This window comes from Candoia aspera, chromosome 14, assembly GCF_035149785.1.
Source record: "Candoia aspera isolate rCanAsp1 chromosome 14, rCanAsp1.hap2, whole genome shotgun sequence".
In the NCBI taxonomy this organism is placed as follows: Eukaryota; Metazoa; Chordata; class Lepidosauria; order Squamata; family Boidae; genus Candoia; species Candoia aspera.
In genome coordinates this window covers 5,432,800-5,576,978 of record NC_086166.1, presented here as the reverse complement: position 1 = coordinate 5,576,978, position 144,179 = coordinate 5,432,800, and the positions used below count along the sequence as shown (strand labels likewise).

Here is a 144,179-nt window from a genome sequence, read left to right as displayed (position 1 = left end):
CTCTGGTGTGGGCTGGTCCATGAAGTCACGATGAGTCGGAAGTGACTGGATGAATAAACAACAATCCTAAATCGGGGAAATCCAGGGTGTAGCTGGGACAGCTTAATCTGGAGAAAGCCGATGCCAATCAGACCATCAAGACAGAATTTAGGAAGAGTAGAAAAGTGGAGGATGGAGACTGTGTTGAGGAGATCTAATGAGGACATCTACCTCTTCTTTTGGAGAAAACAGGTTGATAATGGTGATGACCAACAGGAAGCTCTGGCGTGGGCTGGTCCATGAAGTCACAAAGAGTTGGAAGTGACTGAACGAATAAACAACAAATAGTTATTCACAATGAATGATACACTAAAAATTATAAACTCTCTATTTGTAAATCCCTTATTTATTCATTAGTATCCTACATTTTATCTCTTTTTGTTATTTTTCCTTCCTTGTTTATATTTCTCTAATAGGTTTAATAATGTAAAAAAAAACTTTAAATGCATCATATAGTATGTGTTCCTACAGCCCAGAAAGGTTACTAGATGAACATTCTCCAGGTCAGAGTGAGATGAAGAGACACTTAGAATCAGGTTGCAATGATGGCTGTCAGAAAAGGTGCTACTGTACTTGAGAAGCAAGGAGCAAAACACCCTGCCAAGGATGGTGGTAGGACATCTGATTCTGGACAAGGTGCAGAGACATGCAGATCAGCCAACATTCAATTCAGTTTTGTGATTTGATTTGATTTGAATATTGAGAGAGTCAAATCAATTTGATTCCCATCATCAAATCAAAGCAATCTGCTTTGAAGCACTGATTATGTGAGCATATCTGTGTGTGAATATATGTCCCCTGGATTTCCAGACTTATGCCAAGGCTCTCAATTCCATTGGAAACATTGAATCAAGGCTGTAATTCAGTTTGAAGGTGTGATTCAATCAAATCTGAAGATTTGACTGAATCCTCACTTCCAAGGCTTTGTATAGCTCTGTTGAATGTCCCTTGGTTTGGTAGTCCATAAGATTCTTTTTTAACTTCTTAATTGCAGAAGTTTTGTAAGAATTCTGATCCTCCATGCTGCACTTTTCCGGGTGAAAGGGATACATTAGAGGTGGGGATGGGTCTGATTCCACAGGGAGAACCCAAACCTAAATGCAATAAAGTTCAGAATGACAGAAGTGCTTGGAATAGAAACAACCAAACAGTCACATCTCCAGCCTCAATTTCCCTCTGATTAACCATTTGTCTGTATTTTTATTTTGAGGTTTGTGGGGTGGGGGGGAGATGTGCAGTCTCCAATCACCGAGTCTTGTTTTGCTTCATGGAACCCCCCTCCAGTTGGAATACATGTGAGGTTGAAAAGAAATTGGAAAATGAACTTGGCGACCTATCTGAGCTAAATGATTAATTGCTTTGAGTTTGCAGCCACAATTATACTGGAGTGTGCATCTTAGGTGATGCTAATTAGGGTTCTTATTCTTTGGGATGTCAACATCCTACTGGGCACAAGAGTCCCCCTGAAATGGTTTGGGAGTGGGGCTGCAGAGAACACCACCTTTGTTTATTATACACAGTGTCAAGTGGTCTGTAATTAGCCTTAAAGAAGCCGAGAAGGAAACGCCATTGCTAGTGAAGCAGGAATAGCTGTGGCTGAAATTCTGAGGAGGACCCAGAGTGGGTGGATTGGAGGAGATGTTTGTGTTGCTATGGAGATGGTTTTCTACCTCTAACCCAGCCATATCTAATTCCAAGCAGGGATTGTAGACTGTCAGGATTAATACAGAACAGGGACCCTGGCTCTTCTGCAGAGAAACCTCTGGCAGGTAGATATTTGCCCATCAGCATGATGAGCTTACAAGGTGAATTTGAAGGCGCTTGATGGTGTTTCATGATGAAAAGTTGGGAGAGGCCCATAGCTAGGAATAAACCACCCGTTTCAGTTTCTCTCTCATTTCTGATTGATTCAGTCTTCAGGCTGGTCCCTTTGCCACATCTGAGCTTTATTTTTTTTAAAAAATCACAAAAATCCCTCTGTTTTTGTGCACCTTCCCCTCAGGCACCCATTTTTTGTATTCAGTTTTGCCTAATAAAATGTACTGCAGGACTTTGCTCTTGTGAAGGTGTGGAATTTGATTTTGCAAAGTAAGAATTTGGGGTTGTACTGTATGTGCAAACTTGCATGAGCTTACATTAAGATGTGAACCCAATAAATTTCTCCTTACTGTCTACATAGCATCAAAATATGATGGGAATGTCAGAGGAAGGGGGTCTTTTTAATGTCTTTGTGTGTTTAAATTAACATTTATTCTCTGCTGTTGATTTTTTTCCCTCTCTTTTTCTATCTTTGGCATACAGTATGTCTCAGCTTGAACTCTTTGGTCTGATCTCCTGATTTTGATTTCCAACTCAACTCTGAATTCCTGAGAATTCACTCCTGACAGTAATGTCACTTTCCAGATGCTTGACATCTGGTTTTGCAGCCCTAGATTACACAAAGATTAGCCTAAATGAAAACAGCTGTAGGGTTTACTTGGCCCTTGATAATGGGCTGAAAAGTGTCTAAACTAGGCAGAAATGGGTCTCTTGATTTTTCTTGAGCTTACCAGCTAATTTGAAGATGGGTAGATTTTTCCTCAGTTGACCTGGAGGAGGAGGAGGAGGAGGTACTAGAAAGGAAGGGATGGGATTAAAAAGTTGACTTCTGTTGCCCATGAAGCTGAACATCAAATCACAATTGGGGACTCCAAGTTGTGTACTTTGGAAAGCTCTGGCTGGGCTGATGAAACTGAAAGGTTGAAGCAGTGCTGGGAAATGTCAACACAGAGGATCAACTCATATCAGGCCTGCCACCAAAGCAGTGTAGGAAACCACTTGAAATTCTCAAGCACCAGCTGTTGCAGGATCTGGTGAGTTCCAATGATGTAATGTAGAAAAACTGAATGCTGTTTGCTTTGGGGTGGGTAGGGGAAAGAGAAGAAAATTTAGTTTCCAAAAACAAGGCCAAGTTCAACCAGGGGGCAGAGAAAATAAAAAGTAATTGTCCAGGGGTAGAAATATGTAATATAATTGAAAATTTGAGGTATGCCTTTAATTCTGATTAAATAAAAATAAAAGTGCCATTTTAGACAAGCCTATGTACAGTAGAAATAAGTCATAATATCATGGCCAAAAGGCTTTTTCTGAGGATACCATGTTCCCTTTATAGCATATGAATGAATGAATGAATGAATGAATGAATGACATTTCTTTATATATAGCGTTTCTTACCATCAAAGATGCATAATAGGTGTCATTATCCAATGAACAATAAGGAGGCTGAGGAGGCGCTTTAATGCAATGAAGGAAGCAGCCCAATTTTGGCTTATTTTCTAAACATGGTTTAATGAGCTGGGTGAGCTAGAAGTGTGGAAAGATCTTATTTGGAGATACATTTCTAAGGTGAATTGATTGAAACTCCAAGCTGATTTGAATCAAATCAAGTTGGACACTTCCAAATAGATCTGGACCAATTTGGGATGACTGTTTCACATACATACCTCTCAAATTGTACCAAACTGAACTGGTCTGATTTGGATGAGTCAATCCGAATGAACAGCTCAGATTAAGCTGATGATCTGAACTGAATCAACAATTTCAGCTGGGAGGAGACCAATTTGCTCACTTGTCCTGTGAAATAGGTTAATGTCTACTTTGTCCTTTTGTTCCTTAATGTGGAATTAGTTTCCACTGTGGGCATTTGAAGGTGTAGGACCCTTGTTCATGGAATATGCTCAAGTTTTCACATATATCTCTCTCCTAATGCTCTTTATAAGTAGGAATGCAAATTTAGAAAGACAGTGACGTGACTGCCTAGCCAGTCTTCTATCCTGATATTGATCATAGATTATCATCTTCCAGCTCCCACCATTTCTCTCTCTGTAAAAGCAAACACATTCCTGAGTTGAGTTGACTCCTGGTGATTGGATCCATACAATTTTCTGAGCAGCAACACAAAATGGTTCTGCCTTCTCCCAGGATATTTTCAACTTCCCATTTGGCCAATGACCCTGGGTTTCTCAGGCAGTGACCCACACAAGTACTCACGAAGCCTGACTCTGCTTAGCTTTGAAGATCAATCAAGATACCATCACCTGGCTCCTGAAAAGAGAGCTGTATTTTAATTTTTAATTTTAATAATTTTTAATTTTAATAATTTTTAATTTTAATCATTTTAATCATTTTTAATTTATGTGATTTTTTGTCTTTCTGATATTTCTGACCAGGAGCTTCTCAATGTGGCTATTGTAAACTAGAGCAGGTGATATTTTTGCATGCTTACAAGCCCTTTTGAGGGAACCCTTCAGAAAATGACTCAATAAAATTCAATCCTCTGCTGCCTTTTTTTTTTTAAAGGTTGACTTTGGTTCCTGCTTTAAAAACAAAGAAAGCCTGCCCTGTGTATTCCTTAATAGCTAATTCTGATTTATTGTGCATTGGTGTTTTGGGTTACATTTATACCTGTCACTCCAAGGACCATCTGCTAAAAAGCATCAGTGCATTGCTGGGCTGTGCAATAAGAAAGCCGCAACCGAAAACATTTTCTCACAGCTGAACTGGGTACGGCGTGCATATTTCTCTGGCTACCTGATACCTTGATGTAACATATTTCTTCAACAGTGTGAAGTCTGCAGGCAGCTGTCTTGTTCTCCATAGCAACTATGCAAATTCAAGGATTTTTTCTTCTTCATTCATTCAGAAACCATCCAAAATCAATGCAGAAATTGGGAGCAGCTGACCCGACCAATTTCTCCTGCATGCTCTTCTGCAGCCCTATTTTCCTCTCTATGAGAAGTGGGCAAGGATGTATCCCCAGCAGATCATGCCTACAAATTCAGCTGGGTATTTGCAGTTTTCAGGGCAAAGCGTACATTAGCTTGATGTCACCCCAGAGGAAATTGGAAGAATCATCTATAACACACCAGCCCCACCTCTGTGCCTTTGGGAAAATATAAATAATGCATCTATCACCATCTCCCTCCCTCTTAGAAGGCCCTGCCAGCAGAATCCCAAATCTAAGCAGGTTGGTAGCACAAAGCTCTTTAGAAATTAAGTTTCACAATCATCTAATCTTATCTCCACAAGTCCCAAAGATAAACTAAACAGCAGACATTGTAGTAATTTAATCCTAACCAGTGTAACTGTGTTTCAAGGTCAGACTCACCTACAGCTACTCACTCACACAGGCCATTTCCTAGCATTAACAAGACAGAGCGGGCAAGCTTTGAAGAAATTATCTTTCCTTCTTCCATTAGAGTAGGAAATTTGAATGCTATTCGTTGCTTTTTTTAAAAAAAGAGTGCTTTGTTTTATGGGGTTTTGATATGATTCATAATAGGATAATCTTTCATAGGCAAGGAACAGCGGATGCACACCAATATTAGGTCTGCGTGAAATGGCTTGGATTCATCAACACGAGGTAGTCCACATGGTGGGATGAAGTTCTCCTTACAGAGGTGACACAGTTTGACTGTCCTTGTTGACTTGAAACCTTGGTTGATGGTTCCAATAGTGTAATGGTATGTGGGAAAGGAGGGACGTGGTGGCGCTGCGGGTTAAACCGCTGAGCTGCCGATCGGAAGGTCGGCGGATCGAAACCGCGCGGCGGGGTGAGCTCCTGTGGCTAGTCCCAGCTCCTGCTCACCTAGCAGTTCGAAAACATGCAAATGTGAGTAGATCAATAGGTACCGCTTCGGCGGGCAGGTAACGGCGTTCCGAGTCGTCATGCTGGCCACATGACCACGGAAGTGTCTTCGGACAAACGCCGGCTCTTCGGCTTTGAAACGGAGATGAGCACCGCCCCCTAGAGTCGGACACGACTGGACTTTACGTCAAGGGAAACCTTTACCTTTACCTATGTGGGAAAGACCTTGGGAGACTAGGCCCAGAGATGCTGCCTAGGGAACAGTCAGATAAGAGAGGGCTTAGCCCACAGCTGGAGAGTGGGTGGGGCAAGAGGCTCAGAAGGGACCCTCCCTAGTTTCTTGGGCTGTAAAGGAGATGGTGGGAGATCTCTACTTTCAGACTTGCGAGATTCTGTCAATGTAGCCTAAGAATAAAGTAGAAGTAGCTCATCTGGTCGTGTTTCCTGTCTGGTTTACCTGGGACAGCTGAAAAATAGCTGGAGGAAATACATCAAAAGGGCAGGCGACCTCTTCCAACATTTCCAGGAGCTCATGAAACTGGCTGAGTAGACATCAGATGTCAGGAAGGGGAGCAGCATTGGCCATTCTTTAGTTTTAGGCTAAGAACACTGTTAGTGCACCTAGACAGGCCTACCCATGAAACAAATCTAGCGATTTCATAACCTCTGGCCTCTCTTTGAGCCCGAATGGGCAGGGGTTCCCCAAGGCCTGGAAAATATTTCAAGGGCTCCTCCAGAGTCAAAAGGTTGAGAAAGGCTGACACAATGTTTATATCAATCCCCTTTCATAAACCTCTCAGAAAACTCCCCATATCCTACTTCGCAGGCAGAAACACAGGTGTCTACACTTTCATAGTCCGGTTTTGAAGAGATGCTTCACTCAAACCCTCCCTTCTACAAAACCCTTCTTTGAAGCTTTGCCTACCCCTCCTCAACCACCTTTTGTCTTCAAAAAAGGAAGCTGTAAGGGAAAATCCAAGAGGAAAGGCCACCAGGGACTATGGTGAAATCACTCAGCTAGCAGCTGGGGCAAATGCCTGATGAAGAAACAAAATCGATGTCTCCATTTCGATCGTCAGAGCAGGTCCCTTGAGCAAGCCCATATTGGTGGAATTGGAAAATAATGCCCTATAACGTCTTCTCAACCTTCCCCTTCTTTCCACTGCAACTGGGCATGTGATTTTTTTTTTCCCTTGCTTTTTTTTTAATGTTCCTGAAAACCTTGGTAAATATTTGACTTGAAGATCAACTACTATCAGCGAATGATATTATTCATCCAATTGCAAGGAAACAAGGCTGGCAACTTCCTGTGTTTCTAACCTCCCTGGGTCTTTTGTCCCCATAAAAATATACTGCCAACTATGGAATGAACTGGGGATATAAAAATATGGGTGGTAGGAAAATCCAAAACTGATGGAAGTTAAGCATTAGACTTAACCCCTCTTAGTGAATGGTGCAGTTTTCAATAGCTTTGAACGTGCTATTGTGATTTGCTGAGCATTACCATTTCATATATGCACACATGTTCAACGCACAGCTACAGGTGGTCCTCGATTTGTTAACGATTCATTTAATGACCGTTCGAAGTTACAATAGTTCTGGAAAAAGCGGCTGATGGCTGGTCCTCACACTTACGACAGTCAAGCGGCCCCACTGTCACATGATCAAAATTTGGGTGCTTGGCAATCGGCATGTATTTACGATGGTTGCAGCATCCTGGGGTCACATGATCACCATTGGTGACCTCCCCAGGGGGCTGCCGACAAGCAAAGTCAATGGGGGAAGCCACATTCTCTTAACAACCACGTGATTCTCTAAACGACCATGGTGATTCACTTAAAGATCACAGCAAAAAAGGTGGTAAAATCATGACTCACTTAACAACTGCATTGCTTAACAATGGAAATTCCGGTTCTAATTGTGGTTATAAGTCAAGGACTACCTGTATACACACATAAATATAATCAAGACAGCCTCTCTCTGGTTGTCCACAAGCTAATACTGACATCATTCCCAACGTCCTACAGCCTGCTGCCCGAAGTGGGGCAATTGACAAGACTGGGATTCTCATGGGAGCGAGAATCAAATGAAGCTAAATGCAGTTCATGTATTAAAAATAATTTTAAAGCCCTTAGCCGTCACTTTAAACTTACTCTTATTGTAGAACTCCTGAAATAAGAAACAAGACAGTGTGTGTGTGAGAGAGGGGGGGTGTCAATCAACTGCCCTTGGCTGGTGGACACTTCCTATGGCTACATCACGTCCTGGGGTGGGGAGTTCAGGGGCACTTTTGACTAGTCCACTTTAAATGTTTGAAATAACAGGGATTGCTTGAAAAAGCAAAGTAGGAAACAGTTTGGATTTCATTCATTTGATTTCTGAACCCAAATTCCTCCCTCTTCAACCGTTTACACATGTTGCATATATCTGTGGAATAAGGGGTAGGACTTCAATCGCACAGCCATGGCGACTGTCTTTATTATTTTGACACACACATGCACCCGGTGGATGTCTCTGTTTCATTATGATTGGATGAGAACTGAACAGAAACCAAGGCCCAGTTTGGCACAGGCTGGGTGGGTGGAATTAAAGCATTGTGACTGGGGACAGATGTCACCATTGTTGAGGGAGTTGGGCCAATATATCTAGCCAGAGTCTGCAGTTCAAAGATTTAATTAATTGTCTTTGCAGAAAGGCAGAGAATATGTCTTTGTACTTATTAACCACCAAACTAATACTTCAAGGAAAAAAAGCTTTTTTTTTTTGCACTGGATTTTTTCCCCCAAAAATATCAGCCTCGCGGTTTTAGCAGAAAACAACCTCCCTTCCCATTCTCTTACTTAGTTCCAAGTCTTTGCTCTCATTGACCCCGTAGCTGTGTCTGATTGGCTAGGACCTTACATGATCCCTGATAGGCTAGGATTGCCCAAAGAACAAGACTGGCAATTAATTCATAATAATTTGGCATGACATTGAGAAGAAAGCCGGTGGTGGTATGTGAATAGTTAATTTTTCCTCTTTTTGTTTTGTAAAGAATCAAAGACCAAAGCCTCTTCTACCATTATTAAGTCAATAATTAAGTACATTTGAAATGGGAGCCACAGTTCCCCTTTAAATGGGTTAATGATATAAGGACTTGATCAAAATTGCTATGTTGATTTTATGTTAATGGGTATTTGACAATGAGCTGAACTATTAGCCAAGGATAAGTGGAACTAATGCACAGGCATTAGGACAAAATATAATTGAAAGAAGCTCAGGATGAATGAAAGAGGTCTTTTTCACCCCTTGGCAAAGGTGAGTCAGTTCTGAAAGTGAGACAATATCCACTGTGCAAACAGGGGTTGGGTGAACGATAATTGGGCAGGTGGGAGAAGAGAGGAGTAGCTGAAGGCATGCTTGGAGGAGGAATCCAGCTGCATCCCAAAAGTGCTAGAGGGAAAGGGGGAAGGGATTCCATAAATTAGGTTTAAATTAGACTTTTTTTGAACAATCATTATTTATTTACTGTCTGTTTGAATTAGCTGCAGCCCCCCCCCCCACAACTCCAATGGACCATTTTTAACTTTTTTTTTATATATATATGTTTTTATTAAGAATTTTTACCTAAGTAAGAAGCCAATGTAAAGAAAAAAGATGAAAGAAGAGAAAGAAGAAAAGGAAGAAGAAAAGGAAGTGCAAAATGGAAAGCAGAATAAGAAAGAAAAGAAAAAAGAAAAGAAAAGAAAGAATACATGGCTCCTGGCCTTCTTTTCAAAAGTTATAAACAAACTCATTATCCCTCCTCCTTCTTAGTTATAAACAAACTCATCCCTCCTTACAAAAATATCTTCAGCCCCTTATTAAGTCCTTTTTCAATCATTGAAACCATAAATCATCACATCACTTTTGTCCCAGTTTCAGCAAGAAGTCCATAAAAGGTTTCCAGGCTTTTATAAAAGTACTTGTTATTTTATCCCTGACCAAACAGGTCAGTTTTTCCTTTTCTGCCACGTCTACCATCTTTACAATTCATTCCTCCATTGTGGGAATGTCAGTGTTCCTCCATCGTTGAGCCAATGGACTCCTTTAATTGATGCATCCTAGGTGTACCCAATTATTTTTGCTCTGGCTAGTGAGGATTGCAGTCCCACAAATAGATGAGGCATTATAAAAGCTAAAATTGATTGAAATGAATTTGATTGAAATTTGCTTTAATCACCAACAGTTAGTATGAGTATTCCACAGGTTTTTGATCTCTCTCTCTGGGTCCTTCTGTCACCTTAAAAACTGTAATGGTTGAGAGGAATGAGGTGGGAAGCAACAATGCCCAGGCCAGAGATGACACATAAATATCTAATAATTGCTTGGTTTCAAGCCCAAGTATCCACTAATTCAGAAGGGCAGGACAAGGAAGCCTCAAGCTTCCTCTTTTATATTCTTGAGGGTATAAAAAATCCTTGATAGTTTTTCACCTTTCATGGACAATCAGTGATTAATTGTGGCTTCATTCTTATCTGCAATAGATTCCATCTAGCTGAGCAGCTCATTTTGCTAGTCTTCGCCTTAGTCAAGCCAAGAGTTTGAGCCTAGCTTTGAAGTATTAAGACAGCAGAGATTAGTTCCCAAGTCCTGGTCAGGGCAGCCTGACAAAACTTACAATTTGGCACCATGTTCTGGAGGAATTCTGGAGGGCTACAAGTAACTTTGGAGCCTCAGTTAATCCACACCTAATGGCCAGGCTCAGCTAGTAGTCAGAAGATTCCAGCCTTGGTGGACTTCCCTGAACAGAAAAGCAGGAATGCAGAGAATGTAAACAAGCAGTCATCCAAAGGCCACTAAGAGGCTGAAGATAAGAAATCCAAATCTCTTTTGAGAGGGCAGTATTGTAAAAGAGTCAAGGAGTTGAGATTTGGCCAGGTACAAATTCTGAATTACCATTCTTTCCCACTCAAAAATGGTCAACTAACTATTATGGCTACTGTTTCCTGGAATCCAATGAAGATACGGTTTTATGGAAAAGGGAAAGGTGATTCTTCTCCGTTGGGATGGTGAATTAAATTATAGCTCCTCCCATTTAGCAATTCTCAATTCGGTGGAAGCATCTTCAAGCCAAGGATTTCATGTGGGCTTTAAGTGATATTATTGGGCCCCAGGAATCAGTGGAGAGCCCAGCTTGGTGGTGGTATCTCAGTTGTTCCAAGAACCCCATTGAAGTGCCAACCCAATGCCAATGTCGCCAAGGAAAAAGATCCATAGTATTAAAGGCCTCCAAGTCCTGCTTATGGCCTTCAGGAAGATGAGCCTTAGCAGATGGCCAACAATGCCATCTCATGGTGCCAATCATTTTGGAGCTGGTTCTGAAAGCTGGGTCTCAGTGGGATTTCTGTGAGTGCTGAAAATAGGACACCTCCCAGCTCTTTGTCATCCCCTCTCCATCCCTTTGCCAGCTTTGTTGTGGTTTTTTGTTTTGTTTTTTACTGAGAGCAGGAACTCATTTTCTCACAGTGGCTCATGGGATTTTCTTTTTTTGGCCTCTGTATGAAAAATGAAGTAAGGTTTCATTCTAGTTCTCTAAATTTGATTGGTTATTGTTCTTTGTCTAAACGAGTCTATTGTGGTTTAGGGTATCTTCTCTCTTCCTCTTTATTGGGTCTGCTGAGACAGCTTCTTAATTTGCATGGTGGCACAAGAATTCTAGCTTTTTTTTTTAGGCAATAAAAATGACAGAGAAGTAAATTATGAATGCCTCCTTGAAATTCCTAGAGCTATTTCATCAGCATTAGACAAAAGTACTTCTTTCCTGAATTTACCACAGATTTTCTGAGTTAGTAGAAGATGCAAACTCTGTCCAACATCAAGTGTTTTCATTAAAAGCCCATGACCTGATTTTGGCTCAGGATAGGAATTCAGGGAGAAATCCCAGCTGTCCTTCTCTCAGTTCCTGATTTCTCTAATAATACAGGATCCCTGTGTCCCAAGTCTGGAGCTTGAGGCTGCTCATTTAATAGTATGTTATACTTTGTATAACATATTAAACCAGTGTATTTGTTTTAACAATACTATACTGTCACCGGAAGGTGGGCGGACTCCGTTACAGTGGTGATGAGGCCATCATTAGAAGACCTGAAGGACCAAGTTAGGAACAGATCATCATGCAGCAAATCTATCTACGTGGTTGCTAGGAGCCAACACCAACTTGATGGCACATAATCAATCAATACTATCACCACACTATGCTAGATTTGTTTATTTACTTCGGTTTCTACATTGCTCAATTCTGAGGGGTCTCAGTGGCTCAACACCTGTAGGACTGAAGCCAGAACAAAAATAATAATTTCAGAGCCAGTTTGGTATAGGAGTTAAGGTGCTGGAGTAGAAACCAGAAGACTGGGAATTCTAGTCCTCCCTTGGGTATGAAAGCTGCTAGGTGACGTTGGGCTAGGCATTCTCTCTCAGTCTAACTCACCTCACAGGGTTACTGTTGTGGGGAAAATAGAAGGTGGAAGCATTATGGATGCCACCTTAATTGTATGAAATGAAGATGGGATACATGTGAAAAGTCTCATTTTCTTGAAGGGATAAACATATTGTGGGCCATCAATCTCTCCTTGTAGAGGACAGTATCCAGTCTTCTTATCCATCCCTGGTGGATAAGAAGAAAGCCATGATTTTTTACTATCATTGTCCAAAAAGAAAGGACACAAAATTAGTTACAGGGAAGCAGATCCCACCTGAAAGTTAGGAAGAACTTTTCAGTAGTCAAACCAGCTCAACAGTAGAACCAGTAGGAGGTGGAGTGGGAACTTTGACTGGATATATTCAAGTAGAGACTGGAGAGATGTTTTCTAGGGATGGTTTCATGTGGACTTCTGCACAGAACTGTCAGCCTACAAGACAGACTAGATCAGGAAACTAATTCCCTACAAGGATTGGAACTGTACTTTATTGAGATAGGCTATACTCACCGAATCTTGCAGGTCAGCCTCTGTTTTCCCTTCCCTCCCTCTTATAACCCAGGGAATCGTGTTGGCATTTCTTTGTTTTTGCTTGGACCAAGCCACTAGGTTACCATGGTAATTGAGTACTTCCTTAAGTATCGGCAGGGTGAAGAGGTCAAACTTAATTGTCCTCAATTTGGATGTTGAAAGCTACATTGCCTGGGGAATAAACCTTGCCTGGACTTGTTTTAGTTTCAGTTTCCTTCTTTCTACACAGCCTCTCTTCCCCGTGCTGAGCACATGTGTGAATGCACAGCTTGTAAAATATGTTTTTGTCATGAGCACTGATGGTGAGCAGGAGGGGGCCCCTATCCATGGGGGAAAACGCATGTGTAGTAGCGAGAATTTGAGCTGTCATTCAAAGAGACACAGAACAGACCCACCTTGACTTTTGGGGTTTATCTGTCTGGGTTTTCTCACGCTCCTTCAGTTTGATAGAATTTTCTGTCTAATGTAGCAGTAATAAAACACTAGAGACTTATTCATCATCTCGGCGTGGTTCTTGCTTGTTAGGACAGTTTTTGTGCTTTCTGTAAATACATTTATTTTTATAGAAATGCCTGGTGTGTGTGATTCTTCTGATCTCTCAGGCCAAATGCTTTCCAGCATTCTGCCACAAATCAGAGGCCAGTCTGAGTCTCTTTCTAGTACAATCCCACCCCCCCTGGGCTTCACACGTGCTTCAGCATCTGTTGTGGCCCTAACAGCTTCTGGGTGCCTTCTCTAAGGTCATCTTCATGGCTCCCTACAAGAACAGAGTTAGACCCAAGGGCCTCCGTGACCTCTTCCAACTCCCTATTTCCATGTCTCTGCCCCCAAGTCCTAAGCTGATGGTGTCCTTCATAGCTTCAGACCACAGGGAGGGCTGAGTCAGAAGCCCGTGGTCAGCTGAGTTAGAAGTTACAGAAGGCTTTTCTGTTTCTCAAAACACAAATTTTCAGTCCATACGGAGGCTGGCGACTTTACCCCCTTTGTTGGTTGCGCTGATCCCCTGCCACCCCTATCCCTTTTTCAGAAAGCAGAGAGCTGCCAGATGGAGAAGGCTTCCCTCTCTCCTAGGGAGGATTTAAATCCTGACAGCAGCATTGGCACCAATCACAAAACTGTCACTGGCTTCAAAGGAACCAGATTTCAGCATCTCATTTGCAGTCTGTTAGGCAGGGCAGTGGCACATCTCCAAACTCTGCAGCTGTATCTGTGGGAACAGATCTTGATCTTTAGGATTTATTCTTTAGCTGGAACCAGATTCATTCTGGAGCCATTTGCATATGGGCGACTACAGTGGTGGTTACTGTTGTTGTCTTAGTTGACGCAGTGGTGTGCATATTAACCTAAATGCATAAGGTATTGCTGTGCAAACAGGCACATCCATGGGGAGTGCAAACACAATGCAAAGCAATCTATTAAATACAGCTCATTTTGCCAGGCACACACTCACAGAGACATGTACTGCCTAAACAATGGTTTTTCTATTATAGTATTTATGAACAGTATAATCTTTGTATTATCTACCTTGAAAGAAAGTGCATTTGCTTTCGAAAAGAGAAAGAGAAGGAGGAGAAGGAGAGGGAGAAGGAGAGAGAGGAGGAGGAGGGGAGGGAGAGGAGGGGAAGGGGGAGGGGAGGGAGAGGAGGAGGAGGAGGAGGAGAAGGGTTGGAAAAGGGGGAGGAGAAAAGGAGGAGGAAGTTAATGAGCAAAATCTATGTATCAGGCCACATTATACACTGGTAGTGGATTCTGTTCCCCAAAGGGACATTAAGAATACCGCTTCATCTCTAGCACAGACGCAAGTTGCAGACATGCTAAATACACTGTATATTTCAGGAGGACAGCCAAAAGAAAACAGGACGAGCAGATCTTCGAAAGGGACTTCAGTGGGGCTGTGAGCAACTCACACCTTCAAAGCACTTTCACAAAACGAACAGGTGTCCCACTTCTGACCAGTGGAGCAGGGTGGACACTTCACTCTGCAACAAACGGCAGTTTCCGCAGACGCACTGAAGCTACCGTCCAGAAGGCCAGTCAGCTGATTGGGGCAGATTGGCTGATCGAAGCAATCAGCCTATCTTGAGAAAGAAACGAGGCAGCATGCTGCCCTTCCGCAGAGTGATTCATCTGGTCAGGATGCTGTCAGGTTGGACTTCATGTGAATTCAGTTGAAATGTCAACGATAGGAAGCCAAGTTCAGTTTTTGTCCTGGCCCTGCCCATTTCCTTTCCGAAGTGTGGCTCTGACAGACCACGGAAAGGTCAAATGCAGCTTTCAGGCTGGAAAAAATTGCACCACTCTGTCTTAAGATGACTGCCACCCACCACATTAATTTCACCATTTCAGTTCCTCAAAAGAGAAACAGAACTAGCATGAAATTGGCACAGGGACTCACTGTTTCAAATGTATTGCAGATAAGAAATGGGAAGTAAACCAAGATGCTGTAAAGCACAAAAGTCTGATGGATAATATAGGCCAGGGTTTCTCAACTACGGTTCCCTGGTGCCCTCGGGTCCCGCGAGAGGCCCCTAGGGGTTCCCTGGGAGATCAGGATTTATTTAAAAAATTATTTCAAATTCGGGCAACTTCACATTCAAGAGGTAAGTTTCATTCTTGATTTTCAGCTGAAGAACACTGTGAATGCATATCTACAGGCCTACCCATGAAAGGAATATAATCATTTTGTAACTTCTGGCCTATATTTGAGCTGAATGTGCAGGGGTTCCCCGAGGCCTGGAAAATATTTCCAAGGTTCCTCCAGGGTCAGAAGCTTGAGAAAGGCTGATATAGACACGTTTATATCAATCCCCTCTCATAAACTTCTCATAAAACTTTCCATATCCTTTCAGGGGATAATTTAAAAGGGGTTGTTGATCATCTTCTTTTCTTTTCAATAAAAAATTGGCTTTTGCACTTGGCAGCACCTAGCTGAGCTTGGCTCATGTTATAAGCTAAAGAGGATTGGCCCTGGTTAGTACTTGGATGAGAGACCTCCAGACACTTCTAGGCCTACAGGCTAGACTAGGAAGTCAAAACAAAGATCCCAGAAGACACCACAAACCACTGCTTTAATTCGATGGATACGTCACTGGGAGTCCAGCTCAACTTGAGTGTTTTGGCCTTTAATTAAGGGTTGAAAAAGTATCCCAAAAGGGAAGGATTGAATCACAAGCCTCTTTTCCTGAACTCAGACTGAAATTGGAAAGAAAGGGAAGTGGCATAGTAAGGTGAAGTTTGCACCTGCTGTGAAATGGTGGCATTTAGCTAACCCACTCAGCCTTGGATCAGAAAAATCCTTACAAAAGGAAGTTTTGCCTCGTCCCTTTGAGGGAAAGAAACACCAAATCTGCATCGCCTAGACCTGCTTCAGCTCTCTCATTTCATCAAGTACTAGCTGCTTCTTGTTTGCCCTGATTCATTCATCCTTCCCTTCCCTTCCCCTCCCTCCTTCCCTCCCCCATCATCCTCTTCCCCTTCTTCATTGGCCTGCAAACTTTCTCACTGCAGATGCTCAAATGGTGAGATGGGATGGAAAACGATCAAGGTGTCCACGTCCCCCAATCCGCCACAGTTCCTAGCAAAACAGCGAAGGGATCTTGAGGACGCTGAGCCAGGCTCAAAGTAAGAGCAGCATTTACAGAAGGAGGTGACTCACGGATAAACAGCTTGCAAAGCCGTCTGCTGGGGAAGGATCCCCAACTGCTCACAGGAAGACAGCTGCAGGTTGCTGAGAAGATGACCTCATCTGGGACTTTGCGAGCAGACGCTTTGCACCCACAGTGTCTTCCGCAGGTCTGCATTCTCATCCTTGCCCATTCCAAGTTTGCTAACCACCTCTCCTCAGACCTAGTGCAAGGTTTTGCAACTCACCTGTCTGTTTCATTTTTGGCCAGCCGGAGGGAAACAGGAACCATGTGGTTTGGTTGGTTTGTGGTGGGAGCTAAAGGACAGGACTTAGCAGCCTGGGAGTGAGGACAGTAAAAAAGAAGAGGGGGCAAAAAAAGGGGGAGATTTGCTTTGCTCTGGCCCATGTCTGATGATTACTTAGGACAAAAGTGTGTATTATAAGGCTGAGTCATGACTTCCCAGCTCTGTTTGTGTGGTGGGCTGGCTACTCCACCCATGGCTGGTCAGGTATGTCTCATCTCAAGCATTAACACAGAGAAGGAAGAAATGCCCACGATTTAAACCTTCCTTGTCTGAGTGAATGTTCTCTTTTGATCTTTTTCCTCCTCCCCTCCCTTCTCTTTCTCCTCCTCCTCTGGGAACCCTGAAGCAGCTGATCCTCCGGTCCTCCAAGCCTGGCCAGTGATACCATAAATATTTATCACCTTGTAGGAATAGCCTAGTCCATTACAAACAAAGCAGATTAAAAAAAAACAAAACAGAGCTAAGCCAGGAAATTAAGTCAAAGAGTTCCCCAATCTTAGACTGAAAAGACGAGGCATCCCTCAAAGAAATACTATAGGTCATAATAATTTCCAAAGGTTACCTTCAACAGAGCTAGCTCGGGTTTGGACAGTGGGGACTTATGCTCCAGTTAAGAAGAGGAGCTTGCTGTTGGAAAAGCCAACCACAAAATCCCATCAATTTTGGGGGGGAGGGGGGCTGTACTCCCAAAGGTTTGGCAGAGCTGGAACGAAGGCATCTGTATTTAATTCAGTTTAGATGAAATGTCAGTTACATCAAAATGGAATTACACCAACCGTTTCCATTTACCAGACCCTGCTCAGTGGACTTTGGCCATCCAGATGTCAGTTGCAGCCAAAGTAGGTGAGATACAGGAAGGCACCTGAACAGGTCTGATGTCGTGATTCATGGCACTAGGCTAGAAACAGGAGGCTCCAAATTCTCGACCTGCCTTAGCTGGTCCTAATCTCTCTGCCCTAGCAAGAAGATGGTAGCAAATCACTTCCCCCCTTCCTATTCTTCAACAGTGTGTGTGTGTGTGTGTGTGTGTAAAGTTCCTGTCTCTATTTCCCATCCTCCAACTGTGTGTGTGCATACCTGTATGTGTGTGTGTGTGTCTGGGAAGTTCCCACACCTTTTTCGCACCCTCCAACTGTGGGTGTGCATACCTGTGAGTGTGTTTGTGTGTATATGTGTAAGTATGCAGTGGAGAGCACAGGATGGTCTGGGTCACATGCCCAAGAGGAAGGCGGGCTTAGAATGGAGTGGTCTCCAACATTCTGAGCCCCTGGCCAATCGCCTCCCTTATAAGATTGGCCAGTTGGCGACCCTCCATTCCAAGCCCCTCTCCAGTCCCACTGAACTCCATTTTTGAATTCAATCTTCCTTTTGTTGGCTTCTTCCAAGGTGGTCCCGTTCTATTCTCTTCTTGGAGAGCTCCCCTGCTGACAGACAGTCCCGAGCCACCTCTCATGATTTCTTTCCAACATTCCGTTGAGTTGGAAAAAAGAAGGAATGCAATGTGTTCCCATTCAAGTCAGTGAGGACGGTTTTAAATGCCGAAGAGATATTTGGCACAGCAGTGGCATATAGCGTTGTCCTTTGGAATCTTTTGTCAATCCATAAGACAACTGCTTTAACTTTATTATTGGCTGTAGGCCTGCGAGCTGCTCAGAATCGGTCACGACTGGAGTGGTACGTAAGCCTAGTAAATCAAATAAACAAAAATAAATAAACCCTCCCTTCCTCTCTTCCTTTCTCAATGGCATTATTTATTTGCCATGGCGTGTTCAAAATGCCTGCCTTATTTCATGACATCTAGTTTGGATGGATAAACTGGGGTGACTCAGTACCATGAAATGGAATGCATTTTGGCTTCTCTGCTAGTTCTCAGCTGCAGTCTGAGATGTATAAAACGACATCAGATTTCTTGGGTTAAAGCTGACCTTCGTGGGATTAACTGCCTGGGCTGACTCGACTAAGTCCTCTCCGGTGGAAGAAAACCCTTGAGATTCCTCTTCAACACTCCCCAGTCCCTTTCCCAACTGATCCTGCAGCCCTGATGGATATTAAATATTTTCAGATCATGCTTGCCTCTAATAAATGATGCCACACTCTCTTTGCTAACTGAAACCATTTCAGCAGGAAATTGGCCTTGACTGAGGATGTCTTGCAAAAGGCCAGCTGTTTCCTCTGAGTAATAACTTCTGGGTACTTTCAGAGATCTCTAGCTTATGAATTGGAAACAACTGTTGTTTGTGGCTTCTGGGACACAGTCTCCCAATTGGCTCCATGTTGTTGCCAAAGATGGACCATTAATGACCATGGCGATTTGCTTAATGACCACCGCAAAAAGGTCATAAAATCGGGTTGGATTCACTTAATGACCACTTCACTTAGCAACCGAAATTCTGGTCTCAATTGTGGTCGTTAAGTGAGGACTACCTGTAAAGGGCAATGTTATTTGAGATACTTTAGAGTAGCTTTTTCTGCCCTTGTGTATCTACATAAACCAATTTTCCAGGCTTCTTGATTTGGAAGAAAACAGGAGTCTGGCATTTCTTGTCTCAGGCAGCAAATGTTTTAGCTTACCTTGTTCCCACCATATCAACATAGGGATTTAAGCGGATATTAGATCTGGAAATAAGAATGTTGTGTACAACTAACCCATATAGATATAGATGATATAGATATAAAAATAGAAAACAGGCAGAGCTTTGATCATACCATTGAGGCTGCCATATTGATTTTGGGGCTATATCCTACAAAGAGCCTTGATTTCTACCTCTTTGAGTGATGCTTTTGAATTTTCTGCAGTCGTCAGCTACTGGGTATGTTGGTGGGGGGAGAGAAAAAAATACTGTGTTTTGATTTTCAGCCACCAAAGGATTGTTCCTCCCTCCTGCTTGAAAAATACACAATCCAAAAAGGCCAGGCTATGAGAAAGCAACAATAATTGCTCCCTAATTCAATACAAAATTTCCAGTTGAAATGAGGGTTTTCTACGCACTTGTTGGCCTTTCCCCCCAGAGGATTAGCAACATTCCAGTTCCGCCCCAATATATCTCATGATAGCTTTTTTTTTTTTTCATTGTTGTGGCAGGCTTACTCCTCCAAAATCAACGCCTCCAGAACCAGAAATGAAAGGGTGAGGAACCCTTTCCAGAGCACTGTAGTTACTTCTGTACATGTCAACTCCAGAAAAAAAATCAGGAAGTTCATTGGCTGCAGAATCCACAACCTATTTGGATGGACACGTTTAGTGATTTTGATGATCCTTCTTTTCTCACTGTTCCAGGTTTAAGCTGCTTTTCCCATACCTGCTTAAACTTCAGGGTTTTTTTAAGTTCTCATTTTGGTGTTCATTTCTCCTAAGATACAGCTCTGCACTCAATTCTTCCTGATTGCCGGTAAGTTTCCCCAATATATGACTATCTGGTATATTATTTTCACTGTTGAATTGAACTTGCGGACTTGAGAGGCAGTTTGGTGGACGGGTTAAAGACACTAGATTAGACCAGCATTTCTCAACCTTAGCAACTTTAAGATGTGTGGACTTCAACTCCCAGAATTCCCCAGCCAGCATGGCTGGCTGGGGAATTCTGGGGGTTGAAGTTCACACATCTTAAAGTAGCCAAGGTTGAGGAACACTGGATTAGACAATAGGTAAAGGTAAAGGTTTCCCTTGAGTCCAGTCGTGTCCGACTCTAGGGGGTGGTGCTCATCTCCGTTTCTAAGCCTTAGAGCCAGCGTTGTCCGTAGACATTTTTCCGGGTCATGTGGCCAGCATGATGACACGGAACGCCGTTACCTTCCCGCCGAAGCGGTACCTATTGATCTACTCACATTTGCATGTTTTCGAACTGCTAGGTGAGCAGGAGCTGGGACGAGCAACGGGAGCTCACCCCGCTGCGCGGTTTCGAACCGCCGACCTTCCGATCGGCAGCTCAGCGGTTTAACCCGCAGCGCCACCGCATCCCTGGGATTAGACAATAGAAGGCTGTAAATTCTAGTCCTGCTTTAGGCCCAGAAACTAGCTGGGTGACTTTGGGCCAGTTCTTCTTTCTCAGCCCAGGAAGAAGGCAAGGACAAACCATTTCCAAAAATATTGCCATGGACTTTGCCTGGAGTCTTGACTCAAAGTCTTTAAAAAAAAAAAAGGCAGAATCATATTTGGCAAAGTACAACTTTCTAAAGTTTTAGTTCCTGGGTTGCAATCTTCTCAACCTGACATTCTTTGGTTGCATGGAGACTTTATTCCCTGAATTTCTAGCCAACATGGTCCATAGGGTTTAAACATTTACCCTGGTCTGCCATTCCTAAAGCCACCGCTGGACTATCATCTTCGCCTTGTGAGCTTGTGAGACCAGCTATCTCAATCCTGCTGCAGACTTGAGAAAAATGACTTGGGTTTGGCCCTGGTTTGTATCCTGGCCCAGCTCTTTGCTTGAGCCTCTGAGTGTTTGGAACTTGCCTTCTTGGCTTTGTGGACTCCTAGACTGTTGGTCAATCATATATCTTCTCCTTTGCTTGAAGAACAGACTTAAGCCCAGTGGATGTTGTCTGTGACTCTGCAGGATGGAACACCAAGCCATTTTTGGAACTCAAGTTGCTGCTGGAGGCTGATGCTTTGCTTTGCAACGTGCTGGCTTCCTGTTTAATTTTGTTTTAATTAAAAGAATCTAAAATACAATCAGTCAAGGCAGGAAGCCTGGCAGGCCTTAAGGGAAATATTGGAAGAAGGATGCCCAGGGGAATTTCATTGGGTTATTAGGGATATAGAAGGAGACTTTACTAAGGGAATCGATGTACAAGAAGGATGGCAATAAAAGCTGGAGGGGACCGATAAGAGGAGGGGTAGACGTTCTTCCCAACTCAAGCTGTAAAATCATCAAATCACAGAGCTTGAAGGGACCTTAGAGGTCACCAATCCAACCTGTATGAGGACCTCTAGGGAAGGAGGACTGACTACTTCAGGTGGCAGCCTATAGCCCTTCTCTTATCTGGGTGGTAGGATTTCATAGGTGGCTATTGGATTTAGGGACCCTCCGTACTTGGACTCTGGATTTGCCGACCAGAGGTGGTTCCAGATTTGACCTCTTGCAGATCTCTGGCCGTGCAAGTGGGTGCTTCCTGTAGGCTTTTCAAGTCACACCAGACTAGTTGTAATGACTTTTAATCTGCTGTCTTGTCTTCTGGGGCCTTGTGGGCAACTTAAAAGGGCAACTTAAAATTGTGGTTTAACGGGTTTACATGAGACTTTGATTAAGCAGTTCTCCTCGCCAGATATCTTCCTACACCATTGGACCACAATTCCTTCATTTCTAGCTAACAGGAGTACTGGATGGTGACGAGGATGATGATGATGATGGTAACTGTAGTCCAAAACTCCATGTTGAGGAGTGTCCAACTGAATGTATGGCTCCTACCCATTTTTTTGAAGTACTATAGGAAGTGGGCAACTTTAAAGTAAGAAATGGTAATAGTATTAGAAAGAAGATCCAGTGAAAAACAGCAAAGGTTTAAGAGAAGAGAGTTTTGCTTTTCTCAAGGGGAACGAAAATGTTAACTCATTGGTATGACTCTCCAAATTCCAAATTTTCTGAACTGTGCCCACACTGTAGTGCCACAGGAAACAGAGTGGATAAAGGAGAAGCAGTTATGAGTAGAAGCAAGGGGGACGGAGGTGTTAACAAGAATGTCTTCACCTCATTACACTCCAGAAGTCCCTCCCTCCCTCCCTCCCTCCCTCTTTCTTTCTTTCTTTCTTTCTTTCTTTCTTTCTTTCTTCCTTGTTTCTCCTCCTCTTCTGAACTGTGACTCAGATGTTTTGGGTTCCAACCAGTGAATCACTGGTTTAAAAAAACCACAAGACGGGAAGAACCACCACTATAAAATTGCAAAAACTTGTACAGACGCACGCACACTCAGTTGTTGCACAAAAGGCTTCCACTGTTCAATTAATCACCTTTAAAGCCCTACATGGCATGGGTCCAGGTTACCTACGGGACCATCTCACTCCCATCACATCAACCTGTCCCACCCGATCATGCAGAGAGGGCATGTTGCAGACCCCGTCTGTAAAAGAGTTCCATCTGGCGGGGTCTCGGAAGTGAGCCTTCTCTGCAACAGCTCCCGCCCTTTGGAACATCCTTCCCCCAGAAGTGAGGTTAGCCCCCTCCCTCCTGGACTTCAGAAAACAGCTGAAGACCTGGTTTTGTCGCTTTGCCTGGAATAGGGAGGGGAAGCGCCATTCTTGGGGCTGGTTGATTCCCTAGTTCTGCAGGGACCGGTTTTATTCCCTTAGGGTTTGAATTAGATCCGCCATGGCTTGGATTTTATTGCATTTTATGCTGACTGATTAATGGTTGTATTTATGATTTTATTGAAATTTTAATTGTTTTTCTTGTGAACCGCCCAGGGTCCCCTGGTGCTGTATAGGTGCTGTATCTTTATAGGTGCTGTATCTTTAATTTATATTTATTTATAAATAAATAAACTGTTCAATGAAAGATACAGCACCTATCTTCACACTAAGTTTAGTTATTTCACTTTGGTTTGGCTTTTCTATGGTTCACAAGGTGGTGGGAGCCCACTCCCTTTGGATAGCTGTTGGTTCAGTGAACCCAGAAAAGAGATAATCGAGCACCCAGCTTAAGGTACAGTGAAAACAGTCTTTGTGCCAAAAGTTATGGAATGACTCTGTTGGCACAAAAGATTACCTCATCTTTCATGGAGGGAGCCGGGCCAACGCACCAGCATGATTTCATATCGTGATTTCATTTTGCATCACTATTGCCATGGTAAATTTACCCAAATCAACCACGAGTTTAATTCAAAGAGGCTTCAGGTGAGGAAAATGGGGAGGGGGGTATGAGAGAAGAAAAACAGAATTGGAAGTATGTAGCAATCAGGCAAATAGTGAATAAAGTTTTATGCCAACCCAGGTTTGAACAAGTTTCTCCTTGCTCTTAAGAATGTTTTCTTGGCTTTATTCTTTACATTTTATTTTATTTGATTTTATGATTTGATTTATATTTGATTTGATTTGATTTATTTTTTATTATTTGATTTATTTTTATTTTTTTAAAGAAAACTGCCAGTGGGGGGGCCTTTTATAGCATGCTGAAAAGTGAGTTGTTTTTATAATGGGCCAAATAATGGATGGACAAAACCTAGCCTAGTTTCTTTCCTACATGTATTCTGGTTGCATTCGCTTTCTGACAGCTGGAAGCAAGACACACGGGGTCTCCCCAATTTTATCCCAAACAACAACCTTGTGAAGTCGGTTGCACTGAAAGGGAGGAACAAGCGAAGGTGGTAATCCTGTTTTGGTTGACCCAGATCGTCCATGGAGAATATATCAGAATAAACATCCAGAGCATTACATTTTCAGTTTCGTTGGGCTTCCCCCATGGCAGAGATTTTTTTTTTTTTGCTCACGCTTGTCAAGTTCCATACATCCAAGCGGATGGTGTAATATAAATAATATCTATTACACAGTAATTGCAAAGACGGCCCCCAGTAAAATTCTCTTCCGGATCCACTGTGTTTGTGCAGACATGCATACTGTCCAGATGCCAACGGAGAGCACACTTCAGCTGCCTAATATGTGCGCTCAGGAGAAAGCCTGACTTCAATAAATCACACAGATTTTAGCTGTTGCGTAAGTGATGGCAAGGTAATTAGGGAAGGGAAGGCCAACGGATGAAGTTCGTCTGCACTTTTGGGCAGCCATGCTAAGCATGAGGTCCGTGGGAAGCTTCAAGGACCCTTTGCTTCAACAATGCTTCAAAGAAAGCATCTCTTCGGAGCCAGATGTCTAAGTTGTTGGAGCTGTTCAGTGTATAACATAATTTTCCAGGGCTCTTCCCTCCTCCCCCTCTCCCTCCTCCTTGCCAGCTAAAGAAAGATCATGTTTGAAAAAACTGGATATAGGCTATGGAGCCATGGCAAAGCCACTCGGTGAGTTGGGGACTCCTCTGTTCAAAGCCCCCCTCTTTCCTGGCCATGTGACTCACAGCAGAGCATAGGCAGGCCCCCCAGTGCACACCTATATGCAAACACACACCAATGCAGTCTGCAGAGAGAGCAGAAACACACAGATGCAATGCCTTCCTTCATTACATAGAAGAAAATAGAGATACAACCTGTGGCCCCTGCTGGTAACGGGGGTGGAAAGAATTGCAGGAGACCCATGCTCTGCAAACTTTCCATAACTTGGTTTCTCTCTCTGACAATCATGTTCTCTATTGCTCAAGCGATAAGCTCTAGGGCAGTGCTTCTCAACCTTGGCCGCTGGAAGATGTGTGGACTTCATGATGGCTGGGGAATTCTGGGAGTTGAAGTCCACACATCTTCCAGTGGCCGAGGCTGAGAAGCACTGCTCTAGGGAATAGTCCACTAGCACTTATCAGGTGCCAGATCTGATCTTTTTTGGATTGGGGAGGTGGAATGAAATTAGGCAAGGGCAGCGTGCAGCCTTAGGGTTACCAGTTGCCCACCCTGCCAAATTAACAGTAGGCACATAGTAGAGCATGTGCTCTACTGGTTGAACAAAGAATCAACACACTCAAGGTGGGATCAACATGGTCTAGAGTAAGCTGTAATTTCTCTAATGGCTGAGAAGAGGGTTATTTTGAGAATCACGAGACAGAGGCAGGGGAATTGGAGATCAAGCTTGCAAAATCCAGGAGATCCTATTGGTCTACAGGCTCACAGGCCCCCTTCCTGTTCACTTTGAAGGAACAGTGTTTTTTCAGGTCCAAGCAGTAAATAAGATTGGATTTCAATCTCTGCACAACCACCCATTACGGATAGCTATCCACAGTTTAGTATATTTATTGTTCATTTGCAGTTGTGGGCACCAAACATGTAGATTACAGCTGCTCAGATCAATAATGTTGTAGGAAGAGGATGAAGGGCTTTCTGCGGGAAACACAGAAACAAATTAAATCACAAAATAGGCCACATTATAGGAAAGGGATCTTTTTTATCAAGGATTCCATCCATCCATCCTCCAGCATCTGCTATCTATAGCAACAGATTCAACTGAGAACTCATAATTTCCTGGTTATTATAATAGGGGAAACATTATCAGGGATAATACGCAGTGGAAACGGGAACTATAACATGTTTGTCAACATCTGGAGAAGATTTTGAGCTTAAACCCAAACAAGAATTATGACTCTCCTCCCCCTTTCCCGTTGGTTTGTTTTATTCCAATTACTAATATACTGTGCCTCTGCCGAAACCAGGGGTTCACAATATCACATAGATGAAAAGCCATAAAATCCAATAAAACTCAACAGAAAAACATCCACAAAACTAATTCCCCAATAAAACCCAACCCTAAAGGGAATCACAGCAAACCCAGAAATCAATGTTACAAATAAATTTAATAATTACAGGCTCATCTAAAGAAAAGCTGCTTCACTGCCTTACCGAAAGCTGTGATGGGAAAGGGGCCTGGTGGTGGAACCACCACGGTGAATGTCTGTCTTGAGTGTAAGCCCTCTGCATCTCAAGGGGGAAGGACCCTGAGTATCCCCTTCTTAGATGATTACTTGGGATGGGCAGAATTAAGTTGGAGGAGGTGGCCTCTAAGATAAGCCATGGATTTATAGGTTGAAACCACCACTTTGAGACAGGCTTGGAAACCTATTGGCAACCAGGTGTGATGGAATGTGATGGTGACCTTGGAAGACTGGGGAAAGAGATGCTACCTAGGGAGCGATCAGATAAAAGAGAAAGGAGCCCACAACAGAATAATGGCCAGAGGAAGAAACTTAGGAAGAACCCGCCCTGGCCACTCAGGCAGTAAATAGGGAGGGCAGGAGATCTGTACTTTCAGACTTGCAAGATTCTATTAATGTAGCCTTACAATAAAGTAGAATTAGCTCATCTGGTCGTGCTTCCTGTCTGGTTTACCTGGGAGGGCTGACACCAGGGTTGTGATCAGCATTATGCCACAATAGTAGGCTTTCCTACTATCAGCCTTGCATTCTGTGTCAACTGTAGCTTCCAAGTAACCTTCAAAGGCAGCTCTTGTAATGGTATGTGGGAATGACCTTGCGAGACAGGAGGAAGAGCCTCACACTAGGCAATGGACAGGTAAGAGGCAGCTGAGCCCACAAAAGGAATGGGGTGTGGCAAACATCTCACGAGGGACCAACCCTAGTTTCTTGGGCTGTAAAGCGGGGAAGAGATTTATTTTCAGACTTGCAACAGTCTGTTAGGTAACCTTACCATAAAGATAGAGCTAGTACTCCTGGGAGTGCTTCTTGTCCGGGCTACCTCACAAGGCTGACAGCTCCATGACCTTCTGTGCTCTGAATCCCTCAAACCATCCTCAAAATGGAGGAACACATCAACAGGACAAATAGCATATATATCAATAATCCAATAATCTCATGAAAGTAGGCTAGATTAACCCCCAACGATAGAGCCTTTGAACAAGACCAGAATTATCCCAGAATTTCACAGTTTCAACCACGTTGTGTTGGGGATTATGGTTTGGGCTCAGGATTCATCCCCTTAAGGGTTGCAGTTCCGTCCAGTTACCTCCTCGCTCCCATGTTTACGAGAAATCAGAATTGTTTTATCTCAACAGCTTTACATTTGGGAAATGGCAAAGGAAATGCACACCTAAATTCCATAAAAATAAGCAACACATTAAGCTCATTTTACAGCTGCTACTTGCACTGCCTATCGCTAATGTCTGGGCATCTGAATGTTTGAAAAGCTCTCTTCTTTATTTCCAAAATGGGTGGAACCCCTCCCACCCCAGGAAGGTAACATTCACAAGTGCAGTTCTCACCTCTTACCTACAGTATTTTTATGCCCCTGTGCAGAAAGACAACATGTCCTATCTAACTGCACATGCTTGCCATCTCTCCAGCCCCCGCCCCATTTATCTGGAAGATATCTTGTTGAGTCCACGTATCAGATCGGCGATTAAGGCTGCGTGAAGATAGCAAGCCATTTGGGAGAATTGATTTGTCGAAACAATTAGATCCAACTGCTGTCGCACATGAAGAAAAGCGCCTTTCCCAAATCAGAGACTCGGATCAACCCCGTTTAAGCCACTGTGCTGGATGGCGAGTGACCGGCCATTATTCTGAGCTAATGAGATGTTCCAGACTGACACTTTGAACCAGACTGGGGGGATCTGCCTATCCTTACTGTTAGCCTTTCTCTCTGCTGGATCGGAACAAGCTGGGAAACCTTGCTGGTTTTATGCATGTGTTGTTGTTTTTTTTGCACCATTTCTCTGCTGCCCCCAGCAAAAGAGCCTGCCAGGGAGAACTGTGTCAATTCCACCAAGATGGGTTTTCTTCTTCAGGCACGATTTAAACTCTGCATGTGAACACGAGTGATAAAAAGAGGAGACATCACATTGCCCACCCCGTCCAATTCTTTTTGTCCCCAGCAGATTGGCCAACTGAATGGGTCCGCATGGATATCGTGGACCTCCGTAACAATGAAACGTTGGGGTAGATTAACCGGTCCTGCTTTCACTTCCCCAAATCTGTTTACAACTTCCCCCCAGAGTGTCACAAGTTCATTTTTATACCCAAATTTTGATTATTTCAGGATCAAAATGATCTCGCACAAAGCACTGAGCTCTACAACAGTTGAAGTTTTTTTTATATCCAGCAGCCTGCTCTCCCACACAGAGAAACCATGAAACCAGAATTCCTGCTTGTGTGGAGGCCAATGAATGTACCACCAGATGTGCGGAAGCTACTCAGGATGCTGATGTGGGTGTGATGTTGGAAAGTGATTTATCTAGAACTTCCCCATTCCCACTCATGTGGCCTTGAAGAACACAATTGCTTTGGTCTTCCTCCTCTCTGGGAGGTCTAGTGAGATTGACAGGATGATCTAGTGAGAGAGCCAGTTTGGTCTAGTGGTTAAGGCAACAGGCTAGAAACCAGGAGACTGGGAGTTCTAGTCCCGCCTTAGGCCTGAAAGCCAGCTGGGTGACCCTGGGCTAGTCCCTCTCTCTCAGCCCAGCTCACTTCACAGGGATGTTGTTGTGGGGAAAAGAGGAGGAGGAAGGAGCATTAGGTATGTTCCCTGCCTTGGGTTATTTATAAAAATAATAAAGACAGGATAGTAAATAAATGAACGAATGATCCATTTCACCAGCAACTGGAGCCATAGCATGCAAAAGAGTTGGCCTGTCATCAAGCCAAGATGCCACCAAGGGTTGAGTCATCCTCTCCTGGGGGGCAAAATTCACCCCCAACCTCTTGCACCAGCCAGACCTGATGCAGATGATCCAGTCAATCTTGGAATGGCCAAAGTCTATGTCCTTCCAGTGGCAAAGGGTACTGACGTTGGCTGAGGGTTTTTAGGTGAGTGGGTGGGTGGGTGGGTGGGTGGTGCCAGCTCTTTGAGGTAGGCCAGGTCAGGAAACCAGCACCAACTTTGACTGAAACTCTGCTTTATTGAGATAGGCTATACCAGTGTTTCTCAATTTTGGGAATTTCAGATGTGTGGGCTTCAACTTATATAATAGAGCCAGCTCAGGGTAGTGGTTAAGGCACCAGGCTAGAAACTGGGAGATTGTGAGTTCTAGTCCTGCCTGAGGCACAAAGCCAGCTGGGTGACCCTGGGCCAGTTACTCTCTCTCAGCCCTGGGAAGCAGGCAATGCAAACCACTTCTGAAAAAAACTTGCCAAGAAAACTACAGGGACTTGTCCAGGCATCTGCCAGGAGTCAACACTAACTTGGAGAAACGTACAAAAAAGTTGGGTGCTATCAGCCTTCAAGGCAGATCAGACTATGAATCTAATGTCATGCACTTTTATTGTAAAGCTATCGCTGCGGGTTAAACCGCTGAGCCGCTGAGCTTGCCAATCGGAAGGTCGGCAGTTTGAATCCGCGTGACGGGGTGAGCTCCCGTTGCTAGTCCCAGCTCCTGCCAACCTAGCAGTTCGAAAACATGCAAATGTGAGTAAATTAATAGGTACCGCTTCGGCGGGCAGGTAACAGCATTCCATGTAATCATGCCAGCCACATGACCACAGAAGTGTCTTCGGACAAACGCCGGCTCTTTGACTTTGAAACGGAGATGAGCACCGCCCCCTGGAGTCAGGCACGACTGGACTTAATGTCAAGGGAAACCTTTATCTTTACTATAGTAACAGAATCTTGCAAGTCTGAACATGCTTCCCCCCCCTCCCACTCTTTGTGAGAACTGCGGAGGGTCTTGTCGGAGACATTTACTTAGGTTACATTTCTATCCCGGCCTCTGTCCCCTTTTATCTGACTGTTGTCTTGGCAGCAGATTTTCCTCCTGTCCCTCAAGGCCATTCCCTCTTCCCTCCCGCACAGTCTGTTTAACAGACTAGACAGGGTTTTGTGTGCCTCCACACAGTGCTGAAAAGGTAAGATTTTCCAAAAAATTGACAGTCATCTTATGGGTCTTCATCTTCAACTCAGCTTGGGATGGCCAGGAGTCAACAATGACTTGATGGCACCAAAAAATAAAAAAGCTATTTGTTACCTATGATGGCTCTAGTGTTTTATAATATTGTATGATATTTATGTATTGTACTGGTCAATGAGCAAAATCAATATGAAACTGAAACTGATAGGGGCATATTCCTTCAAACTGCACGAGAAAAAATGGGATTTCAGCATCATGAAATAACAACGGTCATTCCCGGATTTTCAAATTCTTAATTTCATTGTAATTTTTGTTTGCTTGGTTGCTGTGAGCCACCCAGAGTCACTGGGCATTGGGCAGCATACAAGTTTAAGAAATTATTATTACTGTTATTTAAAGGACTTCTGCAAATTTGGTATTGAGGCAGTTTGGTGTCATGGTGAAGGTGCTGGATTAGAATCCAGGAGACGGTGAGTTCCAGGCCTGCTTTTGGCAGTCCCTCTCTCTCAGCCCAACCCACCTCACAGGGTCGTTGTGGTGGGAAAAAGAGGAGGAGGAAGGAGTATTAGGTATGTTCCCTGTTTTGAGTTCATCAAGATAGATAGATAGAATAATAATAATAATAATAATAATAATAATACCTTGAAAACACACAGAAATTTGACATTAACTACGAATTGCCCAGCAGGTGGCAGCACGAGGCCAACCCTGGTTTATCTCAAGAAGCTAAACACAGGAGACCTGGATAATACTCAGATTGGGGACCACAAGGAAATCCCATGTTGGAGGGTGGACTAGGAAGCTGGAGAAAGATGCCAGCCAAAACAATGGCAGTTCAGAAGTTCACTTCCATATCGTCGCCAAGAAAACTGCGCGGACCTCGCCGAGCTCCCCTCTGAGAAGGGCGCCTTCGACGGCTCATTTTCCACCCACACCGAGAGCCAATGTGCATTTGGGGGGGGGGGGTCCCATGCCCACCGCCAACCTCCAGCTTAGTCTTTCAAAAGAAAGGAACGAGGGCGTTGCAAAAGGCACCCGCGGCCAGCACCCTCGGTTTTCCCGAACTTGCAACCAGCTCGCGACCCTTGGCCACCTCCGTTCCCAGCGCTGGGGGTCTTTTTCCCACCGGCCTCTCCAAACACACGCCCTCTTTTTGACCCACTTGGATCTGCAGCAGGCGAATTAAAAACGAGAGAGAGAAATGGAGGGGGGGAGAAAGGAGAAAGCGAAACGGGGAGGAGTGTGGGGGAGAGCTTTGGGCTGAGACTTTCCTGTTACTACCCCGGTAGCCTTCAGCCAATGTCTTTATCCGTGACGTCTGGGCGAACGGCTGGGCTCCTCTTATTTAACACCCACCGAAGGCAGGAGCTGCGCTCTCGCTCTTCCCGCCGCATTCACCGGGGCTGCGAAGGGGGGGAGCCCCGCTGCACCTGCCGGCGCCCCGCTCGCGCCCCTCCGCCCGCCCCGAGCCTTTCAGCTAAATCCGCCCCAGGGCCAGCTGAGACGCCGGCTGGCTTGCTCGCAAGGACTGCGCTTCCAAAGCTGGGCGGGGAGGGCTTTTTCCCTTTTTTCCCCCCTCCTCCCCTCTTCCTTCTGGTTTGGGGCGACCTCGGAGGCTCAGGGCCGCCCAAGGGAGGGGGAGCCCTTTTTTGCAGCTTTCTGGAGAGAAAAAAAGAAAAGGAGAGAGAGGGGAGGTAGCTCCGCGGGGAAGCGCAGCGCGCTGATTTTTTTTTTTCCCCCGGCGGGGGGAGCTGAAATTTCGGCTCCTCGCTTCCCCACCGCTCCTCCCCGCTTCCTAGCTGTCAAGCAGCGGCTTTTTCGCTCCGGCTTTCGCAGCAGCTGCAGCCTCCGGAAACGGGTTGAGCGGCAGACGGGCCGGTCCGCGTTTGGAGAGGAGGTGCGCCGGAGGTGAGAATCCCCAACCGTGCCGGAGACGATTCCCGGGAAGCTGGTCCGAGGGCAGAGGCGTCGCTCCTTCGGGCCGGGGGGGCGCCTCCGTCCTCTGGGGGGGGCCAGCCCCGGCGGATGGGCTTGCTGCACCCCTTGCTTCGGAAGGAGGGGTCCCGCCGGGTCCTCGGAAACCTGGCTGGCGAGCGCCGGGGGCGCCGAGCGTTGAATTGCAAAGCGCTTCGGGGGACGGAGGCCTGCGAGGAGCTCCGGGGGCGCTCCGGTCCAACGTCAAGCTCTCTTGGGGGGGCTGCCGCCGTTTTGAACCCCCTATGAATTAGAGCCACCCCTCCCGGGGCGCGCCGAGGACTTTTTCTTCTTCCTCCCCTCCCTCCCAGGACCTAATGAAATAAACGCTGCGTTTGCCAGCCTGGAACCGGCGGCGTCCCGCTTGGAAAGCCTCGCCTTGCCGATCGCTCGGGCGGGGGCTCGGCTCTACTCCCCCCCTTCCTCCCTTCTATTTATTTATTTATTTTTTTGCCAAAGCGAGGAGGACCTTCGGAGAAAGCGGCGCAGGCAGAGCGTTCGGGCCTTTCTCGCGAGATGGACGGAGCGCGGAGCCCGGGGAGAAAAAAGACGGGGCTGTAAAGAAAGAAAGACAAGGAAAGAAAGCGCTTTGAGCCCCCCCGCCCCACATCCCGCGGTCTCCCAGACCCCCCCACCGGCGCCCAGGCTTCCTAATCGGCACCCCTCGCCAGCTTTGCCAGCTCGCCTCGGGACTTCCCGCCCCTCCGCGGAGCCATGAAGCTGATCCTCGTGCGCAAATTCCGCGTCCTCATCCTGCTGGTCTTCCTGCTGGCGTGCACGCTCCACATCCTCATCGATCTACTGCCTAAGCTGGAGAAGCGAGCCGCGGGGCCCGAGGCCGGGGCAGCGGACGCCGGCCCGGGCTGCTCCTGCTCGCACGCCGCCGCCGCCCAGCCGGGGGAAGAGGCGCGCGGCTGGGCCAAGGAGCCGCCGCCGCCGCCGCCGTCTGCCCTGGGGCCGGAGCTACGGGAGGAGCCGGGGCGGCCCGGCGCCGGCGTCTCGGAGGCGGCCGCGGCGGGCTGGCCTAGCAAGCACACGCTGCGGCTCTTGCAGGATTTCAGCAGCGAGCCCAGCTCCAACCTCAGCTCGCGCTCGGGGGAGAAAGGGCCCGGTCGCGCCAACGCCGCCGCCGAGCGGGCAGGAGAGGCTGTACCGCCGCCGCCGCCGCCGCGCGCCTTCAGCGCCGGCCCGGAGCTCGGCCGCCCGGCGCTCCGCGCGGAGGGGAAAGCGCGAGCGGGCCGGTTGCAGAACGAGCCCCACTCGCCGCCCTTGCTGCCGGCCTTCCGAGAGGAGGAGGCGGCTGGGCCCGCGGGCGCCGGCTCCCGCCTGGCCGCGCTCTTCGCCCACCCTCTCTACCAGCTGGCCGTCCCGCCGCTCGACGAGGCCGACCTCTTGTTCAACGTCAACAGCGACCTCCGATTTAACCCCAAGGCGGCGGAGAATCCCGAGTGGTGAGTTTGGGGCGGGGGGGGGGAGGAAGGGGCTGGGGTGGAGCAAGGGAAGGGGGCCTTGCCTTTATAAGACGGGCACCCTTGCTAGGCACGCATCCCCTACTTGGCATCCTGCAGTAGGTTGGGTTCACACGGCGGGCTAAACTCTGGTGTGGCTTGTAGGGCTTGCTTTAGCTGGAGCAGGAATCCAGCCGTTCCCTGGTGGCAGAGCAGACTTTAGGGTGCTCTGGCATCCCAAGCCGTTGTGAGTCTTTGTGGTGTCATGTGAATGCAAGCCGTTGGGGCTTGTCCACCAAGGTGGGTGGCATTGGGTGAGCCCTGCTGGCAGAGCAGGCGTTACGGTGTGAGGGGGACCCAAGCAACTGTGGCTTGTCAACCAAGATGGGTGCTGTTGTGTGAACCCCAGTGGTGGATCAACCAGGATTTACAGTGTTATCTGAACCCCAGCAGGTGGTGGATTTTTGCCTTGGGCCAATCCCCACACCATTATGACCCGTCACTTAGGGTTGAAGACATCCGTGCTGCAGGAACCCAAACTCTTCATCCTAGTTGTTGGCTACGGTGGATGTCTTTTGGGGGACCCCAACCAACAGCAATTGGTTCAGTCAATCATGGTCAAGCAGCTTGGCCTTTGAGGGATGTAGGATCCTGGTCCTAGCCTGAAAGCCAAGTTTAGTTAGCCCAAGTGTGGGAGCTTGACTGTCCCTCCCCATTTAATGGCGATGTTCATCCTGAAGGATGAAGAATGGCTTCTGCTGCTGCCTGGCCAGTCTGCCCCTAAAAAAAACACAAATACAAAGTAATTGGCTTTGAGTGCTCTCCACCACCACCACCCCAGCCTTTTATCATAATGGAACATGAACCGTGGTTCATCATTTTGGAATGTTCCTCTTCTCCATGTCTCATTTTTCCCTCCTTCTGGCAGTATGAGCTGATCCCCCCTCCCAAGAAAAAAAGCCCTTACAGAGAACCAGAGCAGAGAAGGCTGGTAAGAAAGCAGCTGCTTCTCTCCTCCTGCTGCGTTAAAGACAGAAATGATTAGCCAAAGCTTTGCTTGGATAGAATGATCCTTCCCACCCCACCCCACCCCACCCCCTATAAAATCAGGTGGTTTTGCTTTATTTAGGAGAAAGCAGGATGAATCCTCAGTTCTGGCTCCCTCCCATCCAAAGGGAAACAGGAGGATGTTTTGTATTGGCTGACAACCCCCCACCCCCCATTGCAAGCAATAGGAGGGGGAATTTCAGAACATCCTCAACGGGCTGTCAGGCAAATGGTCCCCCCTCCTAAAAAAAAGTGCCTGCAAATTTTGGGTTGGGGAATTAGGTCCGCCCCATCCCAAAGGGTAACAAAATTTAGATTAAGGTAACACTGAGTGACTTTGCCTCTCCTCCTGATTCTCTTTTGTCTTTGCTTTAAAAAAAAAACCTTGAATTAATTAAGCATGCCCTTGTCCCAAACAAAAAAAGACCTTGTGGTGACTGATGGTCCTCACCTCAATAAAATACTGTGTTCCTTTTGGGCCTTGCATTGGGTAGCTCTCCAAAAACTGCATTTAAAAATATAATTGACTCTTTTTTTTTTCCATTTATATACAAGAGAGAAGACACTGGTCTCTTTCTCTCTCTTCCCCTCCGGGCCTTCCAGATTGTAAACCCCATCATCCTCAGCCAAGCTGTCCAGGGAGTGTAGGCCTGGTAGTCTGATAATTGGAAAGGTGGCACCTTGGGAGGGCGAGAAGAATTTGATGTTGTCCAAGAGGGCATATCCAGAGAGAATCTGGAAAAGGTTGTTAGAGGGATTGGTTTTATTTTAAGGCAGGTTGGGAAGGGAATTCATCGGGAAGGTGGGGAAAAGGCTAGTGTGGTTTGGTTGGTTAAAAGAATTGGACTGGAACCAAGGAGAACCTCGGTCTTACCCACTTTCATCCATGCAAGTTCACTGGATGACTTTAGGCTGGTCGCTCTCGCTTGTCCCAACCTCCCTTACAGAGTTGTTGTGGGATAAAATGGGAAGAAGGATGAGGAATGAAACTGACAAATGAAGGGATAAAAAAATAAAGATGAAGCCAGGGAAGAAGAGGAGGAAACAGATTGCTCCTCCCAGCTCCCCAAAGGTAGACCTATTGTAGGTAAGGCAATAAGTTTAATCACTAGAAGGAGTAAACAGATGATGTTTCCTTTCACATCGTGGCCTTTCTCCTAAACCTTCCACTCCAGAAGCAGGAATAAAAAACTGGAGTAAAGAGTTCCTTTTTGCCCATCCCAGTTCTGTCTTGCAAACGTTGTGGCTGTATAATCTCCACCCCACCCTTTCTAAAAGTACAAGCATCTCTTTAATTACCATGGTTTTTGTTATAGGATCTTGTTGTCGTAACCTTCCGAGATAAAGGGATGTTGAAAGGAAACAAACAAACAAACCAATCTTCTTTTTGTGACTTTCCTTAATCCCGCCCAAGAGTTCCATAAAAATATCAGCACCTATGAGCTGAAGGTATAATCAAAGGATCTGATTTCTTTAAGATGCCTGATGAGGTTCTGGAGCTAAACTCAACTAGGTCTGCGCCACCTGCTGAGGCACGTTACGCTCCGTTGGAGCTTGGATTGTGTGAATCCAGCCCTTGTGACTTGTAAACACAGTTTTGGTTTAGGGTGTTGTCGGAACCCAGCCAACTGTGGTTTATTTAAACGTGGCTGAACAATCTGGGCTCCCATTAAAGCCAGACAGTGGGAGCTGCCTCTACAGAGGCCGTAAGGCAGCACCCCGTTGACCTTAGCTGAGCGTGAAAAGCAAATCAGGGTTAGATATGGTTTATACCTGGATGGGAAACCACTGGGCTGTAAACTAGACCAGAAGGTTGGAAACCATTTCTGTAGTATTGGCAAGAAAACTGCCTGGACAGACCCATGGCCTCCCCAGGAGCTAAGTCCAACATGAAGTCTTTACACAAGGAGAGAGTTGCATCTTTGCATTTATGGATGGATGGGTTTTCAGATATCTTGGGTTAAAAAGAGCCCCCACAAAAAAAAAAAAAAAGATGAAGAAACAACCAAATGTGATTGCACAGTGAAGGAAGGGCCCATCCAAGGCTGTCCCCTTCCTTCAATAATATTAATAACAATAGGATCGTAGAAGTAGATTTTTCCTCCTTGCTGAGGTTCAACCATCTCTTTATCATTTATGAATGGAAATGTGTAGGTTGCCTTTTGAATAAGAGGCTTGCTAGAGCAGCCTGAGAAACACTAACATATCACTGCTTAAAATATTTAAACAACCCCCCTTTCCCTCCCCAGCTACAGGGCAACCAGAAAGCCAAAGAGAATGATCTCCTTCATCTCTCTCTTGGCTCAGGCAGCTCATTCATTCATAAAAGTTGAGAATGTTTTTTCTTGGCTAAGCCGTCAAGCTGTTCTTTTTCAAGGCTGTTTTGTCTTTTTGCCCCAGTGTAGCTTTCTGAAAAGAGCAAAGGAAACCTTATTGGCATCTCCAGGCAGAGAAAATACATTTTTAAAAAACTTTTCAAGACAGCACAATGCTCAGCATCCCAACCACCCCATGTGGCCTTCCTGAAATCGCCCCAATTTTTTAAACCTCAGGACCAGGACTGAAATATACTTCTCTTGGGCTTTTTCTTCTTAGCTTGGCCCCACAAATGTTGATGGACGACAGGTCTCATTTTCCTTGGCTAGCGTGGCCGTTGGCAAGAGAAGACGGAGTTGGTGGGGTAGTGAAATCAGGACTCAGATGTTCAGCCTGGAGAAAAGGTTTTTCAGAAAGTGGGTCAAAGATAATTTCCTAATTGGCTCCCCAGCTAAAGTTCTCAAAACAGGAGAAACATCTGCTTTAAAAAAAATAGATAAATCACCCCAAACTGCACAGTCATAAAGGTGGCTACATGCTGAAGAAAGCTCCCTGATTTCAGCTGGAGGTGTAGAAGAAGGAATTGTCTAACTTGTAAGATACTACATTCTCATCTGGTTATAATAATGGCCACCCTGATCCCAAAGAATCAGCTTCAGATCTTTTCAGATAGGGATGCTAAAACATTCTGGTGACTGTTAGCAAAGTCCTCTCCTCCCTAGTGAGTGTTTATGCAGCCAAAACTGCTCTACCCAATATCAGCAGGAGGAATGGTCAATTTTAGAGACATCACACGGTTGGAGAAGTAACCGGACTCTCTCATGCTCACACAAAGAAACCTTGAATGGTGGGTAACTGGGTTTGGAACATGCTCAGTGGATATGGAAGGCGACCTGAACAGAAAGGGGATCAGGAATGTGGGTGCAAGGGGGAAGATCTTTCAAGATTGTCTGCTGAAACATGCAGAAGTTCTTCTCAAAATAAGGAATATTGATTAGCCTGGGGTCTCTAGCTTCTGGGAATTCCAGCCAGTGCTTTTTTTTCTGCTCTACTTTTTTTTTTCTCCTTTGAGATATTGCAATGCAGAAACATTGCAGCCCCAAAAGGGCAGTCCTGCCCCATGTTTCCTCTAGAGTAAATTGTATTGGGAGCTTAATCTTGGGGAAAGAGGTGAAAAATAGCATCTATTTCTGTTATTTACTGGTTCAGGCATTTTTGTTCCAGCCTTGAGATTGGAGCTGCTACACTGCAGCTTTAAAAGTTGAAAATAGGACAGCGACATAATACCAGGGTCCTAAATGGTGGAGGTAATGATTTTTCTGAGCATTTTATTTCAAACTCCTAATAATCTAATCATATTTAAATGGCTTAGCAGCATGTGTTTATTAGAGACGTATCAGTCGTTCTATATTTATAGGCTACTAGTCTGATAAAATTAGAATAAAGATGAATTTTTTGGGTTTTGGGGATGCCAAGCAAATTTTTTGTTTCCCTTTAACTTTGGAGAACAAAATTGTATTTTCTAAGGCTGTTGTCGATATAGTCCTTCGGGTCTGTCTTGATTCGTGATGACGTTTTCTTGGCAAGATTTTCAGAAGAGATGGGCCCTTGCCTCCTCCTTCCCAGGGCTGAGGGAGAAGATAGCCCATAGTCAACCAGCTGTCTTCATGCTTAAGGCAGGAGTAGAATTTGGGTCTCCCTGTTCTAAGCCAGTGTGTGTGACCGCTAGAGCAAACTGGCTGTCATTTCCTAAGGCTGCATAATAAAGGTTGCGTAATAAAGGTTGGGATAGATGGGCCCAGCAGGTATAACTAGCATAACCCAAACGAGAGAGGAATGGTGGGAATTGTAGTTCAGCAACATTTAGAGAGCCAAATGTACCTGGGTCCTGCGTACCCCCACTGAGTACATGCCTGCAATCATGTTGCCTGTAGGACTGCAAAATACAAACGCTAGATGGAAAAAGCACCCATGGCCCATCACGATCCTCGTGAGAATGAACGCGAGCCACTCGAATGAGGCAAGCTCTTCCCTCGATCTGTGGTTCAAATGTTCCCCTCCTAGTCTTGAACAGAGACCTTTTCAATATTTGCAGGAGAAATGCAATCTGATATGCACCAGCTTTTGGACCTCAGTTCCATCGGTCCCTGCTGGTATGGCCACTGGCAGTGAATTGTGGGGTTTTTAGTTAAAACATCTGGCAAGAACGTGGTTGCAAACTCTTAATTTGTAGCAATGGTCCCTTGGCTTGTAGGACTGGTGGTATCAGCCAGAAATATGAGTAAGCGTTTGGGATTTTTCTGTAAAGAGAAGTTGTAAAACTATAAAAATGAAGGCAAGGGGGAGGGAGGAAAGAAAGGGAAGGAAGGAAGGAAGGAAGGAAGGAATCTAGCTGTATGTATTCAAAGAACCCTAGGAGGAAGGGAGTTGACCTCAGCAGTGAGGGAGGGGCGAGATGCTAAGTGCCTTCCCCAAATTGCACTTCAGATTTATATCTTATCCTTAAGTAGAGCCTCCCTATTCTGAGGCAGGGTATCCCCAAAGAGCAGAAGAGTAATGCCGTAAGAGATTGATGATTGGCTTGCTTCCTGGCCACTGAGCTTCTTTGGGGGGAAAAAAAGATAGCTGGACAGGATGAATTTTTGGCTCTCTTCTTGCAGTTGCTTGTCAATCTACCCTTTGTTCCATGCTTCCAAATCTCATTGGATGCATCTGGGGAAGAGAGTCCCAGCCCTTCTCTAGGGCAGACTGGAGTTAAAGCAATATAAACTCATATTTCAGCTAGTGTAAAATCAGATGCAAAGGCTGGCCATTGTCTGCTGTTTGTTTTAGGCTCTATCTATCTATCTGTTTATCTCTTCTCAAGGTATTTTGGGAGCAGTCTGCCAAGTTACGTTACTGCAGAGAAAGGTCTTGGTTATTGCAGAAGGGAAACAGAGTTCCCAAAGTTGCATAAGAACCCTTGAGTAGGGATGTGGACTGGGTTAAAATTTAAATAGGTTTTCTATCATTTGCAATAAACTCTAAACCAAGATTCCTAAAGTGTAACGGCTGGGGTCCCACAACATCTTAAACCAAGACTAAGAAAAACCATGTGGTGGTTTAGCCTCATGTGGGAACATCACAATGGACTTGTGATGTTCCCAGAAGAGCCCTACTGGTGTGTAGGAGATAGGTGTTGTCTTGCCTAGGAGGGTTGTGAAGCTCACCTCTGGTCTAGGAAGCAGTTTCGGAAAAGCTGGGTCCCTCTACGCTGATACTTAAGCCAGGAAAGGTAGAGCTGCTATGCTTAGGATAGACCAGATGTTCTAGCTGGAGATGTCCAGCTACTCTTATGTGGACTTCCCACTCCACTTAAGGAACTAAATCAGCCATTTGAGAGTTTTATAGCCCTTGCAATTCCTTACAATTCCTTTTTACTGATTTCTCCTCACTTGCCAAGCATCACTGTATCGGGAGAAGACCAGTCCTCCTTCAGTGATCCATGTTCTGGTGAACATCAAGGCTGGATTAGGATGAGACGATCTAGGCAAATTTGTTTTTCAAATGGTTGGAAATTGCAGGGCTGTGTTCTGATGATGTGCTTAACTGGGTTATTTGAGGATAACTGTGTCATGTGGAACATGTATTCCAGTCAGTACCGGGGTTAGAGACAATTGCTTTAAAGCACAAACACTCCTGAGGTAGTTTGGGCTTAAATTAATCTTCCTTGTTCAGCCATGCACGTTTGAACATGGAAGAGAGGATTAAACTTTGCGGGTGGCATAGAGGTGAATGCCTAGAGCAGTCTTGCCAATACACGGTTTCTCTAGGAATTGTGTTTCTCTGATTATTTTACTTTTATCCCACCTGATGGTTCTATAGAGGAGACAAAACATAGGCAGAAAGAGGATTTTCAACTTTCAGTAGGTTTCACCTACCACTTAATATTGGAAATAGCTTTCCTCCCCTCCAAAATGTGAAGATGGATCACAGTTACTAACCAGGTTCCTCCTAGTTCCCTACCTCCCTACCCAAGAAAGGCTTGGGTACCCCCCAAAAAGTTGATTTAAAAAACCCCACCCATCTACAGTACCCAAAGCACCGTCTGATATGATGCTGATGTGCATTGAGCATGATCTGCTTAATTTGATCCTGCCCTGACGGCTTAATCCCTTTTGTGGGTTTACGTTTTGTGGTGCATGGCCTTGATCGGGACACTTATGGTGGGTTTAACATTTTGGGTTCCATTACCAGACCAAAGCTGCAAAAATGTGGATAGCCAGGAGATGGGAGCACCGGTTCAGAGTTTTCCATGTATCAATGCTGCCCTCTATTGGCCAGCCAAAATTGTGCAGCAGAGATCTCAGGACTATTACAGGATGGAAATTTTGCAGAGGGAAGGAATTGCAGAAGGAAGATGATCGAGCAAAGAGGGTGGTGCTGTGTTGTAGACATGAACCCAACTATGCCTGCTTGCTTCCTCCCTCCCTCCTTCCCTCCCTCTTTATTTTTTAAAACTAGGCTGTCTATTTTAGGGCACTCACTGATGTGTTTCTGTGCTTCCCACCTCAAAACAACAAGAAACCAATTTCTGATCATTGTGGTCAGCCAGGATTCAGTTCACAAAATAAAAATAAACATGGATTTGGGAGCTATTAGCCCGGTGGCCTCAGGTTACCACTTCCTGCCCTAAAAGGAGCTTGTTAACTTTATTAATAAATCAAATGCTTCACATGGCTTAGAGGTTCTTGTCTCAAGGATAATTAAGATCCCAAATGCATCATGAACGTGTGATTTAGCTTCATAAGGGTGTGTACCAAAAGACACTATAGGAAGCCCATTTCTTGCCTTATTAGAGGATGGTTGGAAGCAACTTAATCTAATTTAGAGTATCAGAATGGGTCAGGGCGATGCAAGTTAACATCTCCATTCAAGCATCAGTGCATCAGCTGGGTTCACGCCCAGCATTAAGCCACAGTGTACTTTGGTTGGTTCTGCTGTTGGACAGTAGGCAAAGTTTTTGTAGTTTGTAAACCCTTAGCTGTGGTTTAGAATGGTGCATGAACTTGGTTACGATGGCTATTGCAAAGTCATTTACAGCTTTTAGGTTCCTCCCATCCAGGAATCAACCAGGACCAGCCCTGCTAAGCTTCCAAATTCAGATGTAATCAGTCAAGTGCTGCTACCTGTTGAGGCAATCCAAGAAGTCATGGTTGAAACCATAGCTTGACATATAATTTGGGAATCAAGCCACCGGAGAGCAGATGTCTACATATGATTCTTTTCTGAAGGCTCTCTCTTTCAAACTGGATTGGCTTCTAGGTACTGCTTATTATGAACAAGGCTGCCTGTGTGCTCTGTTTTAAAAGCCAGTGGGTTGGACCATTATTGACAGGATCAGGCTGAGATATGCTTCTTTTTAAATCATTCCAACAGTTTTTAAATTTGCATCCACCCACGATTCTAATAATAATTGAATGGACCCTTGCCGTAGACTGTGGTGATTAAGGTTGGCATTCACCATGCTAGGTTGGTTACTCTTGAACAAGACTTTGTTAAAAAACAGAGTACATCCCATGTCTTCCCCCCAAATTCAATATGAACTTCAAAAGGGAGCATACAGACATAACTCTGACCTTATTTTTCTAAAACAAGGCAGATAGCTTCAAAAACCAAGTGCCTTCACTTTGGAATTCTTTCACCGAATGGGACTGTTAGCTGTTACGCTGATCCCCAAAGGCCATCTGGTCTGCAATTGGACATGGCAAAATGATGGAGGAAACAGAGGGAGAGATAAACTATAGGGCAACAGTGCAGTTCCTTTGATTATTTGGTAAATATCCTGCTGTTGGAATAAGAGGTTGCATTTTATTTACTTACAAGAAGTCCTTGCTTAACAACCATTTGTTTAGTGATGGTTCGGACATAACAGTGCTGAAAAAACCAACTTATGACTGGTCCTCACACTTACGACCTTTGCAGTGTTCCGCCCTGGTCCCATGATTGTGATTTGGGTGCTAGGCAGCCAGTTCGCTTTTATGGGAAATGCCGGTCCCAACTGTGGTCGTTAAGCGAGGACTATCTGTAGTTCATTTATAATATTTGTAAACTGTCCCAGTCGTTCAGACTCTGGGTGGCGAACACCAAGGGAATAAAAAACCAAACAATATCGGAAACAAAAATCAGTCTTCCAGATTCAGTGCAGTGCAATAATTGACAGCTGTCCACCATCCTCATAGGCCAAAGCGATGCTTGAACAGGATGTTCTTGGTCTCCCTCTGATGAGTCTCCTCATCACATCTCCCTGGGGAAGGGTATGTTCTAAAGTATGGTGGGTTTCATTGAAAAGACCTAACCCCTGGCTCAGAGATCATGTAGCTCCTGTGAGGTGGGACCCTCAGCAGACCTCCTCCAGATGTATGGACTGGATGAGCCAAGTCACATTATTTGGCAAGGCAATTTATTTATTTATTTATTAAATTTATTCACCACCCATCTCACTATAAAAGTGACTCCAGGCGGCTTACAAATAAAAGTTACAAAACCATTATAAAAATAGAAAAAAGTACAAAAATGGAAGAAGATAAAAGAGGGAAACTAAAAGGCAGAGAGAGCATCTTCAAGCCACCCCCCACCCCCAGGGCTGCCTATCACTCTTGGATCCCCAAGCTAGTTGGCAGAGCCAGGTCTTGGCGCACTTCCTGAAGGCCAGAAGAGTGGGGGCCAACCTCACCTCAGGGGGCAAGATGTTCCCCAGGGCGGGGGACCGACAGAAAAGGCTCTCCTCCTTGACCCCACCAGTCGGAATTCTTTGGCCAACAGGGTCCATAGCATGCCCTTCCTGCCGGACCAGTTGGGACGGGTCAGTGTAATTGGGGTGTGACGGTTCCTTGGGTAACCTGGGCCCATGCCATGAAGGGCTTTGAAGGTGATAACCAACACCTTGAATTGGGCCCAGAAGCACACTGGCAGTTTCTGATACATCTTGCTGCTATGCTGTCCATGGCTTTACAGGTAATAACTCTTTTCAGTTGGGCTCAGAAGCCTGGTAGCAATCAATGCAGTGATGTCAAAATAGGTTTGCCCCCTAGCAACTTGGCCACCACGTTCTGGACCTGATGTAGCTTCCAAGTCATCTGCAAAGGCTCTTGTGATATTTGGCAGCTGTTTCTCCCCACCCTCCATAATGTTCTTGACCCTTCGTGTCTGGTACGCATGACAGTTCCTACACCCTTTTGGACTCAAAGACAACATGAAAGCTTTTCAAAGCAATGACATTAAAAGCCAGAACCACACCAAGTGGATTCTCTTGTCCCAAACCAGCAAGTTAATTATACATACGTAAAAGAGGGCAGGAGGAAGGACAGAGCAGTCAAATATTAACTCCCCCTTGCAAACAGGAGGTTAGATATCAAAGGTCACATTTAAGAAAAAAAAACATGTAGGGATTGCTTAAGTAATGCATGCCATGCACGGAATAAACTCATTTTCTGGTTTGGCAAAATGCATTGAACCTTAGACTTGCTCTGCAGGACTGGTTTTGTCAAGGACACCTTAACCCACAAAAGAAAATGAAAAAAACTAACCAAAATGAAGTCTAACCCAACTTAGCCTGTTGTGTGAAGGCATCCTGCCTGGTAGTTTTATCAAAACGGGTCCATCACATGATGCGAATTGAGTCAGAATTTCTGAGCATTGATGTTCTCCTGGGTACAATTGAGAGTTAGGGCTGTGTTGTTAGGAGCTTCTGTCTCAGCATAAACACACACTCACGCGAGCCTAGATTTGGACTGCTCTGCACTTGGCATGCTTTCAAGTATGAGTGGCTGATTCTTGACATAACTGTTCTGTCTTCCTCGGAAACTGAGATCCTTCTGTTTGAACAGTTGCTTTCCAACATGCTACAATTTCTTGGCAGGGCAGGAAGCAGCTGAGATGGCTGGATACTTGTTGATCTTTTTGAAAAGAAATGCAAACCATGAGGCTCTGAAATGATTTCATAAGGACTTCCATCTCCTTATGGATGGAAGGACCCTGGTTGTGCGGTCTGTGGGAAACTGCGTATTTGTTCCTTGAGTTGATTGATTGATTTATATTTCAAATTTCTATCGCTGCCCATCTCCCCCAAAAGGGGGGGACTCTGGGCGGTTTATGATTAAATAAACAGTTAAAACCGTAAACCATCATTATAAATTGTTGTTGTTTATTCGTTCAGTCGCTTCCAACTCTTCGTGACTTCATGGGCCAGCCCACGCCAGAGCTTCCTGTTGGTCGTCACCACCCCCAGCTCCCCCAGGGACGAGTCCGTCACCTCTAGAATGTCATCCATCCACCTTGCCCTCGGTCAGCCCCTCTTTCTTTTGCCCTCCACTCTCCCTAGCATCATCATCTTCTCCAGGGTGTCCTGTCTTCTCATTATGTGGCCAAAGTATTTCAGTATATCATTATAAATAGATAAATATAAAATGCACGTGACGATAAGCTCTCATTCAATAGGGAGGGCACTACTACTACAAAGGCACTAAGTTCCTTTCTTTAGGACCAGTTTAATCCCTTACCGGACAATCCTGAATAGGTTTCGTAAGAAGTCACTTCCCCCCAGATACTCTAGCAATAATTTCCTGACATTTTAAGGTGGTATCCCAGGGTACAGCTTTTTCTGAGCTGGGCTGAACTGCTTTAGGTTTCAAATTGGAATTCAGCCAGTTGGAATGTTCTCCCTGCATATTTAGAAGCAGTAGAGAACATACAACTGTGGAGGTGGAAGGGGTTACAAAGATCACCTAGGCCAACCTTCAGCGGTGTGCACGAAAACCAATTCAACCATCCATGAGAGGTGGTTCTCCAACCTCTTCTTGAAAACTCAAGAGATGGCAGTGTGACCACCTTGATGGCAATGTGACCACCTCTGAAGGCCATCTGCTAGGAGACTAGTGAGCTTCCTTGTGCAGTTGGTTGGCCACTATGAGAATGTACTGCTGGGCCACAAGTCCAATCCAGCAGGTCATTGCTTACGTACTTATGTTCTATCCCACAACCTCCATAGGGACACAGTTCCACTCTTGGGCAGATCTCACTATCAGGAAGATTTTCCGTATACTGATAAAACCTAGGTAGCTGCAACTTCTGTTAGCTCATGTGCAGTATGTCAAGAAGAAGCTTGGGGTTTTCTCCCTACAGGTAGTCCTCATTTAGCGACCACCTTGTTTAGCCACCATTCACACTTATGACGGTGATGAAAAAGTAACTTCATGACCAATCCTTACATCTACAACCTTTGCAGGCCTGTAAAGCAAAGGAAAGTTGAAGGAAGATCATAAGCACAGTCACGGTTTCACTTAGTGACTGCTCCGCTTAATAGCTGAGTTGCCAGTTCCACTTGTGGTCACTAAACAAACATTACCCTTACTGTGCTAATATAGAGGAATGCAAAGATAACCTTGAAGAAGGCATGCAGGAACCACTAAGGGAAAATAAAACTCAGTCCCGGTAAAGGAGAAGGCATGAGAAAGGAACTCAAAATAACCCTGCCTTGATTCTGTTTGGTATAAGATGGGGCAGAGCATACTCTGGCTTTCAAGATTCTCCTATTATAACCTACAACAGCATTTTCAAACTTTAAAATGTGTGGACTTCAACTCCCAGAATTCCCCAGCCTAGTGTTCCTGGAATCTTTGTGCATTCTATTTCCTGACCTGGCCTACTTCAAAAGGCTGACAGCTAGTTGTCTATAGACTGGGAATTTTAATTGGATTTAATTAGAGCAGATAGAGTCCTGTTTTATAAAAGCCAAAAGGTGCAGAAGGTCCTGGAATACAACCACACTCTGATGTGGTGGTTGCAGTGTTAGCAGAAGTGGTGGTCCATGATGAACAAGCAATCAGCACCAACAGTTTAGATCTGATAGACCATGGTCTCCCTTGATACCAGGCTCTCCTGGGTTCCTAAAGTAGAAAAGAATGCCACCTTGGCCTATATGTAGAGCACCTTTCTAGGTCTGGCATCCATCTCCTCCCATCCCCAACGGATTGCAAAATGCATTGCTGGCATGTGAGCAAAACCCAACGTTCTGTACTGTATCCTTCTCGTTTGTTTTTGGCAGGCAAAACGAAGGCAATGAAGATGAGGACTTTCTACCGACAGGGGAAACGTCGATCGATTCCTACCCAAACTGGCTCAAGTTCCACATTGGCATCAATCGGTACGAACTGTATTCCAGGCACAACCCAGCGATTGGAATCTTGCTGCAAGATTTGGCTTCCCAGAAAATCACCAGTGTTGGTAGGTGGACACGCCTGTAGTTCAGTTACTGTTGCAATCTGGGTGTGTGCGTTACTTGTCTTTTCTTGCTGTACTGGGAGACCCTTCTTTTGCATTGGTTACGCCAGGTTAAAAGTCAAGTCTCCTTGAGTTGAACTTGACTCTTGGTGACTCCATGGACACATCCACCTAGTTTTCATTAAGACAGTAGAGAAATAGCTTGTGATTGCTTTCTTCTGGGATGACTTTTTGACCTTCTAGTCTGGATCACAGGCCTGGGATAGTGGTCTTCCATCCGAGTGTTAACCATCGTTGACCTTGCCCAGCCTTTCAAGATCAGCCAAAGTTTGCTAGATGCTGCCATCTAGATGGGCAATGGGCTTACACCAGGTTACAGTTAGGGAACATTTTATCCATTCATATCCTCATCTGAGCTGGGCATCCCAGGAAAACTTGCTGCTTGTCAGGTGGACAGGAAGAAGCAGTATCACCCTCCCTCTTCCTCCCCATCACTCCACCTTCATGTTCCCTTCTGTGTACCCTCTTCTCCAAAGTCAGGGGAGATAATGGAGGCAAATTTTGAAAAAAATGATTTTTAAAAATCTCACCTGAATTTTGGGGACAGAGAAAACAGTGGGTGATTTGTTCACCGGAAGGAGAACTTCTTTTCCATCGTGGTAGCAGGAACCCTGCTAGAACAGGTCTCCTGAGACCTTCCCTGGTTTAAGGGAAGTGTGGGAAGACCAGAAGACTGCAAAAATGGGAGACAGGACATTCCTGCGCATCCCTTTTGACTATCTCATCACTTACCCAGAGAAAGAACTCTACGTCACGCCCACAAGAACTTCTTGAAAACGCTCTTCTCCTTTAGAAGGAATTCCAGATTCTGACTCCAGATGCTGAAAGAAATTTACAATCCTTCTTCAGAAGTGCGTTCTCCTTCGTCCAAGTCAATGAGAGCTGGTAGGGAAATTGCAGGATTTCTTTGCTTCTGATAATGGGACCAGTAGGGCGTCCATCTGGTTCCTCCAAGTGGATTGGGGTTGCAGTGGCAGGGCTGAACTCGAATTCCCTGCTTTTCCAACTTCATTGCTCCAAGCAGCTGTTGCCTAACGGTAGAGCGGGCTCTGAATGCAAGCTGATTGCATTTGCATTTCCCAAAAAAATATGCCAACTGGTGAGTTTTCCTGTGCCGTTTCTTCCAAGTTACCGTCTTTACCCCCCTTGGTTTGAACCCAGATTGCCCAGGTCAGTATTCATCCTCTCTGGTGTCAGCGATCTTCCTTAAAACATTGCTGCAACTTCAGCAACCACAAAGTAGCATAATTCCCACTAGCAGAGAGTACTAATAGCAGCACATTCTGGAGGAACATGTACCAATTATATACCTGTGGAAATAAGAATGGCATGTAGAAGAGGGGGAAAGTTTTTCTGCCATGGTGTTCAGTAGTGAGCTGCCACTGCAGAAAATGCTTTTTTTTTTCCTCCCAACCCACATTATTTTTTTAAAAAAGCAGTTAAATTTGTCAGGATTCTTACGCAACTGCCTAGCATCTGCACAGTGTTTCTGTTGCCAATCAGCTGGGAGGCTAGAAGAGAAGAGAGAAATTAGCAAGGGAGTGGCCAGAAAGTCTTGGAAAATAGAAGATGTGGATGTTTGGAAAAGTCCATCGATCTTTGAAACAGCTGTTGGTTTTTGCTTTTCATCTTAAACCCATTCAGGGATAAAAATGGACTGTTTATACCCTCCCTCCCTCCCTCTCTCAAAACAGTTTAATTTTAAGAGAAAAAGGTATTGGGTAGCAACGTCATAGAGTGTGTTCTCCTACCTGCCTAACAAGTGTTTCTCAACCGTGGCAACATGGCTGGCTGGGGAATTCTGGAAGTTGAAGTCCACACAGCTTAAAGTCGCCACGGTTGAGAAACACTGGCCTAGACTTTCACACCATCTTTCCGATCTCTTTTAAAGCATGCTTGGCCATGCAAAACATTAATTTTATTTCCTTGTGCATTTCATTGACTCGGTAGATATTTAGACTTCCTTTTTATGTGCCGCCCCAACCACCATGCCCTTTGGCCCCACCCATGTCCCCTGGCCCCACCCCCTTTGGAATCCAGCTGTGGAGCTGCTCATTCTGGCCATAGACCAACAGTGGAGTTTCTTGATGCTGCTGAGCGGACTGGAGAACTGTGACCTTCACACCTGAGAACAGATGAAGGTGGATGGGCAGGTGGTAATTAGACTGGATAAAAAACAGGAAGTGAGAGAACTTGCAAGGATGACCCATAAGCTATAGGTCGACTCTGGGTCTGAATGAAATTTATTGGGCTTTGGCCATGGATAAAATGGAAGTTGGTAGGATCAGGTTCGCCCCACCCATGTTTTCATTCAATGCAAAGCCAAATATATTAAACTGTGTTGCTCCACTTAATTTCCAGGATATACCAGGTATTATATCTTTGCTGTGTGATTATTTCACACTATACTGTTGGACTCTCCTTGTTGAGTTGTTTTGCTTCTCCAGATGTACCCAGAGGGGAGGGAGCCCTCACATTGCAAGCATAAACCCTACTAACATAGTGGAGGGAAGCTGAAGTCCTCCAGATGTTGCTAAACAATCACTCCAGGATCTCATAGGATCAGCTGTAGCTGGCTCAGGGTGGGGAGCTTGGTGAGGCAACAGAATCTGATGGGATGCCTTCTCCCCAGCCCTGCTGTAATGGGATGAAAATGCTTAGATTAATTGAAGATTTCCTAATCCAGAAATCCCTGGAAAGGCTTGTGAATCAATCCACCCAGCTCCCAGGGCTTCCCTCTAGTTCATACTTGATGCTTTGGGTTTTGGCTCGGGGAAGGGTGATAATCTGCAAAGCTGGCCTAATGAGTCTGAGATGCTTTTTCATCACCGTGCATTTTGACAGTGGGATTCCCCCCTCCTTTTTGTCTTCCTTGGCCCCCAGCCTGACTCCATGTTCAAAGATGGAATGTAATTCACTTGAAGCCGTGGCCTGCTCTGATTTCCAAGGCGCCTGACAATTTTAGCTGGACAGAAATGAGCTACATGAGCAAGCCAAGTTGTGTTTTGTACTGGATTCCAAACCTGGAAAACTGACTATGCACAAGGAGGCAGAAGTATTGAAATACCCACAATGGAGGAATGGATTGTAAAGATGGCAGAGTTAGCACAGGTAGCAAAACTGACCTCTTTGGTCAGGGATAAAACAACAAGTACTTTTATAAAGTATGATGAGCACCGCCCCCTAGAGTCGGATTCGACTGGACTTTACGTCAAGGGAAACCTTTACCTTTACCTACTTTTATAAAAGGCTGGAAACCTTTTATGGGCTTTTTGCTGAAGATGGGAAAAAGTGGAATGGTGATTTCCAGTTCTGATGATTGAAAAGGGATTGAAGAAGGGACAGTCAGTAGTATTGTAATGTTAAGGAGGGAGGAGGGATAATGAGTTTCTTTGCTGTAAAGAAGGGCAGAAATCACTTCTTTAATTTTCTTTAATTTTCTTTTCTTCTCTTTAACGGTATTGTTTTCTGCACTTTTTTTCTTTTTTTCTCTTTTGTCTCTTCTTTCTTGATATATTTCTCGATTTGGGAAACTTACACCAAAATGTTCTTGTTATTTCGCCTACTTCATTTACCTTTGGTTTTGGGATTTGAATAATTGATTCCAGGATTGTTGGAGGAGGGACTAACACAGGGCAAGATCTCCCTACCTTTTCTTCTCTTATAACTGGCACTGTAGGGGGCTGTGCCTTTTATTTGCAGTCATGAGGACTAGACCCCTGCTTGCATTTGTTTTGTCCTCCAAGTAAAATAGTTGGAAAGAAAGAGTGGCTGGTAAGTCCAGCCTCTCCACTACAAAGCCTGGCAGCATGAAGCACTTCTCCCAAGCTGTCAAGCGTCACACTAGAGTTCAGAATAAATCACAGCTCTCCAGACCCTGACCCCCCCCCCCAAATTCTGTATTTCACTTGGCTTGGCTCAGCAGAAGCCTCTCAGGTACAACTTGGCTGGATTAAAATCTTTATTGCAGACAGGAATGAAACTATTCAGAAGAGGTGGCTCACCCTTTGCGCTGCAAAGAAGCCAGAGCATTTATACCAGCCTTTCTCCACCTTCTGACCCCGGAGGAACCCTTGAAATATCTCTCAGGCCTCGGGGAAGGAACCCCTGCCCCTTCAGTCTCAAATCTAGGCCGGAAGTGACAAAATGATTATATTCGATTCATGGGTAGGCCTGGATATATGCATTCACAGTGTTCTTCAACTGGAAATGAAGAATGAGACTTGCCTCTTTCATGGGAAGTTGCCCGAATTTGAAATCATTTTTTAAATAGATCGTGATCTCCCAGGGAACCCCCGGTGACCTCTCGCGGAACCCGAGGGTGCCACGGAACCCTGGCGGAGAAACCCTGATTTATACGTATCTCCATTCCAGAGTGTAAAGTCTTGGTTTCTCCTCCCACTCTTCCAACTTAACAGATACTTGGCAGCTCTCTTGGTGTTCTGGTTGGCTGAGAAATATTTAGGTAATGCTCCTGTCTAGCCTGAGAGCCTTGGGTTCCCTCCTCCTCTTTCCACAAGCTTATCACAAGCAGTGTTTGGCTGCAACACTTAAGCCATGCCTGGAGCTGCCTTCCTGGACAGTCGGAAAATCTAATACTCTCCTGTAGTAAGGCCTGTTGGAACACCCAAGCATTTCCAAGGGAAAGTAGGTGGAGACTCTGTATGACTCGGACAAAGTGCTTCTGTGCTGCCTGAACCTCTAGTAAGGATATTTAACCAGGTTAGTTGCTGGCTGAATTAAGCATATTGGGCGAGCAAGACTGGAGATTTAGCTTGGAGATTGACAGTGTTGCAGATGCAATGAAGCCCAGAGCAGGCTCTCCAAATCTAGCAGTAGATTGAAATTTGGAACTGTTAGAATATTTTTCTGTCTCATTTGAAGACCCTGATACATTCCCCCCCCCTCTCTTTGTTCCCTTCTACGTGACTCTCTTAAAAGATATAATTAGATATATTTAGGTTTCAACTGAATGCTCAAGGAAAGGTGAGGTGCGTTTTGTGCCTCTAATTACCGAACTAAGGTACAGAAATGACCATAATTAGCCATTTCTTTGTGTGGTTTAAAATTTGCATCTGTAATAATGCCACCTGCGTGAGCCAAGGGGTTCGTTAATTAGAAACCCTGCATGGTGCACAGCGTCAAGACGGAACACGTTAATAATTCCAGGCGCCTCCTTTTTCCTCTTTAGAATTAGCAAAAAGATTGCCCTTGAGTTCCAGGGGAAAAGCATTGGCCTTGGGCCTTCTCTTATCACCCTGCCTGGCTGAAACAAACCCACAAGCAGAGTCAGTTCATTTCTAACATCCCCAGCACGTTTTGCTTGGGTGGGTCATATAATTAAAAAGCTGCTGCGGCGTTATGGAAAGAGTGAGAAATTTGCATAGACAACTCATCTGGTTACAGGTACAGCTGGGAGAAGTTCCAGAAAATGAGTCCAGAAGAGGTTGCATGGCTAAAAGTTCTACATGGGTCAGCCCTTCCAGGTAAACCAGACAGGAAACACAACTGGATGAACTAATTCTACTTTAACGTAGGGCTCCGTTAACAGAATCTTGCAAGTCTGAAAGTACAAATCTTCCACCCTCCCTGTTTATCGCTTGAGTGGTCAGGATGGGTCTTTCCTAAGTTTCTGCTTTAGAGTGTCACCCTCCTGTGGACTCCCTTTCCCTTTATCTGATCATTCCCTAGGCAGCATCCCTCCCCTCTGTTCTCCAAGGTCGCCCTCACATTCCACCACAACATGTGACATTCACCGCCCTGCTTTTCATGAAGCAGACCTCCGCTTTGGTCAAAACCTGGGAAAAGGTCTTGTCCGAAATCTTGAAGAGCGATTGCTAATCCTGGCTGATGACCATAGGCAAGATGAAGCGAGGGGTTGACCTAGGAGATAGTAATTTTCCGTGTTCTTGTTTTAATCCTTAATTCAAAATCACAAGGACTAGAATCTGGGGGCGGGGGGACTACAACTCAGTGGCACGGGGCTTTGCATGCAAAAAGTCCTGGGTTCTACTGTACTAAGCCAAATCCGGACATATCACATGACGACTTAGTATCATGCGTGAGCTTCCCCAGGGTTTAAATCATGTTGAACTAGTTGGTTTAATGATCCCTCTGAAGGTAGTTTCCTATACTTGACCTTGTTTTTCTCCTCTTGTTTTATCCCGATTTTTGATTGATTTGATGCCATCAAGTCACTGTCAGCTCTTAGCAACCACATAGGTAGATTTTCTTCATTATAGTCTTCCTCAGCCTGGTCCTTCAGATCTTCCAACAGCGCACCCCTTGCAGCCGTAGCTGAGGCCACCCACCTTGTTGCTAGTTGTCCTCTTCTTCTCTTTCCTTCCACCTTTCCCAGCATCAGAGCCTTCTCCAGAGATCTAGATCTTTGCATAATGTGTCCAGAGTAGGATAATTTGAGCCTAGTAATTAGCGCTTCGAGTGAGAACTCTGGGTTGATTTGTTCCTATTATGGCTCTTTAATAGTTCCTGAATAGGAAGAGTCTATTGTAATTTTGTCCTCTGTGTTAGTCTTTTCTAGATACAGGGAGTGTTTGGCAGAGAAAGTACAAAAACGTGGTTTGTGTCTGCTTCTGATGTTGAGAGTTGAATCTGGGGTCTTCTGGATGGTAAACTAGGGATTTTATACATACCTCCTTGCCCTCATCTGCCCTTTTCAACCCAAGTGTTCCCTGGGAGTTGAACTAGCATCCAGGCCAGTGGAGATCCTAAAATATGGGCCAGCCCCACTCTAGTGTTTTCATATCAGTTCACAAGTCAAGCTGAGGCTTTGATTTGATTTACCAGACTGATGGGAGAGAGAGAGAGAAAAAGCATTCTTCGGGACTGCCAAATTGATTGAAAGGCACTCATGCCAACCCTTTGATTGGATATTTCAGTTACGAAAGTTGATTTGATGCAGTGAATCAGAGAAACCAGCTTCGAATCCCGTCTCTGAGTTGAAATTCTGCACGCTCTGGAATCTAATGCCTTATCAATACAGGAGAAAGTGATCCACCATCGATCCTACCCCTGACCTTTTGCATAAAAGCAAAACCATATTATGCAGCCTTTCAAGTTGTGAAGCCTATTAACATCACATGCATTGTTTAAATGGGAGCAGAGCTAAGATGGCGACAGAGCAGCAGCTTCTCTGCTGAGCTCCTTATGATATTTTATTCATTCTATTCATTTTTATAAACAGCCTACGTTGTTTAAATTGTGGATGAGCAGAAGAGAGATCTGCACCTCCAGCTAAATCTCTGGGTAACTTCGTAGTATCCAAGAGTTGAAAGAGGCCACTGGCGTCTTCAAAACCGACCCAGGAATTCAAATTAAAGAATTTGCAACATCACTTTAATAATAGTAACAAAATAAGTCCCCTCCTGCTATGGATTTTTGCTGCTGAAATGAAGAAAACCTGGAAGTAACCAGGCTTCACCAAATAAAAATAGAACTATAAAATAGACCCACAAGGTTGAATTCTATCCAACTTTGGTCTACGTGGATAACTATATGTTCCCAGTTCACCCATCCGCCCACCCACCACAGCCACGTTCAGCCCAAAAGCTGCATTTTTTATTTAGTTCCACTTTGGGACTAGCACAAGAACATTTCCCTTTCTGTATCATATCAGGCTAGATGCTTTTTTAAATGGGAGGCTAAGGAAAAAAATAGTAATAAGAGGCCACTCAGCTTTCCAAGCCTCTGTGTACACAATCCTTGATGCCAACTTGAGGCTTCAGTTTCTCTTCAAATAAAACGTTGCAAAGCAAGAACTCTGTCAACATTTTTCAGTGAAGCCAGTTCATGGTACATAACTGTTCTTTGCCAGACACATCTTGGAACAGCATGAAAAGCAGTCATGAAGCCAATTTGGCTTTGATTAACATTTTATACAGTGCCTTACCTAAAATTAAGTGCCAGCTACCAGCAGAAAGACCATGTGTCTCTCTGTGCTTAAACTTCCTTCCTTGCATGAGAGCTGTGTAGAAAACCTCTGGAGATACTTGATGCCAGCCTGATGTGAACCCTGCAACATAAAAGCACTGTTAAGACAATGTAGTACAGAGTGTGAGAAAAGAGGATGCTGGTATAAATAACGTATCCAGGTAGATGATTACAAAGAAGGAAGGGGGTCATGCCTTCAGCAATGGTGTAAAAGAAGAAAATTCAGGATATGTTGGACAGCAAATTCCAGCAGAACCTAGGAAACTCAGTTTCACTGGGTCCAACAATTAAGCTGTCTAGCTCAGCATTGACTAGCATTGACCCAATGCTGGCTGGGGAATTCTGGGAGTTGAAGTCCACATATCTCAAAGTTGCCAAGGTTGAGAAACATGGATTAGGCTGACTGGTAGTGGCTTTCTACACTTACCTAGAGAATCCCAGAAGTGAATCTCAAACCCTGTCTATAAAGCAAATGTTTTATCAGTGAGCTACAGTCCATCTATTCTGCAGTTATTTTCACATGCTGAATGTCATTTTCTAACCAGCCCAAAATGGTGTAAGAATCCTGCCCTCTCTGTGTATCTTCAAACCCCTTGTTCTTTCAAGTGCCTCAGAACACTCAGGAAGTTCAAAAGAGATAAGATAACTCAACTCCGGTCTAGAAATTACTCCAGGAAGTGCAGATCATGCCAATCTGACTCTGAATTCACCAAGATTAAATTCAGCAAGCAGTCCTTAATTAAAGCTCTAAGTAGTTCTCAGGAACTGCTAGCTTGGCCTTTTTCATTTTTCTTAAGAGCAACTAATGCAATTTTTCTGAGCCCTTCAGAACTCCTAAACAGCAAGGCCTTGGGTGAACTTGCAAATTGGCGATGCTTCAATTGACCTGCATCAATGTATTACATTATAATTATTTATCTTCTTCCCCCCTATTAGATAATTGTGGCAATTTTTGGAAGGCTTCATATGGTAGGTCAGCTGAGACTGATAAGAAATGCCCTCTAGTCCCATCCAGACTCTCTTGTAGGTTGGTCATATTTCCTACTTTATAGTCAGCAGGTTGTGAGGACATTGTCCTCTGAAAACATTCTTTCTTTGAGAGGGACACAGTAATAAAGATAATTCACATGCAAATTTAAAGTTGAGGTGGTTGGCCATCTAAACCTGTGGAGATGTCCATACTGATCCTTCAAAAATTTCCACTAAATTATAATTTTTAATCTGATAGAAAGGTGCATTATTAAATATATGGAGTATAATCCTCTGCACGATTTTAATCCAGTTAAAGCTGATATGTTATTCATGGACCAAGTGTAGTCTTGAGCCAGAAGACCGTTCTGTACTGGTGCTCTGTTTGAAGGATTAGCCAGAAAGCTTATGTGAGTCACCCAAAACCCAGTTCAAATGTGTGATTCATCTTAGAAAGTTGATTTGATTCAGGCAGCCAGACTGATTCAGAAAATCAGTTTCATTCTGTTGTCCAGTTTCCTGCTAAATCAATCTGGAGTTTTGAATTGATTCAGAAAAAGACATATGCTCCTGTATAAATATCGACCAACTCGCCAAACTTGGTCCAAACCTGTGCCAGGGAATTCAGATGCTATATGTTTTGAATTGATGGACTGAATCAATTTGACAACTTGAAGATTCGAGTCAAGGGGGTGATTTGATGGGATTGAATTGAATATTTGCTCTGCCCTTTTCTTCAGTTTTCTTTAAAGATTACAATGAGGGTGTGAAGGTCTTGAAATTGCCAATGAACTTCTGGGTAAATAAAGCTCAACTGGGCATGGCCTACTGCTCTACTTTTGAGATTTTTTGAAAATTCTACAGTTGTATCTGTTCATGTGGATTAGCCCCTGTGAACTTTATGCCAGTCTGGGTACTTCTTTACCCCCTTGTCTGGAAACATATGGGTATTTCCCCCTTCTCTCTCTCTCCATGCAAGAGAATACTAAAACCTTTAGAGTTCCCCAGAATGCCTGCTAAACTCCACTAAACTTTATCCAGCACAGTTTACACAATGTTGAAAGCCCATACAGATGCAAATGATACATCTAATCTTTAGGCATCTCAGCACCCCCTGTCCCAAATGAATGGAAAGCAAAGATTAACTTAGGCAACCTCATATAAAGATTAACCAAAGCCAAAAAAAAAAAAACTCTCCAAGAGTCTGGCAATGACCTTGACCCCCTCAAAGTCAGCAGAGAAGAAGTCACGGCTGATTAAAAAGGAGTTTGAATTTCAGCTTACTTTTAGCTTTATTGCTTTCAGGTAAAAACAGTTTTGGAAAGTTTCAGCACTCTAGAGAGTTTTCTGTGATTCTCATTGGTTATGAGTCAAGCCTTTAATTACTTTCTCCTACCCTGCCCTTGCATTCTTGCCATGGAATTTTTTTCCTTTGAGTCATCTGCCCCCTCAGTTCCCAAATGCCTACCTTTGCCTCAGTTTCCAAATCAGCTGGGTTGCTGAGATATGGCTCCAATCTGAAAAAAAGTCCCATCTCTGATCTGCAGAACAGTCTCCCTCTGGAGGTAGAGGGGTCTCCTTCTCAAAAGGTTTAAAAAAAAAAAAAAAGTGGACAGCCACCTTTCATGGATGGTTGAATTGGTTCTCCTGCACATTGCAGAGAGTTAGATTAGATGATCTTTGTAGTCCCTTACAAGTCTACAATTCTGTGATTCTAGGTTCCAGGTTCTGTGGGTTTTCATAGGAGTTTGCAGCTTTGCCCGCTGAGTTGCCCCTTATTGGTATTTAAACTGATATGTCCTAGAATGTACTCAATGCCTACATTTCAGGACCTTTTGTCCACCATGACTGCTTTTCTAATGGAGGAAGCACTTCTAAAACTTGGCACTTTTCTCCACCGTGGCTGATGGTAGGAAGCTCCAGAAGTCACACCAAAGGGGATGGGCAAGCCCTGCACACCCATGCACCAGGGGTTGCTCATATTTCTAGTAGAAAAGTACTGATTTTGATATTAAAGGTCAACAGTCCCCTTGCAAATATCAAAAGATGTGTTACAAGGAATGAAATCACTAAAGGAAAATTGTCAACAGGTTAAGCTTGGCCATTTTCCCCCCTCTTGACCCAGAGAATTCTCCACCTTTTATATAAGGTGATATAAGCATTCCTCCTTTTATTAGGCTGTGTGTGGGTACCTTAAGGAGACTCTGACATTAATGTATGCCCATGATTTGTGCTGTGGGCTGTTTTTTTTAGGACTCTTGCCTGCTTATTTTTGGGTTTCAAGCTTAGTGATTTTAGTGATTTAATTGGCTTTTAGTTCAGATTCTCCTCTCATTTGGCTTTTCTTTTTTCTTTTTCATTTTTTTAAGTATCCCCAGAGGATACTAAGCTCCTTGGTTGATGGTAGTGAAAGCAATCCATTAATTTCCTGGAGAAAGGCAGATGATTGGTTGCTGGGTGGATGATAATGGGCACAACTCTTTGGGAGGCCCCATTTGATTGATGACATCGAAGTGCTTAACGTAGCAAATAAAAATAAATCAAAATATATGATCCCGGTTGGCTTCAGGCATGAAAGCATCTCTACTGGTACATTCCGAAGAGTTTTTGTGCAAAAACAGCTCGGTTGCGGTAGTGCATATCTCCCCAGAATGTTCCAGTGTAGCATCATTCCTGAGGCTTTGGGGAAACATCCATGAGGTCATGTTAGCCCTTCAAGGTAAATCAGACTAGGAATCTAATATCTGTAGGTCAGCATGACTTTCATTGTAAAGCTATAGCAACAGAATTTTGCATGTCTGAATGTGCTTCCCCACTCCCTCCCTTTATCTTGTCTGAAACATCTTCTCACATTACTTTCTTGGCTCCTTTTAAGGATCATTGCTTTCTTCCCATTCCTCAAGGCCATTCCCTCTTCCCTCTACAGGTTGCTTCCTAACTGACTGCAGTTGACAGTTGGTTAATTCAGACTGGAAGGAGAAGTCCCAACATTGATGTTGACAGTCTCTGTTGGATTCTCAGAAAGTTTCAGCAGATCTCTAGAGCTGTCACTGGGATGGGCCACAACATCTCTCCCCCTCCTCCTCCAAATTTTGCTGCCTGATCAGTCAACTTAGCTCGAAAATTAGGCTTCCTATTACAAATATTTTCAGAGAATGCTAGAGACATGTTCTAGCAATTCCACCTGGCCAAGTGTGTTCTATTTTTTTTTTTTTTTGATGCGTGATCTATTTGTGTGCATGTCTTGGCCAACACTCCAAGCAACTGTGAATTTGCCAGATAACTAAGAGTGGAACCTAGCAAACTCAAGTTTTTTGTTTTTTTAAAAAAGAGCTACCGTGTGCTTGTCTCCCCTTAAACACCCTCCAGAAAATTAGTCTACTCAGCATATCTGCTTAATCTAATATGGGAAATCCACATGCTCGTTCTCTGCCTTTTCAGTGCAGATAGTTGGACGCCCCTTAAGTTCTAATTATTTATTTGTTTCCGTGGGATGGGTTGGTACTGTGAGAGAAAGCTGGGATCAGCAAACCACCAGAGCTTGGAAGCCTTTTTTTCCCCCCCCTTGGAGCAGAAGAGTAATTAAATTGACCAAATTTGCATAACGTTTTATTGCACAGGGGAAAAAAAAAGAAAAAAGATTACACCAGAAGGAATAATTAAAGGAATGTATAGCTAATAGCTCCAGTTGAGGGTGAGAGAAAATGTGCAAGGGCAAAGGGGAGGGGAATTCTAAAGCAAATTATAGTGTAAAATCAGGTGGCCATTTCAGATTTTTACTCCTTCCTCCCTTTCCCAGGCCCGTGTGATTGAAGCCCCACCCCTTTTTTATGTGTATCACATGTAAAAGGGGGCAGGGCTTTGATTGTGTGGTCGCGGATGCCATCTTGACTTTTTTGTCCCCCTCCCCGTGGACACCCCTGCTTCCCTCTTTCTCCTTCCTCCCCCTTGCCATACAAGACTGGAAAAAAAGTACATGATCATGCTTAAATCAATGCCATGTAATTTTTTTTCTTCCTTCGTACTGGTTGCAGGAGAAATAACATTTCTCCTCAGACGGGTAATTTCTAAGTTAACGTTGCTAGGCGTCAGTCAAACCACATGGTGCGGCTTAATCATTTTTCTGAAATTTTCCCCCTCTTTTCTTCACCAGCCATGAAGTCGGGAGGCACCCAGCTCAAACTCATCATGACATTCCAGAATTATGGACAGGCCTTGTTTAAGCCAATGAAGTAAGTCAGGAATCTCTTCGTCTGTCTGTCTGTCTGTCTGTCTGTCTGACAAAACTACTTGTGCAGCCTCTCTGGCTGTGAAAATAACCACCAATGGACAACCACAAGTCGCATCCCCCCAAAATGGCAAAATGAAAGGTGGCAGTATGTATGTATTGATCACTTGCAGGCATATTTGACTTTCTGGACTTGAAATGCAACCGTTGGGGGAAGCCATCTGGGTCTGAACGCACAATTTGAGAGTGGGCTTCAGTCCTGTGACCCGCCTTCATCCCAGCCAGAAAAGCTACATGGCTCAAGGAGGAAGATACGACTGATACTCCATTCCAGTGGCCTCCTTGATCTTTAGCCTAACACTCCAGTCCAGAGATGAAGGGTGGGAGATGTTTGGGTGATGTTACAAAGTCTACTTTTGGTTGGAGTCATTGGGAGTTGTAGCTCATCAACATTTGGGGCAATAGATAGATATAGATTAAGAGTAGGATTGAGGAGATCCAGGCTCCATCGAGTAGGATTGAAGAGATCCAGGCTCCATCTTCTACTTAGGGAGAAGTACATCAGGTGTTCATTGGGTCTGGGTTCACACATAATGTTAAGCCATAAGATGGTCTGTTTTGCTTTTGATTTAGGGCAACAGGTGAACTCAACCTTTGGATTATTAAGCCTGGCTTAGCATTCTGTATAAAACAGGTCACTCTGTCTTGCTCGACCAGCCAGGCTGAAATGTGGTCCCTTAGTAGGGTGGTTGTGGGGATAAAGTGATGTTGTTCATGATGGAGTGGGGAAATATCTATGTCCCCTTGTAGCACACCAGTTTCTAGAATTCAAAAATCTGTCGGGAAAGTGATAAAAAATGAACAGGAAGCTTGTGTTCCTTCAGCTGCCAATGCCACTGAGACGTGTGATTACATTTTATCAGTGGCTTGAAGTTATTTTCCATGTAACATCCCTTCTGCCCCCATGTGTGTTAAGATCTGGAATCCCTGGTACTGTACCTTCAGTTAGCAGAACAGATGAAGAGATAATTGAAAAAAATACCTTCTCACAGCGCAGAGCATCTTACCCACTTGCTCCCGTCTCCATGGCTGAAGGTTTGAGCTCATCTTCCAACTTGCCTGAAATTCATCTTACCCAATTGCTCCCTTCTTTTTTGCAGCCAATACTATCTTCGTTTCCCCCAAACCTGGAGAGAACAAGATCAGTGGAGACATTTCTCCCCTGGGCCACACTGATTCTGGGGAATTTATAGCAGTAGAATGAACAATATTTGGGAGAAAGAGCATGAGAAGACAGAGTTACCAAGCAGTCAGGCAATTCGGCTCACACTGATGTCATTCTATGTCCACAAGCCATAAGGGACATTGATTGTCAGGATGGTTGAGATCCCCCCTTCCTTTCTGCATCCTGGTTTATAATACAGTGGTTGGAGAAGGTTTAAATTCTGCCTTGGTCTCATCGTCCAGCTTTCGGCAAGCTCTCTCCTTGTGTCTTGGGTCTGTAGCCTGGACATAACCTTAAACATTCAGTCTGTACATGGAGCATTTATTGCTGAAATTTGGTATGGGGATATTTTCCTCACTCTGAATGGTCAGTGAGAAGATTCACCATTGGGTTCATGCTTGTAGGTACATCCTTTGGGTTAAAAATAGGCTTTGTGTAGAGGGAATGTCTGCTTATTTCAAGGTCTCAGGCAAGTGAATGGCAGAGGGCCTTTTCATGCTTAGTTTCCTGACTGATGCTTCAGTGTGGCTCTTTTCACACAAGATCTCCATGGCTTCTCATGCGTCTGATAAATGCCAAGGAAAGGCCTCTGCAGGGACTTTCCTAGGGCCATTTTTTCAAAGGAGATGTATAAGTAGCCAGGAATCTTCAGAGTGATGGAAAGGTGTAGAACAGAAGATACCTCCAGTAGCATTATCTCTTCCACATCCAGCAATGATGTCAGCTCAAAAGCCCTACCAAGGGAAATTTGAGAGTAAATGAAGCTGTAGAAGCAGAAGAAACTTCAGAGAAACTGCAACACAAGTTTCAACGCATTAATTGAGTTCGTGGTCCTTTCTTCTGTCGGGGTGGAGAGGAACAGTCGCTGGCTTCGCATATTATTCATGGTTGGCGTTAGAGGTGAATTACACTGGTGAGGTTTGCAGGATGCCCATCAAGGTCCATTTTCAATACGAGGCTCTGATTCCTGGAAACACAGAGAAGGCAGGAGGAAGCATGCTGGGCAATAAAGGCAGTGGGCTGGCTTCTGTTCTGATTGCTACCCAGGTGAGGTTGTCCTTCAAAATTAGTGGGTTAGAATAGAAATCAAAGAGCAGAAAGGTAGGGACAAAGTGTGGCCTCTTTAGTTAGGCTTGGCTGTAAAAGAAGCAGAGGAAGGGAAGGGAAGGGAGAAAAAGAAAAGAAAGAAAGAGAGAGGGAGGGAGAGAGGGAGGGAGGGAGGGAGGGAAAGCCACTTAAGGCTCCAGAAGGTGTAACAGAGCCATTCAGAATTGGCATTAGACATTGCTAGAATAATAAGCTTGTTCCTGTGCTTTGCTTCTGCTACAGGAATATAAAATTATTATTTCCTTTCAAGTGGTTCTGTAAAACACAGGAGGGGGCAGAGAAGGGACTTTTGAGCACCTATTTAATATTCCATATCCTGTGCCAAATAACAGGTGCATTTATTTCTGGGTCCCTAGCAACGCCACCTGCAAATTCAAAACTCATTCAACTGGCCAGAGCAGATATGCGGAACCATTCTGGCCCAGTATTGCTGGTTGGGGCTGCTGGGTGTTGTAGTTCAGTAGTATCAGCAGGCCAGGTTGCTGAGTGAGCCCATTTTCAGGGACATGGTTGTATGGGGTATGAGGTTTGTTTTGTTTTTTTAATTGATCTTGATTGTTTATGTATATGGTTGTTTTTAATAGGTTGTTAGCCAGCCAGGGTCACACTCAGTGAGGGGGTAGCCATATAAATAGAATAAATCCATAAATAAACATCTGGAGAGCTGTAGGTTCCCCAGCTGCATCTTGGAAGACCAGCAGGGCTCAATATTTCAAAACAAAAAATGGATGTTTGCAAATGCCCTTGCTTGGCCTGGAGATCTTTCTCCCTGGATTGCCAAAGTACAAATCTTTGTGATGAAGGAACAACACTCTGCACCTCCTCAGAGAAGGTGCTTGGTGCATACGTGTTAGGAATGAGAGTCTTGGTTTTTCAAACTGCAGTTGCTAATCTTAAAAATATATATATTCCTGGTTTGGGACCAAGATAAAGGATCGTGCATTTTCCCATTTGCATGGCCATTTCAGATAGTTGGAGTCTCTAGAACAGTGTTTCTCAACCTTGGCAACTTTTAAGATGTCTGGACTTCCAACTCCCAGAATTCCCCAGCCAGCATAGCTGGCTGGGGAATTCTGGGAGTTGAAGTCCAGACATCTTAAAGTTGCCAAGGTTGAGAAACACTGCCGTAGAATATGGTGGGTTGTAGTGAAGGATAGATGCTTCTTAGTGGTGGTACTCATTTCTGTAGAAAGTTCATTCCACAGAGGCATAGAGCATCATGAAATATTGAGGATTTAGCTGGTCTGGGGAAAGGTCCTCTGCCATTCAGCCATATGAATGCTAAGTTTGGTGGGGCTGGGAATTCAAAACACAACTAAGGGAAAGGGAGAGGGCTGAAACAGAACATCCTGGTGCCCAGGGCAGTGCACAAAAGTTGTAGAAAGTATAAAAAATGAGGGAAGCAAGATGAAATGAAGGAGGCCGCTTGAGGAAACCTTAGTTGACCCAATACAGCAGGGTCAACTTTTCCTTTTTCCCCCCCAGGTTATGGAGATTGTTAGTTAAAAAAATATATATTCCCAGAACCCAAAATCAAGAGGCAAAGCCCTAATGAAGGAAGATTGGCTTCGTGCGAGAGATTTGGGCATTTTTTGTCCGTAGTCTCCCACGGAACCCCATCGTGTTGCCACTGAACCTGGGATTCTGCAGAATACAGGTTGAGAAACCCTGTGTCAGCCTTACCAGGAAGACCAGACAGGAAGCACAACCAAATAAGGAAATTCTACTTTATTGTAAAGCTACATTGACAGAATCTTGCATGTATAAAACTACAGTCCCCCCCTCCCATCTCCTTTACAGCCCAAGAAACAGGGCGGGTCCCTTATGAGCCTCTTGCACCACCCACTATCCAGCTGTGGGCTAAGCCGCCTCTTATCTGACCATTCTCCTTTTCACCCCATCTCCCAAGGTCTTTCCCACATACCATTACATCCTGCAGTGGAGGATTAATGAGAAAAGGACAGATTAGGGGCAGTTATAGTTACTGATGTCAACTGACCGGCTAGGTTGGGGAAATCTGCTTTTTCCTGTTGCGTTCCTCAATATCTGAAATCGTTCTGAAAGCAGATTGGGGGGGGGGGGGAAGTATCTAAGAAGGCCTTTGCAGTAAGCAGAGCCAAGCTGGCCACACTGCTTTCTTCTATTTCAAAGATATACATTCTCCTGCCCAAAATAACTGCCCATAAAAGGTTGGTGGGTTAGCCAGCTTTGTTTACAAACCCCATTGCCCGTTGTAAATTCCAAGGCTAATCCGGTATGAATCAAGCCAAATGAGAGCGCTTCTAGAAAACTCCAGGGGAGGTTTTTAACATAGCTGAAATGTATCTAGCCAGCAATTAGCACAGAGCTTGGTTTAATATAGGACAGCGTATCCTGCGCCTTGAGATTTCCTTTTGCCAGGCATTCTGCAGTGACCTGATAGTCAGACCCAAGGCTGAATTACTTAGCAGGTAAAGCCAAGGACTCAGTTTTCACTGGATTCCAAAGTCTGTTTTCGGATAATGGAAGTTTAAGTGCCCCCCCCAAACTAAAGATTAAATATCAGAGACCTAGATTCAGATCCAGAGTCCCTCAAGAAGCAGTGAAGCTGTGCAATGAAGTAATTCAGGAATAAATAGGCCACAGGGGGCCTGAATGGGTTCTCCGCAATTTGGACTTTTAACCAAGAAAAATAGCAATGCAGCAGAGACTTATAAAATTAATGTGTGGTGTGAGCAAACTGGATGAATCCCATCCCCACCCCACCCGCCAATTCTTGCAATGGTAGAATTCAGATTCATCCCAGAAGATGCAGAACAGACCATAGGAAATACTTGGCAGGCCACAGAATTAATGTATGTCACTTACTGCCACAAAATGTGGTGACTGCTTACAATCGTTGTACAGGTGTCTGGGATGTGCAACTCTAAGCTGTGAGAAAGAATGAGCATGAATACAATCTGCTGTACATCAGGGCTGTTTTCACCATCTCTTTGGACTGCTGCCTGTGGATCTTGGTAAAACACTCCAAAAAAATAATCTCGGGACCAAACGTAGACTCACATCCAAGATTCCTTTTGTGTGGTGTGTCCCTGTGCAGATGTGATTGACTTTGTTTTATGTTAAACCATTTCTATGCCACCCCAGTCATAGAAAAGCATAAAACAACATAAAAGCAGAACAACAAAGCTGTGCAACAACCCACACAATAACCAAAGCCCTAAGATAACACTACAATTAACATCAACGCAACCTGTAATATATCCTAGCAGTGGCAGCTTCCTTACAAATTAGAATCGAAAAATCTGCTGAAATAGGATTGCTTTCACTTCCTGAATGTTAACAGAGAGGGGCCATCTTTACATCAAGGGACAGACTGTTCTGTAAGGCTGGGACAGTCATGAAAAAGGGAAATTTCCTAACGCCCAGCCCTGTAGCTCCTAAAATGGGTATATGTAGTGTGATTTTGCAATTCAGGATGGATGGATTCTATATGACATGATAAGGGACACAGACGCATCAAGATTGCTTTTTTGCAGTGTGTTATAAATGTTTATTTGGCCACATTGGAGTCTGACTGGGGCCAACGTCCATGCTCTCCTTCCACAATTAATTTTAAAAAGTCTGTTTGTTCAGATAAAATCCAGGAGGATTGAAACAAAAGAAGTGACGTGGTCTCTTGAAATAGTAAGGAGACAGAATAGTGGGAGTTGGCTAATCCCTAAACAAGAAAGAATCCCCATACATTAAAAAAAAAAAAGGCAGTCTAACTAGGACTACGATCCAATGCTAATCCGAAAGGAAGCGCTAGAATTATATAGAGGTGGTTTCTCTCTGGTCCTGTTTCCAGATACAGCTCAAACCTTACTGTGAAAATGCTGTAGAACATTACAGCTAAGTAAATACCCATCCAATAGTGGGAAAGCTTTTTGGATGGATGGATTGGATTGGATTGGATTGGATTGGATTTATATCCTGTCTCATTCTGGATTGCAAGGTGGTGTTCCCTCTTCTTGTTTTTCCCCACAGTTCTGTGCGGTAGGTTGTGCTAAGAGAAGGTGACTTGCCCACAGGAAGCTTCTGTGGCAGAAGTTGGACTAGAATCTGGATCTTCCCACTCCTAGTCCAGAACCATAATCTCTACACCACATAGGGCAATGTGGTTATAGATGCTTCTATGCATAGAAAAGTGAGTGAAGATCCACCTTCCCTTCCTAGATGGCTCTATTCTAGTGTTTCTCAACGCTGGCGACTTTAAGACGGGTGGACTTCAGCTCCCAGAATTCCCCAGCCAGCATGCTGGGGAATTCTGGGAGCTGAAGTCCACCCGTCTTAAAGTCGCCAGCGTTGAGAAACACTGCCTATTCTAAACTTTCCCCCCACTTTCTTCTTTCTGGTCCATCTCTCTGCCCCAGTTTTTCCCCGCTGCTAGCCCCCTCTTTGTGGTCCCAAAGGCAGCTTCAAATCTTGACTCTTTTTCCTGGTGCGGGGGTGTTGCATTGCCAGACCTGCAAATAGGTCTCAGAAACAACTGGGGCTTGGGATAACAGCTCAGCCATCATTTCTTCCTGAAAGCAATGCCGTTCCGTTCTGTAATTCCCAAGCTTTCTCCAAACCAGATATATTATTTTCTGCCCCTTTGCATCTCTCGTGGGCAGCTTCTCTCCCACACAAGGCCAAGAAAAGATAAACATATTATTGCACAGAGACTTGGGATGCTCATGCATTTGACCACAGCCCAGGGACGGGTAATCTTTATAGCAACACCAAGTTTATTTATAGATTTTCTTTCTGGTTTTGCTCTGCTCAGGGCAAGAAATGGGGTATACACAGTATAGGAAACCTGTGACTGATGAGTGCCTGGTTCCTACTGCGTTGGAGAGTTCAGGAGATGGACAGACCTGGGCTCAGAAGTTGGGGGTGGATGAAACCCGAGTCTGTGGTTCCTGTGGGTTGTGCATCCATGCTGCTCAAATTAATTCCATCTCTTGGCTACCAGGCAGTTGCAGATTTCATTGAGATTACTTGAATGCTCTGGGGCTTCCTCCTCCCTCCCCTTGTTGAGAGAAGCAGTCCTTGGGGTTTGTCATTTGGAACAACCGCACCGTGCCTTTCTCCACAACTCCAAGCAACCGTTTAGCTATCCGCTTGATGGGGTTTGTGGACCTTGATGGGGTGGAAATGCTTTTTCCATAAATAGCTTATGGAGCAATAATTATCACATTAGGGGTTTAATTGCGTGGACTAGTGATGTTTGAGGAAGTATCTCCTATCTAAGGTCTCGTTTATTGCCACCCAAGGGGGTTTTTTCCCTCCACCACTTTTCATGTGTTCAGTTCAACAAACAATAGCCTTAAGTTTGCACAAAGCAAAAGAGAATTGCGGCAACATTCTGACGGCCATAGAGTGATGTTCTTGGGCTTAACTGAGTTACAGGTTCTCTGAGGAGCCTCTGGTCAGTTGTGGTCTAGACCTCTCTTTGGTAGACTGCAGCTTCCCACATTCCTGTGCAATTTCAAGGGCAGACATGGGCAGGGGGGGCATTGTTCAGAAGGGGAAGTGTATGTAGCCAGGGAGGTTTCAGACATGGACGTAATAGGCAAAAAGTAGGTACATTGGGCATTTTTCTGTGCAGACTTTGTTCTTCTGCAATGCTTGGTTTGGAAGGGTGAAGGCTGCACCGCTGAACGGGGGTTAAGAGTTTGTTGGGACTGTGGAAATGGGGTTAGGAGCTTGCAAGTTACTACCCCTTGCTCTAAGAAAGAATCCAGGACTGGGGGGACCCATGTTGTGTGACTGTGTGTGTCAGTGATATCAAAGTGGCAGGCTCAACCAGGCAATCAAGTCCCCGCTCCTTTTTAATACGAGTAACACATTTGTATCACCTGGACGTAGAAGGGGGCATGGTTTCAATCACTTGGTCTTCAATCACCGTTGTGATGTCATTGGCTGCCCCTCCCTGTGGACACCTCGGTCCAGAAAACCACATGGGAGTTTGGGGGGGGATTTGCCAGTCAATACAACCTCTGGCTTCTTTTCCTGTGGATGCCTATCCCTTAAAACTATTCCCGTCTTCTGAACATCGCTAAAACTCCTGCTCCCCACCCCCCCTTCCGTTCTGCTTTGATACAGTTCTTCTGGTCCTTCTCCCTGGCCAAGGAGACCAAGGGTAGGTTCATCTGCTTCTTGCCTCTGTAAGTCCTTATTTACTCTCAACCCACACTTCCTCCCTTCGAGCTTTTGACCATCCCCTCATTTTCGTTGCTTCTTTGGGAGGCCCCAGCATCCTGCCCATAATTGAGGTGTACCCAAACAACAGCAAACACAGACTCCAGGTTAACCCTGGAAGGGGAGCCGAGAGCTCACGTAAAGTTAGGTTCAAGCCCGCCAAGGGTTGAGAGTTGCGGTTGTTGTCTTCAAAGGGTCAGCCAGTGGAAAGTCAACCCCGTTCATACCAAGGAACGTCTTCGCTGCGTTGAAAGAAGAGAAGCCGGGCTGTTTACTTGAGTTTGTTTGCAGCCTGAGGTTCACCCTGCAATTGTGGCTGAACTCCACTGAAAGAGAGAAAACACAGGGGCAGAAATTACAGGGTGTCATGGACCCAAAAAAAAAAAAGTGTTTGGCAGCTCCTGCTTCCTCAGGGCCTAACAAAGTCCTGTGGCCAGACTTCTGCAGAACACAGAAAGCTAAATTTGCAAAAGCTTGGGGAAGGGCATTTTCAGGGCAAAAAATCCCTATCTATCTATCTATCTATCTATCTATCTATCTATCTATCTATCTATCTATCTATCATCTCTTTGTCTCTCAGCATTTCTAACATTCTCCTTATGCAAATGTCTTTGTAGATCTGGAATGTCTTGGCTCTGTTGCCTTGCTTCAGGAGTAAAACAAATTGACTAAGAATCCTCCATTCTAGTTTCTGGCTGGCATATTTGTTTGTAGCAGATTCATTCCTTTTAATACTTTTTTTTGTGGGGGGTGGTTTGAGGTTGTGTCCCGACAGGAACAATCTTTCTGGCACTATATGCTAGCAAACAGGGAGAGTCTGAGCTGAAATCTGTTCTTTCTCAAATATTGCAGTTAGGTGCTCAATTTTTATTTTTTTTTTAAAAATGTACCGGATGCACATTAGGAAAAAACATGAATGTCCACGTAGAGGCGAGGGGAGGAAGAAGATCCACACATGGGTGGAGACTGAGAGTTGAATGAATGTAAGAGGGGGAGAATAAGGAAGTGGAAAACATCAGGCACGGTGCCCTCTCCTTCCAAATGCTGATACGGACTCAAATTCAAATGTTCATTTTTGCAAGGAATATGCATTTGGAAATACATTCCATATTTCAGCTGAGTGCAGAAATGGAATAGAGTTATTAGAGAACCCTTGAAGAACTGATTACAAGGTGGGCGGTCAAAAAACGTGAATCCGGGGGCCACGACTGTGCAGATGAGACCCAGCTCCTTTTTGTGTGGGTCATACGTGTGTGTGAAAAAAGGCAAGGCTTTGAGCATGCTTTGGTGGCCCCCATCTTGACTTTTTTGACCCCCACCCCATCCCAGGATGCCCATGGAAGTCAAGCAAACTGAGAAATGGACTCATCTGCCTTTTTCCAGCACAGAACTGGCCTTCTGAAAAACTGGTGGCCAAACGTTCCTGTGGCCATGATCAACATAGTTCTTCCTGCTCCTGATTTTAACTCTTCTGTGTTCTCTGTGGTGAGTGGAAGTCAAATGACATCATACAAAATCAAGGAAATGTTTTTGAGGACCATGCCTACTTGGAAAATAGCTCAGAAGAGGCCCTTTGGAATGCGCAGGAAGGCAAATGGAGCACCTGTCTAGCACAGCACAACCTCTCCCAGGCTTCCTTGCAAGGCTGACAGATGCAGCTGCCTTAAAGAGCTGGCTCCTTAAAGCATCTACATCTTGAAGGTGGTCCTTAAAGCAGCCACTTCGGTTTTCCAATTTGCTCATTAAAAAAGTCCTTTATTTTAAAGAAAGGCTCGCTTGTTCTTCTCTGATCCTTTCTGAATTATTTTCGAGGCGTGAACAGCTTTAACGATTTTACCTGCTGTTCAGCTTACAAACAAATACAATGCTGGCTTTGTCTAAGTCGCAGTCTGCATTCATTTGACTCCTGTTTATAAGCCCATCGTGTTCCATTTCTGCGTTGATCTGTGGTGCTCTTGAAGGAGTGCTCAAAAATTTACATGCTTTTAAATACCATTTTTTTAATGAGAGGCTTGTTCATATACATTTTAGTCCCCTGCAGAAATGTTTGTACGCATTTTCTTTTTCCTGCACTGTATCTCCAAATTTGGAGAAATGCAAAGCCAGAATTTTAATGGCATTTGGGGGCAATTAGGTCGGTTTGATTAAAGGTACCTCACAAAGGAAATACTTGAGTATCGTTATAGTGGTTGTTAACTAGGATCCAGAAGTATTTTCCAGCTCTGAAGAAAGTAGTATTGGATACTCTGTCAGAATGAGTTAGGAAGCTGTACCTTGCCTTGAACCTGTTGCCCAAAAGGGAATGGAAATAATTTTAAAAGTCAGGAATCGGTGTAAAGTATACATCTATAATAAAAAGCTACCAGGAGGAAGTAAAATAGACTACAAATCTATAATATGATGTGAGCTGCCTTGGGGGAAAAAAATAAAAGGGCACATAAACCATGAAGACCAAAATAAAAAGATGATTTATCATTTTGATACATTAATACCAGGCTCAGTGTCCCAAGCATTAGCCATCATCTAGCCCAAATGTATCTGTGAACAAGAAGGAGGTGACAGCACACCATGGAACATCTTATTTGTTTATTTAATTTCTTTTTAATCGAGTTATTTTATTAGATTCATAGGCCACCCAACTCCAACTAACTTCGAGCAGCTCATGTATGATAAAAATGCAGAGGCTGACCGACTCGAGACAACTCTGGGCGGCTTACATTTTAAAAGCAGGAAACCATAAAAAATAGAGAAATAGATCATGCACATCCAGAAGGGGGGGGGGGACCAGACATAACAATGAAATACAAGCCAACAGGAGCTCAGCAGCCACCCTACCCTGAGGCCTTGGAGAAAAGAACGTCAGGACATCATCAGGGTGGGAGTCAGCCTTATCAGGTAGACCAGACAAGAAACACGGCCAGATAAGCTAATTCTACATTATTGTAAAGCGACATTAACAGAATCTTCTATGTCTGAAAGTACAAATCTCCTACCATCTCATTTACAGCCTGATAATTTAGGGAGGGTCCCTCCTGAGCCTCTTGCTCTGCCTACTGTGCAGCTGTGGGCTTTGCTGCCTCTTATCATTCCCTAGGCAGCATCTCTTCGCCCAGTCTCCCAAGGCATTCCCACATACCATTACAGAGTCCTACGGATCTCTGGGGGAATGCTTTTCCAGAGGGCAGGCACCATGACAGAGAAGGATAATTCAGGGAACTTGAAGCGCACACCCTCTGCCAGATCTGACCAGAGATAGGCGATCCTTGAAATAACCAGTTCTCCATGCCATGAAGAGCTTTATAGGTGGTAACCAACACCATGAATTGCACCCAGAGGCCAACTGGTAACCACCGCAGCTCACGTTGCATTCTGGACCAGCTGTAGCTTCTGAGTGGTCTTCAAGGGCAGTCCTGTGTAAAGTGTATTGCAGTAGTCCATTTGTGAGGTGACTAGGTCGTGAGTGACTGTCTAGGGCAGTGTTTTTCAAACTTGGCAACCCTAAGATGTGTGGACTTCAACTCCCAGAATTTCCCAGCCAGCCAGAATTGTGTAATTTGTGTCAGTCAAGATGCATGGGACATCACTTGCTCCTCCTCCCCAGACACCCATTCTCAACCCTCTGAATGTCTTAGAGAAGGGGTGGAATTGTTAAAAACAACAATAACAACAGCCACAACCCTAATAACTGTCCAAGATCCACTGAAGTATTGCGTGCATCTACCAAGAAATAATCCTTTTTAAGTGGCAGTTTTGTTAAGTCTTAGTTAAGAGAAGTCAGGGCTGCCAAAAAAAGGGAAGTGCTAGGTAAGGCTTGTTTCTTTTTAGTTTCTCTGTCTCTTCTTTTCTCTCTTGAGGAGCCAAGCAGGGTGTTTCTTCTGCAACCATCCCTTTCAAAGACTGGCTTTGTTGTAGAAGGAGATGAAACCAACCAGAGGGGGTGGAATTTAATAAGCAGCTGTTGAAAAATTCTGCTGGAGAAGTACAAAATGTCCTCCTTCCAAGGAGGAAGGTTGTCATCCTTTAAGCTACATAATGACAACTCCTCTACATCCACACACAAGTTGCATTATGGAACATGATTAGTCGTCATTCTAGGCAGCTCTGGCTTATGTTGTATGTTGATAGCCTGCCTTTCTTGTAAGGTGGGGCTGGATGATCTGAGATCAAAGAGCTGTGTTATGGCCCTGACTTCTGTTCTTGCAACCCAGGGAGTCTACCATTGGTGAAAACGGTATAGAGCGAGCATTGGCAGACTTACGAGTGTGAAGGAAGCTTAGAGTCCTAAATTCAGCACAGGACTCGCTACACCAGGTTTTTTTTAAACTGTGTTGCATGGAACCCTAGGAGTCCACAAGGATTTGGTGGGGATCCATGAGAACATAGCTGATTTTCTATCACTAGAGCTTTGCCTCTTGATGAGAAGTTGTGAGTTGTTTTTTGTTTTTTTTTCAAATAGGTTCTGCAGCTAGAAGATGTTTCAAAAGTCCTGTACTAAAGGGATTATCCAGTCTGTGTTCAGAAAACTTCCAGCAAGGGGGAGTCCACGGCTGTTCTAGGCAGAGTGTTTCACTGTTTCATAGTTCAGGACATTCCTTCAAATATTCAGTTTAAATCTCTCTTCTTTTAGTTTCAACCCACTAGTTGTCATCTCACTCTAAGCTTCTCAGTCCACTGCTTCTTTCACGCAGTGAGCTTTTAGATATTTGTAAACCACAATCACATCTCCCTACAGCCTTCTCATTTGCAGGCTAAACATGCCTAGTTCTTTGATTCATTCCTCATGGTACCTGGTTTGCAAATAAATAAGTTTGCAGATCCCTGATCATCCTCAGCCTGGTGGACGTGCAGGCTAGAACACAGGAGTGATGTCCCAGAATGGCCATTTCATAGAAGAAAGGCAGAGGAGCTTAATCAGGAAGCATCTTACTAAAGGGCAAGTGGACCAAACTGAGAAGCAAGCACAGAGATTTGCCTTTTATAGGGCCTGGTGGCCTGGGATTGGCCCAAAGAGGTCGGCTGATGGAATGCTCAGGGCTGTAATATTTCAGACCTGTAGTAGAGAGAGAGTTGTGTGCTCAGTGGTAAAGATTCAGTTTTGCACCTGGAAAAGTTTTAAGTTCAATCCTCAGGTTAGGTCAGAAAAAAACCTTACTGGGAAACCAGGGCCCAAAACATTGACAGTACTTGGACAGCTGGACAAATGAGTTTCACTTGGAATGAAGGAATGTTTCCCAGGAAACGGGAATGGTAGGGCTGTTCAGAAATGTTCTGCTGTCTTCAGTTTGGTACAAGAGAACTGGTTTTTGAAATAGTTTTCAAAGGAGAAGAGAGGTAGGATGAAGGTCCCATGAGGACCTTGATCTAGTGATGGGGTGGATGAGAGCTGTGCATGAGCATTCTGCCTTCTGTTGTCCAGTCATGTCTCCGGCAGTCTGCAGCCTCCTTGGCTTCTCCTGTTTCAATTCAGTCCTAAGAGAAGATAATAGGGGAGTTGCTCCTACAGCATTTTTCAAAATTGGGAAGTATAAGCAAGCTGGGAGACTTCAAGGGTGGAAGAAAAGGCAACAACACCAGCACTATCTCTGCCACCTCCAACAATAAGGTCTTCTCCAACTAACCAACCAACCAACCATCCCCAAATCCACTAAGATGCTTTGGAAAGAAATGTTCAAGCTCTCCAAGAGTGGCATAAATAGCAGAAGCCCTTAGAAATTAACTGGGCAATTCTGGACAATATGGCATTAATGCTGATCACAAAATTCCTGGTGTGGCATTCACGCATGGAGATGAAGAACACACCTCTGAGAATTAGGTAAACCTTTCTTGATGAGATGCCTGTCCTACATCTCATCTTTGGTTTATCTAGAGTCGAGTCGAGTCGAGTAGAGTAGAGTAGCTTTATTGGCCAAGTATGATTAGACATACAAGGAATTTGACTTTGGTGCAGAAGCTCTCAATATATTTACATAACATCAGAAAATAAATAATAAAGTAGTAATGTTATTTACTAAAACTATACAATCAAAAAAAGAAAAGAATTGAAGGAAAATAATACTATGGCTATTAGATGGATAGAATGCATAAATGAGGCAATGTCATGACTGCTTCATTCGTTCTTTGGTCTTCATATAATTATGGCATTGCAGCCTCTTTCCCTAATATTCATTACAAATATTTAAGTATTTTGCCTTGCTGTTTTTCTGCAGATAGAGGTCTGGTACTCCTGTACCTTATTTTTCCTGATTTGTAGCAAGCCCTCTGTTCATCTTTTTAAGATGTTTGCAGAACATGTTGCAGAGCTACTTATTAAGGTGCACTGTGGTCCCAGATTCATCTACCTGCTGTCCCAAAATATTCATAAGATGAGGCACTAAGTATATCCTGAGCATTCTGTTCTGGTTAAGTACTTTTGGCGACACCCATACTGATCTGTCAGTGGTGCTCCCATAATTCATAACATGTCAGGATTGTTTGATAAGTTGAATATATCGGGGGAAGCATCTCATCATCACGCCCCTTTCCCCCCCTAAATCCAGTAGTACACATATATCTTACAGGTGGTGATTAAATTCCTGCAGTGACATGCCATGTATTTTGTGAATGTCTTCTGCATAATGAACATATTTATCATCCAAGAAGCCCACAATATTTTCTAACACTTTGCACATAAATAATGTACCATGTTCTGTGCATGTGTGTGTGTTTTAATCCTGCCTAATTTTTTCAAGGCCATTAGGCCGGCCGGCCTGCCTTCCCTCCTTCCTTCCTTCCCTCCTTCCCTCCTTCCCTCCCTCCCTCCCTTCCTGTGTTCCTTTAACTGCAGACACCCAGTGGTGGAAACTGAGAGAGAAAATAAAGATTTAGAAGCAGCATAATAGCAAAGGATCACCCCGCCAATTTATAATTGCTGGGATAGATGATTGGACAGAACTATTGTGGTGAACACCTGAGGACAACCAGGTCCATGGAAATCAGTAGACTTTAGTCCTCTTCACAAAGGCATTCTGCACCACAAAGATGGGCAACTTTTAGCTTCAGGCGCCAAGTGGCATTGGATCTAATTTCACGCTGTTCTCAACTGATTTCATGCAGCTCTTCATGCAATTCTCAACAGAAAATAGGAACTTCCTTCCATTAATGGGATCTTTGGAGTCAGTGGTGGACCCAGGTAGTATTCAGGGTCCCATAGCCAAAAAGGGGTCCAAATGACCACCCTTAGCATGGGCAGCACCAAACTAGCCTGGCATCAGGACTTAGGTAATGGATTGGCATTGCTTACTGCCCATCTTTGACAATTTAGCCCATGATCCAAAGAGATGGTGGGCTCCCCTTTCCTAGAAGTATTCAAGCAGAGGATGGACAGCTATCTCGCAGGGGTGCTTTCATCTGGATTCTTAGATGGAATGGGAAGCTGGATTCACTGGCCTCTGGAATTGTCTTCCCATTAGGCAAAATGAAATCCTCTACAAGGAATGCTCTGGCTGCATTCACACAACACATTAGACAAAACTAGGATTGAATCATTTGTGTTTTGGCATGATGTGGGAGCTAGGTCGTCTCATTAGGCCATAACCAAGTTGATTTATTGGGCGTAGCTTATTGCATGATTCCAGAATTCTGGTTTGTTAACCTGGGATTTAGCATGAATTCCATCATGAAGTTAAATAGCATTTCCGTTTGTTCAAATGCCTTCATTCCATGTCAAGTTAGTTTATGAGTTGCAAAGTTTAGAATCTCAACTCAGAACCTAATTAGACCACTTTTCCCCAAATCAGCAATATCTCCTCCACGTATATAAAAAGATTTGCCCAGAAGCATGGTGTTAAAGAACCAACACCCCTATTTTTATTTGCAGGTGGATGGATCTGAAAATAATTTGCCACAATGCAGAGTTTGTTGCTCACGTCAGTTTCAGCTCTTGTTATCACCTCTGCATTCCTAGCTCAGTCAAAGTGGGTCAGGCCATGGCAAGCATCTTCTGAATCATCCCACCATTCTCCAGCACTCAAGCTGTTGCTGGAAGTTTTCGCAGGCAGACATTTTGGGGAGTTACGGAACATGAATATTCTAAGCTCGTCCTGAAAATGTCTCGCCAGACACACACCTTGGTTGATTGAAGAAGTCTTCCATATGACAAGTCCTTCCTTCCTTCCTTCCTTCCTTCCTTCCTTCCTTCCTTCCTTCCTTCCTTGAAATGGAGCCTGGGATTTTCTCCAGCATGCGCACACACACACATGCCCACACAGTTCTAAGAAGCATCTCATCTTTCGTAATGTATTGAAAGATATTCATTGCAGGCAAGAACAAGGTCAAGTTCCTATGTGGCATCTCTCAGCAATGCATTTAGCTTTGAATATGATTATATTGCCATAGGCTTATTATCATGGTTGCTATCATGACTGACACCTTCAGGACTTTCAGCAGAGATGATCCAGAAGGGGAAAAGGCCCTTTTTTAAAAAGGAAAGAAACAGATCTTCAGTACAGAGACTTGATATGAGAAAAGTTGCTCCATTAGGTTTTCTGAGTAACCGGGACTATGCTGAACGTGTTTGGCCTTGAAGAATTATTTACACCTCCAAACCTGTCAGTGGGCTTGTGAAGATGGTTTATCATTGTTGGTTCTTCTTCTTTGCCTGTGCTTCGGGACATCATCTGAAGTCAGTTGACATCATCGGTACAGAGGTTGATAAAGGAGGTGGCAGATGGATGGATGTAAATGGTGGATGAATACGTTGATGAATAGGGGGATGAGTGGGGAGATGGAGGGGCGAAGGGATGGATATGATGAGTATGAGTATGACGTATGAAAAAGTAATAAACTTAAGCCCAACCAACCAGATGGATGGATATTTATTTTTATGTAGATGAGTGAATATGCATGTATAAAAATGTCCAATCAACCAGATGAATACAATGTTTGTGTGTGTGAGATAGATAGATAGATAGATAGATAGATAGATAGATAGATAGATAGATAGATAGATAGGAAAGTTTGAAAATGTAATGAACTTAAGCCCAGTCAGCCAGAGCAACAGCAGGGTAGGAAAACCAAACCGCATTTACTGCAGAGAATTGTAATCTGTGGCTGGCTAGGGACAGCAGGGAATTAATAGAAAAAGTTAAATTTCTGAGAATACACGATTCCTGCGGTGTTGTAATGAGCACTTCATATAGCAAGAACGAATAACAGTTGCTTTCCAGATAAAGCTCTGCCCTTGCAGCTAGAATCTTCCCTCCCCTCGAAGATGTCTTTTTTGAGGCCCCCATCTTCTGGTTGCAGATGGGTTTGCCCTCTAAGGGAGATGACAGAGGGATGCCAGCTTCGTTCTTGTGAAACCTATCAGTCAAGGGAGCTCTCTAGCCAGAGAAGCTTTTTCGAAGATTGAAACCAAGCCAAGCCAGTTGACCCACAATATCAAAATTAGATGATAAGGTCATGGGGGAGAATGGGATTGTTGACACGTGTGTGTGTGTGTGTCTGTTTAATAGCAGAAAATAAGTCCAAATTACAGTAGTTGTTTACCCATCCTTGGACAGCTGCTGGAGAAACCCAGCACGGAGCAGAAATAAATTCTAAGTCAGCAACTCTGTGATTTGACCGCGTAGGATGGGGGTGGGCAACTTGTAAGTAGGCAACAGACGACGCCTGCCTCCCTGCCCTAGTGATGGTGGACCCCCAATTCAGGGGGAAAGGGCCAGTTTTCAGCAGTACAATTTTGGGCTGCCTTTGGATGGAAAATAAGGGCTTAGATTTGACACATTAAATTTCCACTAGACTTTGCAATTCCATAATTCTCCCCTTGCGCTTTCTCTCCAGGTCTCTTAAAAAGCAAGGGTTGATCACTTTGGTTGTGCTACCTGCAGAAGTGGAAACTTTTTTTTCCTCTGGAGTAAAGGCCTGTGCACCAAGCTCATGCAAGGGAGGCTGAACCCCCAACCCTTTTGTTGTGGTAGACAACACACTCTTTTTTAGCCTGTTCTAAAGCAAAGGTGTCCTGAGTATTCATCGGTCCACGGCACATACCTTCTGGTTGGTGGGACCTGGACAAAGCTTGGAAGTCTCCTAATGAGAAGTCCTAGCTTGCAGAGAATAGTGTGATTGGCTCTGGGAAAACTGGACTTTGGTTCTGTTCTTCTGGGACCAGCATTGAAAAAAACAACCAAAGGCTTTAAAGGGATATAGATTGGAGGTTCAGGATCCTTCCACAAGTCCACAATGCGCAACACTTAATTAACGTTCATCTTTATGGCTTGGCATTTTGGAAAACATCACTCCTTTGGTGAATTTTGGTCGCTCAGTGCATTGTGCAAACCTGGAAAATGAGCTGATTCAGTAACCAGACTGGGCATGTTGTGTGAATACAACTGAAGCCGTTGTTTGTGTGGGTCAGGCCCTTGGCAGTTGGCTCAACTACAGTACAAGGAAATCTCCAAAGCAGGATTCTCACTGTGTTTTCCTTCAGGTTTCCCAAGGTAAAAGGGTTAGGGTTGCAGAAATTTCAGCAGCTGAGCTAATTCCAACTTAGAACCATCCCCGGATCTGTTCAAGGGTTCATTTCTTCCTTCATTTCTTTGCAACCCACTTTCTTGTGAACCAGCAAGGAGGCTGTTCTTTTTGCTGGTAGCAGAGAAACCTGCTAGTAGCTGTTCACAAAAGCATCTCCAGAATCCTTACCTGTCTATGAATCACTGGTTACACTAACATTTAATGTATGCCCACACCACACACATGGATTGCAGACTTCCTTCAAGGATGGCTTACATGCCCTTGTAGGTAAGAAAGTTATTCTGTGCACAGCCACCTCCCTCTGCATAAAGAGCTAGCAATCGATGCATGGATTTTCATTTCTACTATATCACTCTGAATGTAGGTGCCACCTCTCAAAACCAAAGTCCAAACCAAAAAATTCCTGGTGGTGGAATTGTTGCATGCCTTGAAGTGGATTGTAGGTCATGTTAACTGTAAGCACAAACGATGTCGATGCTTGTCCTGGTCCCATTTACTCTGGCTACCCTTGAGGCTGTGAGCCTGCAACCAGGAAAAACTTAGCACACCTCCGTCTTACAACTTCAAAATATTTTGCTTTCCTTTTATTTTATTTTTTAAAATGTCTTGGTTTGTTTGCTTTCCAAGCCCACGTTGGCCCTCTCCTGTTTCCACGCCAACGTGCAGGGCTTTACAGAAAGCCTGCACGCTCAACATCATGTGCATCTCTGCTCACCATTTCCCATAAAGTAAGCAATTTTCCTGAATGCATGCTTTGTTGTATGCCGTTTTCCTAGCGGGGATATTTCCATACACAGAGCAGTCCTAGCAGTGCTAATCATTTAGAAAAGCACAGTGAAATTCAGCATGTGGGAAAACCGAAGGAAAATTCCATTGCTGGTTGCATATTTGATGGGAAAGGATAAATTAAGCCAGCATGTATGAAAACATAAACTAAACCATTTTTCTTCTTCTCTGTGTCCTTACAACACAGTTTCTTGTTGCGAGCAGCTGAGTAACCATCTGACTTCTCCACCCCAACCTAGGGATGATAACGTTGGGCTAAAGGATCCTCAAAATTAACGTGGCAAGGCTATGTTTTGTACAGTTAAAAAAATCTCTGCCTAAATACAAGTCGCATCCTTTTGATGGAACACTATAAATAAATGATTACCCCTTTGCCATTTTATGTGAAGCAAGCATTTCTTTCTCTCCTCCCCTTCTTTTGTAGGCAAACACGAGAGCAGGAAACACCACCCGACTTTTTTTATTTCTCCGACTACGAGCGACATAATGCTGAGATTGCGGCATTTCACCTGGACAGGTAAAGATGGGGGGGGAAGAGGTAAAAAATGAGGTGGACGAGGAACTGAATGCAGTGTTTGGCAGTGCTAGTGGGGAGCAGTTGAGTCAGTTTTTCAGTCCTTTGCAATAGGGCGTTGTGTAGGAGGTCATTCCATATCATCAGCATTAGCATCATCTTTAATTTGTCCATCCCTTTTCATTAAGGAAAATCATGATGCTCTGCAGACTAAATATCTGCACAAGAGCAAAAACAAAGTAATTAGAATCAGTCAGAAGACATCCCGTGGAAGTCGACAGTGAATCAGAACTGATGATAATATCTGATACACCTTGAAAGGTGGGAAATTCCACAAAGAGGATGCTTCTGTTGAAAACATCCACCCTTGGGCAACAGTCCCCTAGAATTGGTCTGTCTACAGCACCCAAAAGAGGACCTTCTCCCAAAGACTCAAGGACTGGGTAGGTACATCCCAGGAGAGGTTTCCACCAGAACTTTTCTCAAGTTCCTTAAGGCTGTGCTTCTGCAAATCTCAGTAAGTCCAACAAGCCAAATGAACAAGGTCTTAATCTTGAATAATTGCACCCCTTCTTTGCATTATAACCATGAGGTCTATCTAACTCACGTATTACGATATTTATAGCCCATCTTGTGGGATTTACCAGATTAAAGTCGTCATCTACTGTTTTTTTTCCAGGATCCTGGATTTCCGTCGTGTACCACCAGTTGCAGGTAGACTGGTTAATATGACCAGAGAAATAAGGGATGTTACTCGTGACAAGAAACTATGGAGGACGTTTTTTATCTCACCAGGTATGGGAAGACGTAGCTAAACTACTGTTCATCAAAATAGGTTCCAGGTGACATGCAGCACTTAAAATGCAGACCGTTAAATATTGCACATACCAAAGCTGGGCTTTCCGTACCAAGGTTTGTCCCAGGGGGACCTCTCTGGGAAAAAGCCTTGCCATAAAACTCTTTCTCCCCAAAAATCTCAGCAGAGATCTGACTGAAATTGCCCACAATTCCTGTATATTTCAGAAACTCCTCCCTGAGTTTTGTTTGTTTTTTTTGGGGGGGGGGCTGCATTGTAGCCTTCAATATGCCTCCTTTTGTGCATCCTTGGTACATTTGAGCCAAGAACTATATTGCAGAGTTTGAAGAAGCATGGAAAACTGGGCTCCAATTAGATTATCCGTCCTCAGTGTGCAACTTGGGTCAATTCACTTAAGTGTTTAATGGTTTATTTATTGGCTGCATTTGTAAGGCTACTGAATTGTCAGTCGACTGATTGAAATCCTTGGAAATCCTTAAATATCATAGATTGGAGTGCTAAATGTGCCACCAGCCCCAGCCTTGGAGCTCCCTCTAAAATGTGGTGCAAAGTTTCCTGTCATTTGTGAAGTGGAAAACACACACAAGCTGTAATGTCAGCCCTAATGTAGATTGACATACTTAAAAAATATCTCACCTCTCATATGTCCTCACCCAGCCCAGGAGAAAACATCTCGCCCCTTCTGTAAGGGGTGTGGATCCAATGTGATCCTGGCTCTCCTACACAATTTCAAGCATAACTCTTGGTCGGAAAGCAGATTCCCACAACTGTCAGAAATGATAGATGGGGGTGAGCAAATCCACCTAGATCCAGTGAATTTTGATTCAGTTTAAAGAATCCCAGTGATTCAGTTCAAACTGGTTCTTCAAGTCACTCGGGTTGAAATTGGCTATCAACTTGACTCGATGCAGAGGTTCAGTTCAACAAAAAGGTGTGTGCCCTTGGGTGGAAGCCCGTCAGATCTTTTGGTTAATTTGTCAGCCTGATGATTCTGCATCTCAGATTGGTTCCGCAGAATTCTGGGAATCAAGGCTTTGCGCAGCCCCACTTAACGAATCATTCCTCCATTTCCATCCAGTGGGAAGCCAGGGATCCAGTGGGCAGGATCCAGGGGGAAACTTTGGCTTCCCACTGGATCCTTCCCTTCCTGTTTGTTCAGCTCTGCCTTGTTACTGCTTTCTGGCTTCGTCTTAATTGCTGCTACCGAAAGGCAGCGTTCCGTACTCTCATTATGTTAATAAGCTTGGGCATTTGGCGAGGAGACCCCATTGACTTTCATTAATAATGGCAACAGCAACAACAACAGAAATTAAACTGAGAAGATGATCATGCCCATGTAAACATTTGAAGCAAAACCCAATTTACAGCTGTGGAAAAGTCTTAATTGGATGTCTCTTGCTGGCCAAAAATAGATACACAGCCTGGCAGATACATTCTGTGCAACCCCTGAATTATATAAGGTTCTGAAAACGATGGTGATCTTATCTAGCAGCATGGCTTCCATGCCTGTTAAAATCCCCAGTTGCTTTGGTAATACTCTGTCTTAGAAACCATTCCAAGGAGACCTATGAGTGCATGTGTGGGTCCCCCAAGGGGCTATAATCTTTTGCTCTATTTTAATAGCAAGGCTGCAGCTTGCTTGAGAGCTGCCGGGCTCAGATCTCTTGGTAATATATTTAATCAACCTAGCCTAAAAGTTCGCGTGACGAGACAGGAATTGGGGGAAGCCATACCTGACTCTTATCCCTCCTCAAAATAAGAAAAAGTCCATTGGCAAGTTTCTTCCATGGGCTGAGTTCCTGGGTTGCTTTGGGTTGAATTATTCTTGGAATGGTTTTATTCAAGAAATATTTCCCATAGAATAGATTAGTGCTTTGTTTGGAAACGGGAGAGGGGAGGGGAGGGAGGGAGGGAGGAAGGAAGGAATATAGCTATATGTATACAAAGAAGGCAGGCAGGCGGGCAGGCATTACAAACAAAAATGCAATGAATTAGAAATAGCTCAGTAATTCTTTGAATGCATTTCTATATCTTTATTGTAGTCTACTGGCTTGAAGGAATGGCTTGAAGGAATGATTTGCTTGCAGTCAGGTGGGAGAAAAACATTAATAACACCAGACATAATTTTAGGAATAATTGAAATAATCATTTACCAAAATCAGTGTTAATGCTGGGCCTTTTGTTCATCTTGACCAATCACGGAGGTTTAAGGATTTCCGCCCCTGCCATTCCCCACCTGCCACCCTGTGGGAAATTGACAGCAGTAGCTCTGCTCCGCTTACTTGAAAGAGAAAGAAAGATTAGCATCTTTCCACATTTTTAGAATGTGCTCAAGATTATTTACACTCTCCGGGTTCTGACATTGGAAAAAGAATCATGGGAAACTCTGCCATTGTTCATGCCACAGAAAGAGAGAAGGTTGTTCCAAATGTTACATAGCCACAAACCCAGGTTTCCCTCAACAGTTGTCACCTAAGAGTGTCCCCTAGGTCAGCTCTTAACTGCCTGATTTGCATAATCACCTGTAGGACAGCTAAATAGCCGCACATCCTCAAATCTTCAAAGTCAACTTTTTGAAGTGCAACACACATTCGAGGGAAATGGCAAAATTGAATGGACTTTTGTGCTGATACCACCACACACCACTGTGCATGTCTCTTAAATGTCATCTTCTGGTCAAGATTTACACAACCGTGGTGGGCTTAGCATGCAGTGCAAGCTTCATTCATCCAGCGTTTGGATTTAGCATGTCACACAAACTCACTTCAGATGTATTTGGGCCCTGAGGATGTTACTGGAAGAAGATGGGGCTTAATTGTGAAATGCATATAAGGAAGAAGTTGGGACTTCTTAGATGTTGCAGAATTACATCTCTGTGGGACCCCCATTGGCCACCATGGGAATTCAAATTCAGAAATATCAGGGGTGAGGGGTATAAATATCCCATTTTCCATAATAGGTCAATAACTATAATAAATGTCATCACCTTTGGTGGTTCAGAGATGCAGTCGCACAGCATCTGAAATAATGAAAGCTGGTTCACGACTTGCCATCATTCACAGATTCCTTGCTGGGGGCAGAACTTTCACACCATCCAGTGCCAGCTTGAAAGCAGAGTCAGTTCACACTTGTCTGCCTGAGTCACCAACTGTTGAAGAAGCTGATGCTGTCAAAAAATAAAATCGAACCATCTACTTATGAGTGTCAGCCAGTCCTTAGCGAGTCACAAAATCATCCCCTCGAGTCCTGAAAAACGATCTAAGAAATGTGGAGGTTGGAAGATGTCTTTCATTCTTTGACAATCAGATCACAAGCCTTTTTTTTTTAGATTCAGGGATGTTTCTCCAGCCTGCTGAGCTGCTTCAGAGGCTCTCCCTCTTTCTGCTGATCCAGGGAGCTTCTTGGAAGGGGTTGAGCTACCCTTGGGAGTCTCCGGAAAGCCCAGGGTCCGATTCCAAAAGACTTGGGTTGTCCACTCTGTTTCTCCTTCTCTCTGCAGCCAACAACATCTGTTTCTATGGGGAGTGTTCGTACTACTGCTCGACAGAGCACGCCCTTTGTGGGAAACCAGACCAGATTGAAGGCTCCATGGCTGCCTTCCTGCCCGACTTATCTTTAGCCAAACGGAAAACCTGGAGGAACCCATGGCGCCGTTCCTATCATAAACGCAAGAAAGCCGAGTAAGTGTTGTGGTTAGGAGGCTGCCTGGTGTTTCCACGGGGCCCGTGCAGCAGGCTGTCAGTTTTCCATGGTTTCATAGCCAGACCTTAATTCAGCCACTGCGGAGAACAATGAAGGCGTAATTCTGCCAGTCGCGGGAGAGACACATTTGGGAGAGGCAGAGTGGAGGCCGTCCCGAGCCATTTCGACTTTATCTGGGTGGTGCAGGCCTTCGTTTAGCATGGATGGATTATCTGACAATTTTGTTCTGAGACCTGAAATGAAAACACCACAACTTCTGGGTTTCCATGCAGCCAGACTAAAACTTTTGCTATAGTTAAACTAGAATCCAACTCATTTTGCAGCGAGGCATGGGAGAAATATTTTTTTCCCTGCATTTCTCTCCTCCCTCCTTTCCCTGTCTTGATTTTTCCTGGCCCTTCACATCTTGAGGTATGCTTTAGTCCAATCCAGACAGTTGGACAGGAATAGAGAGTTTATTTTGAACCCTTTCAAGCCTCTCTATTAATAACAAGGCTTTCCTCTTACTTTATTTCCCCCCATGGGAGCTCAACAACCTTTTGTCCCTTCTAGTAGATCGTAAGTGGATTGTGGATCATATAGGTAGTCCTCGCTTAGCGACTAGAATAGGGGCCAGAAAATTGGTCGTTAAGCGGTGCAGTTGTTAAGCAAGGCATCACATGACCACAACCGATTTTACTTTTTTTTTTTTGCAGTGGCTGTTAAGTGAATCATGTGGTCATTAAGCAAACCCCATGGTCATTAAGGGAATCACGTAGTTCCCCATTGATTTTGCTTGTTGGGAGCCAGCTGGGAAGGTTGCAAATGGTGATCAGGTGACCCTGGGGTGCTGCAAGTGTCGTAAGTGTGTGACGGTTGCCAGGTGCCCAAATTGTGATCACCTGACTCTGGGGATGTTGCTACGGTTGTAAGTGCAAGGACTGTTTTTTTTTCCAGCACCATCGTAATTCTGAACAGTCGCTAAACGAATGGTCGTTAAGCAAGACCTACCTGTGTTTTAAAAATATAGACGTGCACATTTGCTCTGTGAAACTCAAACCCTCCTTGCAAACTTCAGGGCTGAGGGCATTGCTCAACTCCCCCATCTGTGTTTTTCTTCTCATCCAGGTGGGAAGTTGATCCAGATTATTGTGAAGAAGTTAAGCAAACACCGCCCTACGACCGGGGGACCAGGATTTTGGATATAATGGACATGACCATTTTTGATTTTCTGATGGGTATGTTCCAAACCTCTCGAAATGAAATAGCACACTTAGAACGTGTGCAGTTTTACTGGTGGAACTTACATAATTTGCTTATTTTTTGTTTGTCTGTTCCTACTGTTGGTTGTTGTTTGGGCTTGTTTTTGTTTGTTTTCTGGCATTGGAGCTAAGAGCATTCCGGCTGTTCAAATTAAGTAGGCGGGATTTCCCCGATCCCTGGACAGCAGACGGTTTTACCTTTTAATTTCTACAGGCCGAAAGCTGTTTGTCCAGGACTTGGGATCAAGGGACACGCCAACTCCTAGGGCTGATCAATTTCTGCCTGGCTGCATTTTTTTAGACTCACATAATAGTCTGTGTTAATCTCAAAAGTCTCATACACGTAAGAGGCACATAAAAGTGCTCCATGCCAAAGCTGTCCCTGCACATGGAAAACTAGAAGTTCATTATGAAGATCTCGTCTGAATTTTCAATCTCCCTGAAGGCCAACGTGATAGCTGGCAAGGATCCGTTGGATAACTCGAACCTTGTTTCGGAGCCACTAAAGCAGAGGGTCCTAACTTGGAGTCACAGATTAGAGCAGTGTTTTTCAGACTTGGCAACTTTAAGATGGGCGGGCTTCAATTCCCAGAATTCCCCAGCCAGCATGCGACGCTTAAACTTGCTGAGATTGAGAAACACTGGATTAGAGGATTGCGGCCCCCAGAAGGTTTAGCAAGAATTATAGAGAGCTGTAACCCAACATCTGGATGGAAACCCATGCTTTGGCCAACATTTTTTTTTCCTTCAACAATGCCATACAGTAATGGTCACATACGAAATTCCATCCTTCTAGAGATGAACGGAGAGTGGAACGCAACTGAGAAGGATTCTGGTTGTTGCTGAATATGCAAATCCTTTCCAAATTCTTTGCAATGAGAAGTGGTATAAAAAAACTTTAAGTAAATAAATAATAGCCCCACTGCTTCCCCCAGTGATACACCACCACCTTTAATGACTTTATGTGACATATATGATGACGAAGGGTCAAAAGGCAACCCTGTTTCTTCTTGAAAGGCTCATGCGTTCTAATTTGCTTAAGATTGCCCACATGTTGTTCTGCTTACCGTTTTTCTTTCTCTTATTTTTTCTACTCTTTACAGGTAATATGGATCGACACCATTATGAGACCTTTGAGAAGTTTGGAAATAACACCTTTATTATCCACTTAGACAATGGAAGAGGGTAATTATGGCAGAGAATGGGTGGGGTCAGATGATTATACCTAAATCTTTCCTGTCTATTCTTGCTCATTCTTCACATTTCTTTTTTCTGAAAAATGTAAATGTGCCAATATGTGACCTTAGCAGGGCACTGGTTTTTCTAGCTCAGAGATAGGCAACCTATGCAGGTAGACCACCATTGGGACCAGCAACTCAGCCATTAAGCGAAGCGGTCACTAAGTGAACCCGCTACTGTGCTTATGATCTCATTTCAACTTCCCTTTGCTTTACAGATCTGCAAAGGTCGTAAATGAGAGGATTGGTTGCAAAGTTACTGTTTCATCACCGCTGTAACTACGAATGGTTGCTAAAGGAGCCGGTTGCTAAATGAGGGCTACCTGTAGTTTTCCAGACATTGTTAAACTACAACTCCCAGCATTCCTAGGAAGCATAGCCATTGATGCCTACTCACTCATCCTTCTAGCATATCTTTGTAGGGTCTCTGGCAGAGATCTTTGCTGACCCTAGGACCCAAACCTCATTGTAAAATGCCAGTGTATTAGAGTTTTCAGAATGTTGTATCTGAATGTTGTAAAGATTCAGATAGACAACTGCAAGCCAAGTTCCCTCTAGAGTCAGGAAGCACAAGGAATAGAAGAGGATAGAGGCATGTGCTGTGCTTTGAATCCAAAGCTGTAAAGGGGTTGCAGAAGAGGTGCAAGTATGCCCACAGGTCTGCTGGCACTTGCAAAAGCTGTGTCTTTTCTCGAGCTCTAACGGTAACTGCACCCTCCCAAGAAAAGACACATTGTGTGAAGGTGACACCAACACCACAGCATCTTGTCAGTGCTTGCTTTGCTCCAACAGTTGTTTCCCTTGGAGAGAACTGAAGCCGCTATGAGAATCCAGGAAAAAAAAAATTCTTTAAAGGGTTGTGGTGGGGCAGGATGCTTGCCCACGTTTCCTGCAAAACACCTTTTTGGCTTCAGACTTGAAGTTCAGCACATGCCTAAACTCCTTGCATTAAAGAGCACATCGAGTTTTTCCCTTGCCTCTGGCCAAGGATTTGAGACAGCCAGTGTGTTTCTGGTGAATGTTTCTTGTGTTTTTCTTCCTTGTAGGTTCGGGAAATACTCTCACGATGAACTTTCTATCTTGGTGCCTTTGAATCAGTGTTGCCGGTATGCTTGGGGTGTTTTTTTTTCCTTCTCTTCATGGGGATAATTTGGGGAAGGATTCCAGTGGTGGTAAATACAGGGAGTCCTCAACCTATGACCGTTTGTTCAGCGGCCGTTCAAAATTACAGCGGCGCTCAACAAATGGGGGTTATGACCGGTCCTTGGAGTTCCACCATCCCAGCACCCCCGTGGTCACATGATCGTAATCTGGGCGCTGGGCCACTGGATCACACATAGGACCAGCTGCAGCACTCTGCGATCACATGATTCTCGTTTGCAACCTTCCCTGCTGGCTTCCCCAGAAAGTCAGTGGGGAAGCCAGCAGAGAAGGTCTCAAGTTGATGGAGTATGTCTCCCCCACCTGCACACACACCCAGCCCCCTGCGCTCGCACCACACCAGCCACTCATGCACCCCTTGGCACCTTTGCGCATCCTCCCCAGCCCGCACCGTGCTCTTGATCCCCCTGGCTTGGGACTTGCAACTTCCCACCGGCTTCCCCTCTGACTTGGATTATGGGAAGCCAGCAGGAAGTTGCCTCGCCTAACGACTGTGGGATTCCGTTAATGACGGCAGCTGGGACTGCAGGGACTGCTGTCGCTAAGCGATGCCATTGCACTTTACAACTGCCTCGCTTAGCGATGGAAATTCCAGTCCCACTTCCCGTCGTAAGCCAAGGACTACTTGTAGAAGCATCTGCGGGTGGGGCAGGAGGCCAGTCAAGGAGGCAAATGGCAGTCCTGCACCAACTTGACTGGAGCTCCGCCCTTTTGAACATTGTTGTGATGCCACGCACATGTAAGAAAGGGGCAGATCTTGTGGTGCAACGATGCAACGCTGCTTTTGTCGTTCCGGATTGTACCGCACCCAGCGTTCCATTTCCACAGTGTCTAACTGGAGCCAGGTTGTTTTCAAGTGGCAGTTTTGTCCTTCTGTAGCCTGCCTGCTTCCGAAGAGAGAATTTCATTTAGCAGATTAATTTAGCTTCCAGGCCCATGCAGAGAGAGGAATGAGAAAAGCTACGCTTCAGAGGGGCCCACAGAACAAGCGGCTCAGCTTGGGCTGCAGCGTCAAGCCACACAGAGACTAAATTGGAAACTGGAGATACGGATGGGAATTGATTTTCCTGCTCCAGGAAAAGGCCTTCCTCTGGGCTTTGTCCAACACATTAAGCAACAAACTACTCAATTGTACTTAGGTCTGATGCGTTGTGCAAAAGTGTTATGCTTAGTTTGGGGTGTTGTCTGCACTTTGGTTTAATTAAGTAAATCCTGAGTGAGTTAAGCATCTCAAGTGAAAATTACCAGTGCTGTATCTGGGGCTGAGATCTACGGAGGGCAAAGCCAGCCCTTTCTGAGCAGTCCGCAGTCCTATTGGTCATGGGCGCCTCTCCAAAGTGCAACATAAGCTACTAAAATAACGTTTATTAATAAACTGTGCAAGTATACATCTAAAATACTACAGTCTCCTAAGTAGAAATGTACATCACCTAAAACAAAATAACTAGCACGATTGCAGAATCTGCGTATTAAATCTGAAGTGGTGCCTGAATTAGAACCTTTAAACGAAGTAGGAACTACAAGTAGAGGAAATATACATAACAATGTTCTGGTGGGGTAGAACTAGAGGAACGTTGAATTCTAGTAGCCCATTTAGTTGGAACCCAGAATGAGTCCCTCCCGGCCCCAGCTCTGCTGAAAACGGGATGTTTTGAAATCGTAGCCGAAATACGCCCTGTATCTCACCTTCCAACTGCTGCTTTCTCCTAGAATACGGAAGTCCACCTACCTGCGTTTGCAGCTTCTGGCCAAGGAGGAGTACAAACTGAGCCAACTGATGGAAGACTCTTTGCTCGAGGACAAAATCGCCCCCATCCTGTACAAATTGCACCTCGAAGCGATGGATCGGAGGCTCCGGATAGTCCTCAAGGCCGTCAGGGACTGTATAGAGAAAGAGGGCTACAATAACGTGGTGGATAATGACTTTGTCTCCCATATGAACAGCGCCATGACCGAGAGGTAGTGAAATGACAGGACTTCTTTCCTTTCCTAACTCCGCCGAAGAAGACCGACACGCCGACCAACCACCAACCAACAGTCTTGCCAGAGACTGTGTAGGCCACATTGTGAATTCAGTGAATTCAGAAGTTGCTATTCTAATTGTTCTCCAAGTAGCTAAAGTGTAGACTCTTTAACAGATTAGACTGAGGATAGGCAGCTGGGCGTCCTCTGCAGCCGACAGCCCTGGGGGCATCCACGGGTTCTCAGTGGACATGGTCACGCGCCTGCCGTGTTTTTCATCCAGCCTCGCTTGCCTTAGGTTCTAAATTATTCTTCTCCATTGCCGATGAGGGCGTTGGAGTCCACGCTGTGGGTGGGGCTTCTGGCAAGCCCCGCCTCCCCCCGTGCTTTCATTGTTCCTGCGGCCAGTGAGTCCATAGCGCCACTCTCCCCTTCCTATTTGTTTACGTCCAGCCCACGCGACCCACGGGTGGAACTCGCCATCAGCACTGAGAAGAGCTTGCAGGAAATGCCGAAGGATAATCAAGAAATCCTGGGGTTGACTGTATCTGGAGGAAAGGGAATAAACGTGTCCTCACCACCCTTCCCAAATAAATCCCCTCAAATCAAACGGGAAAAAATGGACGATTGCTAACAGAAGCCCCTCGCTTGCTGGCGAAACCCTCCGACGCCTTCCCTTGTTTTCATTTGTACAGAAAGCCGAGCTTTATTTAATATTTTGTATTTATGTAGGGGAGGGTCGTGTTTTTTTAAAAATGAAAAATGCTACCTTTCGAGTGGGCGGGGAAGGGAGCGACCGAGGTCCACCACTGACAAAGCGTCCTCCAGGAAAGTCCAAAGACAAAGTCGTCTTTGCTCCAGTCTCTACGGAAGCTGTCCCAGATGTGAATCTGGCTTGGGAGATGGTAGGAGCGGTGAAAAGAGGTGAATGAATTATGAGCCTGAAACAATGCGTGCACAGAGGTGGCGCATTCAGGGAAGAGGCTAAGCTATAAATTTCTCCCTAACAAAGGTTTGTTCCAGCAGACAAGAGTTGGATACGGAGAAGGCCACGCTATGGACATTGCCTCGACATGCGTCGTGAAATCTTAGTTTCTTGTGTTCCCTGCCGATGCGTTATCCTTATCTTCCTCCCTTTCTGTTGCTCCCCTACCACTGCCAAAGTCCTCCCGCAGGCTCCCCAGCATTCCCAAGACCGACCCCGCTGTGGCCAAGCCAAAACCCCCCTCCCCAGAAACCACCATCCCCAGAAGTACAGCAACTTAGTCAAAAGAGGAACGGGACAATATGTGCATTTACGAGAATACTTGAATGCGGTTTTACCGAGTGATGTTTAAAAACAAAAAAAACCCAACCACAGATAAATTGTACTATTTATCCATCAGAGAGTAGCAGCTCTCCCCTTTCTGGACTGCTGAAGCTGAGCTGCTGCGTTTCTCGAGTCTGCTTTTGATAGTTTTATGTAAATATATACATATCCAAGTTTAAAAAAAACACAGATTAAAGCAAAAAACAAGCAGCTGCTTTCAGCGGCAGTAGACTTACTTTTGCGGCCTTTCTTTCTTTCTTTCTTTCTTTCTTTCTTTCTTTCTTTCTTCCTTTTTCTTTCTCCTTTCCGTGGATTTGTTTGCAGTGTGGTCCCAGTGCAATAAAGATATGGCAAATACCTGGCCTGTGTGATTCTGATTCCACCAATCCCAGCAGAAAAACTTGCATCCACCAAAGGCCCTGGTCTGCTTGTCTGTCTTTGAAGCGCGAGGGCGACCTCATTCCACCTTGGCCTGCCTGAACGTGCCTCAAAAGGAAGATCTTTGTCAGATTAATTCACCAAGGTGCCTCCTGCTTGTACAGAGGGCCTTTTCCATGGGGCCTCTCCAGCTACAGAATTCTTTCTCTTTGGCCCTGTCTGGTAAGATCTTCTCTCTCGTTCTTTTCCTTTATTCTCTTTTTTTCCAGCTTCATGTGATCATTGCTCACTTTAACACCTTGGTATCCTTTCCCTGTGCCAGAAGCAAAAGAGCTTCATGGTAGTTGCTCTAATGACAGTCTGTACAACCTCAATTCCCACCTTCTTCTTCTTTAGGGTTTCTCCACCAGGGTTCCGTGGAACCTTCAGGTTCCATGAGATGTCACTAGGGGTTCCCTGGGGGATCACAATTTATTTAAAAATTATTTGAAATTTGGGCAACTTCCCATTAAAGAGGTAAGTTTCATTCTTAGTTTAAGAACACTTAGTGCATATCAACAGGCCTACCCATGAAACGAATATATTCATTTTGTAACTTCTGGCCTACCTTTAAACCTGAATGCAGGCGTTCCCCAAGGCCTGAAAAATATTTCAAGGGTTCTTCCAGGGTCAAAAAGTTGAGAAAGGCTGGTTTAGACATCTAGATACTGTTTGGCTCCAAGTTGGACTGTTGGCTTACTTATTTTTTATCTAAGACTTCTGGTTGGAATTTTCCTAGTCCTCCAGATGCCAGGAATTGAACCGGGGACCACCTTCTTGCAAAGGGGGTTCTTTCCCACTTCAGAGGCCCCGAGTCCTGGCACTGCAACCCTCTGTTGGCATTTTTAAAAATCTTACTGCAGTTTTTAGAAGGAGAATACAGAAAAAAAAAGATGCAAAAACAAACCAGTGGCATCCAACAAATTAAGAAACTCTAATACCAAAACGAGAAGGGGAAAAATTAAATAAATGGGGGGGCACCTAAAAAACAAACACACTGAGTTAATACAAATCACCTAAATGCTTCAAGTATATCACGTAAGGACGGGGTATCAAATTGTGCATGAAGAAGTCTCTCTCCTTTTAAAACCTCCTCCTGAGGATATGCCAAGAGCTGCTGGAATTGAAACAAAGGACTTTTAGAGTTGTATCTCTGGTGAGGTATCAAGCTGGAGCATTTTCCTGTCAATGAAGCATAAGAGGCTGCTTTGCTAATCCACCGTCCCCCTGCTTTTACAAGATCTGCCCTGATAATGTGGAAACGGCAAGAAGGAGATGGCCATAGACCAGATGAAAGTACAACCTCTTCAGAATTCCTGTTAAGGTCAAGAGCTTGCTCTTCAGACTTCCCATAACCAGAGATTGACGTCTCCCAAGGAAGCCAAGATGCCCTTGAGATGTCTCCCAGCATTCGACATCTGCAGGAGGGAATCTTGGCTAAATAAATACGCTTGATGTCTTTCAATGGCTCAGGGATCATTCCTGCTATAGATAGCGCAGTCCGTTGATGTTTTGAAATGTTTATTGATAAATTTGCCAGCAGTTTTATAAAAGATTAGTTCCAGTATACGGTATGTATATACAGACACACACACGCACCGCCCACTATTTTGAAGAGCATTACTATTTCTCCGTCCTGTTTACTTTGCCATTTTACATGTATTGTGATTTGCCCTGATGTTGACTGACCTGCCTTTCTCCCCACTTCCCTTTATTTATTGCTTAATTGTAAAGGAATTCTAGGCTTCAGAGTTGTGGTATTCCTAAGCCTTTATAAATGGAAGCTTCTGAAATTCAACTGTTTTGCCTGTAACAGGGTGTGTGTGATAGAACTCATTTGCTGAACTTAAGCAGGACATGTTCTGCCCAGTATTTGGTTAGAAGAGTATCTGGAAGCCCATTTTGTTTGCTACCGTGAATTCCATGGGGATTAATTACATTAAGAGTCATTAAACCGTTTCTTCCAAAATAAATTACAGCATTCTCTGACAGATGATGCATATGTCTATGAACCCTCCTGACAGCCTCAGTCAATGATGGTGGGGCTTCTTGCCCTTCTCTGACATCACAGAACCCAAGTAAATCATGGCCAGGGATTCATTAACACAAAATCCCTGATCAATGTAGGTGCTCCTCAGGGGTTGTTGGAGACACTCTCTCAGAATTCAAGACACCTTCGTGCGTAAACCCTGGCCCTCAGATTTTACCTACCCTAGTGTGGAAGTGAATCTGCAGGATCCTAATTCATCAAGACTTCTCAAGAGTTTAAAGGAAAGCTTGCTAAGATGGTTTTATGGACCACTAGTTGCAGTAGTTGGGGGGGACACATACAGCGCATTACTGATTAACGGATGTTAGATCTTGCTCAAGCAAGACCCAATTATAACCGAAAGCCTTCTAGCGCTCCCTCTTAAGGAAGGTACAAGGCCCTCCTTGGGTGTTTTGAGCCAGTCTGTCCATACAACGCTTCGTTGTCCAGGAAGACACTGCTAACTGTGGTGTGCTACTTCACTGAAGAAACTATCAGCCTATCTGGCAGCATCTGATAGATGAGACCAGGGCTTCCTTCAGTCATGACCTTGGCACAGACCTTTTATCAGATGCCCAGTTTGTTTGAAGATCCACCATACAAGCTCAAGGCCCTTGAGAAATTGCCTCCCAGGCTTTCACAACTGAAAATACCTTGGTTTTACCACCTGGGTGCTCCTCCTCTGCCATCTGCCATGCATGTATTTAAATGAAAAACAGGACAACATGATGATGAGAATTATGTTCATTGCAGAGGCTGCCAGACTGATGAGCCCCAGCCCATGTGCCCCCTGGCGATCATCGCAGCCCACATTGCTTCTCTTGGTGCAGATGGCTTGACTTATTGATGGCTGTATGATGTATCGTACCATACAGGGCTTGAAGCATCTGAAACTATTATAAATGCAGCTCTGATAAATGATGGATAATCCACTTGCCCACCTAATCCTAGGCCAAACAGCCATCTCTTTTAGACCTTTCCTGGCGGAGATGTTAAAAGTAATATTTGAACGTGGGCTATTATTTATTTACAGCTCTGGGAAGGTAGGGTTGTGCTACAGGAGGGCTTGGCACTGAGTGGGTGTGCAAGCAAAGGTGATGTTTCACTTAACAGAACATCATAGTTAACAAGCGCCGGGCTATACATGCTAAATGAGAGCCAGTTTGGTGTCGTGGTGAAGGCACCAGGCTAGAAACTGGGAGATGGTGAGTTCTAGTCCTGCCCTAGGCACAAAACCAGCTGGTTGATCTTGGGCCAGTCACTCCCTCTCAGCCCTAGGAAGGAGAAGGCAAGGGACAACCACTTCTTGTCAAGAAAACCTTGCCAAGAAAACTGCAGGGGCTTGTCCAGGCGGTCTCTGAGAATCGGACACGATTCAATGGATAGTATGTATGTATGTATGTATGTACGTACATACACAGACATGCTAAGGGTGATGGGCAGGCCTTATTTACATGGTTGGGTCATCTATCCCATGACACAGTTCCCTGTTAGCCACAATGGGGACCTGGTGGCTTTTCAGAGGATCCTGAACTACAATTCCCATCGTTTCTCACCATGGGCCAGCTAGCCAGGATTGTTGGAGCTGCAGTTCATCAAGAGAGCTACATGAAGAGAGCCAAGGCAAGGGCAACTTTCATAGACACACCCCCTTCATCTGCATATCCATTCTCAGAATTCCATTTCTGGGTAAAATCTCAGGACAATGTTTCCCAGCCTCGGCAGCTTCTGGATGTGTGGACTACAACTCCCAGAATTCCCCAGCCAGTAGGGCCTTTGCTGAGAATTTGCCCACTCATCTGAAAGTTGCCATGTTCATAAAACACCGTCTTAGGATGTTAAAGAACATTGATAACTGGCTTTGACTTTTAGATGTCCTTCCTCTTTGGCAGATTCAAGTAATGAATTTAGATGCATCCTGATACGTGCTAATGGATTTGCTGAAATAATTTGATCTGTCAGATTGAAAAGTTTATGCCATGGCTCGATTCTTCTTTCCCCTTTTCCTAGAATGCTTTTTATAGAATCAAAAATTGGAAGGGGTTATGGGAATCATCTGGTTCAACTCCATAGTTAGTGCAGAAGTCAAATAAAAGCATCTCCAAGAGATCATGGTTCAGCCTCTACCTGAACATGAACAGACCCACCAAAAGGAAGCCCACCCCCACCTCCTGGACGATCAATTGCCCTATCAAAACTGGGCATGTGCTTTTCAGGAGAACCATCTCACCTTTCCATCTTCTCAAGGCTAAAATACCCAATTCCCACAACCTCTCTTCATTGGACTTAGTTTCCAGTCCTCTAATGATCAGATGTTGGCTAAAAGTCAGGCGGAAGAAAGTAGGAAAATGCAATCAACAGAAAACTTTCCTTCCAGCAAAACTTTGCCACATGGGCAGAATCCAAGGTCACCGTCTTTAAATGGCCGCCTAAAACTGCTGCAGACACCTGTCTTAAGCCTTACTTAACCTAAAGAAGTGTTAAGAGGAACAAGACTTGTCATGACATTCACATTCAGATGTATGACAGGCTAATCTTTACAGGGGTACAAAAACAGATAGGATGGGAACAACATAGGCTTATCCATCAAGTTTTGGCAGTAGTAAAAATTCCAAGTAAACCTGAGATGGAGCGATGCAAACATTGGTGAGATAAGTTCACACGGCTTGCTTTGTTCAGAACTATCCGAAGCTTTGAAAAAACCTGCACAGACTGTCCCACGCACCATACGATACAGTAGTCTACTCTGAAATCCGCCAGGGCATGAGAATCAATAATTAGGATACAGTAGGTTGTGTCCTCTGGTGCGCCTTGCTTGAAATGAGAAGTTCTCACAGCCAACAAAGGCATTTGCAAACTGAAATTGGTTCATTTGCTTTTCACATCAAAGATGAAATAGCTCTTTGGTACCAGCCACAGAAGTGGACCTGGGTTGAAATACAATGGCGCCACAAGGAGAAAAAATTAATCACACCCATGCGGATGGTGTAACTGTGCCGGCTTCCCTGGAGAGAAGAGGTGTGATTTTCAATTCATTTCTTTAGAAAAAGCAAGTTCTATTCTGCCATCTTCCTGTAATGGACACATCCTCCCGAATACAAAGAATTAACTTTCCTGTTGGCTGTCCAAGAAATGTTCAGAACAATGCTTGCTGGTAAAGCTTTTGCTCATTCGTTACTTCTGATCTGTGAACTACTGAGAAGCATGCATGCACGCAAAGACACATACATATATACACATATATACATTTATATGGGCTTGATAGGAGTCGCTTTAATTGATGGCAGGTGTGAACTGCCTACTATTTAACATCAGTTTGAATGTGATCGGTTAATCCTGAACACAGCCACATCCCTACTTATAAGAGGGTGGACACACTTAGGCAACCACGTTATTCTAGTTTTTTATTTTTACTTTTTCGCCCTAAAAGATTTCAGTTTGTTTTTCAGTTGAATTGTACAGGGTATACGTTATATTAAAGGTGGGAAAAATTCTGAAGTGATTTATCTTGGTCTGATTTCTTACATCTTACATCCAAAACCTGGCATTTTAACAGGGGTGTGTAGACTTTTTATATCCACTGTAGCGATGTCTGTTGCTCTCTCACAAATCCCAAGGAAGAAAAGGTGGAAATTGTACATGGCTGCTACAGACACGGTTCCCCTTATCAGTGGGAATGATTTCAAAGGGTAGCAAAAGCTACTTTTCCTCATTTTTCCAACTGGGGAAAAAAAAAAAACACCAGGCATTGATGGAAAGATGCCGTTTAAAAAAGACACATGCCTTCTGAAGTGCAACTGGGGTGCGTAAAGCTGCTTCTTTCTCTATAAAATAGGCTAGCTCTTTTTTCAAAGAAACAGGCAAAAGCCCTAATTTTGCCCAAGGGAATTGTATTTCTTTTAAAAGGGATCCACGAAATTCCAGCACAAGCCTACATGACAAAACCCTAACCCAACTCAAAGACTCTTCAAGTTCTGAACCAACATCCCTCTAACCCGGGGACTGCTTTGCTTCTCAACTTTAGCGGCTTGAAGCTGGCTGGGGCATTCTGGGAGTTGAGCTCCACCCATCTTCAAGCTGCCAAGGCTGAGAAACACTGCTCAAACCTCTTACCCCCACCAACACAAACTCCTCACCTCCTAACCCAAAATGCATATCCTTGACCTGGTGCAGACCCACATTGTGACCTTTGACCCTGGGGTCCCAATCTTTGGCCCTGAGGTCATGACCTTTGGCCCTGAGGTCCTGACCCTTGGCTGTGCAGTCCTGATATTTGGACCTGGGGTTTCACTTTTGTCCCTGGGGTCCTCATCTTAGACCCAGAAAAGTTGGGCCAAGTACGCTCAGTGTCAAACCTGATGCTGGACCCCAGCAATTCCATGTTCTGTCTCCCAAGTTTCTTTGGCCTTCTCAGGTAAAATGGCAAAGATGAGCCGCCAGGGATCGCCCCTTCAACCTCTGTCCACCGCGTTCCCCATGCAGACCCGCATCCTGAGCCTGGACACTGAAGACCCCCCTTGACCCCATCAACATCATACTGACTGTGATGCTGACCATTGACCCTGGGATCTAGACCTTTGCCCCTCGGGTCCTGACCTTTGGCTGTGGGGTCCTGACCTTTGATCCTGGGGTCTTGGCCTTTCCATTGGTGTCATGACCATTGAACCTGAGGTCATGACCTTTGACTGTGTAGTCCCAACCTTTGCTGTTAGGGTCATGGCCTTTGACCTTGTGGCCATGCCCTTTGGCCCTGGGCATTGACCTTTGGCCATGGGTCCTGACCTTTGACCATGGGTCCTGGCCTTTGAACGTGGGGTCCTGACCTTTGCTCATGGGATCACCTTTGTTCTTGGGGTCCTCACCTTAGACCCAGCAAGGTTGGCTGTGGGGTCTGCCCACTACATAAAATCAAGAGGTTATTCCACCTGTATGCCTGCGGCCTGCAGGTAGGAACTATGTGTAGTCCGTGCTTAGCAACCAAAATTGGGGCTGGTAACCCTGTTGCTAAGCACCGCAGTTGCTAAGCAAAAAATCACATGACAGTGATTGGCTTACGACGTCACTTCCCATTTGGTCACTAAGCAAATCACTGCAATTGTTAAGCGAGACATCATGTGACCACAACTTGTATTTTTACTTCTGTTTTCTCCGTTATCCCTCCTTGCTAGAAGCCAGTTATGAAGCACATGAATGGCAGTCACATGATCGTGGGATGCTGCGACAGTCCTAAATGCGAGGACTGGTCACAAAGATTCTATTAGGACCTCGAAATCGACTGGGGCTCCATCTCTGAGTTTACTTGGGGCTCCTAAGCCGGGGGGTTAGGAGCTGCATACGTGGGTCCTTCAGAGTTGGATAGAATTCAAAACAAGGATGGCATAAGCATATATTTAAGAATTAACACAGAACACAACCCTGGGATGGTGGACAGGGTGCAGCAGCTGATCAGAATGGGCTGCCAGCTCCAGTAGCAATTCTAATTAATAGTGGTGAGTGAAGGTTTCGGTTTGATTCGTGCAGCAAACAGATGGGGTAAAGTAGTTGAGCAGAACTGCTCTAGAGTCTGAATCAATGCAGTCTTTCTCTTCCGGGATATGCCCTCTCCCTCCTTCCTGCCTGCCAAGATCATGGTTGTAAATGGAAGTACTGAAATTAGAACGGGCTAAACTGACATAAGAACAATGAGGGGGTTGGAAAGCCAATAAACGGATTTCTCTGCGATTCTCCTGCCGGTGGGCTTGCCAAGGGAGGTAGGAAGGAAGGTGCCTTGGCTTTTATCACTGGCCTTGGTTGACACAGGCCTTCCAGTTGGAACAGAAAAAGGGACTCGCTTAATCTTATCCCGCCCTGAATAAATCAGTTTAAAAATTGAGAGAGGGGAATGCATGGGTTTGAGGAAGGCTGCTTAACCGAAATCATGGGGGACCACAGCATCCAAAATGTATACACTCAGAAAATGCCATGCGTATTTGCATTTATTATGTATTGTTTCATTCAGTTTATATAGCCACCCATCTCACTTGTCTGACTCCTTGCTTACCTTACAAACTCATGACTGCTGTTAGTATAAAAAGGTGCTTCCCTCTGGCCAGGGGTCTCTACGGAGGTTGGGGAGGGTCAGAAAAGTCAAGATGGTGGCCACAGCCATGCCATCAAAGCTCCACCTGTTTTTTTCTGTGCATTGTCTTGAGTTTTTTCTCTCTTCCCACAGAAGCTCCTGCCTCTGGTCATCTTGATGCTAAGCATTTATGGAGGACCGAATTCTACTCAGCTTATAGAGGTTTAATACATTTGTAAACCCGTCTCAACTCTGCCCTTGTAAGAAAAGCAGACTGCAGCCAGCCGGGTGTGAACCTGTAGCCTGTTTTCTGTCTTTTAAAGAAATGGAATTACAGATTGCAAATACCTTTACGCATCTGGAGGGGAATGGAGGGGAATGAGTCTTAAGACCTGCAGTTTTATTATAATGAAACGCTTCCTCATTAAATACTGGGTGTGATCTCACTTTGAATTTCAAGAACTGCAAAGACGGTAATGACAGAAACAGTCAAATGTATGCAAAAAGAAACCACAACCCAGTGTTAAGTGTAACACAAACCTCCTGGGATTGGTAAACTAATTAAGACATACATTAGAACTTTTTGCAATAATGGCTATCTTGATTCAGATGGGAGGCAATACCGCTGAATGTTTTAATAAACTGTATTCAGTAATGGTTTCAGGGTGAAAAGATTCCACCCCTGTCCTTTCTCTATTTCTGCCAATTTTTCTGTCCTGTGCTCTGCTAGACCACTGTTTCTCAACCTTGGCAACTTCAAGATGGGTGGACTTCAACTCCCAGAATTCCCCAGCCAGCATGCTGGGGAACTTCAAGATGTGTGGCCCTCAACTCTCAGAATTCCAGGCTGGGGAATTCTGGGAGTTGAAGTCTACCCATCTTAAAGTTGCTGAGGTTTAGAAACACTGTGCTAGCCCTAGATGGTTGCTGAACTAGGAAAAATGCTAGTGATAATTTGGGTTGAAGAAGGCACACGTGTGGTCAACTGCAGAACACAGCTATGAATATTCACAAAGAAGGTAGCTGGACAAATCCAAATCAGCTCCTTTCCATCCACAGCCATCAGCAAACTGTCTGGCCCCCATGTCTGAAGAATCTCTACATTTCCTTTTCAGCTGTGCTTTCTGAGCTCACATTCACTTAAGATCATCATATATTCATGGAGAATGAAAGAATGGCTTAAAATGCATTTACCTTATATGCAAACAAACAAACCCCCCTCCCCATCAGATCTTCTTTCCAAGTGAGCATTGGTGAATTATGAATGAAGTCATGTGGCACTTAAGTCCTCTGCTTATACATTTTTAAAAGCAACCTTCCGTTTGTGATTACGGTGTTTTTAGCCCCCTAAATTGCAGGCTGCCTTCGATTGCAAGAGAGAGAGGGAGGGAGGGAGGGAGGGAGGGAGGGAGAGAGACTGACTGACATATGTTGGGTTTCTCCATCTGGGGATGCTTCCAGATGTATCTTCAAATGCTGCTATCTTGCAGCCTCTCCAAATTTTACAGCAGGGAGCAGACCAGCTGCAGTTCTGGCCTGTGATGGGTTGAGAAATGCCAGCTTCCCTCCATCTGCTTGCAGTAATGTTGCTTAGGTGTCTGATCTGAAACTCTAACAATATAGAAAGGCCTCAGAGACAGTCCAACACATAGTGGCAGGGTCTAAGATGCAGGCAGGAACAGCATACACTGAACGGCACAACCAAGTAGCTGGCATTGTGTACAGGAACATCTGCACAGCGTATGGGCTAGAACCTCCCAAGTCCAGATCAGAGATTCCACAGAAGGTCGTGGAGAATGACAGGGCTAAGATCCTGTGGGATTTCCATATCCAGACGGACAGGCAGGTACTGGCCAATCAGCCAGACATCGTGGTAACAGACAAGGACCAGAAGACAGCGGTGGTGATAGATGTAGCAGTGCCAAGTGACAGCAACATCAGGAAGAAGGAGGATGAGAAGCTGGAGAAGGACCAGGGCCTGAAGGAGGAACTGGAGAGGATGTGGAAAGGGAAGGCCAAAGTGGTCCCTGTGGTGGTGGGAGCCCTCGGGGCTGTGATTCCTCAGCGGGGAGAGGGGCTCCAACAGGTCCCAGGAGCAACATCTGAGCTCCCTGCCCAGAAGAGTGCAGAGCCAGGAACAGCTAAGATCCTGCGCAGAACCCTCAAACTCCCAGGCCTCTGGTAGAGGACCCCAGGTTGAGGAAGACACACACCACCCATAGGAGTAAGAAGGGAATTTTATATATATATATAGGAAGATTCACTCATCATGAATGCTCTTAGGAGCCCAGGACCTGTAATTCTGTGGCTGGTTGTCACAGGGGACCTAGCCATGCCGTGTATTATTGTAATGGTATGTGGGAATGACCTTGAGAGACAGGGGGAAGAGCCACAGACTAGACAACAGTCAGATAAGAGGCAGCTTAGCCTGCAGAAGCAATGAGACATGACAAACATCTCAGAAGGGACCCTCCCTAGTTTCTTGGACTGTAAAGGTGAGGTGGGAGAAACATACTTTCAGACTTGCAAGATTCTGTTACCTTACAATAAAGTTAGAGCTAGTACTTCTGGGCGTGCTTCCTGTCTGGACTACCTCGCAAGGCTGACAATCATAAAATGAAATGTTTAAACAAGAGGTCACTTTGGAAGGGTTCCTCTTTAGATAAAGGCCATTTCATGTCTCTTTGGATTCCTTGTTTCTAGCTAGAGAAGAGGGCATGAAAACTGCACCCTTGAGCACTCTGTTTTTTAAGAAGTCCAGGATGTCGGTGTGCTCTTTAGTTTTATGCCCATCCACTGGACAGAACATGGTTTCAACTGTGCTGTAGCTCCTCCTAGTGACTCACTTGGAACACAGTTGCTGGACATGCTTAGACTCTGAAATCCTTCACCTTGATTCACAGGGGAAGAAACACTGGTATCTATCCCTAATCGCAGAGACAGCCCATAAATAAAACATCAAAGTCAAAGGAAGAGTCAAAGTCAAAGGAAGAGTCAAGAGTCAAGAAGATATGAGTGGCAATAAAAAAAACTTGCTCCGTATTTGCTTCATTGTGTGTTATCTAACTTCAACTTTTATGAAAGAGTGAAAACAGCACGTCAGTTGTGTTTTGTCTTTTTTTAAAATCAGGTCACACAATGCCAATACGGTAGGTAGGTAGTTTTGCTGTGGCAATTTCAAAGATACCAGTCATTTTCTTTCAAAGAACAGATTACGAAGGATCCTTTCATTGAATGTGTGAGACTATTCTTTATTTACCTAGAGATGTGGTATTCTTTATCCCTCTTTGTAATCCTGAGTAGGATACAACTCCTTTGGCGTTGGACACGCAACCTGGAATTTCTCCCATTCTCTCATTTCTGGCTTGCCGTCAAATGTTAAAGCCAACTCAGCTTGGAAGCCTGGAAGTAGATCTATTTCTGTGGTGGCTGTTGAATTCTTACCAAACAAATTCTTATCGGATTGCACCATCTAGAGGAAAGCAAGTGAACGCAGTCGCTTCGAGCCTTTCTCTAAATATTTGTTCCTGTGTTTTGATGCTACTTCCACTGTGTTTTCCATCACATTTCTACCTCACTGAGCAAAATGCTAGTTTGGGGCCATGGTGGGAAATGCAGAATCGTGGCCAGGTTGCAGTGACAGATACTTAAGAATAAACAAGGTAGGGAAGTTATGCAGAGTTTCTACCTCCTTTTCCACCAGTGGCCATAGGAGGAATTTGGATTTCCTCTTGGGGATGACCTTGGGAGACAGGAGGAGAGCCTCAGACTGGACAACCGTCTTGTAAAAGATATCCGAGCCCACAAAAGGAAAAGGGGCGTGGGAAGCATCTCAGAAGGGACCCTCCCTAGTTTTCCAGAGAGTAAAAGAAAGGAGGGAAGAAATACTTGCAAAGTTCTGTTAATGTAGGTAAAGGTAAAGGTAAAGGTTTCCCTTGACGTAAAGTCCAGTCGTGTCCGACTCTAGGGGGAGTCATCTCCGTTTCTAAGCCTTGGAGCCAGCGTTGTCATAGACACTTCCGGGTCATGTGGCCAGCATGACGACTCGGAATGCCGTTACCTTCCTGCCGAAGCGGTACCTATTGATCTACTCACATTTGCATGTTTTCGAACTGCTAGGTGAGCAGGAGCTGGGACGAGCTCACCCCGCCGCGCAGTTTCAAACCGCCAACCTTCCGATCGGCAGCTCAGCGGTTTAACCCACAGCGCCACCGCTTCTGTTAATGTAACCTTACAATAAAGATAGAGCTAGTACTCCAGGGTGTGCTTCTGGTCTGGACTACCTCACAGAGCCAACAGGGTGACCAAGTAATACGTTGTGTCATGTCTTTGCTTTTCAGCTCTCCCGTTGCATTCCATCTCTGTGTGTTTGTGTGCAGGCATGCACCAGGAAACACGGGGCATCCTGCCTACACTCCACTTTGGGTCATGTGACCAGAAGGGAGGAGTGGCTTACAACGGGTGGATCAGCAGCATTCCAAACCACTGCCCAACCGCCTCTCCCATCAGAATGCTTTGGAGGAATTGGGGAGGGGGTTTCTCTGCAGTCCCTGGCTAGATCTGGCCCATGTTGCAGCTCATTGGACCACACAAAATACGGTCCTCTCCTGTTCTGTTTTCTGGGAGTTCTGCTGAGGCCAGGTGGATGGGTGGGCCGATGGACAAGAGTCCTACCTCTTTTTGTATAATTTATTTTCGACTTTCTCTTGGGTTGGAAAGAGGAACACATACAGCTTATCCTGGTGAACCCCACCTGTGGGAAACTGGCAGGGTTTGCACTGGGCTGTGTTTAACAGACCACAGTTATCTGAATTAAACTCACGTGACAATAAAGCATAAAATTCCATCACTGGCTGTGCTTGCATGGCAAACTGAGACAAAAAGTAGCCAACCACATTGGAGCTCGGTGTGCTGTGTGATCCCAGTCACTGTTGGGGAGTTTCTGCCAACCCTGGAGAAATTTGGAGACATGGTTTCTTCCCCTCTCAATATTCTATCCACAAATAACATAAAATCTCCTCCCATTTACACTCAACACCTGTAGTTTTCACGCAGAAGTACAGAAGTTTTGTTGGCCAATTTTCCCAACTTCCCAGTCTTACCTTTAGCTCTGGGATTTTCCAATGGACTCCCTTCCAAGTTATAGCCAGGTCAAAACCTGCTTAGCTTCTTGAACTCAACCGAGACCTGACCTATGAATATGATGGTTTAAAGTAAATCTATAAAACAGAACTCCCTAGCCTTTTCTCTCCAGATTTTGTTGATGTTGTTGAACATCCCAAGATGGCATGGTGAAGAGTGAGGGATACTGGGAAGTGTATTTTGACCCCATCTGGTGAGCCATAGGTTCCTCATCCTTGCCCTTGATACCTCATATCCTATAGAGGAGGAGGAGGAGGAGCAGGAGGAGCAGGAAGAGCAGGAGGAGGAGCAGGAGGAGGAGGAGGTGATCCTATGAAAAGGGCTCTGCATGTGAAGAATGTTGAGAGATTATCTGAACTTCCTAATTTCACACTATGGGGTGAGAGCCAGTTTGGTCTAGTGGTTAAGGTGCTTGGCTAGAAACCAGGAGTCTGTGAGTTCTAGTCATGCCTTAGGCATGAAAACCGGCTGGGTGACCTCAGGCTAGTCCCTCTCTCTCAGCCCAAGAGCCAATCAGGCGCAGTAGGAGAGTTCTAGTCCCGCCTTAGGCACAAAAGCCAGCTAGGTGACCTTGGGACAGTCACTCTCTTGCAGCCCAACTCTGTGCAATGTAGACTAGGCTCCTCGTGGTGCTCCCCGGGCAACGTGACTTGTCACAGCTAAATAGTCCACACATCTGGCTGCTGGACCTCACAAGGATTTCCCAGCAAGAAAAAGCAGCATGAACACCAAACTGCTATGCCATACGACTAAAAAAACAAACACACACTATGGGATAACTTTGTTATTGAGAATAATATTCCTCACCAGGATGGAGGTGAAGATTATTAACAGCAGCAGCAGTACTTTCTTTTAGCACAGTATTATTATTGCTTTTCTAATTTTGTTTTCCACTGCACTAGAGTGGAATGCCATTGCAGCAGCCTATCAGCCAAATGAAATAAAGAACTGAATTCTGTGGGGGCGGGCTGGGGGGCACAGATAGAATCTCAGAAGGTCCTTCCTTGTTCGGGCTAGGAAGAGAGAGGGAGACAACATCAGATCCTGCTGAAGGTCTCCGAAAGTTCATCTGTGTTGACCTTGAGGCTGTGGGAAAGGAATGGGATCTCCCACCGCTTCAAAAATCCAAGTTCATATGTGCATGGCCACACCTGTCTGGAAAGGGAGCCTCGTGTCTTTCATCGGAAGAGCTCATTTGCAAGAGGAGACAACAGTTGCTTTCCTCCCCCTCCCTCCCACTTTTGCTCCCCCCACCACACCAAATGCTGTGGTTTTCCAGGAGCTATGCTTCATTTCCTGATTAACTGTGCATTTCCTTTGAGTTTTTTTTTTCCTTCTTCTTCTTCTCCTACTAACCAGGAGCCCCGTAATTGTCGACAGACAAACTTTCTTAGAAAGAACAGGGACTCCACCGAGTTTGCCTTATCTTTAGGTCATACTACTTTATTCATCAAAGAGATGCTGATACTGCCCTGGATTTGTGAACAAGGTAAAGTCAAGGTGGATTCAGAGGCTATAAAACTCAGTAATAAAGTATCCAGTGCAGCATTTAGAAAGAAAAAAACTACACTTCTAAATCTTTGGAAAGCTATCTCTATCTATCTATCTATCTATCTATCTATCTATCTATCTATCTATCCTATCTTCCATCACCTATCCATCATCTACCCATCCTCTATCTATATCTATTATCTATTCTTTATCTCTCAACCATAATTTGTCATTCATAATCTATTTATCATCTCTTATCTATCGATCTATCCATCCATCATCCATCATCTATCCATCTTCTATCTATTATCTATTCTCTCTCTCTCATATCCTCTATCTATCCATCCATCCATCCATCCATCCATCCATCCATCCATCCATCCAGAACAGCCAGCCTGGTGTAGTGATTCAGGTGCTGGACTAGAAAACAGGAGGCTGTGAGTTCTAATCTTCCCTTAGGCATGGAAACCAGCTAGGTTACTTCAAGCCAATCATTTTCTCTCAGCCTAACCCACCTTACAGGGTTATTGTTGTGGGAAAAATAGGAGGGAGCATTATGTACACCACGATGACTTGTGAAAAATAAAGGCAGGATATACATCTAATTAATAATATCTATCTCCTGGAGGAATGCCAAAGTAAGAACTTGCTGAGTTTCTTTAGAGATGGAATCCCAGGGGTTTGCTGACTGGTAACCCGGTCCTCCCCCTGTCTGCCCTGTCCTCCTCCCCCATCCTCCCAGTCCTCCCCCGGTCCTCCTGGGCCCCGTCTGCAGGAATGGGTTTTAAGCACAAGTGCATGCTCTCAGCAGAGTGTTGAGCTTGGATGGAAGGATGGACTCCCCAGGATGATATAGTTCTCCCCCACCCCAACCTAGGTGTAGCCCATAGAGTTGTCATTTTTAATGAGGTAGAAGTGAAGGACGGAGAAATATCGAAAACCCTGGAGGAGTCATCATAGGAATGTAACCATTCACATGTTTTCTTTGGGGGGGGGGATGCTTGAGAGATCATTTAGTCTCCCACACATCTATGCAAAATTTTTAATTTGGAGCAGAGTCATAATTCCCTGCCAATGAGATCAGAAAGAGAAAGCTCACTGAGGGTTCCTCCTTTCAGGGAATGTCATTACAGGGACACTGGAGTGAACCTTCTCAATGATGACCTCACTTCTGTGGAAGACTTTAAACTTGGATATCCAGGCCTCCTTCACCTCATTGTGCTTCTCCCGGTCCTCCCCTGTCCTCCCGGTCCTCCTTTCCCCATCCTCCCAGTCCTCCTTTCCCCGTCCTCCCGGTCCTCCCCATCCTCCCTGTCCCCCTTTCCCCATCCTCCCGGTCCTCCCCTGTCCTCCCGGTCCTCCTTTCCCCATCCTCCCTGTCCTCCTTCCCTGTCCTCCCTGTCCTCCCCCATCCTCCCTGTCCTCCTTCCCTGTCCTCCCTGCCCTCCCCCATCCTCCCGGTCCTCCTTCCCCGCCCTCCCTGTCCTCCCCCATCCTCCTGGTCCTCCTTCCCTGTCCTCCCCCGTCCTCCCAGTCCTCCTTCCCCGCCCTCCCTGGCCTCCCCCATCCTCCCAGTCCTCCTTCCCTGTCCTCCCTGTCCTCCCTGTCCTCCCTGTCCTCCCTATCCTCCTTCCCCTGTCCTCCCTGTCCTCCTTCCCCATCCTCCCGGTCCTCCCCCGGTCCTCCTGGTCCCCGTCCGCGGGTTTTAAGCACAAGTGCAGACTCCCCAGGATGATATAGTTCTCCCCCTTAGAGAGCTGTCATTTTTAATGAGGCAGAAGTGAAGGACGGAGAAATATAGAAAACCCTGGAGGAGTCATCATAGGAATGTAATTAATTAGATTCAACTCCATTTAGAGAAGAGGAGATTACTCTGAGCTCTTAACGTAAGTTTTCTCTCTCCCCACCCCCTTCCAAGTTATTTCTGAACAGGGAAAACACCAAGCTGGAAAATGAAGCTGCCACGCTGGTCTTGCCTATTGTGGTGAGCCTCCTCAACCACGTGATGCCTTTCCTGTACTCGTTCTCCAGCGTGGTTGAAAAGTTCACCTACCCCAGGCACCAGATCTACACTGCTATTATCAGGTACATTGTGATCGTTTTGCTGGTCTGATTTAAATTTAGTTTGACAGGGAGCTTGTGGGTCTGAGAAAGAGGAAAAACACCTGGCTGACTTTGGGGAAATGTAATATAGAATCCCTGACATAAAACGTTCTCTAGGCTTCATTCTGGTAGAAAAGCTTCTCCCATACCTGTTGTTGTTATTTGCAAAAGTAATCATCCTAGAAGCTAAAGAAATCTGATGAAAAGGACATTTGGGGTAATGCAAGAATTGGGCTGTCCCCACCTCATCTCAGAATTGGCTTGGGATTTCTGAGATTTTTGGGGTGACCATCCAGGAAAACTCATACATTTCTAAGAAACCCGTAGACCATCTTAAGTAATTAAGTTATTTTTGAATTGAGATCAACTCCTGGTGACTGCATGATACATCCTTGTCGTTTTCTTGGCAACTGCATGGATGTGGTTTGCTTTGCCCTTTTCCAGGATATTTTTTCAACTTCCCAGTCAACTTCCCAACCCAATACTAGCCTGGGCCGATCCTGCTGAGCAGCTGGGCTTTGATTTAGTTCAAGTGAATCTCCGCATTGAATTGATTTTTCGAACCAGGTCAACAATTTGGATTGAACAGTCAAAATGAAGCGGGTGCCTCCCCACGGACTGAACACTTCAGAAGAGTTGGTTCAGTTTTCAGCTGAAGCAGAAGATCAGATTGATATCCCCATTCCATACTTCAGATGGAGTCAGCTCAATTGCCCAACTCAGTCTGAATCTGAATTGGGTGAACAAACAATCCTGTCATGAGTGAGGATGGCGAGCAGGGGGCTCCCATCCAGGCTGTAAAGCGCATGCGTAGCACTGAGGAATTAGGTGGCCATTCAAAGAGACACAGATCGGGCCCGCCTTAGCCTTTGGGGTTTGTATGTCTGGGTTTTTCCCACGCTGCTTCAGTTTGTTAGGATTCTCTGTTATGTAGCAGTAATAAAACACTAGAGACCTGTTCCTTGTCTCAGCGTGGTTCCTGGCTGTTAGGACAAATCCACACTGAAAATTCGCTTTGGACTGAAGTCAGTCTTCACTACATCCTCACCTTGCCTCACAGGTTCTTCAGTGATCAAAACAAATTAAAATAAAGCGTGTCTCATTATTATTTTCTATTTGTCTGTAATGTTTAATTGTTAATTGGGAGATCTCAGTTCTCAAGAGAGGGATTCGAGGGATTCTGTTTAAATGGGGATTTTGTTTAAATGGAAAGGGGGACAAAATACTTACATTGTTAGTTGTGTTTGTTAATTTTTACTGGGCCCTGCTGATTAATAAGGTGAGCTGAGGATTTAGAGATGAGTTTATAGAAAATGGGGTGAAGTATGAAAGGGAGATGTATTTGGAGGTATCTTAAGAGACAGCGATAAGCTGTTAATGTTGAACATACTTGCTGGGGATGGAAGGGGAAGTTTTCTCTTCTTATATATATTTTTCCTTGGGGGGTGGGTTTTCCTCTGCACCTTCTTTATATTGGTTTTTTCTTTCTCTTTTTTTCCTCAATGTATTTTTGTGTTAGGTTTTTGTATTAGTTTTATATGCTTTATATAATCTTTAATACAATTATTCTAAAATAAAGTGTGTTTCCTGATGACAAAAAAGGTTGCCCATCCCAGTGCGTCCCATCCTATTCAGAATGGTGAGATATTGATATAAACAATGATACAGTCTATGAAAGCTTGTATCATTGTAAAATCTGCACAGTTGGGATTTAAAAAGTATCCTTCCTTCCTCCCTCCCTCCCTCCCTCCCTCCCTCCCTCCCTCCCTCCCTTCTTCTCTCCCTCTCTAACAATTATGAAATGATTTGCACATATACCCAAATACTCAAAATCCTGACTTTACAAAAAGATACAGCTGCAGGTGAAAAGTTCTTTCCAAGGCTGTCATAATGATAAAATATCCCAATTTCACATGGAGCTTTTATTTCCATTCAGGTTCGTGTTGTTTTAACCAAAAATATAAAAAACAAATCTTCTATGACATTTTCATCATCTGCTTAATCGCCCAGATCAAATAGTTTTTACAGCTTTGCATTCTGGAAATATGCATTCTAAAAAGGAAAGAAAGGGGGGGAAGGTGGGGAGGGAGGAACAGCACAGGAAAATTATAGTTTTACAGTAACAGCATGGATGGGTTACAGTGACTTTGGTAAAATTATATTGGCCAAACAAGTACTAAAGGAAAACTATGGCTCATTTTCATTTTTTGCAAAAAAATTGACACCTGTTAATGTTGCAATTAAACCTTTCAAGGTATTTCTTTATTTTGGGGGATAGCCTTAAATGTCTAGCAGAGCAGAAAGGGACTTAGAAGGCATTCAAATAGTAGAATTGAAGAGATTCTAGATTTCGGCAACAGGTTGATAAGATTCTCTCAATGCTTTTTTTCATTTATTTCAGATAAAGATGGGGCAACTTTTCCTGCAATCCTACAAGCCTTGTGTGGGTCCCAGAGACCATCAAAAATTATCCAATTGCAATTTTCAATGGAACTTCAAGAGGGGAAATGACAATCTTGTAATGCAGACTGGGGGGGAAGGGGGAAGGGGGAAGTCTCCATGTGATCAGGACCCTTCACCTGACTTGGAGAACGAATCATGATAACCATCCAGTGCCAGGAAGCACAAGTCAATAAAAATTCAAAGGCGAGGTCTGTGTTCACACAACTGCCTTAACCTGGTTACTTATTTGATATATGAACCCAGTTCATTTAATGACTTTAGGGTCCAACGGATTGTGCAGATCCAGAAAATGGGTTAATTCTGTCATAAAACCCAAAACATCATCATTCTCTTCTCCCTTGGAAGAAAATCTTAAAGCAAATTGGAAGATTTTTTTTCAACCCCTTGTCAGTTCTTACATTTCCAACTTTGTCCAAATTCCAAAGCAACAGCAACTTTACCTTGGCCAACCCCTTCCGGTGGTCTCCTCAAGACCTGCCTTTGAATTCTCATGTCTGCTTCACCTCTGAAGGACCTTCCCCTCCTTTTCCTATCATGGTGACTGTTGAATAAGCTGCTTTTTATTTGACATCGCTTGTTGGAAACCACACCAAAGCATCTGTTTCTGCATATGTGTGTGTGCATGTAGGGTGGGAAAAGCAGGAAATCAGGGTGGGGGTGAGGGGGAAGAGAGAACAAGGGAGGGAGATGATCAAATTGTTACGGGATTGGATGCCAACACATAGAGTTATTAGCTAATTCATCCCTCAGATCAAAGCCCACACATGGAGCTTTCTCGCCAGGAGCTATTATGCTTTTCATTTTTTTAAAAAAACTTTCCTCTCCAACACTGGTCCCTCTTTGAAAGCAATCTTCCTCCCTCTCCGTCAGTGACAAAACAAATTGTCCATCGTTCATTCGTTTGAAACCAAAGGTGGGCCGTCTACAGAGTTGTCCTGAGAATTTTTGACCATTGCACACCAGGATTTTGACTTCTCAAAAAGAGTAAATGACCTCAGGACTCACCCCTTCCCTTGCATTCTCATTAAAAACTTAACCCAGAGGAAGACCAGGAAGAAGGAAGAAGGAAGAACCCCTTCACCTTTTCAAGAACATTAACCTTGCATTGCTCTCCACGGCGGGCAAGCCAGTCAACGAGGTCCTTGTCCACTTGGGACCACCCAGGGAGACCCGGTGCCTTGTTACCGGGTAAAGTCACCCAAGTTGAAAGGTTCAAGAAAGACGTTCGCCCAACTTGAATCAGCGAAACAGCTGCTTTCTGCTACCGCAAGGCTGAGCACAAGGGGGAATGAAAAAAACCAACCCATGGTGAATATCCTGAGACATGAGTTGTCTGGGACTGGAGGATCATAAGAAAAGTGAGAGGGTGGGGGTAGAATTGGCCAGTGTGCGCATGAAAGAGAGAGAGAGAAAGAGAGAGGGCGGGTGGAAGGAAACAGAGGGAGGAGAGAAGCAATCATAAAGAGGCATCACTGTTCCACCTCATTCTCAGGAGCGAAAAGAAATCCAGGAAAGGAATGTTTGATAACACACAATACCCTTACAACTGCTTTAATTATGATGGAGAAGATTACCCAACTTGCGCTTCAGATGAAGAAAAAAGGTTCACCCGACCAGCTTACAGGTAAGCTGAACTTTTCCAGCTGGGTGTGCATGTGTGTGTATAATTTCAGTGCCTAGGAAAATATTATTTCTTTCTCTCTCTCTTTCTCTCCCTCTTTTGGCCACTGCCCTTTGCAAGGATCTTGGCAAGGAGGGGGAGGCAAGATGAGGAAGTTGGTTGGGTCTTAGATATTTCTTCCAGGGGAGGAATAATAAACCACTGAGTATTTTTAAAATAGGTCTTAGGTAGGAAAGAGCAAAGGATGAGAAATGTTAGATTGTGTGACGTTCGCATTCAGTTGGGTCGAAAGACTAAATTTCATACTGAGGTGTGCCTGCAAAGCTAGGTGAGATGTGGATGCCAAGCCTGAAAACTGATACCTCGCATCTATCTCATAAATCCCATTTTTCAGTTAGCTTCAGACTTTTGCAGCTGATTGGTCATCGCCAATTAATTCTGATGAAAGGATTGATGGGTGAAATTTGCACCCTGCCCGGCAGTGTTTCATTTTGGAGAAGGAAGTGAAAGAGCTTATTTCCAATTTGCTCCAAACAAAAATTGGCTGGGCATGCTGTTCTAACTTAGGCTGTTGCTTTCATGATCACATTTCCTATTGTGTAAACCCATCACATCCTCAGAGGAAAAGAACAAACAAACAAACAAACAAACAAATAAAGGGTGCCCTTAATTGTTAAGTTCCATTGGATACGATACCTGCATAGAATGGATTTATTCATACTGACCTTGATTAAAAGTGTCTCTGCTAATAAACCCAAGGACTGAGCTTTACTTATTTTTTTTTAACCCACTAACCCTTCCATGAAAGTAACTCCCATTGAAGTCAACGGCACCGAATCTGTCCCAGGAGAAATGCATTTAGCCCGTGCAGAATAGCCACCAAGTAGTTATCCTCTGAGGCTGAAGCCACAATCTGCAGCAGTTCACAGGAGTTAAAGTTTTCAGGAACTTTCTGTTTACAGTTACCAAGCCATGCCTAAGCACTTAAAAAAAATCAATTTTCTTTCTTCCCTGCAGAGCAGAAAACAGACAGATTCCATAGGAGAACAAACAGTTTCTAATTGCCTGTATGCGATTTGTGGAAAAAATAAGCAGGGTATTTCCTTCATATTTAAAGGATAATCTACAGATCTGTTGCCTCCTTTCGCCCAATATGCCTGACTAACCATGATTGCAGTGTGGACTGGCAGAGTACAAGATACCTGTATTAGGGATAAAACTTAAATGTCAGATTTCTACCTAGAAACAGGGCACTAACACCAAGAAAGGGAATGGTGGGCTTCAGATGTTTTTAGTGCAAACCACACTAACTACATTCTGCCTTGATAACACAATGTGAGAAACCAATCAATGGTGTATATATATGTATATCATATATATATATGAGATCTCCACTGTAGTTTAATCAGCAAATCAAACTTAAAAATAATAATGGTTTGGTGCAATATGTGAAGCCAGCCATGGTTTGATTCAGTAGCTAAGCCACTGATTTGGAAGTTTCAGAAACTATCCAGTTGAGCACTTTCTCTGGCTGAAATCTCTGGAGAAATCCAGAGGATGGGGTGTAAAGGCTAGGTTCCCACAAGGAGTGGTCTGCAGGGAAGGTCAAGGGACAAAATCTGTGTCATGACATTGTTATGGAACTTGGCTGCTTTGTACTTGCATCACAATGCTGCAACGCAACCACAAAGGGACAGAATTTATATGGCCATGTTAGGGTGCATGTTTTATCATTCCGGAATCATTATGCTTGACCCTGTTCCCATAGCATGCTAGACCAGATTAAACTAGGTTTGAGCATTTTGTGGTTCAGCAACTTGTGGGAACCTAGCTATTGTCTCAACAAGCTGGGTGAACCAGCAAGTGACATGATGCTGTCTGAGGTTGATGTATCAGGTGGTGAAAGGTGAAAAGTCCCCTGTGCAAGCACCGAGACATGTCTGACCCTTTGGGGGGATGCCACCTTCGTGACATTTTCTTGGCAGACTATAGAGCGGGGTGGTTGGCCATTGCCTTCCCTGGTTGTCACTGTATCAGGACATCACCTATTATGTCAGTTTCTCTAGGCGAGCTTTGTGGGTGAACCCAGGCAATATTTCAGAGGAGAACTTCAAGAAGTGTCTGAAAATGGACATTTCAAGGAGTTTCCCATGGATAGAGTCATAGAAGGCGGATGATAAATGCATATGCTGTAAGCTGGGAAGTTTTTTGTTCAATGTATAGAGCTGGTATCCATAGACAGATACCTTTCTCTGTCTAAGCACATGCACACACACGCACACACACATGCACCTCTAATGTAAGACCTACTGTTGGATTATAGTTATGAGCAGTGATTAGACTTCATCTGAATTCAAATCCCTACCCAGCCATAAAGCGGCTTGGGTGAATGTGGATCACTCATACTTTCTCAACTTAACCTACCTCACTGCATCATTGGGACACTAAAAATGAGAACAGACCACCCCATATCCTGGATGTTGTCTTGACCTCCTTACAGGAAGAATGGGAAATAAATAAATAAAGGATAATTTCAACTGCCCACTGGCAGAGCGATTCCAATGGATTTCTGCAATAATGAATGCACAGCACTTGAAGATGTGGAAAAACCTTAGGAAAACTAAAATGCCTTCCAATTAACCTAGGCTGGGGGCATTCCATCTAAAGCTATGCCCCCAAATATTCTAACCAGGGGGTGAGCTCTGTTGAATGCAAAAGAATTGGTGTACGACACACACACACAGGATTGTGCTGTTCAGTCAGCCATGTTGATTTCTCATGCTGCTAGGTCAATGGGCCTTAAATAAAATGATTACCTATTTCCAAAGGACCTCTAGAGCTTTTGGATTCAAATCTCAGCCCCAGCCAACATAGCCTGTAGCAAAGGACTGTGAGAACTGTGATCCTCAATATCAGAAAGGTAGTTGGTTGCCTTTCTGATATTATAATATATAATCTAATCTGATAATATGTTATTTGATGATCTTTGGGGAACCTCTAGGCCACAAACAAGAATTACAATCCCATGTATTGTAGTTAGAATCACCAAATTTAGCCAATTAAGCTCCTGAGTCCAATCCTTGTTCAGTTCACTGTGTTCAAGGAGACTTAGTCTTTACTAAGCATGTTCAGGACGACAGCAGCCTCTGTGCTACGGTGTCTCCTGAATTTTCCCATTTTCAGTGCCTCTAAATATCTTTCCCTTTGCATCCAACATGGTCCTGTGGTATTAATTTGGTCCTCTTTCTTTGGGTAGCTACATAGCTTTGATCGCCATGGCCATTCAGCAGAGCCCTTCCAACAAGGTGACCCTTTCTGGCATCTATGATTTCATTATGAAGAAGTTCCCCTATTATCGGACTAATCAACGAGCTTGGCAGAATTCCATTCGTCACAACCTGTCTCTTAATAGCTGTTTTGTCAAGGTAAGCCTGCAAGACACACCCTTGCAAACAAATCTCTCCAGTCCATGCATTTAACCTGTTCTGGCTTGGGCAGTTCCTCCAACTTAAGGTTGAGTGCATGAACTGGGCTCTACCTTGTGCTTGGTTGTCTGAGAATTTCTTTCAAATCACTTTCAGCCAGGGCCTCAAGTAGGGTCTGTGTCACCCGGGGCAAACATGGATTCCGTGCCCATTTTGGCACGCACCCCCCCCCCCAGCACTCATTTTGGCACCCCCTCAGCACTCATTTTGGCACCACCCCACTGCGGCACCCGGGGCACATGCCCCTCTTGCCCCCCCACCCTAGTTGTGGCCCTGCTTTCAGCGAAGTTATTATTTGATGGATTGATTAAATTTAGAGGTCCCCCAACTCCAAACAACTCGGGGCAGCTTGCAAGTGAAAAAGTAAGGAAACCATAAAACAGATGAAAGAAGAACCATGTATATCCAGAAAAATATACAGTAGAATGGGAAACAACTGATAGGACCACAGCACCCACTCTACCCAAGGCCCAGAGGACAGCCAGGTCCTCAGGGTGGGAGTTGTATAGACCACTAAGGGGATGCTATCCCAGGGGCAGGCACTGAGACAGAGAAGGCCCATTTCCTGGGTGACACTGTTTAACTGAAGGGAGTTGCTTGTGGAAGGTAGCAGAGATGCTACTGATTGATAATGTGGTTGTTTTCTCTTCCACATCTTCCCATCACACTTAAGCCTCCTTGGCTGTCCACATTTCCCTATTTGAGAAAGTCTCCTGGGAGCATTTCCCTCCTGATCTCATCTGTTAGGACTGAATGGAAGCATGGGGAAGAAAACTTTACGATGAACATTGAATATACCTCCTGGTTACCTCAGCACTACATCAGTGCAGGAACTTCATATTCCACTCAGAAGAAATTCAGTGAAGTTCTCTTCTCCTTCGAAAGTAAGGTCAACAGTGAATTTTCTTTCAAGCTGATTGAGAATTGGTTGTTTAATAAAAGAAACTGGATAATCCTGGGCAAATGGGTGGTCCGTCGTTAGCTCCTTTGCTCATCTGAAAGGCTGCCCAGCAGTGGCAAGTCAAATGTTATTTCCTTTCATTGCTTGGACAAGATTTGTGAATGTTGACAGAAAGGAAAAACTATTAAAGACACAGAGAAGGGCATTATTTGAGTCACCAGAAATGATTTTGTTTTAATTTTGAGCATCCAAACCCACCAGGACAAATCTCATGCCAGTATTTGCAGGCAGAGCACCCCAGTTCAATACATAGTTATTTGGATTTAATGGGAATATTTGTTTCTGACAACAGAGATTCTATTTGACACATCTTTGGAGCTCTAGCAAAAAGATCTTGGGATGCCTGAAATGCGATCCTGCTGCTCAGAAAGGCAGACTTTTGCAAAGTGTGCAGAGACGCAAACTTTCCCACTCCTACTTATCATCTGTCTCATTCCAGAATTAAAAGTTGTGCCAGAGGTGATCCTAGAAATGGACTTTAGAACTTGGTCAGGCCCTTCATAGCCCAGGAAGGGCGCAAATGATCCCCCACATAAGAGATGATAGGCAAAGTCGAGTCCTGGATTTGAACATTCCTCTCCTGATTGTGGCATTAAAAAAAGCAAAGCAAAACAAGATCGTGGTAATTTTGGAGAAGATGGTTTGAAAACCACTGTCCTAATCTGAAGAAGAGGTGGAGAGAATTAAAGGTCATTATGGGGAGATCTTTTAAAATCTCAGTTCAGTTGCTTTGCTCTTTCTGGAAAAGGCTGAGAGAGGGGGAGACTATGCAGCAGAGTGCAGGGGTTATTTATCTACAATTTCTATAATTAGAGAGCCTGGATTTCAGCAACTTGTCACAGATGTTTATACGAGCCTCACATCTAAGTGAAGGCAGATGTTGAGAGGACAACATTTGCAGGACACGTGCTGATGAGTCAGGGCCACAATTCAAATGGGTGGTGGTGGTGGTGGTGGTGGTGGTGGACAACCTGTTTCTGTGGGCTGGGCCTCAGCGTTCTGAGGTCATCATCCTCACTGTGGTCAGCATCATCAGAACTCCAGGGCATGTAAAAAGGAGCTTCCCCTCCCCACAGGACCCTTGTAGGGCCCAGCCTTCTTAGATAACAGGAGAGATGATCTCAGACAAAAAGTTAAGGTTTCCAGGCAGCCTTGGCAGATCCCTTTTGAAAAAGGAAAAGTAAACGATTGACAGCCATGCCGGTTTTTGTTTAATGAAATGCAGGTTCCCCGAACAGAAGGCAACAATAAGGGCAAAGGAAATTACTGGAGCTTTGCATCCGGGTGTGAGTCCATGCTGGATCTGTTTGAAAATGGGAATTACCGGAGGAGAAGGAGGCGGAATGTGAAAAGGGAAAAAAGGATGGCTGGGAAAAAAGATCCCTTGCCCACATTGGCCCCTGTAGATTCTGTCTTCCCTGAAATCTCCTGTCCTGGTGAGACATTGGAACCCCAACAACTCAAATCTTCGGATCCCGGTGAGTTTTTTCCAAGAGTTGCCGACAGCCGAGAAAGCCCAAACAGCTCCTCCATCGGAAAATCTGACTCCGAAATTAAATTTAGCATTGATTACATTCTGTCCTCCCCAGACCCGCTGCCAGTCCTGAGATCCCCCTACCGTGTGCAAGATAATAAATACCACCTCTTGGATGCTCAGCAAGTGAATGTTCAGTTTTGGACACTATGAATCAGACAGCTTGGGACAAGAGCCAGGAAAGAAGTTATGGTCTCGTCCAACTGACTGTTGGCCACTGTATGTTTGAGTCCATAGGATGACCTTCCTTTCTTCTCCCCAGCCCTCTGCAGGAAAGAAGATCTCCCTTTGCAAAGTTATTCCTTTCTCAAGACCTCAAGCTGGGGTTGCAGCCTGCTCATGAACCTTTCACGCTGCTTACAAATTTGCAAAATGATTTGCAGCAAGGTTAATTCCAATTTGGTGGGACCCAGGTTTCAAGCTTCTGCTGGGGTTGGAGCTGGCTTGACAGGGCAGTCTTCCAGTTGGGCTTGCTCACCGCCTTCCGGTCTCACAGTGCCCCTAAGGCACCCAACTGCCTAACGCTGCTTGAATTCTTGGATGGAATGAACTATTTAAAAGACGATCCAATAGAAGACCCTACCCAGATAATGGGATCCAGGAAACTATCAAGGAAGCTGGGTGCTGCTCCTTGTTCTGACTTGGAACATTATAAACCTAAGCCAGCCTGCCTGCCTGCCTGCCTGCCTGCCTGCCTGCCTTCCTACCTTCCTTCCTTCCTTCCTTCCTTCCTTCCTTCCTTCCTTCCTTCCTTCCTTCCTTCCTTCCTTCCTTGAATACATATATCTTCCTTCCCTCCCTCCCTCCCTGTTTCCTTCCTTCCTTCCTTCCTTCCTTCCTTCCTTCCTTCCTTCCTTCCTTCCTTCCTTCCTTCCTTCCTTCCTTCTTTGAATACATATATCTTCCTTCCTTCCCTCCCTCCTTCTTGTCTCCTTCCTTCCTTCCTTCCTTCCTTCCTTCTTTGAATACATATATCTTCCTTCCTTCCCTCCCTCCTTCTTGTCTCCTTCCTTCCTTCCTTCCTTCCTTCCTCCCTTCCTTCCTTCCTTCCTTCCTCCCTTCCCTCTTGTCTCCTTCCTCCCTCCCTCCCTCCCTCCCTCATAGTGTTTTTCTTCATGCATAGAATGTCTGCTGTGTAACTCTTCAGGCATTATTCTAACTTAGGCATGGGCCCAAAACAAAGGCCAATGTTTATATACCCCTTGGCTGCCATCTTAACTTTTCTGATCCCTCTCCCACGGACCCTTCTGGGTGTGTAACATTTCCTTTAGGTCCTGCAAGATTGTGGGACTCCAAAGTTGGCTCTGGGGGAGGTTATTTTAATGGTATCCCTTCCTCAAACTCCGGAATTGTCAGGCAACCTAAACAACGTGACAGGCAAAAAACCATCAAATGAATCAGGGTCAAATGTTTAAACCTTCCCCTGGTTAAAAATGGAGGTTTCAACAGGTTGAGGTCACTTTCCCTGGTGTGCTAAAGTCAGCCCAAACATTTAGAGTTTGTATGTGTGTATATGTGCACTTTTCTTCTCATATGCATTTTTGTACACTTAATTTCCATCTCGTTGCTGGGCGACAAATGTCTTCAATGCAATGGGGGTTTGTATGCATTTTACCCTGGTTAAAAATGTTTTCACTTTTTGTTTCTTTGTTTCTTAAACCCTAATATTAAGCTTCGGAGAGCGAATGGGTCCAGTGCCATGAATGGATTTGCGACAGGCAAATTCAGTCAGCACTGAAACACACATTACTCTCCCCACCCCTAATTTATTTATAATTCCATTCCGTCAACCTGTGGGCTATGAATAAATAAAATTAAATATTAAAATTATATATTTTAATATTTATTTCCATGTGTGAAGTGAGTTTATAGGTGCATCCCAGCTCAGATCGGAAGACAGCATGGGAGTTATACTATCCTGTTTCTGCTTCTTGGGAGATCAGTTCACCAGCTAAAAGCCGAAATGGGAAACCCCATTTCCTCCATTTATGAAATGGGAAAATAGTTCTGCTTTATAGCGGAATTCAGCAACGGGATAGTATCTGTTTCCAAATGATAGCAGACTCAGACATGGGTAAGCACAGCATGAATTTCCCCTTGTGAACCACCCCTGCCCTTAAATATAGAATGTTCAACCAAGGTTTATTAAGTAATCCACAGTAAGATGAAGTTTACAATAAACGACGCCAGGAATTCTCAGACTGTGGATTGTGACTCTCCTGGGGAGAGGTCACAATTTTGTTTAAAGCTAATCAATTTAGTGCACACAAAAGGAGACAAAAAAAATCACTTCAGCTTTGGTTAGGCAAACCCTAACCTAGCAGCTAATTTTGTTTTGTTTTTTAAATCGTCATTTCATCCTTTATTTCTTATTTAGTTTTGTTCATGGTGGAAGTTGCACACGTTCTTTTCTCATTTTAGGGCACGGCAGGAGTGAAACTGTGAAACTCTGTTCTGGGGCATTAGCCACGAACCATCATGGCTGGGTGCATACCCCAGGCTAAGCAAAACCGAACTGTCAGCCCTTCCAGGTAGGCCAGGTCAGGACGTAGACACCAAAAGAAATACTGGAACTCTATTGATCCAATCTATAGTACAGGTAGTCCTCGACTTACGACCGCAATCGGGACCGGAAATGCCATCATAAGTCGTTGTGGACTGGACCCGATTTTATGACCATTTTTACAGCAGTTGTTAAGTGAATCCAGCTTCCTCAATGGGTGCTTTTGCCGAAAATGGCAAAAAACATTGAAAAACACGATTGTGTGACCGTGAGATGCTGCAGTCGGATGTAAATGTGAGCCAGTTGCCAAGTGCCCGAAATGTGATCATGTGATTGCAGGGGTGGAGGTAGTGTGACGTTCAGAAGTGCTTTAGAGGCTGCAAAGCTCCCATTCTGAGGCCGTCATTAAATGAATGGTCATAAGTCAAGGACTACCTTTAACAGGACCTTGAAAGCCTGTTTGAGTCATACCAAAGAGAATCAAGGCAGGGCCCTCTTGAGTTTTTTGCTCACACTTTCCTATTTTCCTGGGCTAAGCTCATGTTTTACAAAGCTGCCACATACCTTCTTCAACAATATTGCTGTGCTCCTCTACACCAACAGACTACACAATGCCTTGGTTATTTGCTTGTGATTATTCCAAGCTCATTCATGTCATAATTGCATGATGCCTAAGGCTCCTCCACTGTTATGCAAATATGGAATCTGAATCAGAACAAAAATGAGGATTAACTTTCCCCCAAGGCTCTGGAATTTCAATCCCTTGGACCATTCCAAAGGCTGACCTTTTTGCAAAGAGCATCTTTGGCATGCTTACCTAGGTAAGATCACTCCTGATTTGGGTGGGGGGGCAAACAAAGCAACCCACTGCAAAGGGATCTGTTTGGGGGAAAGGTTAACACCAAGTGGAGACATCCATCTCCAGCCAGAGAAATTAATCTAATATATGTTGAGATATTGCTATTGTTTGACCCCGTTTATATTTCAAAGGCAAGGGAAAGTTCTTATGTCCCTGACACTTTATCAAAGGCACTCATGTACCACCGGATGCCGGTGTTTGCCTTCCAAAGGAGATCAATCATCTTTCCATACCAAAAAAAAGAAAACGCAAAACCCAGGGACATTTTTTAATTTACCTGCTGCATTGCATGCTGACAATTTCCAAAACGTATTCTGGCCCTTGAAATGAATGGCATTTAATATAGAAGGTGTATTGGCAAGACGTGACCTTATTCAAATGTCGGCGCCATTACAGAGCCATTCCTGGTCTAATTATAATTAAATACTTTATGCTTTCCTTGCAAATCCTTTTGATCAATCACTGATATTAACATTAATACCACATTGCCCCTGAGCGCCGGGCTCCCTCACAAGTGTTTACGGATCACCGGCTTTCCATTAAGGAAGATTTGAGGCACCACCATGTGCGCGTCGCAGGCAAATGTTCGTAAATGGCCTTGACGTAAGGAAAAAATGGAGACGGAGAAAGGAAACTTCCAGATTTGGAAGGTCTGGGATCATTTCTTCATAGTTGCTGTGCTTTGGCACTAGTATGTAAAATGTGCGTTTGTGTGTGTGTGTGTGTGTGTTCCACTCTCATAATATTAGAACCCAGGATCATTCTCTATGACTGAATGGTCATAAATTCAGGACTGGGATCAGCAACATGATACCCTAAAGGTACCATTGGGCCCACAGGTGCCTCTGTGGCATCTCACCTGACTTTTGGAAGACATTTTTGAACGAAACATAGTGATTGATGGGAAACTGCTGTGCTGCAATGCAAAGCACCAGCTTCTAGTAATATCTTTATTTTCAAGGAGACCTCCAGCTCTAGATGGGTCCTCATCAGCATTCTTAGACGTTAAAAACTGGAGGATCAGTTCAATGCACAGCTGGTCCAGAAGGATGTTCACCTGCCTCCAAAAATTGGAAGTGGTAAGCAGACTAGATGGGTCAAGGGAGCAAGTTCACCCATGTGCCACAAATACGTGGCACATGGCTTTCTCTGGTAGCCATGTTGGAATATGACCCATGACAGGTTCCCATAGCCCTGCCAACTGGAGTTAATGGCCTTCTATACAAGGTCAATAATGGGAAGGCCTTCTTCAGTTGAGGCATTCATTCCATGAGATGCAGTGATGGGCACCAATCTTAGAGGGTAAGATGTGGCAAATCAGTAGCTAGAACTGGGGCATGTCCAGGGTTGGTTAATGGTCCTAGTTTTTAAATGTAGTGGTACAGCAGAACCATTTTAGATGTTGGCCTCAGTGTCTATTGAGAGCACAGGCATCTGGAGGGCAGCTAAAAAAGTCAAGGCGGCCATGGCAACCATGGGATTGAAGTCCTTCCCTCTTTTTAAAAGCGGCCAGGGCTTTAATCATGTGGCTGCAGATGCTACCTTGACGTTTTTGACCTCCTCCTGAGGGTCCCTCAACACAGGAAGCGATATATGTTTTAAACAGCCATGTGTAACTTCAATTGTGAAGTGCTTGGGAATGTCCACCTTTTGTTATTCTGTTTTAAAAAATAAAAGACAGGATCCTGGTCACTCCCTACTGCCCCAAGCTGTGAGGCACCATTTATTTTGTAAATAGGAGTATCCGTTTGGCCATCCAGGAAAAAAAAATGTGCATAAAGAATTGTGCAGAGATTGGCCTGCACATCTAACATACACATTTTCCTTGTCTGTGTACTTTTCTCATGGATCTTTTTTTCTCCATAGGAAATGGCAGCTGTGTGCATACTTTTCCTTTATATGCACCCTATATATGAAATAGTATACTTAAAGTTCCATGCCATGTTCATATTTCATGCAGGTTCTTCTATATATTTGGGAAGTTCAAAATCTGTTTATTTAGATCAGCCTTTCTCAACTTTTTTAACCCTGGAGGAACCTTGAAATATTTTTCAGGCCTCAGGAGACCCCTGCACATTCAGGCTGAAAGATAGGCCAGAAGTTACAAGATTATTATATTCGTTTCATGGGTGGGCCTGCAGATAAGCATTAACGATGTTCTTAAACTAAAAATAAAGAATGAATTTTGCCTCTTTGATGTGAACTTGCCCAGATTGGAAATAATTTTTTAAATAGATCGTGATCTCCCAGGGAACCCCTAGGGACCTCTCGTGGAACCCGAGGGTGCCACGGAACCCTGGTGGAGAAACCCTGATTTAGATAAATGGTCTCATCTCGCCAATTTCTCATTCATTATTACCTATGTGGAACTCCACCACACCTCCCTTTTCCAGTGGAGTGAAAAAGTTTGCAGTTTAAATCAGATTCAGTTTCCCATTTCTGGTGCCTAATTTCTTTCTAAGTAATAAATCCAAAATCTATTAAGAAAACAGAAGGAAAGGTGTGTGGGTTTTTTTTTGAACAAAGAATAATAAAAGGGAGAAACCTTTGCATATTACCTACAGCTCTGTTTTGCTATAGATGAAATTAAACGAAGGCAAAATATTTGCAAAATTACGTATTTTTACATCCCTCCAAATACCAAACGTGGATCATGTAAATTACAGAAACACGGCTTTTGCTTTGTTGTTTTAAGTAACTATTTCCTTTGAACAAAATGAAATGCCTGCTGTATGGTGATAACCACAGCTTATAAATTAGATGTTCTCACACGCTTCTCTCTCTCTCCTGAACTCTTTTCTGCTTCATGCAATTACTTCTCTATAAGCTTTAGGCTACATCAGGAAAACAAAAACCAAACTAAAATAAAATAAAATAAAATTAACAGGGAACTCACTGAGCTAAAACTTGGGTTATAAGAGATTAATCATAAACAAAGGGAGGTCATTTTACCAGGCCATTAAATGTGCATGTGTGGGTGCCCGTGTGCATATCTATCTAGAGTGAAACAAATGCAATTTTAATTTGACCCATAGGCTTCCTTTTATTCTTACAGAAATTAATGAGATCAAGATGGAGTTTTTGATGCATATCTCTTGCTGAAGGACTAATCTCAGGTGTATTGTGTCTCACGAAGCTGGCTTTGCTAAACCTGATCAGCATTTTCTATGCCGTGCATCTGCACCTGCTTGGGAATATCCCTCCACCAAGACATTTTGGATTGTGGCAGGATGTGAGATGGATGGAGGGATAGATGAGGAGAGAGATGAGAGAGACAGACAGACAGACAGACAGACAGACATGTGCTTGCAAGCCAAGTTTGTGTAGAATTGGTCTGCCTTTTGCATGAAAATGCAGTCACTGTAGCACTGGTGATTGGCGTTCCCTTAATCTGCTCTCTTGAAGTTATGTTGGACGTTCACACCCTCTCCTTTGGACCCAGGTGGTCAAAGGCTGTTTTGGGCTACACCCAAAAGGTAGTTACCTTTGTGAGTTAAGCACCTTTGGCAGAAGGTGCTAAACTCGCCTGAGTCAGTACATCCTCCTGACGCTTGATCCCCTGTCCCGGCAATCTTTCCCACCCAATTGCTCATTAAGTCTAGTTTACAGCACAAGTCACCATCCGACGAATTTTGAGTGCGGCTGCACAGAATCTGGCCACACTGTGCAGTGCAGCTGGGTTGGTATCTGAAAGCAGCAGGGTGGTGTAAACTTGTCCTGTGCACCCTGGGTGTTGATGCAGTAATGGTGAGATGAGGCTGGTACGAATGTCTCTGTAATACAGGCCCTGGAGAAGCACATGCTCTGTGGTTTCTATGTGACCAGAGTGTCCTAACAGCCAGGAGCCACGCTGAGACAAGGAACAGGTCTCTAGTGTTTTATTGCTGCTACATAACAGGAAAATCCTAACAAACTGAAGAAGCGTGGGAAAAACCCAGACAGATAAACCCCAAAGGCTAAGGCGGGCCCGATCTGTGTCTCTTGGAATGGCCACCTAATTCCTCAGTGCTACGCATGCGCTTTACAGCCTGGATGGGAGCCCCCTGCTCGCCATCCTCACTCATGACACAGAGTCACAGGGGCATTGTCTCTCCAGGTAAGGAATCTACCTGTGTCAGCCTTCAAGGACAGCTGAGGGTGTGACATCATGCCCGAGTAAAGGCCCTGCGGTGTTTAGGTACTTCGAGTTTAGTTAGGTATGCCATAGGGAGGAGGCAGAATATCCTATCTACGTGCAGAAGGGTTTTCCACGTTGAGGCACTTAATGCTGACTTCAAGAAAACTGTCCCCAGAATCTCTGCAGTCTCTGGTGTCTAACACCCCATTTATTTGCAGAAATATGAGCATCCATCAACTGTATAAAACTCCGTGTTTCATTAGCTGCTTCACCATGGTGGCAGTGCTGTGGAAGGACGTTATTAATTTAGTGAAGTTTCTCACAATGAACTGTAGGTTGCTGTACTACCAGCAATGGATGGGGTGGGTGGGGGGAAGAAAATAAATGTTAAGACTGTATTAGATGTAAAGGTTAATCCATAAATCAAAATGAAAATGTCAGTTGCCTTTTAACATTGATTGAGATGTAATTTGGTGTCGGTGGCGTGATGTTTTCTTATATAAATTCGCAAATCCTCTCGTGTTAGGAGCCCCGCTCTTTGCAACCTGAAACAAATTAAGTCGTTCATTTTGTTTATGTAACCACGTCAAGACTGATCACCTCGTTCCTTTACATTATTCATTTTTTTCTGGTCCCCCATTGATCGCATCGTCAAAAGGAAGCAAATATTTACTCCTGCCTGTTGAAACTCTGAAGTGCAAGCTGTAGGGCGTATGATTTCTTTTAATTGGCTGAAAAGACCATTTCACCAAAAGCATAATTATAATATTTTACAATATCCCAGACTTCAAACAGCAAAAAAACCCTCAAAGGCTAGAGAAGATATCTGCACAGAAGAAGAGCCAATAAAAAGGTAACATGTACCTGTGGATTTTTTGGAAAGATGTATTCCTTCAGTGCTTGATTCTGGACATGTTTTATTCAATGCAACATTGCCCTCAATTGCAATTATTTATTTAAATAGAAGAAAACACAAGAGCTCTTTCAAATTGTCTTGCCAAAAAATAACTGCCCTTCAATTAGCTTTCCTACTAAGGAAATTTATGTTAAACATTGTCCAATTTTACATTAAACATTTACTGCTTGGTAACATTCCAGGAGCGTCACGAAGATTTCATTCAAATTGTATCTCCAGTCTGATGAGTCATACCAATTTTAAATGTCAATTTGATGTGATAAATCAAATGGATTTGCCTTCTTAAGCCAACTGGGTTAAAAAGTGTGAACATGGATACTCAGAAGTCCATCAAATGGCCCAGATGACGTGAAAACACCCAATTCAATTCAACTCGCCCAACTGATTCAGCAATTCAGCAATTCGTCAGGATGATTCAATCAACTCATATTCAAATCAGATCTTTGCAGTGAAGCTTGACGTAAGTTGACTTAAACAATTGAAACTCACAGGCCGACTGAAAGCCAAATGGGCCAGCATTTTAAACATGGAAGGAAATAGATGGAAGAACATACTTTAGAAGATCACACTGTTAGCATGATGATGGGTCTTCTTTTGTCCACTCCAGTGACACCTATGTCTGAATGCCCTCCAGATGTATGGATTTCTATTCCCAGCATTCCTCAGTCAGCATGTTCATTGCTGAGGATTCTGGGAATTGAAGTTTATGCACCTGGGCTAGCTGAGATGAAACATGAGAGTCTTCCCAAAATGGTCAGCCTTCCAAATCTATGGACTAAACTGCCTACCCTCCCCAACTAACATGGCCATTGCTGAGAATTCTGGGGAGTATGTGAGTTGAGCTATAAAAAGACTTCAGTATGAATTAGGTGAAGCAGCCACCTTTGTAAGTAAGGGGGCAGCAGAGGACCACATTGCTTCCCCCTGTATTCTCAGTGCTTACCTAACAATTCAATTACTCTTGGCTTTAAGGGTCTGGACCATTTCAGACGCCAAGGTGCTATCCAATGGTTCACACCACTCCATACTGCAGTCACTTCAAAACAGGCAAAACCCAAACTGAAATTCCAGAAGGATGCAAATCACAACTTCCAAAGATAGTGGTAACCATCACAAGGACTAAGCCTCCATGAAAGGAAATCAAAAGTAAATAATGGATGCAGAGCAGGGAAACTGGATTAGGAGACTGTAGGAGGCTGCGAACAAGCAGCCATGGATCAAGCCAAGTCTTATAACCAGGAAGTGAATCAGAATGTAAGAACAAACCTGCAAATCAGGAAAAAAGATAATAACAGTCCAAGTTGGGGGATCTGTGGCCCTCTAGATGTTGAACTGGTTTCCAGCATCTTTCATCAATGATCATGTTGGATGGGGTTGCTGTAGAATTGGAGTTCAGCAGCATCTCGAGGGCTATGGATTCCCCACCCGTGCTCTACTGGATCAGGAAGCCTTCTGACACTCTGTCCTATCCAGGAAGATGATCATCAGACTGGGTGGGTGCACTTCATTTAAGGCCTGATCTTGCAGCTCCTCACCTGGAGCTTCCCCACACAGAGTCCAACAGGGGCGTCACTGGCCATTTAAGATGCTTGGTTTTGTATTTCTGCTCAGTCCATTCCCATTAGAATCCTAAGCCCTGTAATGGAACTTGTTATTTCTGTGTCCTCCACATCCCCTTTCTCCTGTGAGAAGCAAAGAGACGTATCTGGGCTCCCAGACTTGCAGGTGGTTCTTTACCAACCAGAGATGTGGAACCAGTCTTTCTCTGGGGAGTCTGACACAAATTGATGCATCATCCAGACCAGTGTTTCTCAACCTTCTGTGGATTTCAATTCCCAGAATTCCCCAGCCAGCATGCTGTTGAAGTCTACACATTTTCACGTTGCTAAGGTTGAGAAACACTGATACAGACAATTATCCACCAGCTTTCACCTATCCTGAAGGTTGTGATGCAATTCTCAACTCAAAATAGGGGAGGGGGGAGGAAAAGAAGTCAAATCTACGCCAATTTAAAAACACAAATCTTAAAAGAAAATATTTCAGAACTATTTAAATTTCCATGAGGATGTTTTCTCTTTTTTTCCCAAAAGGGAAGAATTAGCACAAAAACAGATAGAATGAACATAGATGTGAAAACACACCTGGGCTTCACAGACTGCAAACAGGCTGATGTGAGCACCCAATAATTGAAATTATTTTTGGAAAGAGCAAGTCTCTCAGACACCACTTTGTTTTTCAGAGATCAGATTAGATGGGAGGAGAGCATCAGGACATTTTCCGAGGTGGGCACAGATACCTGGAACTCACTCTTTCTTCAGGAGATTGTTAGGCTGCAGTGAAATCTACAGGCTTTCAAATATTTCAATGGGTGGATCTTGAATGCATTCAAGCAGAAGGCCCAAAACATGGTGTGGCCATCTGGAGCTTTCTAGAGCTCATTGATATATCCAGGAAAGTATAAAATAACATCAGGGGTGAGAGAGAAGTTTCACATTAGCCTCCATCTGCAACTCCTGGCATGCTGGCAAGGGGGAATTCCACCACATCAACCTGCAACCCAGCGGAAATAAGCATGCCGCCATGGAGTATTTCATTTCAGAGGGATTACCAACAGTTTGAGACATTTTCTAAGAGGTTGGGAACTTCCCCAGGAACGTGGATGGATTCCCCTTTCCCAGGAAGCCATGGGCAAGCTGTTTCTCTCTCTCTCTCTCTCACACACACACACACACACACACACACACGCCTAGCTTTAACACTGACACACTACTTTAACCATTTGGGCCCGACTGTACAATTGGTTTTCTTCCAGCTGTCCCCACACAGCTGTTCTCTTGGAGAGCCAACATAAACAGTGAGAACAGTTTAGGTACTTTCCCTAAATTCACCCAATTAAATCTGCCAGAAACAAAACATTAGCCGGGCGACGAAGTTATTTAAGAAAGAGGGAAAAGCCACAGAACGTTTGCTTTTTCCCACAAGATGGCAGTAGAATTAAAGATTTCAGCCCAAGGATTTTTCTGGAAGCTCAGGCGTAGCGCAAGAGAGATCCAATCCCTGCCCACCAGCCATTCTTTCAGAGAAATTCTGGACAGTCATGTTCCATCTCTTTGTAGAAATAGATAGATGCAGCTTGCTGGGAAGGGTGAGGAGAAACCTTGTGTTTGAAAGCAAATGTGTGGTTCTTTCTTCTCCCACCCTCCTTTCAGATATCTTTGCTCTGCAGAGATTGCTTCAGGACTGCATCTGTGTAACGTTAGGCAGGCTGAAGCCACACCATTCCAAATTATGAAGAGATTTTCCTTGAAAAAAAGCCTTGAAAAGTCACAGACTCTCCTGGAGCACCTCCAGCAACTGCTTGTGGCCTTAGGCAAGGAAGCACAAGAGCTTCTAGTGTTGGTTGACAACAAGGAGGACCAAGAGGTCTATTTAGGAGGTACTCAGTCTGCCGGCCCTCTCACTATTACCTCTGAAACAGGTTGGCCAGCTTACGGCCATGGAGTCAAAAGAGAGCCAGTTTGGTGTTGTGGTTAAGGCTAGAAACCAGGAGAGTGTGAGTTCTGGTCCCACCTTAGGCACAAATGCAGCTGGTGACCCTGGGCCAGTCACTTTCTCTCAGCCCTAGGAAAGAGACAATGGCAAGCCACTTCTGAAAAACCTTGCCAAGAAAACTGCAGGGATTTGTCCAGGCAGCCTCTGAGAATCGGACACGATTGAATGGATAAAAAAAAATTGTGCCAGAAACAGTCTACTCATGCAAAAGTATTGAAATATTGGACCATATGAGCACCATAAGATAGAGTTGCCCAGTTCTCTCTCAGCACATCTAAATCATGTGGACATATTGAATGGAGCTGCACTCTTGGCAGAGCACAGCAATGCAACTTTTGGTAGACTACAGGAAAGTTCCACATCTATGTTCTTGCAAATGAATTTCTCATCTTTAGGAAACTGAGATGGTAAGAAGATGACTAATGGCCTTCATGTGGATTTCACTCTTATGAGGTTCTTGGGGAATGTTTGAGTGTTTGCATCTTTTTTGTCTGGACCTGTCATATCAACTCCTCTAAGTCTGCTCAGATAAGGCGATAACGAGATAAACAAGTTCATGAGAATCCTCATAGCTCTCTGCCATTCTGTGCCATAAACTGGATCATAAGGGCTGGGCTGGAGGGTGGGGGTTACTAATTATTTAGATTGCCAAGAACAAGTTCTTGTGAGCCCATCAGGAAATGCAGATGACTTATGTGGCTGCGCATCCATTTTGACCAGCTCCCCAAAGAAATAATAAACACTTGGGCGTCCATCCTGTTGCTAACTAACAGCAATAAGAAAGAGAATACTGGTTTAATCACCCTATGAGAAGACATTTCTTGGTAGATGAAGCCTCAAATTGGGCCCAACCTTGGAGGGGAGTTTGTGGGGTTTAAGGAGTGAAATAGGTGTTGAAGCTTCTGTAAGCTTTGACCTCTGTTTTGGCCCTTAAAACATCCCCAAATGCAACAATGAAAAAAAAGGGGGGGCAATGTTCCTGATCAAGCTGAGTTCTTTTCTCATTCATTCATTCATTCATTCATTCCTCACATTTATATAGCCTTGCTATAGATCTCTGTTTCCCAACTGTGCCACAGTTTCCAGGTGTGTGGACTTCATATTCCAGAATTCCATAGCCAGCATCACTATTGATGAGAAGCCACATGCATTTGGCCTCTTTGGGCAAAGATGAAGTTGGGAAATGCATAGACAATGGGCATTAGTTTTGTCCCCTATGAAGATACCTTCTGTGGCCTTCCACTGTCTTTATGTGCTATTTCAGAGGTGCACAACATACATTTGGACTTTGAGTAGTATGTCTTGGACCATATGCCCTGATCAAAGAGGCCAGGATAGAGAATTAGTCAATCTAAACTTTTGAGAGTCTTGTTGTGAATGTTGTATATCGAATTCCTTGCCAAGGGTGGAATGAGGTTGATTTTCATGAAGACCCATCTTTGGTTTTGCTACTTAAACTATAGAATTAAACTCTTCTCCTCCCCACCCCCAACACACATACACTTTGGTTTCTCTGACCTTGCAGGACCATTTTGTCCTTCTGAAAGACAGGCAGCATCACAGATTTTAAATATTATAGACTTCCAGCCTACCACCTGATTTTGCTCAGCCTTGAGAAAGCTGAAACAAATGATCCTCAGTAATGATATCCAGCATGATCTAAGCAAAACCCCTTAAGTGGGGCTGTCCAGGATGCCCCTTTCCCCTGCCAAGTATCTAGCAAATATTCTACATCCATCCCATAGAAGAGCTTTCATTCTCACCCATCCCAGTGTTTTTCCATCTTCATCATTAGATGAAAGATTCAATTATATTCCTGTTCAAGATTTTGCAAAGGACCAAATGATCCCATCCTATGTTAACAAGTTTCTCATAGATGATATAGGCAAGCCTATGATATATAAAATGATGCTACGTTACACACTTTATCATTTTTATTGGTATGTGGGTCATATTACTATCAGCTCCCTCCATGTCTCCAGACATCTACCAACATGCTTGGCGGATCTTTTCTCCACAAGAAATATATCTGATGCACCAGTTGTACATCCAAATATATTGAGCAGATGGGTTCAAGCAGGCTTGAAAGTAAGACAATTTTGGCCCAGGGCTAATGGGCCATGATTGGTTTGACTTAAAGAATACCATCTGATCAGTGTTAAGCTGGTCCATAACTTTGTTCTGGGCTGGGGAGGGGAGCACACTGAACCCTTTTGAGTTAGAATACCATTCTCTCCCCACCATGCAATTTCAGCCAAATGTATTTAAATAAGAGCTTTAGATTAGGGGTTGTAGAAATGACACCAGCAGTGCACTGTGCAGGAAGCACCAGCTGGACATCTGATTCCATCTGAGATGTGAGTCCTTTCACTGTCTCTCACCTGGCTTTCATTCCAGCATGGTCTTTGCCCACCCTCCCAGCTGTTCTTACAGAAATCAGGGATCAGCAAGGAAGACTGGGAAGACATCAAAGTAATGGCACAAGTGGTGAGCTTTCATTGAGAGAGGCCTCTCATTGGTGGGCCCACAGAAACTTGGAGCTGGCCCCAGGTACACACCAGTCAACAAAAAAGCCAGTGTGGCAGTGCAGTGACTCACTGGTAAACCTCTGGAAACAAACATGTAAGGAAAGTATATGCATTCCACCAAATGTTTATAGCCTCACACCAGGAATGGAGAAGGAAGAAGGTAGATGCGAGGATGGAATGAAATCCACACAGCTGCTCAACCATGGAAGGGAAACTAAGGTGACTTTCAAAGGTTTTCATCAGCCTCTCTCCATAGCTCATTGAGACCTCTAAGACCACAGCCACTTCTTGCTTGAGTTGGCTACTCAGAAGATATCTGAAACCAATGTCTGCTATAGCAGCAAGTCTCTATTACATCCCATTTACTGGCTGCTCCAAGGGATGAGTTGAAAGTGTGGTCGCTAAAGAGGCAGACTCTGTCAGCTGCAATAAAGTCATCCAGATGAGACTTACTCCCAGAATCCACCTGGGAAATGGTGGAGGACAGTATGCAATGTATCAGAGTACGGTATGGTACCCAGAGGCCAAAGAAGGGGAGATCAGCTGGCCTACCTGATTTGGCAAAGCTTGCTTTTGTTGGAATTACCAGGGGGTCAACTCAGCATTGTCTCATAAGCATAAAAGGGGGTGGGGGGTTCTCTAGAAAACACATCTCTATTGTGCTTGTGGGATGTCACATGGGTCACCTGATTTCCACTTCCTCCTTCTTCTTGGGTTTGGGGATTAACGATCTCCATTATCTCTTGGGCACACCTGCAAGCAGGAGGCGCTGCAGAATGCAGCTCTCGTCCTTCCATCTCACTTGCACGCAGACATTTCTATGTCCAATGTGTCTACAAAGAACCAGTGATGATTAAGTGCTTTCTACTCTGAATCTACTTGTATCCAGATCTACCGAATAAATGTAAGCTTTTTTTCCCCTCTTCATCTAACTACTGTGTGAAGACTGAATTTTATTTCTGAACGTAATTAAGCTTAATGTGCAAGTTTCTGGTTTTGGTTCACGCTTCTACTTGGCAAGATTGTCGTTAGCTGCTTGGAGTTCTTTTATTAACCTTTTAAAATGCCATCAGGTTTCTAGACCTCACCAATGTTATGAAAAGATCCCATCACGAGTCCATGCAGATGAACCTGTCATTCTTTCTAATATTGCCAGCATTGTCCTATTTTTCAGCAAACCAGGCTTTTTTACCGTGGCCATCAAAGATGTCCAGATTAAAGTTTTCCAGTGCCGTTGTGTTCTGACTACATTCAAGTTAACTGCACTGGAATGCAGAAGGTGTTCCCTGCAGAAGGAATTCCAGGGATGTTTCCCCATGAGCTGTGCATAGAATAGGCTTGTTTTCCCCCTTTTGATATTAGGGGCCGGGTGACCTCAAAACCATCCTAAACAGCCTGTGGCTTCAAAGAATTGTGGCAGTGCTGGCTGAGCCCAAGAAGGAATGTCCATGGCATGTGCAAAACCTGATGGGTATTGGATCTTTTCATCAATAGTAACGATGCAGGAGGTCCTCTGCCATGCCTGAAGGCCAAGGGATACCCAGACTGGTCCTCCAACACTTTGCTACTATCTCCAGAAGTTCTTAGGGCAATGTTTCTCAACCTCAGCAACTTTAAGATGCGTGGACTTCAACTCCCAGAATTCTCATCAATGGCCACGCTGGCTAGGGAGTTCTGGGAGTTGAAGTCCATGCATCTTAAAGTTGCTGAGGTTGAGAAACACTGACTTAGGGCAACTGCCTCTCCTCTCTCTCACTCTCTCTCTCTCTCATATTCTTCCTCCCTTCTCTCTTTCTCCCTGGATATTTCTCAACCCTAAGATCCATTTGTTGTTAGGAGGGTTTGTGTTTTATCTGTTTCGATACCTCCTCCCCAAAACTTCATCTATGAATGTCAAAGCTTTCTTGAGGAGAAACCTATTTCAGAAAACCACAGAAGGTTTCATCTTTCAAATCTGGCCTCCTGAGACAGGAGGAGATAGGCAGGGTTTCACTGGCATCCTGCTTGCTGGAGAAGATTGAAAGAGCCATAAACTTCTGCTGCTGTTTCAAGGGAAGGCAATTTAGTGAGAAATATTTCTCCATTTCAAGGCAGGGTGGGGGAAGCCGGAGATCGATGGGTGGATTTCTGGTGGGAGACGAACTTTCCCAGGGATGGTCTGATTGCCTGACACCTTGGAAATATTGCGGTGGGTGGACTAAATAATGTGCTGATAGCTCATCAGCCATCTACATAGTTAGGAACTCGATCAAAGTTGGGGAAAAAAGGCTGATTGTTGGGGGGCAAAAATGTTCCAAAGAACTTCAGCAAAGATGCAGATACCTTCTCCTTCAGCTCACTACCCCCACCCCGCCACACATCCCAGCCTGATGTTAATATCTAATTATCTGGATTAATGACTGATTATGCTTCTCCCGTGTCTTTGACCTTTTGTAATTCCTGCACCAACATGCTTTACTGATTTCTGGGGGGTGGGAGGTGAGACGGGAGGAGGGGAGGATGTTATCCGAAGTGTAAAATTAACCATTCCTTTGTTATGAAATCACCATTTGGCACGGCCAAGGCTCCGCACGAGTTTTCCAAACCAGAGCCCTTTCCAAGCCTGTCTAGAGCGTGACCTTGCGCGTTTCAGTAATTAGAATTTCCTACGTAAGATGGGCGCCCAGAACCGGGGGGGGGGGGGAAATGTGAAGACAGCTGCAGGGGTGTGGGCTGGAAGGACCATGACGCCGAGCTTCACAGATCGAGTGGGGAGGAGAGTGATAAATCTCCACAGCCAATCTGCTAGCTTGTTGTAACTTATGGAGGGGCAGGATTCAAAAGCTGCTGGAGATGTTTCCACCTTGCATGCAGTGGCCTGGTTCAGATGCAACAGGAAACCCTATTTCCCTAGCATGTTGGGGTGGGGGGCATCTCACTGCCTGAGAGATGCCTGAAGACCCCCCCCACACACACACACACACACAACAGCACTCAATCACCCACAGAAGAGCTCCCCTTGCTGAACTTTGACAAAAAATATCACCAACTTGAGATGGTGCAGAAAACAGGATCCTTGTGAGCTTTAAGGCATGAATGTTGCTGCCTTAAGCACCCCAAATGCAAACACAAAAACATCCCAAAGGGAAAATGTCCCCCCTCCCCATGATATTATTTGTCTGGGCATTTGCTTTTGCAGCCCTTACACATCGACACGTGGGGAAGGTCAAAAAGCAAGATGGCACCATTCAATCAAAGCCCTGTCCCTTTTGACATGTACTGCATGTGTGATGCATGTAAAGGGGGGGGGCTTCAGTTGCATGGTCACAGCCTCCATCTTGACATTTTTTGACACACACACACACACCTGGGCCCCTGGCACAAAGGTATGGCCTACCCCTGTGCTACATAAACCACTAAAATTCACACATTATCAGCCCCATTGCTAGTAACATCCCAATTGGAAAAAGAGTTTACCTTGTAAAATTAAAGCTTACCCCCTCTCTAGCTGTGGTTTCAATTAAAACTACGCCATTCATTTTCATTCATTTTCCAGGTATTACCAGTCAGAATTATGATCACACACAGACCACTCATAACCATACAAGTAGTCCTCACTTAATGACCATTCGTTTAATGATGGTTCAGACAGTGCTGAAAAAACCAACTTACAACTGGTGCTCACACTTAAGACTGTCTCAGCGTTCCCATGGTGGCATGATCATGATTTGGGCCCTTGGCAACCAGTTAGCATTTATGACCGTTGTGGGTCATGGGATTGCAATTTTTGACCTTCCCAGCCGGCTTCTGGCAAGCAAAATCAATGGGAACTGCGTGATTTGCTTAACAACCACATGGTTCACTTAACGACCATGGTGATTCGATTAATGTGCCGCCGCAAAAAAGGTCATAAAATTGGGTCAGATTCACTTAATGATTGCTTCGCTTAGCAACCAAAATTCCAGTCTCAATTGTAGTTGTTAAGCAAGGACTACCTGTCCATAACAGAATTCATAACCATATATCACAGATCCACTGATAGCCATAGGCTATAATGTAGGAGTTATAGAACATTTTCCCAACTTAAATGAGCCGGATTCTTTTGTTGAGATTTTTCTGGAAACAGAAATGATCTTGGCAAGTTTTGGGGTGATACAAATTCATGAGGAACCTAAGGATTTTATGAAAAGTAGTATTTTCATTGAAGAAAATTAGGAAACCAGAACCAATAGACTTTCAGAACCTGCTCAAGTAGCCCTCTTGATAGAAGCAAGGCTCAAATCTTCTGGGTTTTCTTTTTATTTCCCAACCTACATAACAGGGTCCTTGTGTCCCCACCAAAAACCCTCCCTGTTTGTGCAAGCTGGCCAACTTCCTCACGTTGTTTGTTTTCACAGTGTTCGTAGTTGCAGTGATTGCTTTCTCACAGACGGTGTGAGAATCAACTCACACAACACTCAAACCTCACTCCTTTTCAAAATGGGAATCCCCACTTTCAAGGGGCGGCAGAGTGGGATGGCTGGGCTAAGGCAACACAAATAAAAACAAGTTTCTTCTCTGGTGGCCCCCACATTATGGGACATGTTGCTTCCAGAGGCACACTCAACCTCTTCTGTGCTGATGTTCCAGAAGACACGGAAAACTAATTTTTCAGTGCTTCTTCGGCCCTCAGTGAGAAACTTAGTGGGTGACCCCCTTAGTTTTATGAATATTGAGGTGGTTTTGATGAGGGTGAGGGATGGATTCTTGGTTGAGAGTTCCTATGTTATGGTTTTCTACCCTGTTAATTGGGGCAGGATATAAATTCCTCAAAAATAAATAAATAAAGGGAGCTGTGTTCGTGTGTGTGTGTAGTCCTTGACTTATGGCCATTCGTTTAACAACAGTCCAAAGTTACACTGGCCTTGGAATGGGTGCTTGATTGCACTTCCAAGCATTGCACAATATTGCACCCCCCCACGGTCATATGATCGCCTTTCGGGTGCTTGGCAACCGGCTCACATTTACAACCAGCTGCAGCATCCTGTGGTCATGCAATTGTGTTTTGCAATGTTTTTTGCCATTTTCCGGCAAAAAACGCCCATTTGGGAAGCCGGCTTCGCTTAACGTCGCAGTGATTCACTTAACGGCTGCCATAACAGTGGTCGTAAAATCGAATCCAGTCACGAAGTGACTCGACTTATGACCGCAACAACTTACAATGGAAATTCCTGTCCTAATTGTGGTCATAAGTCAAGGACTACCTTTGTGTGTGTGTGTGTCTGTAATAAAAGGTGAACCCCCACTTTTTTGCTCACCTAAGCACTTAACTTACGTCAGAGTGTCAGAGTGAGGAGCAAAGAAGATCTGAGCAGGTACCGTTGGGCTTCTGAGACCACCCAGCAGAAGGATGCATATGTTCATCCCCACCCTTCCTTGCAGCAAAAACCCTTTCCTTCTGTCTCCGGTGACATTTCATCAGCATGAAAGGCAAGTTAACGCAGCAGTTTGGCAAACAGAAGGACTCAGAGTGAGATTGTTCTGTCAGCATCTTCCATCTTGGCCCACGGTCGGTCGCGCTGGCCCGTCTCGGGGCCGGGACACTGAAAAAGCCTTTTCATCATTGTATTGACAAACTCCTGCCACTGCAAACCTTCTCATCAAAGGGCTTCTTATGTAAAAAGTTATCCCTCCCCATTCTCTCCCCCAAAGCCAAAAATAGTCCTCCAATCAGCACGTTAACATTAGTCCTATTATGTGGCAGAAGCAAGTCAACCCTTCAGATTCCAATAATTGGGCCCACCATAATCATTTCTTTTTCTCGGTGTAGCTTTCACAGGATCAGCATATTCCATCTTCATTGACTACTCCTCTGCTGTCCCCACCCCACTCTCGGGCCCCTACCTTATTATAAATAAGCAAATTATTTCAGGGGCTTTTACTTCCTTGGAAGACTATTTGGTTTCATGACAATAACTGTGGTCCACATGCTTCAAATGTGATTTTACTCCTAAGCAGGTAAGAGTCCCAAGGAAGGAACGCGATGCAAGCCAGAAATGACCCCATGTTCTTCTCTATCTATCTATCTATCTATCTATCTATCTATCTATCTATCTATCTACCTATCTATCATTGCAATGTCTTGAATTGGATAGCCTAAGGTCAGGTCTAGCTCCTACCCCTGTCTAGACCAGTTTTTCTCAACCCTGGAAACTTTAAGTTGTGTGGACTTCAACAACTCCCAGAATTCTCCAGCCAGCGAATGCTAAATGCTAAAGAACTGGGATTGAAAAGTATCAGCAGGGCCAACAATCTGATTCCAGAGACGGACGTTTGGGAGGAGCAAAAGGACAGCCACCTTTTTTAAATGATGGCCTACAAAATGAGAGAGACTGAAATCTCACATCACAGCAGCAGCAGGTGCCTTTGTGAAAGTGCTTCCAGGAAGCTGTGCTACTACGCGTAGACTTTCCCATGTTGTAGACTTTTTTTTCACGTGTGAGCTGGAGGAAATATTATCAACACCATCCTCAACATCATCCTCAACCAATCACACATAGCTTTTGATGTTCACCATCAAGTCCAATGTCCTACTCATGTACAAAATCTCTAGAAGTTAACCTTGTGTTTAACTGCATTCTGTACGGAGGCCCAAGACATACACACAAAAATAAGGTACCTCAATGGGTAGTATGAATATATCCCTTCTCACCCCTATGGGTGGTGTCTGTCTTCCTCAGCTTGGGGTCCTCTACCAGAGGCCTGGGAGTTTGAGGGTTCTGCGCAGGACCTCAGCTGTTCCTGGCTCTGCACTCTTCTGGACAGGGAGCTCTGATGTTGCTCCTTGGACCTGTTGGAGCCACTCTCCCGGCTTGGGAGTCACAGCCCCGAGGGCTCCTACCACCCCTGGGACCACTTTGGCCTTCCCTTTCCACATCCCCTCTAGTTCCTCCTTCAGGCCCTGGGACTTCTCCAGCTTCTCACACTCCTTCTCCCTGATGTTGCTGTCACTTGGCATGGCTACGTCTATCACCACCTCTGTCTTCTGGTCCTTGACTACTACCACGATGTCTGGTTGATTGGCCAGGACCTGCCTGTTTGTCTGGATGTCTGGATGTGTGTGTGTGTGTGTGCGTGCATGTGTGCGTGTGTGTGTGTTCTCCAAAGCTGAATGTAGTTCTTGTTACAGCTGCCCTTGACATAGCTTCAGGAATGCAAAACTTCTGTATTGACTCAAGATAAGTGCGAAAAAATGACAATAAGCACTCCATTGTTCGTTTGGCTCGTTGGAGAAGGAAAGGGCGTTCAACTAAATTCTCTCTGTTTGAATATGATAGGATATAATCCAATGAAGTCTGGAGATTTAAAAAGTGCAGCGTTTGTAGACAAATTCCACTTTGGAACTGGGAGATAGATGGGACCATTTGTAAAACAGTGAGCATTTGGCACATTTTCCATGCTCCCTGGAAGGCCTTGCCTTTGCATGATGACATCGTGATATCATTTGGCCCCCCCACCCCAACTTGTATGGCCACCCTTTCACCATCTTCTCTGGGGGGCTTTCTCAGATTGGGAAATGTGGGTGGGCAAGGAGGTTTCAGAGTGATGGATCAATGAGACATAGGACTCCAGTGTAGTACAACATCTCCCTTTCCCAGCCCCCAGCCATGGTGAAATAGACACCAACACTTAAAAAGAGAGAGAAATTCTTGAGGAATTCTCAAGCATCCTGAGCAGAAAGCAGAAAAAACAGAGGCCTCTTTCACATGGGATGCAACCTTTGAGCAATGCCAAGGCAGAGTCCTGCACACCTCTGTCAAAGAAAACTATTTTTCTTTTTTGTGAAGAATGTGTTGGTGGCATTTCCAGCCCTCCCCACTTAGGAATAGGTGGGAAGCTTACAGATGTTCCTAATGGACGCTCCGGATAGGAATCCAATAGCCAGCCGTGCAATTAAGAGACGGCTGTCAAGAGATCAGCTTAGGCTGTTGTTCCAGCTCAAGATGTAAAAGGAAAAGAATTTGTTAGGTTTGGGAGGGGCAGATTCCCAGTTCAAACACTGCCAGTGGATGTGAACGAAGCACTGAAAAATATGCCCTGCAGTGAATGGCTGAATGTTTGCAAAGGGGTCTAGGAATATGGGGCACGAGACCGGGAAAGGGAGGTGTTTGGAGGACAGCAGGGAGCACTTCTGTGAGCCCCTGTTTGCCAGGCAACCCAAAAGTGACAGAGCTGCAGACTTCATGTGGCCTGGCCACTGAAATTCTACGAGCTGCACCAATCCATCCCCTGCTTTTGAAACAGGTTGTATGTTCTGCAGCCAACTCAAAATCACAAAGAACAGTCAGCTCTGTGGATAGCTTCCAGCATTTGTCCTTCCCCCTACTCTGTCCCCCACAATTCCATGGATAAAAATTGTGTGTGTGTGTTTTCACACAGCAAACCAAGTTGACAGATTCCAGCTCAGTGCATAGCTCTATACAATGCCTCAACCTGTTGATGGAAAAAAAAATCTTACCCAAGGTAACAATCTTGTCTGCATTTTATCCCTCCCTCCCTCCCTCCCTCCCTTCCTTCCCCCTCCCCTTTCTTTCTTTCTTTCTTTCTTTCTTTCTTTCTTTCTTTCTTTCTTTCTCTTCTTTCCCTTTCTTCCCTTCCTTCCCTTCCTTCCTTCCTTCCATCTTTCTCTCTGTCTCTCTTCTTTCCCTTTCTTCTTTCCTTTTCTTCTTTTCCTTCCCTCCCTCCCTCCCTTCCTTGCTTCTTTTTAAATAAGGGCAGCCATCTCATTTTTTTTTATGAAGACCCCAGAAGGATGAATAGGGCTAGCCAGAAAATTTAAAACAAGAAATAATCAGCTTAAGTCTTCTAGTGGTGGAGTAGCTTGGCGGACTGATCTTTATCAAAATAAATTAATTGCTATATATATTCCTTTGTTCTTCCGGAGAATTCATTCCCCACTGGAGCCAACTATGCCCATTTTCAGGATAGTGTAATTTCTACTCATTTTTCTATCAGATCATTCTAGGGGTTTGGGTTTACTTTGTTGTCCACTGTTTTGGAATTTACTCAGCAATGCTGTTGGAGAGTAACGTAAACTATATGAGAGCTGAACTTGTTAGAGCAAGGTTTAATATTTTGCACAAATCTTAAGCTTCCTCATGAGCCATTTAAAATTACCCTTCATGTTATGTGGCTTCATGTGGCCTAGTTTTATGCTATATGTCATCCTTACCAGGTAGACCAGACAGGAAACACGACCAGATGAGGTAATTCTACCTTATTGTAAGGTTACATTAACAGAATCTTGCAAGTCTGAAAGTAGAGATCTCCCACCATCACCTTTACAGCCCAAGAACTTAGAGACAGTCCCTTCTGAGCCTCTTGCCCTGCCCACTCTCCAGCTGCGGACTATGCTGTCTCTTATCTGACCATTCCCTAGGCAGCATCTCTTGGCCCCATCTCCCAAGGTCTTTCCCACATACCATTATGCTATTCTTATAGTTGGTAAGCTTAATACTTTTATCAACCAATGAGGCAGGGGGGGTTATCAGGATTTACGATGGTGATGTTCTAAAAGTTGCAGCCAGAGTCCTCCTGAGATTGCAATAAATAATGTAGACAAGGGGATATGGGTCTATCATTCCCTCTAATGGCAAACTCAAGAGGCTGAGCATTGGACATTTTGGGTCACTCATCATCAAGACTGAATTTTATGCACATTGGAGCCCAGCCATATTTTCTAAGAGGACTACTTGAGGGAATTTCTGATGGTTTCTTTCTCTGAAGTTCAAGAAAGAGAGAGTTTTGCAGAAGCCGCCCCCCTCCCCCAAATATTCCTCATCAGTTTGGGTAGCAACTGCCTTCTTTCCCTCCTCTGCCAAAGTGAAGCAGTCCACAAGAGAAGGGGTGGGGGGATCAAATGAAATGACACTAATTCCATCTCTCATGTACAGGTAAGTCTCAATTCATGCAGTTAATGAAACCCACAACATGGTTGCATTATTCAAATTTGCACTATTCGAAGTGACATTTCCATGGGAAATTGGATAATTGGTTCCAGCTTGATGGAACTGGGAAATGAAAAATCGTAAATGTAAATTTTTATATGTATATTAATGAAACATTACAGTAAAGGATAGTAAGAATATACTTATAATTTAAATTTATTGTGAACCAAGTTACATGAAACCTGGACTGTTTTCCTCTGACGGAATCTTCCTTCTCTCTATTTTGCACACATGAAGATTAGCAGCATCTAAAACCCCAACTGCAACTGCTCATGAGCTGGCCTCACATGAACTGAACTTTGGGTTGCATTAAACGTGAACTGGAATCCATTTACAATTCGCACTTAATCGAATATTGCATTATTCAAGCACGCACTAATCACAACCCAACTGTACTTGGGTGCAACTCAGCAATGAAAATATAAAAGGGGGCAGCTGGTGTCACAACATCACTGTGCCCATGT

The 144,179-nt window shown here is 44.5% G+C and overlaps 2 protein-coding genes across 3 annotated transcripts; both read left to right on the top strand.

Annotated features, from left to right (window-relative positions):
• The first annotated feature begins 31,319 nt into the window (after positions 1-31,319).
• On the top strand, positions 31,320-92,328 carry FAM20C (FAM20C golgi associated secretory pathway kinase). 2 transcript variants are annotated; one of them, XM_063314715.1, is made up of 11 exons: positions 31,320-31,849; positions 32,375-33,366; positions 46,811-46,989; positions 60,119-60,197; positions 80,452-80,544; positions 81,221-81,336; positions 84,858-85,038; positions 86,168-86,277; positions 87,405-87,486; positions 88,586-88,645; positions 90,411-92,328. In XM_063314715.1, the coding sequence occupies exons 2-11, from the start codon at positions 32,630-32,632 to the stop codon at positions 90,661-90,663; spliced, it is 1,890 nt and encodes a 629-aa protein (XP_063170785.1). In that variant the 5' UTR covers positions 31,320-31,849; positions 32,375-32,629; the 3' UTR covers positions 90,664-92,328. The 2 variants fall into 2 exon arrangements, with proteins under 2 accessions (XP_063170785.1, XP_063170784.1); XM_063314714.1 differs by having other exon boundaries at positions 31,320-33,366.
• A 20,863-nt stretch (positions 92,329-113,191) lies between these two features.
• Positions 113,192-119,454, top strand: FOXL3 (forkhead box L3). The gene is made up of 3 exons (XM_063315127.1): positions 113,192-113,298; positions 116,552-116,720; positions 118,967-119,454. Exons 1-3 carry the CDS (start codon positions 113,192-113,194, stop codon positions 119,426-119,428), a joined length of 738 nt encoding a protein of 245 aa, XP_063171197.1. The 3' UTR covers positions 119,429-119,454.
• The last annotated feature ends 24,725 nt before the right edge of the window (positions 119,455-144,179 follow it).

Bases quoted from the DNA above. Each gene is read 5' to 3' on its own strand.
- FAM20C (XM_063314715.1), top strand. From the start codon at position 32,630: ATGAAGCTGATCCTCGTGCGCAAATTCCGCGTCCTCATCCTGCTGGTC. The intron at 85,039-86,167 runs GTAAGTGTTGTG...CTTCTCATCCAG, and splicing joins CATAAACGCAAGAAAGCCGA to GTGGGAAGTTGATCCAGATT. The intron at 87,487-88,585 runs GTAATTATGGCA...TCTTCCTTGTAG, and splicing joins CACTTAGACAATGGAAGAGG to GTTCGGGAAATACTCTCACG.
- FOXL3 (XM_063315127.1), top strand. From the start codon at position 113,192: ATGTTTGATAACACACAATACCCTTACAACTGCTTTAATTATGATGGA. The intron at 113,299-116,551 runs GTAAGCTGAACT...TTCTTTGGGTAG, and splicing joins TTCACCCGACCAGCTTACAG to CTACATAGCTTTGATCGCCA. The intron at 116,721-118,966 runs GTAAGCCTGCAA...AATGAAATGCAG, and splicing joins TTAATAGCTGTTTTGTCAAG to GTTCCCCGAACAGAAGGCAA.